Below are 144,179 nucleotides of genomic sequence, written 5' to 3' on the forward strand. Positions count from 1 at the left end.
CAGTGATGAGGCAAACTTTTATGTGAATGGTGAAGTTAACAAACAAAACCGCCGCTATTGGTCTGACACTAACCCACATTGGATAGACTGTTGGAACAAAAAAATTGATGGTATGGTGTGGTATATGGGGTACAAAGATAGTGGGGCCATTCTTCATCAATGGAAACCTCAAGGCCACTGGATATGCGAAATTGCTACATGATGATGTTTCCCTCTTTATGCACTGAAGCTGGCAAGTTTTTCCAGCAAGATGGTGCACCACCACATTATGGGTGTCAGGTCCGAGCATTCCTAGCTAAACAGTTTCCTGGAAAGTGGATTGGTTGTCGTGGGCCAGTTGAATGGCCCCCAAGGTGTCCCGATCTGACCCCCTTAGACTTTTATCTTTGGGGTCATCTGAAGGCAATTGTCTATGCTGTGAAGATACGAGATGTGCAGCACCTGAAACTACGGATACTGGAAGCCTGTGCTAGCATTTCTCCTGCGGTGTTGCTATCAGTGTGTGAAGAGTGGGAGAAGAGGGTTGCATTGACAATCCAACACAATGGGCAGCACATTGAACACATTTTATAAGTGGTCAGAAACTTGTAAATAACTCATGAAAGAATAAAAGTTACGTTAAAACCAAGCACACCATTGTTTTTCTTGTGAAATTCCCAATAAGTTTGATGTGTCACATGACCCTCTTCCTATTGAAAAAACAAAAGTTGGATTTAAAATGGCCAACTTCAAAATGGCCGCCATGGTCACCACCCATCTTGAAAAGTTTCCCCCCTCACATATACTAATGTGCTACAAACAGGAAGTTAATATCACCAACCATTCCCATTTTATTAAGGTGTATCCATATACATGGCCCACCCTGTATATATACACATACACACTCGCTCAAAAAAAAACATCTTTATTTAAAAAAAAAAAAAAATTATTTTATGCAAACCCGTGACAAACAAAAACATACCCAAACCAAGAGTGGAGGGAATAAAGGGTGCTGTCCTGGGTTCTGTAAAATCCAATTACCGTAAGTAATCTTCATTTTTCCAATACACCCAGGACAGCACGTAAAGAGCGAATTCACAAAGAAGAAATCCGGGTGGGTTAACAAAAGAAAGCACCTTTTTCCCAAAAGAAAGATCTGCGGGAGAAGAGAGATCAAGCCTATAGTTTTTGAAAAAAGTGGAAGGAGACTACCATGTTGCAGCCTTACAGATGTCCTCAATAGAGGCATTACCCCTCTCGGCCCAGGAGGATACCACCGCTCTGGTAGAGTGTGCTTTAATTTCCCCTGGAGCAGGGAGACCCGAGGAAGTGTAGGCCAAAGAAATAGCAGACGTGATTCACCTTGCAATTGAAGATTTAGTAGCTGCTTTCCCTCTGTTGATTCCCTGGAAGAGAATAAACAAAGAGGAGGACTTCCTCCATTCTTTAGTGCGTGAAAGATAATGAATCGCAGCCCTTCTGACATCTAAACAATGGAGAGTCTCTTCTTCCCTATCCTTCGGATCCTGAAAAAAGGTAGGAAGAATATTGTTCTGAGATCTGTGAAAATTAGAAACTACTTTAGGAAGAAAGGCAAGATCTGGTTTTATTAGAACCTTGTCCTCCCAAATGTTGGTATACAGGGGATTAGCTGAAATAGCCTGGATTTCGTTAACTCTTCGAGTGCAAGTAAGAGCCACTAAAAGACATGGCTTAAAGGTTAAGCACCTAACAGATATCTCCTCCTAAAAGCTCAAACGGGGGCTTAGTCAAAGCACCTAATACTAGGTTCAAATCCCAAGGGGGGACTCTAGGGGCTGACAGAGGAATAGCCCTACTAAGTGCTCAAAAAAAACTAATAACCCATTGAGAGCTCGCAATATCTTGACTGAAAAGAACAGATAGGGCAGAAATATGAACTTTGAGTGCTGGAGGCCAATCCCATGTCTAGACCCTTCTGTAAAAATTCAAAAAACAGATTTATCGGAACAACTTGTGGAATACTATCAAATTCAATCCCTGAAAACTGCAGGAATTTATGCCCAACTCTACAGTAGATACTAATGGTAGTACGTTTTTTTTATTCTTCAGAAGAGTAGACTAGTTTTATCAGAAAATCCCTTACTTATTAATAACCTCTCAAATTCCATGCCATCAGATGTAGATTTCTTACTGACGGGTGACATATTGGACCCTGACTGAGAAGGTCCCGGGTTTCCGGGAGAACCCAGGGGTCCGGGATGGACATCCATCCTGAGCCACGTACACCAGGTCCTCCTTGGCCAAAATGGAGCGATTTTAGTATTACTCTTACTCCCTGATCTTCTTTAAAACTCTTGGAATCGGAGGAAAGGCATAACTGAGAGGAAAGTCCCATCTGTGTAGAAGGGCGTCTATCCCATAAGGGGATCCCCTGGAATCTAGGGGGAAAAAACTTGGAACTTTCGAGTTGCTGGTCGTAGCAAAAAGGTCTGTCACTAGACGACCCCATAGTACAGAAATCTGCTCGAAAACCTTTTGGTTCAAACTCCACTCTGCTTGGGACAGGGAACGGCGACTTAGAAAATCTGCCTCTACGTTGTCTACCCCCCTGATATGGACAGCTAAAATTGACAGGCAGTTCTCTTCTGCGATAGTGAGTATCCCTTGGGCCTCTATCATTAGACTCCAGCATCTTGTGCCCCCCTGTCTGTTGATATAGGATACTGTTGTCTTGTTGTCCGACATCACCCTTATATTTGACCCTCTTCGCCTCGGGAGTGCTGCAGGTAGGGCTTTCCGTACCGCCATTAATTCCTTAAGGTTGGAAGAGCCCTCTTTTTTTTTTTTTTTCTTCCCAAGAGCCCTGTAGATAACATCCCTGGACGTGAGCCCCCAACCCCATGGACTTGCATCTGTTACACAAACTAGATTTTCCAGCTTCCAAGAGAGACCCTGATTTAGGTTCTTTCTTTCTAACCACCAGGTCAGACTCCGAAGGGTCTGCTCCGAGATCTTTAACTTTTCTTCCAAGGGCATTCTTCCCTTCTCCCAAAAGGAGAGAATCTCCCATTGGAGAGTCCTGGTATGAAATTGGGCCCATGCTACCGCCGGAATGCAGGATGAAAAGGACCCCAGGATCGACATTCCCCGCCTCAGAGATTACCTGATGGTGAAATAATTCTGACACTAAAAGAAGAACTCTCTGAATCTTTTCCTCTGTTTAGAAAAAACTTCTGGACCCTGGAGTCCAAAATAAGACCTAGAAAGACCTGAGTCTGAGATGGGGAAGATCGAGTTTTTTCTCTGTTCAATATCCATCCTAATTTTGCCAAAATTGGAATAACCACTGTGACGGACCGTCTGCACTCATCTTCCGAATTTGCAAAAAATCGTCTAAATAAGGGGCAAACAGAACGTCCTGCTCTCTTATGTGAGCGCTCATCTCTGCTATCAATTTTGTAAACACCCGAGGAGCCATAGACAGACCGACGGGCATGGCCTGGAACTGTAGGTGTAATAACTTTCCCCTCACCTGCACTGCCACTCTCAGAAACCTCTGATGTGCATGGCAAATTGGTACATGGTAGTATGCGTCTTTTAGATCTAAGACTGCCATGAAACAGGAAGGGAAAAGCAGGTTTAACACTGATTTTATTGATTCCATCTTGAACTTTTTTGGGTATAGGTATCAATAAAAAAAATTTAAGTTTTGTTTCCTCTTCTACCGGCACTGGAATCAAAACACCTTTTTTTTTTTTAAAACAATTTTAGGACTTCTTCCTCCGTGGCCGAAGCTCCTAGTTTTGATGAGTGTACCTTTTTGTAATCACAAACTTGTCTGGAGGATGAGAGCGAAAGTCTAGTTATAGACCTGATCCGATGATATGCAGGACCCAGGCGCTGTTGGAAATATGGGCCCAGGCAAGGAGAATTTTTTAACCTTCCCCCTACTTGACTCCTGGCGTCACTGAGGGTCTGACTTCTTTCTATCTCCTCCTGATTTGATTAAAGAAGAAACTCTTCTCCCTTTATTGGTGTCTGAATCTATCTTCCCTTTTATCTTTTATCTCTATTCCTTCTGAAGGGACGAAAGGAACGATTTTGTTCTCCCCGCAAAAGAAGAAGAAATAAAACCAGGAATTTTTTTCTTATCTGCTGCTTTCTCAAGTAATTCATCTAATGCAGATCCAAACAAGAATTCCCCTTCACACAGAACTCCACATAGCTTCTGCTTAAAGGGAAGATCTCCCTTCCAGTTTTTCAACCACAGAGCCCTACGAGGTGAGTTAGACAATTCCGAGGACCTAACGGCGAACCTGGCAGAATCTGCCGAAGCGTTGGCCAGAAAATCTGCCGATCTTGTAATGGTCTGTAGAGAAGCAAGAACATCTTCCCTAGGTACCTTATTACGAATCTGATTCTCTAGTTTAGAAAGCCAGACAATCATAGATCTTGCCACACAAGTAGAAGCAATTCCTGGCCTAAAAGAGGAAGTAGACTCTTCCCATGCATCTTTAAGAAATGCTTCAGCCTTCTTATCTAAAGGATCTTTTAAGACTCCTGTGTCCTCAAAGGGTAATGCTACTTTCCTAGATACCTTTGAGATCGCGACATCTATCTTTGGAGATTTATTCCATGTCATGCAAGCATCTTCCTCAAAAGGATATTTCCTTTTAAGATTTTTTCTCCTTTTATCAAAGACGTGATATTCTTATGAATTGGGAAGGTTCTATGTTTTCTGGATTCCAAACCTCCGAACATAATGTCCTGCATAGATCTGGGTTCTTTAGCTTCCTCAATCCCCATAGTAGATCTTATCGCCTTTTAATAGTCCCTCTACAGTGCTGCCCATAATTATTCATACCCCTGGCAAATTTTGACTTAAAGTTACTTTTATTCAACCAGCAAGTAATTGTTTGACGGGAAATGACATAGGTGTCTCCCAAAAGATAATAGGACTATGTACAAGAGGCATTATTGTGGGAAAAAAAACATTTCTCAGCTTTTATTTACATTTGAGCAAAAAGTGTCCAATGTCCATTCCAAAATTATTCATACCCTTCTCAATAATCAATAGAAAAGCCTTTATTGGCTATTACAGCAATCAAGCGCTTCCTATAATTGCAGACCAGCTTTTTGCATGTCTTCACAGGTATTTTTGCCCATTCATCTTTAGCAATGAGCTCCAAATCTTTCAGGTTGGAGGGTCTTCTTGCCATCACCCTGATCTTTAGCTCCCTCCACAGATTCTCAATTGGATTCAAGTCTGGACTCTGGCTGGGCCCCTGCAAAACGTTGATGTTGTTTCTTCACCACTTTTGCTGTGTGTTTTGGGTCATTGTCATGCTGAAATGTCCACTGGTGCCCAAGGCCAAGTTTCTCTGCAGACTGCCTGATGTTGTCGTTGAGAATCCTCATGTATTGCTCTTTTTTCATGGTGCCGTTTACTGTGATTTAGGTTCCCTGGTCCGTTGGCTGAAAAACACCCCCAAAGCATTAGTTTCCCCCCACCATGTTTGACAGTGGGGATGGTGTTCTTTGGGTTAAAGGCTTCTCTTTTTTTATGCCAACTGGACACTTTTTGCTCAAATGTAAATGAAAGCTGAGAAATGTTTTTTCCCCCCCACAATAATGCCTCTTGTACATCGTCTTATTATCTTTTGGGAGACACCTACAGTATTTCATTTCCCGTCAAAAAATTACTTGCTGGTTGAATAAAAGTAACCAAGTCCAAAATTTGCCTGGGGTATGAATAATTATGGGCAGCACTGTATATCCTCAGAAGGGAAACACGGTCTTCCTGCTTCTTTCTCTTCATCAGAAGAGGAACAAGAGGAAATATCAGAATATCTTACAGATTCCTCCTCCAAGTCAGAAGCGGAAGAAGCCTGATTTAACGGAGAACTCTGGCGACCCAGTTTCTGTCTCTTAACCACAGTAGATTTTTTGCTGGCTAATGAAGAATTGACTTCTGATTTTACTAAGGCTTGCAAACATTTGTAAAAGAAAGGCGATTCTTCAGCCACAGTCCTGTCGATACAAGACTGACACAGCCTCTTGTCCCAATCACGGGGAAAAGCAGCTTTGCATAAATCACAATCCAAATTCTTTCTTTTAGATACCGCCTTTTTTGGCTTAACCTATAATATTAACAACAAAAAATATATAAGAATCCGACCCCATTATCCAGCAGACTCGCCCATTCACTCAAGTACCGGGGTAGGGGTGGATCCAACATCCTCTGCCACCTTGTCCTCCTCCATGATACTGGACCTCTATGGCAGTCTTTCCAAAATAGGTAACGGTCGCCACTACCAGTGGACCTTTATGCAGGGCTAGCTTCCTGTTGCCCTCTGGCCCCGGAAGCTTCACTCCTCCTCTCCAGGCGAAAACTACCAGAGTGAAAACCTTCTGTCCGATGGGGGGATTAGGGACTCTGATATGGATCTGGAACAGTCTTCTAAGATTGCTTCCATGGTGGATAGCCTAGTTTCTGCCATCTGACACCTTCCAGGTGCAGGATGACTCCCCCTCCACGAGCCACCAGGGGGTGTCTTTTCTCAGCTCCAGACAATCTCCTAAAGCCTTTCCCTTACATGACGACTTTCCGGTGGTTATTGCAAAGGCATGGGACCGTCCAGATCGTCTCTTTACCATATCCAAGCGACTCAAACTGCTGTATCCTTTTCCGGCGGATTGTGTAGCTAAGTGGTCCTCTCCTCCTAAGGTGGATCCTCTGGTTGCACATCTTGCCAAACATACCGGCATTCCTGTGGGCGATGACTCATCCCTCCAGGACCCCGTAGATCGCCGTATGGAGTCTTTTTTGCTAAGTCTGCTTGCGCAGCAAGTGGCTCATCACTTCGGCCCATTTTTGCTTCCGCGTGGGTGGCTAAGGCAGTTTCAGAATGGGCACTCCAGTTAAATCAGGACTTGGCGGCGGACCTCCCTCTGGCTGAGCTCCAATCTTTGGCCCTGCAAATATCACAGGTGGGGAAGTATCTCTGTGAGGCTTCATTGGACGAGGGTGCTCTAGTTGCCCACTCATCGGCTCTCAATTTAGCCTTACGGCGCAAACTGTGGCTTAAGGTCAGTGGGGCAGTGGATTCATCGTCAAAGCGTTCCCTGGCTTGCTTCCCTATTTCCGTCTCCCAATTATTCGGGCTCCGATTGGATGAACTTATCTCCGAGGCCACGGGTGGTAAAAGTACCCACCTCCCTCAGGGCAGATCCAAGTGCACGTTTCATGCTAAGCCCTCAAATGCCTGGGCTCACTCCTTTTGCCGCTTCTCGGGTACACGACCGGCAGCAGGAGCCCCTCCCAAGTACTCTCCGCAAGACCAGAAGAAGCCAATTTTTCCCTTACACCCATGACAGCACCCTTGAGAGACCGCCTCCATCCAGGACAGGAAACAGGAACTTTCGTGGAGAGCTCTTAAGGAGGAGCATGGCCCCAAGACCACCAGTTCCTGTTTGCTGTCCTAGACATAGGACGGTCCTGTGGAGAGCGGAATGTTTAGGCTGCAGGGCCCCTGGGTTTGGTCTGAAGAGGGGTTACCTGATCCGGCGTAAGTCTCCTCTAGGAGCCGCTGAAGAAAAGTCTGGTGCTCGCTCCTGGGGTCCTGGTTTATGCCGTGCTGCTGCTATACTGCAGTCCCGGCCGCACTGGAAGGTGCGACCGGCACGCCGGCGCTTCCTGACAGTGTTCAGGCGAACTGGGGCCTCCCTCTTCCACTAGGGTGAGGTCTTGCGGGGCAGGCGAGAACCGGAGGTAAGCAGCGTGACTTCCGGTGTTTGGAACGCACGCAACGTGCGTTCCGGAAGTAGGAAGTAATATTCCTACTAAAGGCCGCAGTTAGCTCCAGCAAGGACCCGACCGAGGGATTTCTCTCCCACAAGAGGTGCGCGGTCAGGAGCAGCCCAGCCAGCCTACTTAAGATCCGGATCTTCTTCTGGACTACACTCTATCCTACAGTGCCATGGAGGATGAGAGTGCCCAGCGCGCTGAATAGCAGGAGGGTCATGAGACCTGACTCCTGGTGGGGTAAGGGGGATCATTCCCCATCCTTTTTCTTAGTCATGCTAAAAGTCCTTTCCCTTTGTCTTGATTTTTAGACTATAAAAGAGGGGCCTAGAAAGGCGGTCGCAAAAACCAGAGGGAAGGAATGTGCCGTGTGTAAAAAGAAGCTTGCACCCTCTTGGCCAAAATTGTTATGTCAACGTTGTGTTGAGAAAGTAGTGGAAGAAGAGTCCCCATCCCTACTTCAGAATATTAGGGATATGGTGAAATCAGAGGTTTCTGACTCCTTGAAAATTTTCAAAAAGAACCTCCCTTCCGTAGTCTCCGGCAGGACAGGCATGGCTAATAAAACATCTGATTCAGATTCATCGGAAGAAAGCGAGCCAGGGGAGAACCTAGATAGCTCAGACTCGTCGCAAGACGAAGAATTCACCGGCAGGCCACTTTTTTCCCCGGATGATACGGAAGCTTTATTAAAAGCAATCCGTGCTACCATGAAGGTTGATGATTCCAGAGATCCGAAATCTGTTCAGGATATTATGTTTGGCGACCTAGGTCAAAGAAGATCCAGAGTTTTTCCTGTGAATGAAAATATAAAATTCTTGATACAGAAAGAATGGAAAAAACCTGATAAAAAAAAATGTGTCCCTAAAAATGTAAAAAGGAAGTATCCTTTTGATGAGGCGGACTCAGTTAATTGGGACAGGCCTCCTAAGCTGGATGCACCTGTTGCAAAAATTTCAAAGAAGTCGGCCTTACCGTTTGCGGACCTGGGCACTCTTAAAGACCCTATGGATAGGCGAGTGGAGGTTTACCTCAAAAAGGTCTGGGAGACCTCAGCTCAAGCCTTTAAGCCAAATATTGCTGCCACATCCACTGCTAGGTCATTAAAATTATGGCTACAGGAATTAGAATCTCACATTCAAAATAACACCTTGAGAGATCAATTACTAGCCGTCTTTCCCACTATATTTAAAGCGGTCGATTTCATTTCTGACGCCTCAGCTGATGCGTTGAAACTGAATGCTAGGTCTGCCGCACTCTCCAATTCAGCTAGGCGAGCTATTTGGCTCAAAGGGTGGTCGGGAGACACTGGGTCAAAAAATAAGCTTTGCGCAATTCCTTGTCAGGGCGATTATCTTTTTGGTTCAGTTTTAGACTACCTTTTAGATAAAGCCTCAGACAATAAAAAAGGGTTCCCTGTCTCCAGACCACCCAAGAAACAGTGTTTTTTTCGTAAGAACAAAAAGGATTTTTATAAAGGACAGAGAAAAGACTTCAGAACAGACAATAAAAATAGGAAAGGCAAGGGTTTCCTGTTCAGTTCCCAATCTTCCTCAGCTTCTAAACCCGTTCAGCAATGACGGTTTCTCTCCTGTGGGCGGCAGACTTACTCACTTCCTTTATGCTTGCGAGAAAATCTCCTCAAGCCCCTGGATTTTGAGCATCATAAAGGAAGGTTTTCGCCTAGAGTTTCTCTCTCGCCCACCGGACAGATTCAAAATCACAAATTTCCTAAGAAATTCAGAAAAAAAAATAGCTTTACAACAAGAAATTGCATCTTTGTTAGGAAAAAAGGTTCTGGTTCAAGTACCAGAGTCAGAGAAAGGCAGGGGTTTCTACTCTTCCCTTTTTCTGGTTCCCAAGCCAGATGGCACATTCAGAACCATCATAAACTTAAAAGATCTAAATCAGTTCCTCTCTTACAAAAAGTTCAGAATGGAGTCAATCCAGTCAGTTTTAAAACATCTTTTCGGGGGCTGTTTCATGGCTACAATAGACATAAGAGCTGCATACTATCACATCCCTATTCATGCAGACTGTCAAAAATTTCTCAGAGTCGCAGTTTCAATAGAAGGTTACGTTCATCACCTACAATATACGGCCCTTCCATTCGGAATTTCTCAGGCTCCCAGGCTATTCACAAAAGGGATGGCAGAGGTCATGGCCCATATAAGAGAGAGACACATTCTAGTAATTCCTTATCTAGACGATCTCTTGGTCTTAGCGGAGTCAAAGAACCTTCTCGAGTTGCATCTCAAAGAAGTGGTGCAGATCCTACAAGAGCTCGGCTGGCAAACTGGGGGAAATCACATCTAATACCTTTGCAAGAATGTGTCTTTCTAGGAATGATCCTCAACTCGCAGAATTTACTCTGTATCCTTCCCCAAGACAAGATTCAGAAATTAAGACAGGGAGTTCAGTCTCTGATATCTACAAAAAACCCTACTATCAGGCAGGCAATGGCGGTGTTGGGCAGTATCACTTCCACTATACCAGCGGTCAGTTTGAGCCAGCTTCACTCCAGACCCCTCCAGTGGCTAATCCTGAAGGAATGGCAGGGTGCCCACTGCCCGCTAGATACACTTTTCACACTCACCCCTCAGGTGATTCAATCTTTTCGCTGGTGGCTGAATCCTGTAAATCTGTCCCAGGGGCTCCCTTGGAACCAACAGAATTTTGTAACCCTTACCACCGACGCAAGTCCTTTTGGCTGGGGGGCCTGTTGCCAGGGTTACATGCGGCAAGGCGTTTGGAAGGAAGAAGAGAGTCTAGACTCTCAAAACATGAGAGAGCTAAGAGTGGTTCTTCTCGCTTTTAAATAATTCCTTCCTCTAGTTCAAGGAAAGGCTATAAAAAAAATTTCGGACAACGCCACAGTTGTTTCCTATCTGAACAGACAAGGAGGAACCAAATCAGAAAATCTTATGCTGTTGGCCGCAGACATCTTTTCCCTTATAATTCCTTGTGTTCCGTCCATTATGGCAGTACATCTAAAGGGTACGAAAAACAAGGTAGCAGATTTCTTAAGCAGAAACACACTAGACCAGGGCGAATGGTGTCTAAATCAAATGGTCTTCAATCAAATAACTCAACTCTGGGGTCGTCCACATCTCGACTTATTTGCTACCAGGGAGAACAGAAAATGTTGTCTTTTCTTTTCCCTCAGGGCGAGTGATTCACCATCAGGGATAGATGCCTTCTCCCTCCATTGGCCGAACTGGCTCCTCTACGCCTTTCCTCCCCTAAGACTTCTTCCAAGGTTCCTCCAAAAGTTAAGACCAGAACGAACAACAGTGATCCTAATTGCTCCATTTTGGCCCCGAAGAACCTGGTTCACCTGGTTGAGGAAACTATACCTGGCAGACCCTTGGATTCTCCCGGAGAGGCAGGATCTTCTGTCTCAAGGACCTGTCATCCATCCGAACGTGAGGCAGTTACATCTGACAGCATGGCTCTTGAGGGGAAAATCCTAGAAAGTAGAGGCCTCTCCAAGAAAGTGGTTTCCACCTTGCTATCTTGTAGAAAGGAGGTCACCTCCTCGATTTACCTCAGAATTTGGAACACCTTCCAGAAGTTTGCCAAAGATCCTGTGAATCCTTTAAACCCTCCGCCTATTTGTAAGATCTTAGATTTCCTGCAAGCCGGTCATGAAAAGAATCTGAGGCCGAGTACTCTCAAGGTACAGGTATCTGCCCTAAGTGCCTTTTTTGATTTCCCCATCGCTAACCACCCCTGGGTTAGAAGATTTTTAAAAGCCATCAGCAGACTTAGACCGATACTTGGTCCTTCAGTTCCCCCCTGGGACCTCAACTTAGTCCTCACTAGCCTCATGGAGCCTCCCTTTGAACCATTACAAGACTTGCCCATAAGACTCCTTTCCTTCAAAACTGCCTTCCTCGTGGCAATCGCCTCAGCCAGGAGGGTCGGTGAAATTTCAGCATTTTCTATTTTCCCACCTTATACTAACATCTTAGATGACGGGGTGCTCATTAAGCCAGACCCTTCCTTGCTACCGAAAGTGGTTTCTATGTTCCATAGAACACAGGACATTATCCTTCCTTCCCTGTGCCAAAATCCAAGCAATGAAAAGGAGAAGAAGCTCCATTGCTTGGATGTAAAAAGATGTCTATCCCATTATTTGGACATTACAAGTCAATGGAGGAAAACATCTAAGCTTTTCATTCAATTTAGTGGAAAAAATAGGGGTCTCGCAGCCTCTACTAAAACTCTTTCCAGATGGATTGTGAGCGCCAATACAGGGAGTGCAGAATTATTAGGCAAGTTGTATTTTTGAGGATTAATTTTATTATTGAACAACAACCATGTTCTCAATGAACCCAAAAAACTCATTAATATCAACGCTGAATATTTTTGGAAGTAGTTTTTAGTTTGTTTTTAGTTTTAGCTATTTTAGGAGGATATCTGTGTGTGCAGGTGACTATTACTGTGCATAATTATTAGGCAACTTAACAAAAAACAAATATATACCCATTTCAATTATTTATTTTTACCAGTGAAACCAATATAACATCTCAACATTCACAAATATACATTTCTGACATTCAAAAACAAAACAAAAACAAATCAGTGACCAATATAGCCACCTTTCTTTGCAAGGACACTCAAAATCCTGCCATCCATGGATTCTGTCAGTGTTTTGATCTGTTCACCATCAACATTGCGTGCAGCAGCAACCACAGCCTCCCAGACACTGTTCAGAGAGGTGTACTGTTTTCCCTCCTTGTAAATCTCACATTTGATGATGGACCACAGGTTCTCAATGGGGTTCAAATCAGGTGAACAAGGAGGCCATGTCATTAGATTTTCTTCTTTTATACCCTTTCTTGCCAGCCACGCTGTGGAGTACTTGGACGCGTGTGATGGAGCATTGTCCTGCATGAAAATCATGTTTTTCTTGAAGGATGCAGACTTCTTCCTGTACCACTGCTTGAAGAAGGTGTCTTCCAGAAACTGGCAGTAGGACTGGGAGTTTAGCTTGACTCCATCCTCAACCCGAAAAGGCCCCACAAGCTCATCTTTGATGATACCAGCCCAAACCAGTACTCCACCTCCACCTTGCTGGCGTCTGAGTCGGACTGGAGCTCTCTGCCCTTTGCCAATCCAGCCACGGGCCCATCCATCTGGCCCATCAAGACTCACTCTCATTTCATCAGTCCATAAAACCTTAGAAAAATCAGTCTTGAGATATTTCTTGGCCCAGTCTTGACGTTTCAGCTTGTGTGTCTTGTTCAGTGGTGGTCGTCTTTCAGCCTTTCTTACCTTGGCCATGTCTCTGAGTATTGCACACCTTGTGCTTTTGGGCACTCCAGTGATGTTGCAGCTCTGAAATATGGCCAAACTGGTGGCAAGTGGCATCTTGGCAGCTGCACGCTTGACTTTTCTCAGTTCATGGGCAGTTATTTTGCGCCTTGGTTTTTCCACACGCTTCTTGCGACCCTGTTGACTATTTTGAATGAAACGCTTGATTGTTCGATGATCACGCTTCAGAAGCTTTGCAATTTTAAGAGTGCTGCATCCCTCTGCAAGATATCTCACTATTTTTGACTTTTCTGAGCCTGTCAAGTCCTTCTTTTGACCCATTTTGCCAAAGGAAAGGAAGTTGCCTAATAATTATGCACACCTAATATAGGGTGTTGATGTCATTAGACCACACCCCTTCTCATTACAGAGATGCACATCACCTAATATGCTTAATTGGTAGTAGGATTTCGAGCCTATACAGCTTGGAGTAAGACAACATGCATAAAGAGGATGATGTGGTCAAAATACTCATTTGCCTAATAATTCTGCACGCAGTGTACTTTGGCCTATTCTTTAGCCGGAAAGACTCCCCCAAAAGGTTTTGGTGCTCATTCCACTAGGTCAGTTTCCACCTCTTGGGCAGAAAGAGCTGATGCTACCTTTAGAACAGATTTGTAGAGCAGCCACATGGCAGTCGCCCTGTACCTTCTTTCGTCACTACAGACTAGACCTAGGCTCTAGGGAACAACTAGCTTTCGGCAGAAAAGTCCTCCAGGCGGTAGTCGTCGTCCCCCCCCCCCCCTAAAAAAGAATTTCTATTCTAGTCATCTCTCAAGGGTGCAGTCATGGGCGTAAGGGAAATTTAAGATTACACTCACCGGTAATCACTTTTCCATAAGCCCATGACAGCACTCGGGATTTATTCCCACCCTATATAGATATAATATTTAATTTTCTACATTTATAAAAAAAAAAAAGATATATACATGTGTATGTATATTTATATATACACTCACCTAATAAATTATTAGGAACACCATACTAATACGGTGTTGGACCCCCTTTTGCCTTCAGAACTGCCTTAATTCTACGTGGCATTGATTCAACAAGGTGCTGATAGCATTCTTTAGAAATGTTGGCCCATATTGATAGCATAGCATCTTGCAGTTGGAGATTTGAGGGATGCACATCCAGGACACGATGCTCCCGTTCCACCACATCCCAAAGATGCTCTATTGGGTTGAGATCTGGTGACTGTGGGGGCCATTTTAGTACAGTGAACTCATTGTCATGTTCAAGAAACCAATTTGAAATGATTTGAGCTTTGTGACATGGTGCATTATCCTGCTGGAAGTAGCCATCAGAGGATGGATACTTGTTCTCATTCTGTTTACACCAAATTCGGACTCTACCATTTGAATGTCTCAACAGAAATCGAGACTCATCAGACCAGGCAACATTTTTCCAGTCTTCAACAGTCCAATTTTGGTGAGCTCGTGCAAATTGTAGCCTCTTTTTCCTATTTGTAGTGGAGATGAGAGGTACCCGGTGGGGTCTTCTGCTGTTGTAGCCCATTCGCCTCAAGGTTGTGCGTGTTGTGGCTTCACAAATGCTTTGCTGCATACCTCGGTTGTAACGAGTGGTTATTTCAGTCAACGTTGCTCTTCTATCAGCTTGAATCAGTAGGCCCATTCTCCTCTGACCTCTAGCATCCACAAGGCATTTTTGCCCACAGGACTGCCGCATACTGGATGTTTTTCCCTTTTCACACCATTCTTTGTAAACCCTAGAAATGGTTGTGCGTGAAAATCCCAGTAACCGAGCAGATTGTGAAATACTCAGACCGGCCCGTCTGGCACCAACAACCATGCCACGCTCAAAATTGCTTAAATCACCTTTCTTTCCCATTCTGACATTCAGTTTGGAGTTCAGGAGATTGTCTTGACCAGGACCACCCCCCTAAATGCATTGATGCAACTGCCATGTGATTGGTTGACTAGATAATTGCATTAATGAGAAATAGAACAGGTGTTCCTAATAATTCTTTAGGTGAGTGTGTGTGTGTGTGTGTGTATGTATATATGTATATGTATGTGTGTGTGTGTATATATATGTGTATATATATATATATATATATATATATATATATATATATAATTAATAAATGAATGAAGATATCTCTTCTGTAAGAGTGTGTTCTAGGACAAGTTCTCGCGGTTAACTGGTGATCTTGGGGCCATGCTCCTCCTTAAGAGCTCTCCACGAAAGTTCCTGTTTCCTGTCCTGGATGGAGGCGGTCTCTCAAGGGTGCTGTCATGGGCTCATGGAAAAGTGATTTACCGGTGAGTGTAATCTTAAATTTCGGCCTCAACCAGCCTGGCGCCTGCGAGCACAGCCCACTCGTCTCTTGGCCAACAAGCAGTCCTCTGCATGAAGGAGCGCTCCCACCCTCATGGGTGGGGGGGTCAGATCCTCCTGTTTCAGGACATTTGGCGGACCCACATTTCAGACACGTGGACGCTTGAAATTGTAACCTCGGGTTACAAGATCGAGTTTGCTTCTCCTCCTCCAGAACGATTCTTTCTGTCCCAGCCACCCTGAGATTCTGATCGGACCGTCGCCTTTTTTCAGGCAATTCGGTCCCTCCTCGCTCACGGCGTGATCTCTCCGGTTCCCCTATATGTCGTCCCCAAGAAAAAAGGATCCGTTCGACTGGATCTGGACCTCAAGCTGCTGAACTGGTTCCTCCAGGTTCAACACTTCAGAAAGGAGTCCCTTCACTCCGTTGTTGCTTCACTGGAGCGGGGAGAATGCCTATCTTCAATAGACATCCGGGACACGTACTTACACGTCCCCATTGCTCCAGCGCATCAGCGCTTCCTCCGCTTTGTGGTAGGGCCCCACCACTACCAGTTTGTCGCCCTTCCCTTTGGCTTGGCAACGGCACTGAGAGTCTTCACGAAAGTGCTCGCTCCTCTCCTGGCCCTTCTTCATACCAGGGGTATCACCTTGATTCCCTATCTGGACGACATCCTGGTCAAAGTGGCGACCTTCTGTCAGAACGAGGACAGTCTACGTATCGCTCTCAATACCCTGACATGCTTTGGCTGGCTGGTAAACTTCCAGAAGTCTTCCCTACGTCCACCAGGCGGATCACCTTCCTTGGTATGGTCCTCGACACAGACGCAGTGTTAGTTCACCTCCGTCTGGACAAACGACTAGCCCTTCTGTGGTTGGTCCGTCTTCTCCTCCGACGCAGGTTACCATCAATCCGATTTTGCATGCGGGTCTTGGGTGCAATGGTCGCTTCCTTCGAAGCAGTTCCGTTTGCACAATTTCACACCCGTTCCCTTCAACAAGCTATTTTATCGTCTTGGGACAAGTCACCGGAGTCCTTGGACCGTCACATCCTCCTGTCCCAACCTTGGAGGCGGGGAAGTCCTTTCTCCTGGTCTCATGGACGGTCAATACCACCGATGCCCGTCTTCAGGGTTTGGGCGGAGTCTTCCCGCCCCGGACAGTCCAAGGCGTATGGTCTCAGTCTGAGTCCAAACTGCCCATCAACATCCTGGAGCTCCTGGCCATTCATCGATCGCTTCTCCATTAGACCCCTCTCCTGAGGGGATGGCTGATTCGGATCCAGTCGGACAAAGCCACGGCGGTGGCTTACATCAACCACCAAGGGGGAACCCGCAGTCAAGCGGTGATGGAGGAGTCGGTCAAAATCCTGCAGTGGGCGGAGACTCATGTACCAGCTCTATCGGCGGTCTACATTCCGGGAGTGGAGAATTGGACGGCAGATTTCCTCAGTCGGACGACCGTGGACCTGGGAGAGTGGTCTCTGCACCCGGAGGTGATCGCCTCCATTTGTCTCCTTTGTGGCCAACCGGAGGTGGACTTGATGGCATCCAGACTAAACCACAAACTTCTCGCCGCCTTCTCTCGAACAAGAGATCCCCGGGCGTGCGCCGTAGATGCACTGGTGGCACCATGGGATGGGTTCTCTCTACTGTACGTATTCCCTCCCCTTCCCTTCCTGCCCTGAGTCCTGTGCATAATCAGGATGGAGGGCATCTATACGATTCTCATTGCTCCGGATTGGTCCCGTTGTGCATGGTACACAGATATCATGCTCATTCTTGGAGACACGAAGTGGCCTCTCCCGCTCAGTCGATCTTCTCTCTCACCTGTCTTCCACCTGCGTTTAGAGTCGCTACAATTGACGGCGTGGCTGTTGAAACCGCCATTCTGAAGCAGCGAGGTTTCCCTGACAAGGTCATCCAAACCATGATTAAGGCCAGGAAGCCAGCATCATCCAAAATGTATTATAGGACTTATAGCCAGCATAGGAGGATCTAACATTTTTCAGCCTAGTGTCGCCTCCTAGTGGCAGCAGCAGCTATACCCACGGTCCTGTGTCTCCCAATGAACCAAGCGGGAAAGATTTTACAGGCGAGTCCACAAAAATCTCATTTTTTGACACCGTGTTTTTTTTTTAACACACCTGAGGGGTTAGGTCATGTATAAAAATATCACAGCAGGTTCTTAGGGACACGGCGAAATATGTATAATTTTTTTGTTTATTTAAGTTTTACACTATCATTTTTTTAAACAAAAAACAAATCCTGTTTTTAGTGTCTCCATAGTTTGAGAGACCTATTTTATTTATTTTTTTGGCCGATTGTCTTAGGTAGGGGCTCATTTTTTGCAAGATAAGGTCACTGGTACTATTTAGGGGGCATACACCTTTTAGATCGCTTGGAGTTGCACTTTTAGTGATGTAAGGTGACAGGTTTTTTTTTTAGCACTTTTTTTTTTTTTTTTTTTTTTTTTTTTTTACTGTTCACCTGAGGGGTTAGCTCATGTGATATTTTTATAGAGCCGGTCGATACGGACGCGGCGATACCTAATGTCTACTTTTTTTACTTTATTTTGGGAAAAGGACTCATATATATATTTTTTTTTTACTTGAAACTGTTTTTTTTTTTATATAAAACTTCTTTATTTATTTTTTTACTTCTTTTCTCACTTTATTTTTTGTCCAACTCTGGGACTTCAACTTTTGGGGGTCTGATCTCCTTTACAATGCATTACAATACTTCTGTATTGTAATGCATTGGCTGTAAGTGTATTACACAGTGTAATACACTTGCAGCTTCCTGCCTTCCCTGCCATCAGGTCCCCGTCACAGCAGCGCAGGGACCCGATGGACACCCCGCACCCGGCAGGATCCCGCACGTGCAGTGGTCAGGGCTGACCGCAGCAGTGGGAGGGTTAATGCGCTGGCATCTGTGTTTTCACAGATCCCGGCGCATACAGCAGGGGTCTGGCTATCAGTGACTGCATCCGCCCAATCAGCCCACCGTACATGTACGGCGCTGGTCCTTAAGTCACGTCCACCAGCGCTGTACATGTACGGCGCGGATCCTTATCGGGTTAATAAAGATTTTTTATTTATTTTTTGCAGAAATTTCTGTGACTGAAAATCAGTTCTATTCATTTCTGTGGGGAGGCAGGAAACCGAGTTTAAGTTGCAGAAATTTGAGCAGCACAATCTACAGTGTGTGAAGACACCCTAAGGACTGATTTAATGGGCAGGTCCAAAAAATGGGGGGTAAGGTTCTCTCAGGCACGTCTCAATGCCTACAAACATCTGGTATCTCTGGGTTTAACCCCTTAATCGCCCAAAAAATAAAAAAAAACTATGGCTCTCAGAATATGGAGACACTAAAAAAATCTTTTTTTTTCAAAAATGCTTCATTATGTAAAACTGAAACAAACAACCAAAAAAAGTATTCATATTTGGCATTGTCGCGTCCGTAACAACCTGCTCTATAAAAATAGCACATGATCTAACCTGTCAGATGAACATTGTAAAAAATAAAAACGGTACCAAAACAGATATTTTTGTTACCTTGCCTCACAAAAAGTGTAATATACAGCAACCAAAAATCATATGCATCCGACAAAACTGCCACCTTTTTTGGAGTTTCTACTCTAGGGGTGCACCAGGGGGCTTCAAATGTGACATGGCAGCTTTAAAATTATTCCAGTGAAATCTGCCTTCCAAGAACCATTTGGCGTTCCTTTCCTTCTTTGCCCTGCCGTGTGCCCGTACAGCAGTTTACGACTACATATGGGGTGTTTCTGTAAATGAAAGAATCGGGGTAATAAATATTGTTTTGTTTGGCTGTTAACCCTTGCCAAAAAAGTGAAATTTTATCTACATTTTCCTTTAATTCTTGTGGTACACCTAAAGGGTTAAGAAAGTTTGTAAAATCAGTTTTGAATACCTTTTGGGGGGTGTGTAGTTTCTAAAATGGGACCATTTATGGGTGGTTTCTATTATGTAAGCAACACAAAGTGACCTCAGACCTGAACTGGTCTTTAACCACCTCCCGACCGCCTAACGCAGGAATGAACAATAATACATGAACTCCATTGAAAGTCAATGGGAGACGGATCAGTTTTCTATTGTGCCAGATTGTGTCAGAGGATCTGTCCCCATTGACTTACATTGTGTTTCAGAACGGATCCGTTTGGCTCAGTTTCATCAAGCGGACAGTAATGCCCTCTGTGTGCTTTTATAGTAGTAATGCCCACTGTGACCCCTTCACAGTAGTAATTCCCATTGTGCACCCATAGTAATAAAGCCTATTGTACCCCCTTCATAGTAGCAATGCCCACTTTGCCCCTTCACAGTAGGAATGCCCTAATGTAATAATGCCTTCTGTGCCCCCTTTTTATAGTAGCAATGCCCTCTGTGTGCTTTTATAGTAGTAATACTCACTGTGCCCCCTTCACAGTAGTAATGCCCTCTGTGTGCTTTTATAGTAGTAATACTCACTGTGCCCCCTTCACAGTAGTAATGCCCTCTATGCCCTCTTAATAGTAGTAATACCTTCTGTGCCCCCTTTATAGTAAAAATGTCCTCTGTACCCCATTTATAGTAGCAATGCCCTCTGTGCCCCCTTTATAGTAGCAATGCCCACCGTGCCCCCTTTGTAGTAGTAATGCCCTCTGTGCCCCTTGATGGTAGTAATGCCCTCTGTGCCCCCTTTGTAGTAGTAATGCCCTCTGGACCATAACGGAATTTAGAATCCATAACGGGATTCTTTGATAACCTGAACTCAAACTTTAGACGCCGAACTTAAAACACAGGTTCGCTCAACACTACTCAGTCCCTTTCTGCACTCTTCAAGTCTGGTTGCCTGATGGTCACAGATTGTGACATATAGGTTTTTGCCCTCTTTTTAAACAGAGACTACAATAAAGTTTTTAGTTTTTTTCTTTTAAGACGTTCATCAGGCTGTGATAATATAAGTACTCAAGAACGTTCACCAGATTATTCGAATAGTGTGAGATAGTAAAGATGAGAATCTAGCCTCAAGTATTTTTGAGGGTGGATGCCGCCAGTGTTCCAATTAAGCTGCGCCCCCTCCCCTCCCCTGGAGCGCTAGGTCTTGTCACTCACTGACCGCTCAGCTCCTCGCGCTCCTTCTCTCCTTCAGGCCGGTAGCGCACAGAATGGTGAAGCAGGAAGACTTTTTCCCACTCCACCATTCAGCCTGTGTGGGAGGAGCCTGCAGCCCGTAAATCTGCATAAGCTCCGCCCACACAGTGCTGCAGTGTGATCTTTGTCTGCAGGGGAGAGGGGTATGTAAGCTTCATGAACGGGACAAGGTACTATGTTTTTTTGTTGTGTTGTTTTTTTTTTAACACAGAGGACATTACTACTACAAAGGGGGCAGAGAGGAAAGGACATTCCTACTACAAAGGGGGCACAGTGGGCATTACCAGTGGCGTAACTACCAGGGAAGCAGCTGCTTCGGGGCCTGCCAAGGGGCCCGGCGCCCCGTCAGCGTGTGTGACAGTTTATTTTCAAGTTAGTTAAATATGATCGATTCTTGTCTTAATGTTCAGTGCCCCTTCACAGCAACAGCAGCAGCGGCAGCGGACCAGGCCCCCTCGCTAATGTGATCTAATCTTACTGTCTCCTTTAGTCTCCTGATGTGTCTGGGATTCGAACCCACAACCTCCATGTGCCATGTATCAGAGGCAAAGCATTTACCCACACAGCCATAAGGGCTGCATTGATACTGATTGAAAAAATATGAGACTTCTACTGTTATAGCTGGCTAAGTCTACATCTATACACAACACACCCAGCTGCCCCAACACACCAAGCACTGCTATATCTCTATATGACAGCTGTCCCAGCACACTCAGCTCTGCTATATCTCTATATATGACAGCTGCCCCAGCAAACCCAGCTCTGCTACATCTATACACATGACAGCTGCCCAAACACACCCAGCACTGCTACATCTATACACATGACAGCTGCCCAAACACACCCAGCACTGCTACATCTATACACATGACAGCTGCCCCAGCACACTCAGCTTTGCTATATCTCTATATATCTATCTACTGTATAGCAATACTTAGAGATATATAGATGTAGCAGAGCTGGGTGTGCTGGGGCAGCTATCATATATAGAGATATAGCAGAGCTGAGTGTGCTGGGACAGCTGTCATATAGAGATATAGCAGTGCTGGGTGTGTTGTGTATAGATGTAGACTTAGCCAGCTATAACAGTAGAAGTCTAATATTTTTTCAGTCAGCAGCAAGGCAGCTCTTATGGTCTTGTGGTTAGGTGCTTTGCCTCTGATACAGAAGGTCGTGGGTAAGTAGAAGTGTTTATTATTATTTTTTTAATACCCGACTGTTACTGCCATGGGGGGAGGGGGGTTGGCACCTGATACTGGCACATGGGGGGGAGGGGGGTTGGTGCCTGATACTGGCACATGGGGGGGGGGGAGAGGCACCTGATACTGGCACATGGGGGGGGGAGGGGTTGTCTGGCACCTGATACTGGCACATGGGGGGGGGGGAGAGAGGCACTTGATACTGGCACTTTTTTTGGGGGGGGGGGGGGAGATGGCACTATGATACTGGGACATGGGGGGGAGGAGAGAGGCACTTGATACTGGCACGTGGGAGGGGGGGTTTGGCACTTGATACTGGCACATGGGTGGGTTTGGCACTATGATACTGGCACTTTTTTGGGGGGGGAGATGGCACTATGATACTGGGACATGGGGGGGAGAGAGAGGCACTTGATACTGGCACATGGGGGGTTTGGCACTATTATACTGGCACATGGGGGGTGGGAAGGAGAGAAGCACTTGATACTGGCACATTGGGGGGATGGGAGATGGCACTATGATACTGGGACATGTGGGGGGGGGGGAGAGAGGCACTTGTTACTGGCATATGATGGGGGGGCATCTATGGGGACACTTACTGGCACATTATTGGGGGGCATTATGGGGGACACTAGGCCGGCAGCCTATCAGAGGCCGGACACTGAGGGGCATCTACTGGGGCACTATATATGGGGCATTTTTTACTGGTACATTATGGGGGGCACTAGCAGGAAGGGGGGAGAGGAGCACTATGGGGGAATCTACTGGGGGCACTATATAGGGGTATTTTATACTGGGACATTATGGGGGCACTATGGGGACATTAGCTCAACTGGGGGCATTACAAGGGGGTATTTTTGCACTGTCACATTATAAGGAGAATTATTACTACTGGGGAGGGGGCATTATGGTGGGCTTTATTACTCCCCCATGGTATGACCCCCTAGTAGCAGCACCAGCCTCTCCCTGCTCTGCTATTCCTCTTCCCCTTCTCCAAATCCTTATTATGAAATCTTTCTCATTAGGATAAAGCACAACATCAGCTCCGCCGAGCCCCCGGCCAAAGTGTGGAAGTGGTGTCCGAGATCCCCAAGGGCCAAGTCAAGTAACTGTAAGTTTTCATATGAAATATTTGTTATACACATATAGCCTACACTGTGCCACACATATACAGTATACCTCTACACTGTGCCACACAATATACAGTATACCGCTACACTGTGCCCCACAATATACAGTATACCGCTACACTGTGCCCCACAATATACAGTATACAGCTACACTGTGCCAAAGGAGTGGGGTTTACACAGGAGGAGGCGCACTGGGGGGGCCCTTACAAATATTTGCTGTGGGGCCCAGTCACTTCTAGTTACGCCCCTGATGGTAACGGAATCCATAACGGGATACTTCGATAACCCGAACCCGAACTTTAGACGCCGAACTGAAAACACAAGTTCGCTCAACACTAGGACTGAGGAATAACCCTCTGCACAGTTACAAGTCTGGATGTCCTGGCTTGCTAGCGAGGTGCTGCTAATAGACTGCAAGCAGGACAACAGGACACGGTCCAATCTACTTCTAGACAGAGGTGTGCCGCGAGTGGACCTCTGAGATTGTTACTGACCAATGCAGCTGTGTTGTATCAGCCACACTGACTGTACTGGGCAATCAATGACTGGTCTATGATACAACCAGTGCTCCACACTAAAGACATTGCTAGAGTCGTCCTACTTTCACTAGACGGCACTCACACACTCCACACGGCCATGTCTGGAGCGGTTTGTTTATAACATCACTCATCCAGGATACAATGCACCGTGTGATTCACGTTCAATGTACGTGGAAACATGCATACCCTCATACACGTCAGTGTTTAGGCCAACTTCTCAACCAGCCACTGTCTTGCGGTCAGTATCGCCTAGCTAAGAGGTAAACTCTCACAGCTCATGCACACTTTGCCTAGAGAACCGTGTCCTGAACAATGACATTTGAGCCGATGTCATTGTTCAGGACACGGTTCTCATGCACACGGCCGTTGTTTTGGTCTGCATCCGAGCTTCCGTTTCCATTCACTTCAATGGGGCCGCAAAAGATGCGGACAGCGCACAGACGCCATCCGTGTTTTGCGGATCCGCAAAACACACCACGGTCGTGTGCATGCGGCCTAAATCACATCCAGGCCAGGTCAACTCAAAAGCCTGCATCACACAAACATCAGCAAGATAGCATACCGGAGGTGCTATCACCTATCACTTTGCCAGCCACCATACCTCTTAATCACTTAAGAACAGTCTCGGACTGGGGTACTTAGGGCCCACCAGTGTAACTGATTCTGGGGCCCACCTTAGGGCTCCTGCACACTAAAAAAATTTTTCCATGTCTGTACCGTTCACTTCACTTCAATGGGGCCACAAAAAAAAAAATGACTCCGTGTCTGTATGTCCGCATGGCCGTTCTGCTAAATGATAGAACGTGTCCTATTCTTGTCCACATTACAGACAAGGATAGGACGGTTCTATTAGAGGCGGCTGTTCTGTTCCGCATAATGTGGAATGCACACATCCGGTCTCCATGTTTTGCGGATCCGCAATTTGCAGACTGCAAAACATCCAACGGTCGTGTTCCTGACACTTACAGTGATAACCGAAATATTAAAGATGAAGTAAGATGGCAGACATTCACAGCAAAATGCCCAAACATACATGTGGCAGAATTTACACGTATATGGATATCCTGCACTTTAATCAGTTAGAAACAAGACACACGCAGCGCAGACCGATCACTCATTGGACAGATGTGGGACACAAGACACTTATACGTGGCTCACATGCCACTGATGCATATGTCACATACTGCACATACACCACTGATGCATAGAACATATATAGCACACACCAATCACACATAGGAAACACGCAATGCACACACCAAGACATTTATGCTTAACCCTATTAAGTTTAGCACACTTAGAGGGGTTAAAGGGGTCGTCGCACTTCAGCAATTGGCATTTATCATGTAGAGAAAGTTAATACAAGGCACTTACTAATGTATTGTGATTGTCCATATTGCCTCCTTTCCATCACAATATACACAGCACGTATCCGTGGTTATTACTACAGTGTAATCCAGCAGCGGTGGCCGTGCTTGCACATTATAGGGAAAGGTGTTGACCTATGAGCACTTCCAGCCTTTCCCTATAGTGTGTAAGCACGGCCACCACTGCTGGATTACACTGTGGTAATACCCACGGATACGTGCTGTGTATAATGTGATGGAAAGGAGGTAATATGGACAATCACAATACATTAGTAAGTGTCTTGTGTTAACTGCATGATAAATGCCATTTACTGAAGTGAGACAAACCCTTTAACCCCTTTAAGCATAAATGTCTGGCATGAAATTTACCAAATCGTAACCTCCTCAGTTTGCACATAATCTACAGTTGTCCTCCCATAATGACCTATTGTCTATCTACAGGATAGGTGATAAATATTGCTGGGGGTCTGACTGCTGGAACACCACTGATCATGAAAAAAGGGGTCCTGAGACATTACATTACATTACCACCAATCTATGTACACAAGGGTCATAAGACCACGTTCCCTTAATCATGGGGGTCCCAGCAGTCAGACCCCCTATCAGTCAGACACTTATCACCTGTCGTGTCATAGCTGTTTGACCTTTTCACATTTCCTATCCTTAAAGGTTTTCTTTGGGTGTAAAAAATAAAAATAAAGTAAAAATCTGGCCCAAAATATGTGTCAAACTATAATAGAAATGCTCGCCTGTTAAAGGACCACTTTTCTAGTTATTCTCTATCCACAGGATCGGGGATAACTAAGTGATCTGTGGGGGTCTGAACACTGGAGCCCCCACTAATCCCCCTTCTTCATTGAGTGGCAGGTGGAGCATATGCCCTGCCTCTCCATCCATTCTCTATGGGGTCGCTGGAGATGGCAGAGTACAGCGCTGGCTATTTCCAGTGGTCCCAAAGAGAATAAATGGAGCATATGTGTGACCTGCCACGCCATCAAAAAGAGGGAACAGGACCCGTTCCTGGGATCAGTGGAGGGGGTCGCAGAATCGGACCCCACTAATCATATAGTTATGCCCTATGGTGTGGAGAGGATAACTTGAAAACCTGGACAACCCCTTTAAATCCTCCACCACCAGTATCTCTTTACATGGCAACAGTGATGCCTGTAAATACGGAATATCCTCACTACCGCCATGTAAACCATACATGTGAATACTGGAGAATTTTTCAGTCATAAGTCCAACCCACTTTGCAGGTCATAACCTTTAACAAAGCCCAAGCAAAGGCGCTAAAGGAGCAACGTGAGCAAAGGGCACAAACGGAGGGTCATAACTGAAGCAGAGGCATTAGGGTCACCTGAGGCAGGTAATAGTGGGGATCCTGGATCAGGGGTAACTGGAGAAGAGGCAATATTAGTGGTGCATTTAGAGTGGGGGCATTGGGGGGCATCTGGAGCTGTGGCACTAATGGGGGTGCACCTAAAGCCAAGGCATTGGGGGGGACCTAGGGCAGAGTCCCCCCAATGCCACTCTGAACTCTGCAGAGAGCAGCACACCTACACAGATCTGAGTCTACTATAAACAAATCCCCTATTCCACTTACAGTCTCCTACATCTCACTACTGTCACACACCTGACAAATCAGCCCAGCACCGCAGAGGAGTCCTTCTCTCCAGCAACCACAGTTTTCTGAAAGCAGGGAGGGCAGGAGAATGGCCAGACATGTTCTCTCCTCCTTCACTGCCAGCAGCCGGGAAGTTTAGAAGATACTGCAGGGCCTCCTGTACAATTTACAGCAGTAGAATGCTGCCTCACTGTGCGATACTGCCACCTAGTGGCTACAATAATTATCTCTCCTGAGAAACAAGAGAAATAATTACTACTCTGTCTGATCTCCAGGCGCAGGAGACTGGGGGCCTACCGAGGAATCCCCCGCCTCCCTGGTGGGCAAGTCTGAGCCTGCTTGAGAAGAGAAATTGCACTGTATACAACTAGTGCTGGATGTACTACTACTTCTTTTTGTATCTAGTAGACATAGATTTTCATTCTCTTACTTTTGGCCTGATTCCTTAAAACACTTTTCCACTGCACCGATCCCCAGGGAGCACTGGCCTGAGGGAGTACATTGTGACACATCATCTCATCAGGACCACTACCACTCCCATCTTCTGCAGCAGCTCCTCAGGAGTTCACTGCACACTGGGGTATCTTCTGCCGCTAGGGAGATAATCTTCTGCTTTTATTGTGTTATTTGGTGCTGCTGCGGAAGTAATTGTTGCTGCGGTCTGCTATGTGGTGATGCTGGGAGGTACTTTGTGCAATACTTTTGTATCTGGAACTGCGGAGGTGGCAGTTTGTGTTGCAATGTGATATTTGTTTACTGCTGCTGGGTAGGTGTTTAGTGTTTTACTGTGGTAGTTATTTGGTACAGCTGCACTTTGGTATTTCTTTGACACAGCTGCGGGGTATTTAATGCTGTGCTGTGGTATTGTATCCGGCACTTCTGGGTTGGTATTTTCTGCTGCACTTTGTTATTTCTCTGCTACTGCTGAGTAGGTTTTTATTATTTTAGGTTGCATGCATGTTTCGCAGAGTGCAGTCTGTCGGCCACATATCCCAGACCGACGGCATCATAGTGATTTATGTGTCTGTATGACTGCGGGTCAATTGTAGTGTATTCAATATGATGATGCGAGTACAGTACAATAGACCCAGAGTCTGATAGGAACTCGCTGTGCAGTACCCTAGACATGGCGGTATCTACAATTATTGTGTATAGTTAGGTTTTATGTACTTTCATGTATTGTCCATGCAATCCATCTGTATTCGATCAGTATGGTTGGCAGGAACAGGGCTAACCACCCTGTTCCTCCCCTCTTGGTAGGAGTGGTCTGATCCTGCTTCCTGCCAGGAAAGGGGGAGTTCCAGTCTAGCCAGAGAGAGGAGAGGAAGCACATGCCACAGCTCCTAATTCTGGGACCTTCAGATTCTTCTTCTCTGTCACCAACACTCCAGAGAGATCAGCAAATTCTGCTTCCAGAACGCATCACTAAGACAAGCCAGCAGTGAGATCAGCTACATACAGCTTTACAGACACTGCTGCAAGGTGAGGGACTATGGCTCAGACACCCATCATCTAAGCCACCACTAGGCCAGACAAAACTTAAGTCTGAATTTTACAGTGGACACCTATACCCACAAGTGCCTGCTAGTGCCAATCGGTAGTCATCCAAACTGCCTCCATACTAACTCAACTGGTGCCATAAACTGCACTATGTATTTGATATTGCTGTATGTACAACAAGTTATATTTTTCACTAGTTAAATAAAGACCGACATACATTTACTTCTGGTCTGATTCTTCAAACTCTCTTTCCACTGCACCAATCCTAAGGGATCAATGGTCTGAGGGAGAACACAGGGCCACTACCACTCCCATCCTCTGCAGTGACTTCTCAGGGGCTCACTGGAGCTGCATCATAAATCACTATGGTGCCGTAAGTTTGGGTCAGGAGGGCTTACAAATTAAAACAAAATTCTTTGCAGTACACAATGCACAGCACTATTTTTCCGCATTGTATGTGCTCTGGTGGGGGTTGTGTGTCAGGGCAGCTTTTTTTTTTTAAATCTCAATCTGCCCTTAGATATTAGTTTTGATATTGCTTTAAACTAATGACAGATTCCTACTATATCTGTTTAAAATTCTGTTAATAGCATTGGTTACCTTGATAGGGTCTTTTACAGTCCACATATTTGCCACATGATAAGCGGAGCGGATGTCAGGGACCTACATACCTATATGTTTGTTTGCAGTGCTATTAAATGTAACATTACATAACCCTTTCAGCCCTTTCATTTTTGCGGTTTCATTTTTTACTCTCTGCCTTTCTTGGACCATAAACTCTTTATTGTTCCGTTCACATAGCTGTATGAGGGCTTGTTTTTTGCAGGACAAGTTGCAATTTCTAATTCCACCATTTAATATTGCATACAATGTAGTGGGAAGCTGGAAAAAAATTGGGTGAAAAAAAAAAAAAAAAAGCATTCCGCAACAGTTGTATGGGTTTTGTTTTTACAGCGTTCCTATACGGTAAAACGGACCTGTTACTTTAATTCTGCAGGTAAGTACTATTACAGTGACACCACATATGTATAGTTTTTCTTCATTTTAATACTGAGGGGGAAAAAAACTTGAAAACAAAAATGTTTTTATTTTCATCGCCATATTCTGACCCCTATAACATTTTTGTAGTTATGTGTATGGAGCTGTGTGAGAGCTCATCTCTTACAGGGCGACCGGTACTTTTCATGGATACCATATTGGGGTGTGTACGACTTTTTGATCACTTTTTATTACATTTTTTGTGGGAGGTGAAGCAACCAAAAAATGGCGAGTCAGCCATTTTGATTTTTTTTGCTGTTTCACCATATGGGATAAATATTTTTATATTTTAATAGTACGGACATTTTCACACATGGCGATGCCAATGATGTGTGTTTTTATTTTCATTTTGAGCAAAAGAAGATGATTAAAATTTTTATTTTTATTCTTTTTTTATTTTTAAAAACTTTTATTTTTATTTTTCATAGTTCCCATAGGGAACTATAACAAGCAATCATCAGATTGCTTCTCCCATACACTCCAATGCATTAGCATTGAGTGTATGAGAAATGCACTGTATTTCTACAGAGCCCTGCCACAGGAAGAAGCTCCATAGGAACTAATGTGCGGCAGCGTCTTGTCACTCTGGAGGACAGAGGCTGCACATGCTTCCAGGTTTTTGCTAGTACAGATGCCATGGTCACGTTTGACCACGGCATCTGAAGGGTTGAAAGTCTGCGATCGGCATTATCGCCAATTGCAGACATTAGGCCCAGAAATCTACTGTTTAAAACAGCAGGAACGCGGTGGCGTTATGAATTAAAGTCCCGACCAGCTCCGTATATGTACTGCACTGGTTGGGAAGGGGTTAAAGGGGTTGTGCAGCCAGTACATATTGATGATGATCCTCAGGATAGGTCATCAATATCTGATTAATGGGGGCCCGGCTCCCGTCTCTCCTGCTGATTAGCTGCTTTAGAAGGAGGTGGCACTCTCTTAAAGCTTACACTATGTGTTGCCTCGGAAGTCTCGGCAGTGCAGTGTAATTACACGTGCTTATTCCATTCACTGCCAGGAGTCGAACCCCCACCGATAAGATATTGATGCCCTATCCTGAGGAGTATAGGTTGCACACTACAACAGTAAGGTACCTGTCCTAGGATAGCCTGAGTAAAATCATGGCTTTCCTATCCTGGGGATGATTTGAGTGCTGGTCCCAGGGGCAGGTGGTACAGGAGGGCAGGATTCTTCAGCTCGATCCTGCTGGGAAAGTCTCTCCTCTGGCACAGCACATTCCTCATGTGTGCCGACGCTGCACCCCATGGAAACAGAGAAGAGAGGCTACAGGAGGAGGAAGTCTCACTGATGGAGAGATGATGCTGCAGATATAGGTGGCCTGGGGCCTTTTATGTTGATACTTCCCTTAGAAATTGCCCAGTTTGCCCTCATCACCACCAATCCCCATTCTATGCTAGCCAACTTCCGTGACTATTTTATGTTCAGCTTAATCAGTAAAGTGATCAATACTATTCTTGTGGGCACAGTAGTACCACGGCTGAACTAAAAATGCCACTTATTCTCTTAGGCTACTTTCACACTAGCGGCACGGATCTCCGGCAGGCTGTTCCGGCGGGTGAACAGCCTGTCGGATCCGTCCTGCCGCTAGTGACCGTGTGCCTCCGGACTGCCGCTCTGTCCCCATTGACTATAATGGGGTCGGGGGCGGAGTTCCGGCGAGGCACGGCAGCACATGGCAAAAGGCTACCGGAATAAAGCTATGACATGTCGTAGTTTTATTCCGGCAGCCTTTTGCCGTGCCTCGCCGGAACTCCGCCCCCATTATAGTCAATGGGGACGGAGCGGCAGTCCGGAGGCACACGGTCACTAGCGGCAGGACGGATCTTACAGGCTGTTCACCTGCCGGAGGTCCGTGCCGCTAGTGTGAAAGTAGCCTTACTACTGTGATATAATGTACTGTTTGCAACTCAACAATGGTGTAATTTCTAAACCTTTTTTTCAGTATAGTAAACAGTCTCTGAATTCCTGACAGCTCATGGACACTCATTATAGCTAAATTGTTACCAAACTGATCAGAATTTAGCTATGATGAGTGTTTGAGTGGTCAGGAGCTCAGAGATAACAGATTCCCATAAGGGCTTCAGAACAGCAACATGGTTGGCCTCAGTGTAAGGGCTCATGCACACGACCGTTGTTGTTTTGAAGTCCATTTTTCCACGGATCCATTGTTCCGTATCTGAGTTTTTTTTTTCTCTGATTTAAGTCCTCTTCCGTTCCGTTATTGCACAAAACATATCCATATGGCTTCCATATTTGATCAGTTTTTTGCGGATCGGAAACAGTAACTTATTAATCACCAAACATGAGCAATATGGTCTGGGCATAGCACTTCTACAGTATGGATCCGCAAAATACGGATGACATACGGATGTGTTCCGTGTGCGTTCAATATTTTTTGCAGACCCATTGACTTGAATGGGGCCTCAGGCCGTGATTTGCGGACAATAATAGGACATGCACTACTTTTTTGCGGAACGGAAATACAGAAACGGAATGCACACAGAGTACATTCTGTTGTTTTTGCAGACCCATTGAAGTGAATGGTTCCACATACGGTTTGCAAAAAAAATTTGCAATGGAAGCGGAAATAAAATACGTTTGTGTGCATGAGCCCTAAAACTGTAAGTAAGATACTCTGCAGCTAGGCTGAAACGTAACCCTGTAGGGCAAAATAGCTGATTTTTTTTTTTTATAAACACCAATTGAATTTTTTTTTATTTTGTATTACAAAATGAGTAAAATTCACTCATAAAAAATTGCCCCCAAAGGTTTTCATAGCCTTAAAAGATGCACATTAAAAAACAATCTGCAACATTTGTTTGATTTGGCGCAAAGTACTCCAACGCAGACTACAGCATAACTATACTGTGTATATGTGTATAGTGTACGTAGTGTGTGTGAACCTGGCGCTAGCCACTGCTTGTTTCATTTGTGATGCCACTCAAAATCAGGATGTGTGCCCTGCCACTCCATTTATTTCTATGAGACTGCCAAAGGAAGCCAAGAACTGCATAGGGGATACATTTAAACCTTAAGAAAACCCCTTTAATTGCTATTTTGTAGTTTTTGACCAGAGGGATCCTTTCCTTTTTTTCTATTCTCAGTATCGTATAAGCTGCCATAAATAATTTCACAATGGAATATTCATAAAGTATTTATACATAACACTTTATATGTAACCGGCTCTGTACAAAAAAGGAAAATATAACATAAAGAACAATAAAAGCTAATTTCCTTGCCAAAATAAATAAGAAGAAATGACATGAAAGCCAAGTTTGTCCGGATGCTTTTGTAACCACAGAAGTTTCTGTTCCAGTTGCACTGGTATATTTGATGCAAATCGTAAGGGGACCATGCGGCCATACACAATGCAGTCCGACTAAACAGTGCGGTTTTCGTTAATTACATCCCGTACTCGAGCAATACACCTGCACTGTAGAGTGCTGCTGAAACTGACGCCATCACCAAAGCATTAAAGGGTTTCTACCACCAGATTTTCATCTATTTAGCTATCTGCTAGTGTCTGCTGTACCTAACCATGTTCATGTATTACCTTTGTCTGGAGCGGTTAAGCTTAAAAACGTAGTTTTATTGATATGCAAATGAGCCTCTAGGTGCTATGGGGGCGTCTTTTCAGCACCTAGAGGCTCCGCCTACTCACTATTTCTGCCGCCCAGTGCGCTCGAGCCCGCCCATCTCCTCTAGATTGACAGCCTACTTCTCTCCATCTCGGCCGAATTCTCGCGCCTGTGCCGTGTGCTTCTGTATTCGCCGCAGGCGCAGTGACTGTCGGACCACTCCCTGCGCCGTAATTGGCGCAGGCGCAGTGAAGATGCCAGCGCAGGGAGCGGTCCGACAGTTACTGCGCCTGCGCCAAATACAGAAGCACAGGCGCGAGAATTCGGCCGAGATGGAGAGAAGTAGGCTGTCAATCTAGAGGAGAGGGGCGGGCTGGAGCGCGCTGGGCGGCAGAAATAGTGAGTAGGCGGAGCCTCTAGGTGCTGAAAGGACGCCCCCATAGCACCTAGAGGCTCATTTGCATATCAATAAAACTACGTTTTTAAGGTTAACCGCTACAGACAGAGGTAATACATGAACATGGTTAGGTACAGCAGACACTAGCAGATCGCTAGTGTCTGACAGCTAAATAGGTGAAAATCTGGATGTAGAAACCCTTTAAATAGTTGCCTTTTCAAGATCCCTCCAGGTTCGGAGCTGATTTTCAGATACTTTTATGAACTGGCAATCAATTCATTAAAGCCTCCGTTCATTCTGGCTTAGGAGTCAAGTGGGCGTGACTGACAGCCTCCTCTGCACTCAGTAGGACCACCCACTGGACTCCTTAGTCCTGAATGAGCACAGGTTTAAATTAATATTTCCCACGTGTATATCAGCTCAGTTGCTCATGCTCTATGACATGCTGCCCACAGAGGGAACTACATTTTCAACATGATGGATTCCCATAAAGAGGACCTCTCCCCTCTCCTGACATGTATGTGTTAGTAAGTACTTGCATTCCCCATGTAATAACAATCCTGGAGCATCTATTCTTATGACTCTATGGTGTGCCATATGAGTGAATTGCGAACAATCTGCAGTCAAGGACCATCTGGGTGTTACCAGTTTGGGGCGTGTCTCTGCACAGTCTGACTCAGGCAGCACTGATTGGATAATGTCAGACTGTGCAGGGACACACCCCCAACTAGTAAGACCCAACTGGACCTTTACTGCAACCTGCTAGTAATTCATTCATAAACATCTAGTAGGAACAGCACAACATAAAGTGATAAGAATAGAGGCTCCAGAATTGTTAATAGATGGGGATACAATTAGTTACTAAAACAGACCTGCCAGGAGAGGTGACATGTCTTCTTTAAGCCTCTAGGCTTGATATTTTTTGTAAGGTGACCACTGAGAGCTGCTTTAATACTATAAGGGGCGAGTAGTTGATCTCCCATCCACCGAGTTATTGAATTAGATCTGGGCAACTCTGAGAATTTTTGTAAGCCCTCATGCACACGGCTGTTGTTTTGGTCCGCATCCGAGCCGCCGTTTTGGTTTTCCATTTTCAACAATAAATTGTATCATTTCCTTGTAGTTTTTGATCGCTGCTTGTTGTCTTCAGCAGGAACCTTCATTGCTTTCCACCAGTGGATAATATCTCACTTGAGATGCTCACACAGGCCCCTGGCCCCTTACAGTACAGTAATCACAACTTGTAACAAGCCATGCACCCATATGTGCGGCAATGTACATTAATATTTGTAAAAGAAAGAACTTTGTGATCTTTCCAGATAGCATACTGAGGGACACATACATGGGAGGGACACATACATGGCCACCATAATCCAGGGAGAAAACATCTACGGTATTTGTTCCCAAACCAAATCATTGTTATCAATGTCCATCGGATCAGCAGTCATGATGTTTACATCCAGTCTGGGAGATCCAATCTTTGGCAGTATCTGTGTCTATCGCCTTTTTTTGCACAATTACCTTGTGTTCTTTTTTTTCGTTTGTTTTTTTTATTTTATAAAAATGACCTCAGAAATGATCAAAAGGCAAGCATCTGCTGGAAAGTTGCTTCTACTTTGTTACCCTGGCAATTTAGAATTCTTCAAAACCCTTTGTTTGCTCTTTTGAAAGGGAACCCACATATAACCCACATTAAACCGAAATATAGCTCTCTGCAGGCCAACCATATCCTGTGACCCAGTAACTGCTAGAAATTCAGGTAACTGAAGGTCCTTAGACATGATCATCTGAACGCTCCAAATTTTCCAGAGACGTAAAAAAGATGTGAAGATCAACTGTTGTCCCCATTATATCTTACACTGTACCTTCCTAGTCTTCAGACTTTTTTTTAAACTCTTCTCAAAGATTATTTGAGGTGGGTGTTCAACCAGAAATATGTTCCTCAGAATTTAGTTAATCTTTGGCAGTTCCCATACAGGATATAGGGTGCAATAATTTCACTTGTAAACAAGAGAAATAAGTCTGGAAGGACACCAGATGGTTCCTTCCAATATAATATTTGTTTAGAAATTCCAGTTTTTCCACTCATGGTTTTTCTGTATAATGTCCAACATGATGAGCTCCCTCATCTTCACTCCTCAGTTCTAGGTTGACTATTTGATCCCTTGGCCTGATCACCACGCGAAACTTTTACTGGCATACGGCTGAAATGACCTCTGGAACATGTTGAGTTTTCAGACAGGCTTGCTTCATCGTCTTCTTCTTCTCCTAGGTAGACCTTTTCACCATCTTTTCCATCCAAATCTAGAATGAAATATAATGGAGAGACCTATCAATGGTGCTGTATGGTACCTGTTAGAGATGAGCGAATCGAATCCTACGAAGTGGAATTCGATCCGAATTTCAGGATAAATTCGATTCGCCTCGAAGCCGAATTTCCTTGTGCTTTGTGTAAGTGAATCGATTTAAAATGAAATAGTATAAAAAAACTAAAAAATTCATTCTTACCTCCTCCATTTGCTCGCGATGGGACGTGCGACATTTTGCGCCAGATCTTCAAGAAAGATGGCGGCACCCGGCCCGTAACGAGCAAATGGAAGAGGTAAGTTTGATAAAAAATATAAATTATGTTAATTTCACACAGTTTTTACACTCAGATGACGCGATCATGTATGAACGTGGCAACTGAGGGGTACAATGACGGGGGGCGGTGCTATCGCAGCTCCCTGTCATTGTACCCTCTACTTACAAAAAATGCACTTCGCGACGAAGTAATTAGTCACAAAGTGAATTTTTTTGTAAAATTTGGCGAATCAGCCGAATCGAACTTTTGAAAAATGTGCTCGTCTCTAGCACCTGTGCTTGGAATTTTAGTTTTGTCCCATTCAAGTGAATGGCTCAAAGCTGCTATAAGACAGCCACTACAAAAAGCACTGTGTATTGTGGAGTAGGGACCAATGTAAAAAAATGAATATCCCGTAATGCTTACATGAATGCTGTGGTCCTTTTAAACAGCTGGTTGGTGGGGTGCCAAGAGTCGTACTCCAACCAATCTAATATTGATGTCCATGGTCAGACACAGGCCCCTGTATAAGAACTGTATATGAGCCCTTTGCTCTCCAGTAGCTCATTACAGCACAACAGTGTTACATCTCTCCTGCAAGCTACCATGAATTTTCATCTGTGACTACATTACCCTTACATGTAATCTAATAGCTAGAAGGGGTTATCAGGACCTATCGGGTCCCACAAAGCCACCTTAATTACACACAATTACGTTGGGTAGATCGGCCTCCCGGCAACCTGGTCATGTGGCGCTCCTCTACTAAGATTCAGCTTCTGTCTATATCCTTTACCAGGTTTCCGGCCAGGGCTATGAACGAGATGTCACTTCCTTTGTGGACAGAAGGAGAACTACACTTCCTACTTCCTCCTGATGCATGAGCAGATGAGGTGAATTCAAGAATTTGCACATGCGCCAGGGAGAGGAATAGTTTAAGCTCCATTCACAGTGAAAGTAACATCCCATCCATAGCAAAGGCCAGAAAGAATGTGACGTTGGTGGAAGCTGCATTTTCAGAAGAGGAGCATCACGTGACCAGGTTCCCAGGGAGCCACTAGACCACTGATAGTGGTTAAAACTGGAATATCCTATGAGAAGTTAAGTGATGTGACATATTCCTATGGTTTTGCCCTGTTTTCTATTGTATTATTCTATCTGCATAGGCTGTCGGCTAAATTGTGGGTTAATCCTGCCTCTGAGGTGCTGGTTTCAGAAGGAAGATGGAGCTTAAGTTCTTTGGAGAGACCTCTCCTTGTCTAATTCTGTTCAGTGTCAGAGTCAGCAGTCTGTTGAACCCAGGCTTTTTCCAGTCCCACCAGTCAGCACCTGCTCGTTTGATGCCTAAAGGACTCAAGTGAACCCCTGAGATTGTATGTAGCTGAAGAACCCTTGGGATTATTGAGCAGTTGAAAGAGGGAGTGCGGGATTTAGTCTGCGAGGGTAACGCATGTCTATGGCTAATACACTCCACAGCCCTGGTTAGTGTGCTTCTGCTCCCCAGCTGCCCTTTCCTACTTGTCTGGCAGCTTGTATTACTGGTCTTGGAGTCTGCATCTTGAAGTTAGGAATTGCAGATATTGGAAAAGAAATTGGACTTAAATGCACCCTTCAGCTGGAATAGTATGTAAGGAATTGATATGTAGGGGATTTTGGCTCAAATTTGCTGTGGAGGTGACCCAGGCCTGAGCCAGAATTTAATGGAATTATTTTATTTAAGATTTGCACCTCCATTGTGTGTGGAAGTATTGGTAGCTTTGCACTTCAGTAAAGATTTGTTACCTTGTTGAATTGCAACACCTCTCTGTGGTCTCTGATTACCCCCATTCACACCACTACTACGCCTGTCCTCCCCTCACACTCCCCTTTGGGTCTTTGCAAGTATATTGCAAACTTTCTTCTAGAGGTGTCTAAATAAGGTGCCTTTGCGGGACCTGCTGGGTCCCGGAAAGCCCCCTAAGCTGCTTATAAGGTAATAAAGGGCCACATAGGTATAGATTGCACATATGGTATGTCCTAAAGATAGGACATCAATTTAAAAAAACATGGATAACTCCTTATCTTTTTATCATACAATGAATAAGATTTATGTACAAAAAACAATGAAGGTTTTGGGACTTATAGAGTTTGATGTGGGATGCATATGCATTGTTACCTGATATATCAGCACAGTAATCACCACCTTCTGCAGGATTCTAAGAACAGAGCACATAAATAAGTTATTTCATATCTTCTGTGAATTCAGTAAAAAAAGAGCAAAGAAGTTACCAAATGTTGGTACAAAGTGCAATGTAGACATTTAAAGGGGTTGTCCAAGATTTTGATATTGATGGCCTATCCTCAGGATAGGTCATCAGTATCTCATCGGTGGTGTCCAGCTCCAGGCAACCCCGCCGATCACCTGCTTGGTCGGGGGGCTCCAGTGACTGCCGCGGCCTATTCCTAGGCCAGTCACATCCATCAGTCACATGGCCTATGCGCAGCTCAGTGCCAATTATGGACCTGGGTACAATACCAAGCACAGCCATTTTACAATATATGACCTTGCGCTTGGTATGTTGTGAGGAGGCTGCAGTGCTGAACGGAGCACCATGGTCTCTTCAAACAATAGGGGTGCCAGGAGTCAGGCCTGTACCGATCATATAGTGATGACCTATCCTGAGGCTAGGCTATCAATATCAAAATGTTGGCTGACCCCTTTAAATAATCCAGACCCTGTCATGGACTAAAATGAGAGGAAATAGGTAAGAAGGGAGAGGCAAAAACAATACCTCCATCTAGTAAATCTCTACTTCAGCTATAGAGATTGACCAACTAGATATGCAGAAATACCACTTTAAGATCACATGATGGTCAATGATGGTCTTCTCAAACAAGAGGTCAGTATACATAGGACATAAGGGAAGAGAAAATCCACCACAGAAAAATCTAGTCTGGATCAGTGGCCATCTTTTCAGGTGGTCTTCTGGAGAAGTTTCAGTGTACTATATTACCTCAGATATAATGGACTCATCCATCTCGGCCTCAGATGGGTCTTCGGTCACTTCCCGACGCCCTGCTGCAGGTATCTCATCCATCCCAAATATCTTTTCGTAGTTATTAATAAGGAATTCTACAGCTTGTGCTTGGCTTCCAGAATCCAACAAGCAGGTCATAGGTTTGTCCTGATCAGGCGCTGGGCGAATCAGTGTGGGCCCGAAGATAATTCCCAAGTTATTAGGATTCATCTTGTTGTCTTCAAACCTTTCTGAAACTCTGTGGAATTTACAAAGAAAGGACTGAGCTTTAATCATGCACCATAAAAGCTCAAGCTTGGGACCAATTCAGAAGTTGTAAATATATTCAGTTGGGCTGAGCTTAAAGACTATGTACACCTTCAATGGCAATGTTTATTTTATGATTGCATTTTACTCATTTTGGGCCAAAAATAATTTTTTCAATTGGTCTTTATTAAAAATATTGAGTCATTCTGTCACACAGGGTTAACAGTTTTTCTAGCCGTGTGAATGCTACTTTCACCTGCACTTTCACTTTGTGCCGTCATCTAATAACGCTTATCTCTAAATTACTAAGAGGCCATAAACACTTATTTAAGCCACATTCTTATCAGTAAGATAAAGATTGAGCTATAATGAGTGTTTATAAGGTCAGAGAGCAGAGATTAGGAGCCCGTCAGCTCCCTGCGTGATGGAAGAGAGAGAAAATTCTGATCCTGCTAAAAGAGCATCTCTCTTCTGTACAGGGAAAAGGACTCCATATTTTTTATTAAAGATCAATTGAAACATTTATTTTTACCTCGTGATGAATGCAATGCAATAATAAAAAAAAAAGCCCCCCAAAGGTGTACATAGCCTTTAAAGAGGTTGTCTGATTTAATTGAAAATCTCCCCTAAATTTTATTAAATATAAAAAGATACTCATTATTTATCTCCCACCGTTTCCTGTGCTCTCACTCCAGTCCTCACCCCTGGTCTGTTTACAATGGTTATATAATGAGCGCCAGACTGTCATACTGCTGATATAGGAGGCCCTCCAGAATATACAACCCTACTGCTGTTTTAGGGGGCAATCCAGACTGCACAACCAGACTGGTGTTATAGGGGGCGCTCCAGACTGCACAACCAGACTGCTGTTATAGGGGCGCTACAGACTACACAACCAGACTGCTGGTTTAGGGAGCGCTCCAGAGTATACATCCAGACTGCTGTTATAGGGGGGTACTCCAGACTATACGTCCAGACTGCTGTTATAGGGGGTGCTCCAGACTATACAACTAGACTGGTGTTATAGGGGGTACTCCAGACTATACGTCCAGACTGCTGTTATAGGGGGGTGCTCCAGACTATACAACCAGACTGCTGTTATAGGGGGTACTCCAGACTATACATCCAGACTGCTGTTATAGGGGGCGCTCCAGACTACACAACCAGATTGCTGTTATAGGGAGCGCTCCAGAGTATACATCCAGACTGCTGTTATAGGGGGCGATCCAGACTACACAACCAGACTGCTGTTATAGGGGGCGCTAAAGACTATACAATCCAGACTGCTGTTATAGGGGGCGCTCCAGACTATACTGCTAGTTGTATGTAGGTAAGTAAGGTAAGTTTTATGTACATTGAAGACACATTTACAGAAACATGTCATGGACTCTAGGGGGCAGTGTTTGGTATCTACATTGACAGGCCACCCCAACCACTGACAGCCACCCTAAATGTCTTACTCACCGGTACAGGTGAGCTGTCAGGTGGCGCAATGTGTTGTAGTTACTAGCTGGAAGCTGACAAAGAATATCCTTCATCTGCTGGATGGCCTCTTGTCGAATTTCTGGCTCATTCTTATCTTCAGGGAAGTCTCTAGAAAAGGCCATAAACTTCTCATACAAGTGATGGGAGACCACAGAGTCCGGGAGCTGGAGAAAAATACATCAAGTGTTACTGTTGAGTCTACCATTGTCCCTCACTAGAAACGGGCAGTGTATAATGTGATGGAAAACCATGGAAACGAGCAGTGTATAATGTAATGGAAAAATGAATCCAGCCAGCAAAGGAGGCAATATGGACAATCACAATACATTAGTAAGTGCCTTGTATTACCTTTCTCTACATGATAAATGCCACTGAAGTGAGACAACCCCTTTAAGTGACGTTTCTGCACTGCTCTTGCCATTCTTTTGAAAAGTGGGGGGTTGGGACAGGGCCAGAAGGCCTGACGCATTTATCTTTATTTGAGCCAGTTTTCTGGAGCAAATTAAGACAGAAATCTATGGCAGCAAAATTTTTATTTTGTCGCACAGACTACCAGAGGATGGGCCTAGTAGCCATAAATTAGGCGAATCCCCTGGCAGCGCAGGAGGTTTCAAAGATCGGCATAAAACACATATATTAGCTAAATCTCCCTTCCCCTGTGTTTCTAGTACATAAAACCAGAATGCTTGGAATGGGGAAAATATCTGAATACGGTATGTATAAATATATCAATGCAATCTATGTATCCCAGGACTGTGACTGTGACGAGAGGACATCCTCTGCGTCTGGAGGAAAGAAGATTTGTACACAAACATAGAAGAGGATTCTTTACGGTAAGAGCAGTGAGACTATGGAGCTCTCTGCCTGAGGAGGTGGTGATGGTGAGTACAATAAAGGAATTCAAGAGGGGCCTGGATGTATTTCTGGAGTGTAATAATATTACTGGCTATAGCTACTAGAGAGGGGTCATTGATCCAGGGAGTTATTCTGATTGCCTGTTTCGAGTCGGGAAGGATTTTTTTCCCTTACATGATGAAAATTGGCTTCTACGCGATGATGGTTTTTACCTTCTTCTGGATCTGAAGCTCAGCCCGTACAAGTGATTGGGCACGACCACAGTTTGGACTGCATTAGGGCTCATGCACACGAATATGATTTTGGTCGGCATCCGATCCGCATATTTTGCAAGATGGATGCGGACCCATTCACTTCAGTGGGGCCGCAAAAGATGCAGACCGCACACCGTGTGCTTCCTGCGTCTGCATGTCCATTCCATTGCGTCCGTAAAAATATAGAACATATCTAATTCTTGTCTGCATTACGGACAAGGATAGGACTGTTCTATTTTGGGGTTCCCATTCTGTTGCACAAAATGTGGAAAGCACACAGGCGGCATCCGCTATTTGCAGAGCGCAAAAACGACAACGGCTGTGTGCATGAGCCCTTACCAGATATAGCCACGTATACAGATGATCTGATGTGTCTGCAGCAACAGTAATGGTCCAGCAGTTTTGTAGCGAGCACCATAACCCTTTTATTTTGGACCAAAACTGATCACACATTGCTAGCCTATCTTAAAATTGTTTACTTTCATAAAAAAAGAAAAATCTGTTAGAAAAGTTTTAACAGATTAAATGTGTCTGGTATCCATTTATTTGAAAGGGCTGAACTGCAATACCATCACAGCCCATGGAGTGGAGCTGTTCTAGGAATATAAAGCAGACCATACTCTTACACAACTTTTGCTGTCCATACACATTAGAGAAATGTAATGACAATAGCATCAAATAATCGAATTGAATTAAAAAAACTGAGCCGAGGGGCATGTTTATGGGAGGGAAGGGGGGGGGGGGGGGGGTGTCGATTGGGGTCCAAGCACTTGTACACCGTCATATCAGGATGTAAAGCCTGGCCACATATATAATCTAACTAAACCATCGATGCAAATGACAGTGTATTATACCTCTTTCAGGAAGTGTTTGAGGGCACTGGTGATGTCATGAGGTGAATGTCCCGACAGATCCACAAGATCTTTGCCATTCTCAAATGCCTGCAGAAGTTTCTCCACCCGAGCTTTGGCCCCACTGATACGATACAGGCCCTGGAACATATACATTTTAAAAACATGTGTTAATAGGCAGGTTTAGGCACACAATTAGCTTTTATGTGTTTTACAGCAGGGATCATCTATTCAAGTGGTTCTCCACCTTGGATCATTTCTAATTAGAAGGGTCACTTAACAATAACTTGATCACAAAGTGTCCCTTTGCCGGGACTCCAGCAATCAACACTGTAATCAGTGGAGAAACCTGGCAGCAAGTTTTCAATTTCCCTGCAGCACTCCTACAGGGGAAACTAAGCATTACACAGTGTCCATACAAAGCAGCTGATTGTCTATGTGATACCCAACAGGTCCTCGAGAGAGAGATGCTCTTTGTAACTACTCTCCACTCTAGCCAAGAGATGAGCATCTGGAATATGGTACCCCCTCTATGAACTCAGGATTCCCTTCTAGATTATAAAAAAAATCTAACCCGGACATGCCCTTGAAAGTGGAATAAATGTGTTAGTTGGGAAGGTACTAACTAACCATGACCAAGTTTAGTATACGATTAATTGAAATGTAGATAGATTTACCTGTTGCCCCAGTGCCCGTAATTCAATCTCAGATGTACATTTGGTGATGATGAAGGGTACCTCCTCAGGAAAGTATCTTGGGAATTCATGAAAATCAACACCAAACAGAGGTATTTTGGGTGGTAGTTTCCGATGACCACATTTGATCAACAAGCTCTCCATACACTTCTTATGGCAAGTCAAGTAGCACTGCAGTAAAAGGACAGAATTTCTTTCAAAGCTTGTAGTGATGTATAGCTCCTATACGGTATACGGTAGAAGAACTAGCGTTGACCTATCCTTGTACTATTGAAATATCTATGACATCTCACCTCCTCACACTCAAATCCCGAGACCATGAAGTTTTCACACTCTCTGCATTTGCTTGGAACTCTTGTACGTCGAAGTCGGTGGGTTTGGCCAGCTGGTGACTTGACCCACTTGTCCGCGCTGTGTAGCTGCAAGCCATTCTCGGAGTAGGCATCTGTAGAGTCTACAAAGTCATGTAAAAAGTGAGGTAGGTGACAGATGGGCCGAATGCACAACTAGGACATCCAAAAGCTTGAGTGTAAAAGTTTTGAAAGGAAAATGACTCACCTACATCCTCTCCATGGAAGGAATGGAAGGAATCTCTCTCTTCAAGGTCATCCGAAGACATGGTCCCCGTGGAGGAGGCTTTGGCCACTTTCCTCACAAAGTGAACTAAAGGGAAGCAAATAGTAAATAATTGTATAGGTGTAATTAATATGGTGCAATGCAGTCAAATAGGTTTGTGGCCACCTTTTAGTTATCAAAAGAAACAGTTTAACATAGTGTCAGTTGTCAGGTATTGTTATGTACAAAGAACTGAAAGAAAAAAAAAAAAGAGGAATATCTAACAGTCTGTCTAGCACTTGAAAAATGTGGCTGCTTTTATATATATAAAAAAAAAAAAGGGCCACACCTGTCTTGCGGTTGTGTGTGATATTGCAGCTCAGCCCCAATAATTTCAAAGGAGTTGAGTTGCAATACCTGAAACAACCTGAGGTCTGCTGTAGCACTGTTTTTGGAAAAAAGCAGCCATGTTTTCTTTCATTTTGGACAACCCCTTTATCTGCAAACAGAGGATTATTTACAGGTTGACCAGAAACCAGGTTTGGGAGTCTTTAATGCTCCTTCTTGAGAGGTACCTTGTAGGTGGACAGTTTTTTTTTTTTGTGCTTAAATGGTCACTGTCATTTCACACAACTTTGCATAAATCAATAGTTCTGGTAAATATACTGTGTGTGTGTATATATATATATATATATATATATATATATATACCTTGTAATATCTCTCAGACAAACATGCCTTGTTCTAGAGTTAAAGGGTTGGCCACTCTCGGGTTACTGTTGACCAATGTGTTTGTATGATGATTAAGTAGCACTTACTAATATATCCTGAGTTGTAATTTTGTGCCGTTTTCTATAATTCATAAGGTATGTCACCTTGTTTGTTAAGTCTTTTGTGCTGGTCCACACAGAGATCTTGCTGACGGAGGGTCATGGGACCAAGCTAATCACCTCTGTGTGATGCCTCCTCCATTTAAACACACTGCACCTGCCATCTCCGTGGGGAGTTTAGTGCAGGTGCAGTGTGTCTAAATGGAGGAGACATCACATGGATGTGATTTTCCTGGTCAGCTTCCATCTTATGGACAGGATCTCTATGTGAACAGCACAGAAGATTTGTCTTAACAAGGGGAAATGGCTTATGAAATATAGCAAATGGCACAGAATATCAACAAAAGCTATATTAGTAAGTGCTATACAGTCATCTACAGGGTGGGCCATTTATATGGATACACCTTAATAAAATGGGAATGGTTGGTGATATTAACTTCCTGTTTGTGGCACATTAGTATATGTGAGGGGGGAAACTTTTCAAGATGGGTGGTGACCATGGCGGCCATTTTGAAGTCGGCCATTTTTAATCCAACTTTTGTTTTTTCAATAGGAAGAGGGTCATTTGACACATCAAACTTATTGGGAATGTCACAAGAAAAACAATGGTGTGCTTGGTTTTAACGTAACTTTATTCTTTCATGAGTTATTTACAAGTTTCTGACCACTTATAAAATGTGTTCAATGTGCTGCCCATTGTGTTGGATTGTCAATGCAACCCTTTTCTCCCACTCTTCACACACTGATAGCAACACCGCAGGAGAAATTCTAGCACAGGCTTCCAGTATCCGTAGTTTCAGGTGCTGCACATCTCGTATCATCTGAAGGCAATCGTCTATGCTGTGAAGATACGAGATGTGCAGCACCTGAAACTACGGATACTGGAAGCCTGTGCTAGCATTTCTCCTGCGGTGTTGCTATCAGTGTGTGAAGAGTGGGAGAAGAGGGTTGCATTGACAATCCAACACAATGGGCAGCACATTGAACACATTTTATAAGTGGTCAGAAACTTGTAAATAACTCATGAAAGAATAAAGTTATGTTAAAACCAAGAACACCTTTGTTTTTCTTGTGAAATTCCCAATAAGTTTGATGTGTCACATGACCCTCTTCCTATTGAAAAAACAAAAGTTGGATTCAAAATGGCCAACTTCAAAATGGCCGCCATGGTCACCACCCATCTTGAAAAGTTTCCCCCCTCACATATACTAATGTGCCACAAACAGGAAGTTATTATCACCAACCATTCCCTTTTTATTAAGGTGTATCCATATAAATGGCCCACCCTGTACATACACATTGGTCAACAGTAACCACAAAGTGGCCAACCTCTTTAACAGCTGCTCCCCACCCTTTCTAAACTAACTTTCTCTGGGACATTTCTGATAGATCCGCCACGACGGACTGCCTGCTCACTGTAAGATTAGATTACCAAATCCCAGAGTAGTCTATGGAAAGGGGAGGTGAAAGGAGGAAGTGCTAAGAGAAGCAGAGACCAGACATGTCACAGCAGTTTCAGCAGTTTATAGTAAGTTCTACATCTCACTCCAGGTGCTTCATTCACATCTAAACTGCTCAGTACTTCTCTGTGATGGCCAATAAGGTACTTATGGGAGACGGAGCTACACAGCAGAATTTCCTGTCTCCATGGCAGACATCATCACAGCTATAAAGATAGATAGATAGATAGATTACTCATATAAAGGGCATTTACCAGGACACAAAAATCAGCTTTTCCTCCTTATAATGCCAAGGTATTGGAACATATACAAGGGTTCAAACATACCTAACATAACCTTCACATTGACTGAATAGTGCAGACTATGGATGGATCAAGAATAGAGTGGAGCTATCCAAAGCCTTTGTGGAGAGCAAGGATAGCCTCTGTCATTTCCATGCCTGGTGGCTCCAAACTTTTATTACCTGGACTGTCAAAGGGAGATTCTAGAGATCTGGACTCGCTGCTGCCCCCTACACTCTCAGAATCGCTGGGCAGAATCTTGTTACCCCAGGAGCTTCGTTCTCCTTAAATAAAGGAAAACAATATGCAAGTTATTAAGGGGAAAATGTGAATTCAAGTGAAAAATCTTGGCTGTGGTGCATTACATTTCTGATGCCGTATGATTGTGGATTTGTATGACATATGCATGCAATTCTGTACATATTTAATGGATGTAGGTGGTTTTAGCATGGGTGTGTATATATAACCAATTCAACACAATACCTGGCAATATTCTTGTTCCTGTCTCATCAATTTTGATATTGAGGTCAGACAAGGAAGACGACACTCGGACGAGTTGCACAGCATTTTTCCGTTTGCCACTAGGTGATGACCTGAAAATAATAATAAGATTAATATGGAAGTATGTCAATAACTGGTATGCCGGCTATCAAATAAAATTTTACTGCAGAACTCCCAAGGATCATTCCCTTTTAATTTCTGTTGGTAGATCTCAGTAAATGTGGGTGGAAACAGCAGTCGGACAGGGTGCGTTTTAACCCATCATATCGTAATGTTTCCCAACCATAAGCGCCATCAACAATATCTGGGAGCTGCTTATTGCTCCCTATAGGAAAGGATATTTCTCACGATTAAAGTCTAATTTCTAAATATACACTGTGGAGGGAAAAGATGGACCCCAGTGTGATGTTCTTTTTTGGATCATACCAACATTTGGGAGGCTCGACCTCCCGGATTCTTAAAAGAGTTGGCCAATCTCCCATGCAGCCGATGTAGGGCAGCTTTCTCCAACTCTGGCCGGCCATATGTGCTCTGAGGGTGTGTGAAGCATCATGTAAAGAGCTATGTTGCATCAACACGGTAGGGGTCTACCCGGGAAAGAGGTCAGAGTCTCAAACAGGGGGTAGGTCCACAGCTCACAAAATTTCAGTGCCATGCTTTGAGTGTCACAATCACATTTTTCCTGCAAGTCAACCTCTAAGAGTTGGCAAGTACAGATAATACTTGCAACCAAGAAAACTGTGCACTGGCCAAACAACAACCCTCAATTCTCAGGATGATCCTTCTTTAAAGGTGTTTTCCATCGATGGGAACCTCAACTATCTGCAGAACGAAGGGGCCACAGAATAGAGTGGAGAATCTGTGGCTCCTTTGCAGTTTATCCAGTCACAGTGCTGTACATATGGGTGTGACTGTGCCAGGGACAGCACCTCAGCCTAGTTCACATCCTTCATTCTGCTGATTGTTGAGGGACTTAGGCACTGTCCTTCTGCTGGAATCCTTAATCTGTATAGGAACACAGCAGAAAGTGTTTATCTCCCCTGCAGCGCTGCCACACGATAAATGAAGCACTGCATGGTTCCTGTTGAAGTCAGTGGGTTGTCTGTGTAATGTTGGGTCCTTCAGAGCAAGAGACACTCTTTAGTTGTCCAAACACGTTAGATCAGGGATGTCCAACCTGCGGCCCTCCAGCTGTTGTAAAACTACAACTCCCAGCATGCTCAGACAGCCTACAGCTATCATAACCAAAAAGAACCAAACCAATAACCCCACAAAAAATAAGGAAAGCATTGGTGCAGACTTGGTGCCTCCACACATTATGGGTAACTTATGCATTCTGTTGTTCATGCTTTGTGCCTCTATTTGGTTGTTACTTCTTACACATGCCATTGTTGCTTTGCTATGATTTCATCATCCATTGTGACCAGTTTTTTTGCTCTACCATATAGGCAGGCCACGGCCGCCACTTACTGTGGTAGGCAACCATGGTATGTGTGATTAGGTGATTCCATGTACATCTGCGGTATGCATTTATCTACAGTGCGGTCCAGCACCTTGTGTTTCTGGCACGTCCCCTTGTCAGTACGGTATATGTGAGGGTGGGGGTTTACGGCTCCGATACACGGGGTGTCCCATCCCCCCATTGCCTTGTGCCTTTGCTATTGTATGTTTACTTTTGTCCTAATAAACTTATATATTTTATATGAGTGCTTTCCTAATTTTTTGTGGGGTTATTGGTTTGGTTCTTTTTGGTTATAGTAATTTATGCTAGACCCCAGTGTATTGTATGCACTTTATTAAAGTTTTTCTTATCGGTTGGTCTAGCCTACAGCTATCAGCCTGCACCAGGGCATGGTGGGAGTTGTAGTTTTACAACAGCTGAAGGCCCGCAGGTTGAGCATCCCTGCGTTAGATGAATATAGGCCAAGCTCGCTGATTTTTGCTGGACAGGCCAACCATATAATGTGTCCCGATGAAAGATGTCAGAAGAGAAGATTGAGCTCTTGGATGCCAAGATGCCCAATCCTTTTGTTCTCAAGGGAGATAAGCTCCACCAGATATGCCATCTCCACATTTTGACTGAATGTGCATGTTTGAGGGATAGTTCAGGAAAGAGTGAGTCGGGAGAGTGTGCATGGCCAGCTTTTATAGCCATTCTTTGCTCTGGCTAGTAGATGAGGATCCTGAATGGGGAATCCCTCTATTAAACGGTTTGTCCAGCCTTTTTTAAGTAATGGACTATCCTCAGAATAGGTCATCACTAGCGGATCAGCAAGGGTCTGCATCCCCGCTGATCACCTATTTGGGTGTAGCTTCATAGCTACAGAGTGCCATCAACATTGAGGTGGACAGCACTCAGCACTGCTGACAGTGCAGTGTAGTTCCGGCGCCAACATCCGGAGATGGAGCTACACAGAACAGCTACACCGATCAGCTAGTGATGGCCTATCCTGAGGATAGTCCATCACTTGAAAGTGGCTGGACAACCCCTTTAACTAAGTTTTGAAAATGTAAGCCAGGCAGCCTCTTTAAGAGACATCTACTGTATAAAGTCAAAGGCAGTGTGTAATTTCCTATATTCTGGTAGGGATATATGCTAGGTACCTATTATAGATCATTGTAAATCCCCCTGTTTAAAGTAACAGGCTCTAAAATGTATAGACTGGCGGTACAGTAATTGAAATTGACACAAAATAACAATTTCCATAACATGCAGAATATCAGTTATTTTCCAATCATCTTGCATATTTCAGTTCTCCGCTTGAGGAGGCCACTTCTGGTTCTAACCCATAGGAGATGGAACTGAAATGCTAATCCCATCTATACGTATTTAGAAGGTATACGTCACCTTTGGTTTGCAGGGGTGTGCTCAAGGAAAGTGAATTTTTCAGGTTCTATAGGCTTTCGTGGTAGCGTCAAGACAAACTGAAGATATCGGTCTCCAACTTCATATGGTTCACATAGGCTGAGCAGATTGCCATATCCAGAGGGCACAGATTCACACTGTGTACGCTTCATACGCATAAGGTTCTGCGTCACCTGTCAGAAAACAGAAAAAATGTCTGCCAATGAGTCTGGTCAGTATTATAGGCTTTCAAATCTGGCAATATGACGCCTCTAAAGATGAAGATAGATAAGTGAAAAGGCTTCTTTACAGTAAAAGCATTATAATGAAGTTCACTGGCATCAGCAGATGATAAAATGACATAAAAACCACAAAGGTGGCAAACGTGAAACTGTGTATTGATGTAGATATCTGCTGTGGTTTTCAGATTATGTTGTATCTCCTGCCTGCTGGGAAACCAATTGTGTAACTCCATATGTTAGTAAATTTACGATTATAATAATATACTAGAACAGCTCTAATGAGGCATGGGTGACAAAACTGGATCTCCATGAGTCTTTAAGGCACTGCTACAGATTTCTCAAGTCTATCTCTTGTAAGTAAAGCTATGAGAAAGCTGCATTAGAAAAGGGAATTAGATAGCTCCTAAAAGCAAAGCGTGATGTCCTTAAAGGGGCAAAAATGATCTATTGGCATCATAGATATGAGTGAAAAGATCACATTGTAGGACTTCGTATGTTCATACAGTGATTTCCAGGATAATGAGGTGGCAAAGTTGAACCCCTTTGGCCTGTGCTGACAATATACATATTCAGCTAGCCCTTGAGGAGTCGGTTCAGAAGATGGGAGTGGTAGTGGCCCTGATGAGATGTTGTAGCATGGTGTACTCCCTCAGGCCGTTGCTTCCTGGGAATTGGCGCAGTGAGATGTAGGTATAAAGAAATCAGGCCAGAAGTAAAGGAATAAAAGTCTCTTTTTACTTAGTGCAAAATAGAAGTTGTAGTACAGATGTAGCAGGGTTAACACACACACTCTTAAATCAAATTTCTTAACTCGTGTTATCTTGAAACAAAAGCCATTGAAAAGCAATTGAAGGTGTTTGCTTAACGGATTTATTTTAGATAACACGTCTCATAAAGCATGTGTGTTAACTCTACCACATCTGTGCAATATCTCTGATGATGAGGTATGGTGGCTGGCAAAGTAGCTGATAATGCCACCTCTGGTATGCTATCTTGCCGAAGTCTCTCCCATGAACTCCTGGTTAACAGCTGTAAGCCTTCACTTGTGGCTGTAAGTGTCTTCTTTGTAATGCAGGCTTTTTTTCAGTTGGCCTGGCCAGAATGAGATTTAAGGTGATGGGTCTCTGCTGAGTTCCCTGACAGAACACAGTGTAAACCCAGAGCCTGCTAATAGAGAATCATAACACTGTACAGAGAAAGGTGCTGATATTTTTTTTTAAGAAAGACAAAAATGCCCTCAAAGGTGTCCATAGCCTTTAAAGAAGTTCTCCCATATACCCTATGAGGAAATATGGACACCATGGAAGGATGCGAGTTGCTAAAATGAGCAGTACCTGCTTATCTGGAAATGTTTGAGCTGTCTCTTGGAGAGGGGAGCATATTTAGTGGGGAGCAGGTGGAGTATATGCCTCTGGTCCTGGGTGCCCAGGACAGGTTTCAACAAGCCACTCTGCCTTGATCCATTTATTTACAGGGCTAGGGGAGCAAACTGAAGCTTTACCCCCGAGGAAGGAAAGCCTAGATAAGACCTTTTAGCCATGGTACTGTATTATCTAGAAAAGGCATTTTTGAAGAGTTTGAGCCTGGAACATTTCTTTCAGAAGACCATCCCATGCTATCTTTATATCCTAAGAAAGTCACCCCTCTTCATTGAAAAGACCAACCCCTAGAAAAGCAGATTTCTGTATGCCATCCTTATATCCTATAAAAATCACCCCTCTTCATTGAAAAGACCACCCCTCTAGAATACCATTTATTGCTGCAGTTTTTATGGTCATCTCAGAGGTTCCATCATTATAATAAAGACCATCAAAGACAAGTATTCTCATGACAGTCATGTTTTCTTGTTTTACATGAGATAACACTGTGATGTTGACATTTCTGAGATGATATGGAGATTGGGCAGATAATGGGATGGCGGCAGCCTTATGACAGGGTTGGGGTTATTTCCAAGCACAAGAAATCAAGATTAAAATAAGCTTGTCCTAGGTTTGGCTACAGCTCATGTCGAGTGGTAGCTTATAAGATTCACACAAAGATACAGTAAAATGTGGCATACCACAGACCACAGGAGATAATTACCACCATACGTAACCTACTAAACATTTAGAGCAAGACGGCAAGAAAAACATATTCTATTATTGATGTCCATAACCCCAAACTGTGATGGAAATTCAAGGACCCCATTACAAGTAAATGATTTTTTGAAGTTCATGGAAATGGAAAGTATGAACAGTATGAACAGGGGATTCAGCCTCATGCACTTGTGCTTAGTATGTATTTACAGCGTGAAAGCTGCAATACCCTGCATAGCAAATGTTAAAGAAGCACTCCTACAAAATATTTTATTCTAAAACATGTTAGAGAGGTACATGATGTAAACTGTAGTGAAGGTAATCTTCTTACCAGAGACTGTATTTGTGAGTTATAGCCTCCCTTCTGATCCTCAGCTGTGTCATGTGACCAACACTCTGACTTTCCAAATAACACAGCATTTATGTGTGAACAGGAAGCCAGTTTCTCTATGTAATCCTATGGGAGCTTCAATGTCAGTCTCATAGGAATGAATAGAGAAGTAACTGACTTCCTGTCTTGTGTTAGTTGGAGATCAGAATGCAGGTCACATGACACAGCTGAGGATCAGAAGGGAGGTTATAACTCATAAATACAGTCATTGGAAAGAAGATTACATTTACTATAGTTTACATGATGTTAATTTTCTAACAGGTCAGAGAATAAAAAAAATTGTGGGAGTGCTTCTGTAGACTGCCCCTTCAGACAGCTGATCGGTAGGGATGCCAAGAGTTGGAACCTCACCAAACTGAGATTAATGGTCTATCCTAAGGAACAGCCATCAGTATGTCAATGCCAAGAAAAACCATTTAAAGGCTATGTACACCTTTGGAGTCAATTTGTTTTATGATTGCGTGTTACTCATTTTTGGCTAAAGATCATTTTTTCAATTGGCCTTTATTAAAAATATTGAGCTGTTCTGTCACAAAGTGCTACCTGTTTTTCTAGCTGTGAGACTGGTTCTTTCACTTTCACTTTGTACAGGTCCTCTAATATCCCTTTTACTAAGAGATCATAAACACTTATTTAAGCCACATTCTTATCAGTAAGATAAGAGCTGAGCTATAATGAGTGTTTATAAGGTCAGAGAACAGAGATAAGTAGCCCGTCAGCTCGTGGTCTGATGGAAAAGACAGAAAATCCAAAAGGGGGCTACTAGAGCGTCTCAGCTCTGTACAAAAAAAGAGGGCACCATATTTTTTAATAAAGACCAATTTAAAAAAATATTTTTAGCTCAAAATGAGTACAATGCAATAATAATAAAAAATTGCCCCCAAAGGTATACATAGCCTTTAAGTAACCTATGCTTCAGACTAGTGGTCTGCAAACTGTGGCACTTCAGCTGATGCCAAACTAAAACTGCCAACATACCCCAACAACTCTTAAGCCACGTTGGGAGTCAGGAACGTAGCTATAGGTCTAGCAGAGGTAGCAAATACACCCCAGCTCTGGTGCCTGAGAAGGCCGAAAGCCCTCCCACCTCTCGTCGTCACATGGAAGGCAGGGGGCCCTTTTACAGGTTCTGTATTGTAGATAGAAGCTTTAGGTTACATCTCTGCTGGGAGTTATAGTTTGGCAGTAGATGGAGAGCCACAGGTTTTAAGCTATTGCTTCAGACACAGAGCATGTTGCTGGCAAGGATATTGTGACGGCAGCGGCTGGTTGGCTGGGAGGGATCATGTGATTCTACATATACTTTTACAGAACCAGAAAGTACCTTCTTTTGAGCCCCCCTGTTTGGCACTTTGGGAGTTCTTTAGTAAAAGTAATTGCACCTATTAGTATAGTGTAACATACTGAAATCAAGATTTTAATAGGCCGGTCATAGGTGATGGGGTCCCTTTAAATAAAACAGTGCCACCCACTAAATTGATTTGGTGGCTGTGCATGTATAGCACCCACAGAGTTAACTTTCTACATGAGCATTTCCTATACTGTATATGTGTCACATACCTCCTTCATCACCTGGTCCCCCTGGTTAATGAGCTTCCTGATGTGTGATATTATTCTCTGCCGGACCTTCTCCTGCTGCTCGCTGCGGGCATTGGCCTCTGTCACGCAGCTTCTGTATAGGACCTCAGCCTCATGTGCCTGAGATGGAAAGAGACAGTCCAAGTAGTGGCGCGGTAATACACCTAGAAATAGTCAACTAAACACATACATCGCTACAAAAACACATTGTGCCAATGGTATAATAGCTGATGGCTAAGGGTCAGCTGTATATTTATGGGAATACGTTACTTTAATAATCTGCCCATGTTTCCATATGAAATCATTGTCAAAGATGAGCTGTCATCTCTAGGTCTTTTAGTCCCCCTCTGTCTCTTTCCTCCTCTGAATGATCTTCTAAGCTGATTTGTGACCACATGAATCCGGTTATATCAGATGGCTTGGTCTGAAGCTCCACTGCCTCCTCTTCTGAATGGTCTTCTAAACAAGTAATACAATAGTTTAGAAAATCATTCAGGATGAATGTGGCTATAATCAGGTTAGAAGATCATTCAGGTGAGGAGAGAGAAGGACTGGACACTAAGGCTAGTTTCCCACCGTTCCAGCAGGCTGTATTGGCATAGAAAAGCCTGCCAGAGTTCTCCGGATTCGGCATTGCCGGATACTACTGCAATTTCTCTGGATCTGGCATTCCCAGATACTGCCACAATCAGCCAGGCAAAAACTACTGCAAGCAACAGTTCTTGTCCAGCAGATTCCCGCATTCTCTACCGGAACAGCCGTCCAGAAGAACGGGCTGCAGATGTGAAAGTAGTTGTCCAATGGCTAGTTCAACTTCGATGTGCCCATAAATTAGCTTAGAAGATCATTCAGGCGAGAAGAGAGAGGAAATGGAGACTAAAGCCAATTAAGCAGGCCAATTGTGCAAGCGATTGTCAGGAGGAAAGCGTTCCTTCCCGGCAATCACCTGCTCGCTAACGGAGGAGAGCACTGCTATTACATGCAGCGATCTCCTCCGCAGCATAGGGAGGAGCGATTGCTATGCCATCGCTCGTCCCCGTGCTGTCTAGTGGTTTGGCGGGGGCAGATCGTAATTAGACAGCACAATCTGCCCGCCAGCAAACGATGATTTTTAAGCATACTTAAAAACCACAATTACCCAATCATCGAGCATTTGCGCTAAAAACCAGGCTACAGAGCAGAAACATTCCCGTACAATTATAGGAATAGTCTTTTCAGTTTACAAATTCTTGTTCATAGAAGGACATTAAAACATCAAATAACCAATTCCTTCATCTTAAATTAGGACTTTTACAAGAAATGATGAAACTGGATAAAAGAGAAGCTCAGTACTTTGACCAATAACCACATACGACATGTTACAGCCAGGGCCAAATTATTTTGGCTGACTCATCCTCATTTACAGGACCTGAAGCAATCACACCTCTCATATAATAGGCTGGGTGGAATGTTATATAGACATGACACAGCTTGTACCTCAGTTCTTAAAGGGGTTGTCCCACCATAAGAATGTTTACCTATCTACAGCAGTTGGATCTACCCTGAGTCCAATAAATTCACACTAAATAATTTGAATAAGTAGACGTTCCAATAATACTAATAATATCACAGCCTGATGAACGTTAAAATTAAAGAAACAAAACTTTATTAAAAGTCTGTTTAAAAGGGGCAAAAAAAGCCTATATGTCACTGTCTGTGACCATCGGGCAACCAATTTCCAAGCTGCACAGAGAGGGGTAACAAATAACTCCTCTGTACAGTTGAGAGACTGGGCTAGAAACTCAACTTGCTAGCTAGTAGTTGCTATGAAAAAGCAAGTCAGAGTAAAGGGCACGGAAACCAATGTGAATGGACACACGTGTGTGTATTACAGTGGATTGATTGTATGCAGATATGGTTGTGCCACCTAGTGGTTGGGTCGCAGATTGCTGGATACTAGAGATCTCTCTGCCTATACCAAATTGAAGTCTCAAAGGACTAGTAAATCTTAATGCAGTATAGGAGTCCAGGCTAGTCTATATGTGCAGCCTGCGGCCAGTATATAAGTAACAACCATATATCCGCAGCCAGTGATTATGGCTTATTACAGTCACTCATAGCCAGTGTATTTTGGCTCCATCCACACACCTGTAGCCAGTATATTTTGGCTACCATCCATACATCACATACACACTCCAAGGCTATAGGATAGAATACTGCAGCAAGTGCAACCCTGCCTAAAGAGCCGTGTCCAAGTGATTAGCAACAGCTCTACGCGTTTCACCGTGACTTGTAATTGTCACGTATCTTCAGGAGCTATTTAATGACTGTGTCAAGACAATAAGCCGCACTGTGGTGTGCTATGGCTTTGGTGCTGTGATGGCCGCGCGCGGCCGATACAACGCCGAGTTCATATGGCCAAAGCCCCGCCTATCAGGAGGGGTGTGCCAGTAACATCTCCAATCAGAGGTGAGAGGCGGGCTCGATAGCTCCGCCCTCTGACCAGCCGATGCCGTCATGATTCTAACCCTTCCTGGAACATATGACGCTTAGCGCGGTAGAAGGGGGAATGAAGATCGCGGCCCTCATATTGTCACCTGATACCAAGCGTATCCACTGGCAGCGATCCATCGGAATATGTGTTGGCCAGAAAAAGTAGGTACCGATCCCCATCTGATCACATGTGACCGGCGGGGAGGGGCAACCCGATACAACAATAAACTCTGGTAGTGTCACTATAGTATGCAGCTGGCCAGTGTACACAAAGCATATGCCCAGATACATAACTGAGTCACAGTTGAGCATATAGGATATATGACCAACGTACCTATCAATATATACACACATCTGAACACATGAGGTGTATAACCAGTGTACATGAATGCCTATCAATGTATGCACAGCTACATCAGAGGGAAAGGTAGAGAAAAAATGGAAATACGTAGTGTCATGAAGCAGCATATAGGAGATATATAACTCTAATGTAAGATGAAACACATCCTCCTGTAGATGGTGTGGCTACTACATTAGATGAAACTGGCAAATGATATGGCCTCATTTAAACCATGTGGTTGAACTGTCTGCAACTTATAGGTCCACATTGCTTCTTTTCGTAATAGGGGTATGTCGATATCACCTCCACGGATTGATATCTGTACTTGTTCAATCCCCTGTACTTTCAACACACCAGGGTCACCGTCATGCCGAGTCTCTCAACTGTACAGAGGAGTTATTTGTTACCCCTCTCTGTGCAGCTTGGAGATTGGTTGCCTGATGGTCACAGACAGTGACATATAGGCTTTTTTTGCCCCTTTTAAACAGACTTTTAATAAAGTTTTGTTTCTCTACCCTGAGTCCCCCAAGTAAAAGGTGCAAGTTCAATAGTCATGCATATGTGCTGCTATTCCATTCACTTAGCAGACTCAGGAACCCACCGTTCTCATGATTGGTAAGGGGTCCCAGGGTATACACATTCACATGTTCACAGTCCTATGCGCCATATATATATCCGAAAGTATGTGGACACCTGATCATCACACCTATATGAGCTTTCTTTTTTTTTTAGAAATCCCATTCCAGAGCCTGAAGGATTTCCAAAAGATTATAGAGGGTGTCTGTGGGAATTCATGCCTATTCATCTAAAAGAACATTTTCTGAGGTCAGGATAAAAGGTTTTGGTTTGCAGTTGGTGTTCCAATTCATCCCTAAGATGTTTTCTGACATTAAGGTCAGGACCTTGTGCAGCCCCTTAAAAGGGGTTGTCTGGGTTCAGAGCTGAACCCGGACATACCCATATTTTCACCCAGGCAGCCCCCCTGATGTTAGCATCGGAGCATCCGCGGTCCTTTGCCCTGCGCTAGATCGCGCAGGGCAAGGTCTCTTTTGTTTACAATAAGTGTGTTCGGTGACGTCACTGGCTCTGATGGGTGTGTTCGTGACGTTTTACTGGCTAGGGCAGCGCTAAAGCACGCCCATCAGTGCCGGTGACGTCACCGGGCTTTGTTTCAGCCCCATAGAGAGCCCAGTACGTCACCGGATCTCCAAAAAATGCTTATGCCCTGCGCGATTTAGCGCAGGGCAAAGGAGAGCATCAGAGCATGAACTGCTCCAATGCTCAAGTCAGGGGGCTGCCTGGGTGAAAATGGAGGTATGTCCGGGTTCAGCTCTGAACCCGGACAACCCCTTTAAGTTACTCCACATCAAGCTCATCAGCACAGTCATTCTGGAACAGAAAAGGGTCTTACCCAAATTTTTCCCACAAAGTTAGAGGCATACAATTGTGTAAAATGTCTTGGTATGCTGAAGCACTAACATTATAAATGGCTAAACCCTAAAACCAGTCCCATACTCTTATCCTTTACCATATTTTACACTAGGCAATATGCATTCAGGAACATGGGGGGTCATTTACTAACCAGATTTACGCCCTATATTAGGTGTATTTCTGGCGTAGATTGCGGCGAAAATGTCCTTTGCGCCGCAATCGCAACTATTCCCTGCTCACGCCAGGTCTAAAAAACTCGGCATGGCGTGGGTGAGGAAGAGGATGGGCAGCAGGCCCGTCTCATTCTTCATTTTCTACGCCTGGTTTAGACATAGAAAATGGTCTAAATGTAACACAGCAAGGAAGCTATCTTACATTTAGAATCGGCGGTGGATACACCAAAGTTATGTAGAGACCGGTGCCTCTACATAATGTCTGCAGATCCACTGCCAGCGAAGGGGATATTAAGATCGGCATCTAAAACGCCGGTCTTAATAAGTGACCCCCATAATGTTCTCCAGACATCTCAGTTTTTCCTTTAAAGGCTGAGATACTGTTACTCCTAGACACTTCCAATTCACAATAGCAGTACTTACATTTGACTGTGATCTAACAAATCAAAAATATCAAGTTGACTTAAAGCAAAGGTAACATCCATTGATTGGGGCGTGTATAATTGAGCTCTTCACTACAGCCCATACTACTGCCAAAGTTTGACTATTAGGATTACATGGTTGTGCACTTGATTTTAAGGACCTCTTTGCAACTGTGTCTGAAACACTAGAACACCATAATCAGGAGGGTGTCCACATACATTTGGTCGTATAGTATATCTGTGCACACATAGGACAGCTGTATTCTCATCATATCTTCCACCAAGCCTTTCTATACTTTGGGCCTCACCTTGATCTGAGCATCTTCACGGGACCTTCTACGCTTCTCCAGAAGTTTGTTTGCACTTCCAGGGTAGGTTCCTGTGCTCTGCTCTTCTTCTATCTTGGCACTCAGTTGCTTGGCCTTCTCATGGTCTTCACATCGTTGTACATACTGTTGACGGGCCTTACGTAATGAGCTCAGAGAATCTAACTGTGGTGGGACAGAAAAATGTGTCATAATAGGACTTATTAACGTTTACATGGTGAACATGCATAATTAGGACATCTTTGGTGGTCTTAAATGAAAGGTACTTGTCATATGGTGGCCTTGTTTTGTTCCGGCTCTATGTAAAACATACAGTAAGTGGCTTTGTGGTTTGAAGAACAATAATTAGATGCTCTTATAATATCTCAGGTGTTACTATTTCCAATGTTGTAATTTCTGATGTTGCATGTTGAAAAACCACCTTGATAAGCAGAGAGGTTTCTGGCTTTAGGACTCGTGTTATATATAGTAAAAGACAGCTTAAAGGGGGTTGTCCAGTTTAGAAAATCAATTTTTATAGACACTGTTAGAGAATTCTGAGGTAATAGAGGGGGTCCTTTCTTCAGGAATCTCATCTCGGCTAGAGTATAGATTAGTTACAAAGAGCATCTCTTGTTCTGGAGGACCTGTCCTGTCCTGTATTACACGGACAACCCATTCATTTGAATTGACTTTGTGTAATGTCTAATATTCCCTGTGGGGGCGCTGTAGGGAAAATAAACGCTTACTGCAGATAACAGAAGGGGGACACTATGAGATCTGCTTATAGTCAAGAAACCCTTCTAACAAGGTAGAGAACACCTTTAAACTAGTTACAGAGATATGTTCATGGTTTGTTGCTCCTAGTACAAGAAGGTCTTTCAGATCTCCAGTCAATGGAGCTAGTAAATCTCTGGCAATTAGTCAAGAAGCCAAGAAGTAAACAGCTGTGTCTGGGGACATAAGACTGTAACCCGTTCCTTTCTGAATGAGCCACTTAAGGGGACAGTTTAATGGGTGGCCTTAGTATAAGATGTCTATGATGGATATGTTAATACATCTCAAATGTGAACTATGATGGAAGGAATAGATGTATATCAAGAAGGACAATAGAAGAACCCAAAATAGAATGCTACTTTACTTACAATGCAGCAAGTTGGTACTTTTTGCCTCACTTCCCTTGTACAGATAATGAGTTACATGATGGTTTCTTCTCCATTCATGGATGAAGCTGAACATAGAAATTCTGCTGGTTTCCTCTTACCAGACAGAAGTACATTGTGGAAGCTCAGATGACAGTAACATATTATGATATTGTTTCGAGCTAAATCTCTGTCAGTTTCCAAGGACAACAGGCTGAATTTTGAGAATAGCTATGAATGACGCTTTGTAGAAAACAACATAATAAAACTCAAATTTGATGCAAGAACATTACGGTAGAACAATGTGCAAAGCTCCTGAAAGTTTTACCTAGAATTAAACTATGACATGTTGTTGGAGTGGAATTGCTTGCTAAAGCTTTTTACAGAGGTTCAGGTTTGGCCTTAATTTTGGGGTTCAGAAGCACCTGAATAAGTACAAAGTGTGCAAACATTTGGAAACAAAGGCTTACAATGTCACGGTCAAGACAAGGTCACTCACCATTCTTTTCTGTTCTCTGAGCCATTGCTCCCTAAACTCTTTTCTCCACTTCTCAATCTCTGTCTTCTTTGCTAATAATGGCTGGAACACAGACCAGATATTATTACATGTAGAAAATGTTATTTTTCTGTTTTCGGTTAGGCATAGCTGAAAATGGAGCTCAACTCTATGGGCTGAAATATGGCCCTGTGCAGCTACGGTATGAGTTGTATGGGGTCATAATGCGCCATCTGGGGGGTATTACTGTACCTCTGTATGACTCTAGTTTCAAATAGAAGTACACAAAGGTTTTTCTGTTGATTTTATATGACATAGTAGAGATGAGTGAATCGATTTGTACAAATTGATTCATTTATCAGTGTTCTTAAAGTGGTTGTGCAAGAATGGGTGGTGGGGTTAAAGGAAAGATTAGTTACCTGCTTCCCGGCACCAGCTCCCTGCTCCTTCTCCTGCAGGTTTGTGATGTCCCGCTGGGTTCCAGTGATGTCAACATCCGGTTTCACATCGCCACACCAATCACAGGCTGTGGTGGTATCAGGTCCCCCCTTGCATCATGACAAATGGTCACATGGTCGCAAGGGGAATCTGACATTGCAGCGGCCTGTGATTGGCTGTGGCGATGTCAAACCAGATGTTGACATCGTTGGAGCTCAGAGGAGCATGGCAGACCGGGAGAAGAAGGAGCGGGGAGCTGGCGCCAGAAAGCATGTAAGTAATCTTCCCTTTGCAGGTCCTGCAGAATGGGAGGGGAGGTGCCAAAATCAGCAAATTTTTGCACAAACCCTTTAAGCAGCGAGGGGCTGCCGCTGCTTCTCAAGAGGTTTCCCCCTCCTGTTTGATTGACAGGGCCAGACATCTTACCTGGCCTTGTCAATCTCTTGCCTGTGCCTCTGCTCCAAGTAGTGGCACAAGCGCAGAGGCTCTGCAGCAAATGTTGCATGGGCCTCTGCACCTCCGGCCCTGACAATAAAGAGTGAGGGGGAGTCTCTTGAGCAGCAGGGACAGCCGCTCACTGCTCAAGGACTCTGATGAACAAATCGATTTGCTCATCTCTACAAATAAGAATGTCCATCGAATGCAGTATAATGCATCCTTCATTAGAAGTATTGCTTCTAATAGAGAAAACTTCTATAACATATACTTCATATACTCTATGAAGTGCTTATGTCTTTTTACTATGGAGTATTTGTCATAGCTATTTTGTATATTATAGTAAAGAGAAGCCAAGTGGTAAAATCATCAGCTACTCACTTGACAATACTTCTTCATCTGTAACAGGGCCGCGGTTTCAAGGGCTGAGTTTCCAGTATGGGCTTCATGGTCCAATAGAAGGAGGTAGACATCTTGTAGCGGCATGCATGTCTGTCATTGTCCAAAAACATAGTGACCACATGGAAACATGGTTTAGGTATCCAAACACTGCCCAAGTTAAACACTGATATGTATGTATGGACACGGTTCTGCACATGTTGTTCTTTTCCAAAATGTATCTGTGTCACTCATATTCCAAAAATATTTATTTATTAAAAGCAACAGTTTTGCCCTAGTGAAAGGTGACTCATCTGAGAAGACAGTCTTTCCATACCCATAGTGAACTTGAGCATCAAAAAAGTGGCCTGGTCTACTGCATTGTCCTACATATACATTTTTCAGATAATCGCGAGTTAACACTATATTTCTTTAACCATTCTTTGGTAGAACAACTTGTGTGCTTAGGGTCGTTATCATGCTGTATGACCAAGGTGGTGCACTTTTTAGTTTGGGTTCTGCAGCAGGGAATATGTTGAGGCCGGGTCACATAATTATTGGGTGCTGCGAAACAGGCAACCACACTGGCATGGTAACATCATACAGATGCTGGATATCCTCCTGTGGTCATTTTAAGCTCTTACAACTTGGACCAGTAGTTCAGTCAAGGTGGTTTTTGGATGCTGTGCATGGGACATCCGTCACTTCAGACATTCTCAATGGGGAAGAGATCTGGTGATGGAGCTGGCTGGATACCCGGAAGAGCATGTTGTGTGGAGCAGGCAGTGTGTAAATGGGCATAATCTTGTTGGAACACTACATCTCCTAACTGAGTCAAAATAGGTATGTCCTGAACATACAGAAGGCTGGTCAAAGTTATCTTCACAAATACTGAAAGGGAATGGCTATGGTAGCCAGGGGCGGATTGGGAACTAAAAGTGGCCCTGGAAGAAAATAAATCGTAAACGTGGCCCCATGTTGTTGGTAGGTCCAAACTGACAGAGGAGGGGGCTACATATTTAGGCAGGGCCAACAGAAGAAGGCAGGGCCAGCAATTGTTTAGCTGTCCTGAGGACATAGATACTATTGAATTCAGGAGAACACCTTCAGCTGCTGGCCAGGTGCATAGGAGAGAATCAGATCATTATGGACCTGGTGGTGGCCGTGAGGAGGGCTTGGGTGGCCCTCCTAGGGATCGGCCCACTGGGAAATTTCCCTGTAGGGTCTATGGCCAATCCGCTCCTGATGGTATCTAAAGGCACCCCACACCCGATGTTGGTCCTGTGTGTCTGTCTCCGCACTATGCATGATGGCAGTAGTCTCTCTCCTGCCCTGCTGCAGACTCTGATGCAATCATCATAAGCTCCAAGGTGGAGCCTGCTTTCATCACTTAACACTACTGTTTGCCATTGAAGGCCGCATCAGAGTTCACAGGAGACCTGGAAAGCGCCTACTGCCATCATGCATGGTGCAGAGACACACAGGACCAAGAAACGCCAAATCTCTCCCCCATAGACAAAGTCTGAGATTGGATGGGACAACAGATTTCCCATGCACTTTGTCTGAACTATGTGTCCAAGTTGAAAGAGCTTGGAAGGACATACCACAGGAGGATATCCAGGATCTGTATGACCTTTACCATACTAGAGTGGCCTCCTGTATAGCAACAAGGGGAGATGCCAGTTTTAATGTGACCCTGCCTCAACTATACACTGCTGCAAAATCTAAAATAAAGGGGGCACCACCTTGGTTGTGTGACCATTGACCAAGCACCACCAGCAGGTTATACTTTGTCAATCTCAGCTCAATCGCATTAAAGGGGTTTTTCGAGATTTTAATACTGATGACCTATCCTCAGGATAGCTCATCAGTATCTGATCGGTGGGAGTCTGACACGCGGGATCACTGACCATCAGCTGTTTGAGAAGGCACCGGCACTCCTGTCAGTGCCGAGGCGTTTGCACAGCTTACTCTAGGCCAGTGACAACACATTCATCTGTCCCATGGTCTAGGAACAGCGTGATACCAAGCGCAACTGCTATACAATGTACGGTGCTGTGCTTGGTGAGCTGAGAGAAGGCAGGAGTGCTGGGGCCTTCTCAAACATCTGATCAGCAGTGGACCCCCACTGATCAGATGCAGATGACCTATTCAGAGGATGGTTCATCAGTATTAAAATCTCAGAAAACCCTTTTAAGTTTTGTAGGTGTCATTTTTTCATATTCCAGTGATGTATTTTCGGGCCCACAGCTTCATTACAGAACTATGTGTCTCCAGGGTTAGAGACTGCAAACAAATCATATAAGGTCTGGTTTTGGTGCCATCGTTTTGCCTGACAGTGGAAGAGGACACGTGGAAGATGGCATAACATAAATGCATGATCATACATCACACAGGACTTGTAGGTGGTCTGTAATATATGAGACACAAAGCTGTGCACAGGAACTGTATATAAAATACAAATACAAATATAAAGCATGCCTAGACTCTGCTACCTTTTTTTTCCCCCAGAAGCACTCCCACAGCAATTTTTATTCTCTGACCTGTTAGAAAGTTACATGATGTAATCTGTAGTGAAGATAATCTTCTCACCAGTGACTGTATTTGTGAGTTATAACCTCCCTTCTGATCCTCAGCTGTGTCATGTGACCAACACTCTGACTTTCCACATAACACAGCATGTGGACAGGGGGCCAGTTTCTCTATGTATTCAAATAGCAGCCTCAATGTCAGTCTCATAGGAATGAATAGAGAAGTAACCGACTTCCTGTCCTGTGTCAGTTGGAGATCAGAGTGCTGGTCACATGACACAGCTGAGGATCAGAAGGGAGGTTATAACTCACAAATACAGTCACTGGTAAGAAGATTACCTTCACTACAGATAACATCATACACATTTCTAACAGGTCAGAGAATACATTTTTGCAGTAGTGCTACTTTAACTGCTTTTGCAACTAAATTCTGCAACATATACGCAACATGTGAACCTGGCTTAACACTTCCCGTTACCCACTGGACTTTAATGCAGAAACATACCTGTTGGTTAAGGCTGCTCCTAGTAGACTCACACAGTCGGATGGTGTTCTTAGCAAATTCAGACTCTATAAAAAAAGAAGAATCACTTAATTTTTTTAGAAAAATATCTTACAATTCACAAGTACTTTATAAAACTGATGACTTCACTCCAATGTCTTATGGGGCCTGTGGTTAAAGTGATGCTCCAGCATTAGGCCTAGTTCACATTCCAGTGATTTTATTAATGATTTTCATCATGAGAAAATGGGGTTTATGGGGGTCATTTATGAAGACTGGTGTTTTAGACGCCGGTCTTAAAGGGGTAATCCCATCACATACAATGGGTACATATCACTGGGATATGCCCCCATTGTCTAATAGGTGCAGGTCTCACCTCTGGGACCCGCACCTACAATGAGAACGGAGCGGGGAGAGCTGTGGCTGGAGGACCCCGGATTTCTCGGGGTCCATCCACCACCAAGCGCTGCTCCCAAAGAAGTGAATGGGAGCACACAGAGCACGCGCGGCCCCCGCTCCCATTCATTTCTAAGGGGCAGACGGAAATTTGCGGTGGCCCCATAGAAATGAATGGAGGGCAGCTGCGCATGCGCAGTGCGCCCTCCATTCATTTCCCTGCTCCGTTCTCATTGTAGGTGTGGGTATCCAGAATGATTTTATTGAATAACTCACTGGCTGGACTACATTTTTAGTTACATACAATTACAAAAGTATTTAGATCCAGGTGTATTGCCTACAATACCACCAATGGTCCTAGAAGATATTCTTTCCTATCTGGGCAATTTATACATATAGTGGTTTTAGATCTAGTAATGGTCTCTGATAAAATTCCAACGACAAATGTTCTGTTAGTTTTATACCAGGTTATACATGTAAAATATGTGATAATCCAGCAGGATGACGGATTGACAGATTTTGGGTATACTGAACATCATCCAATAATTTCTGCAGTTGGATCACTTATACGTACCATAGCTGAGTTTCTTCTCAATGTATGCCAGGATTTCCCGAACGTATTTACACCAGCGTTTGGCGTAGTTCAGAGCATACTCTACTCCTCCCTCATTACTTATGAGAATTTCATCTGCTTCAGCTGCAAAAAGAGACAAATACAGCTTCAATTAGACGGTAGGTCAAGTCCAGTACTGATAGTGGGAGTTTAACTCCTTGAATGGAGTTGTCCAGGATTTTTTTTCAAATCCCCTCCAAGTGGCACCTGTAAAGAGATCTAATCCCCACTTGTCTGTCCCAGCTCTGTGGCTCCTGGGCTCTGTTCACCAGACTTCCCGTCCCTGCCTTCCAACTTCTAAGAAGATGGGGTCATGTGCCCTGCTGCAGCCAATAATTGGTCTCAGTGGGTACACGTCATATGTCAAACCAGATGTTGACTTGGCAAAACTGGAGTGCTGCAGTGTTGTCAAGGGAGTGAAGGAGCCAGAACCCACTGGTGGGGAGGAGGTAAGTATGTTTTTCCCAGAGGTCTGGCCACGGGGTAGGTGGGTGGCCAAAAGGCCTCTGTAGGTGAACAATCGCATTAAGCATAGAAGGCTTCAATTTGAAGCTTCTGGGCCCCAGTGCAAAACCTATAACAGCCTTTGACCCTTTCTACAGCCAGGTGCCTAGGGATGACTGCTAACCTTTGCACCCCCATAATTCTGTCAATTTTGGCTTCAAAAGCCAAGAAAAAAAAATATTCTCGTCGGCATTTTCCTCATCCTCACATTAGATCAGCTAGAATTTCTTACATTTTTTAGGCTGTACACTATAGCTATACGAGGCCTTGATTTTTGTAGCACAGGTTTGTTGCAGGATCAGGATTGGATCTGATGGTCAGTTAGCATGGAGCTTCGCTACATTCTGACTGACCATCAGATCCAATCCTGATCGAGTTTTTAGTAATCGATTAAAAGGCTCATGATGTAATGGTTACCTTTAGAAAGTAGATACTATTTGCATTAGTGATGGAGGTCTTGGCCAAGATAAATGTACTTGTGTATTGAGACTGAAGAAGGTTAGGTGGACATGTTTATGGTCATGTTCAATCCTTGGTGTTGGGGTAGGTGATAAAAGAAGGGGCCCATTTTAGTTTTATGGTTCATATGTCTCTTTGGAGAGGAAAATGGAGATGGGTACTAAAATTGGAGAGGGCTGATAGACAACCCAAGGGAACAAATTATAATTTTCACTCTGTTCCATCAGAGAGCTCAGCTGACGGGCTCCTTATCTCATTATAGCTCAATTCTTATCTTATTGATAAGAATGTGGCTTAAATAAGTGTTTATGACCTTTTAGTAATTTAGAGATAAGGGTTATTAGATGACCAGCACAAAGTGATAGTAGCATTCACACAGCTATACAGTTAACCGTTTGTGACTATTTTTAATAATGACCAATTGAAAAAATGATTTTTAGCCCAAAATGAGTAAAATGCAATCATAAAAAATTGCCCCTGAAGGTGTACATAGCCTTTCAAATAAAAAAAACTAACTTTCTTATAAGAGTAAATTCAATTGTTAGAATATATACAGTATGATGTATACTGTGCTGAACTAAAATTTATTATTGCATTCTGTGTTGTAAACTATCCACTATCCTTAGTGTACTTTGCTGCCATCCAAGGGCCATTGTTTTATTAGGTTTTATGAAGTTATCTACTCAATTGTATTATGCCTTTAATCCTGTAACTCCTCCTCCTCTGTGAGCTCACATCCTGTGTCCTCTAGTCTTTTCCTGTTCGTCAGACATGCCTCACAATGCTGGAGAGAGGATTTTCGTCTGGCCTCTATCATCATTTCTTAAGGTACATTTAATAAATTACCTAAAGGCATATCCATGGTATCTCCCTCACTAGAATTCTACATGCAACTGGTGTCGCTAGGGTAATGATTATAGCGAGTTCATTGTCGTTCATTACTTGTACAAGAGATTGCCACTCACACTCATTAGAGACTTCTCTCATGTACATCAGTAGCAGAATATGTACAATTTACGTTTTTATGTTTTTTTATTAAATAAAAATGATTTCTTTAAAAGGCATGATTTTTTTTTTTTATCATTTCAAAAGTCCCATTGGGAAACTTTTACAAGAACATATAAACTATGTACACATTGTGTTTGGCCGAATACAATCCAAAGACACCAGTCCTACAATGGCCACCATGTCACTCAGAAAGTCCACTTCTTGATGTTCTAAGGTTGTGATAATTTTTCGAGAAGACTTATTCGTATAAATATTGCTAAAGGTTACATCTTTCCTAACTGAATTACTTATTATATATGAGGGTAGTCAGGACATAGGATATGAAGTGAGCTACGATAGAGCCGATCAATAAAGACCTGCACAGGAAGGAATATCGAGGAGACCATGTAAATATTCTGTAAGCTTCGTACAGATAACACTGAAAAGACAAGCTAAAGGTGGTACTTACTAGATAAGGGAGTCCCATCCCGGTCATTTGTTGTACGATTTATTTCCAAAGGAGTACTGATCTATTAGAGAATAAAATATTACCATTGATAAGATAAATGTCACACCCTCAAAGTAGTCTTTACTTGTAAAACACTATATCCAGAAGAGCTGATGTAATATGTGGATGTCCTAGGTAATCACTAATAAGTAGCCAATACATGAACTTGATCACTCAGACCAGTGGTGTACATGGAAAACAGGAGGTCCCACAGGAAAGATCAGAATGCAGTCCTAACTCATTGCGGTGCTGGGTTTTGCCACCCAAGGATAGAAGAGTCTGGTGTTTCCCTTGTTTGCTAACAATTTAGTTCCTCTGTGGAGGAGAGTGCTGCATAGGTTCTTACCACGAAGTGGCCTAGAGGATAGGACTAACCCCTCTCCAAGGGTCCTATAGCAGCTGCATGGTCTGTGTCTGTATGGTATACATGCCTTTGTTTCAGAAAGACTGTATTCACATCAGTTAGTATGAAGCTTCAGAAAATTTCCGTAGTGCAACACACATAACCTGTGGTGAAGATTATAAAGCCGACTCATGTCAACAGGGGCGTAGCTAAAGGGGAAGCGGCTGTTTGGGGCCCAGCCTCAAAAGGGGCCCACCCAGGAGGAGGACTAAAAGGTTTTATTGTCAGGACCCACTGACAATAAACTGACTTTGTATACAGTAACAATATATACAGTGACATACTGTATATATGTGTAGGAAATGGACGGAGCTACTGCCGGGACTGGTCTGAGAGAACGGTCTTGACTAGGGAAAAGAGTGGAGGTCTTTCGGTTTGCATCAACATCATTTAACATAATTATTTATGAGGGTCGTTGTAATTTTGTAATGTATTTTACCTTTATTGCTACTATGTCCTGTTCTGGGCTGTGGTCACATGCCGGGACTGGTCTGAGAGAACAGCTCTTTCTTAAAGGGGTTCTGCAGTTTTTTTTAAACTGATGATCTATCCTCTTGATAGATCATCAGCATCTGATCGGCGGGGACCGACACATGGGACCCCTGCCGATCAGCTGTTTGAGAAGGCAGTGGCACTGGCAGTAGTGCCACGGCCTATTCGCTGTTTACCACAGGCCCAGTGACATCACGACTAGTATCCAATGGCCTGGGCAGAGCTAAGCTCCATTCAAGTAACCAGAGCTTAGCCCCACCCAGGCCATTGATATTACTAGTCGTGACGTCACTGGGCCTGCGGTAAACAGCGAGAAGGGCGCGGCACTACTGCCAGCGCCGTTGCCTTCTCAAACAGCTGATCGGCGGAAATCCCAGGTGTCGGACCCCCGCCGGTCAGATGCTGATGATCTATCCAGAGGATAGATCATCAGTTTGAAAAAACTGCAGAACCCCTTTAATCCCTGTGTGAGCGGGGCAGTGATAGATAAACTAACTAGGTGGGCATTATCAGGGGTGGGGCTGGAGCTGTGGCAGAGAAAGGAGAAGTGCATCATGGGTTTGGTTGGATACAGAAACAGGAAGTGCTACATACAAGATGTAAACAATCCAGAGTGATTGGTTTACATGATGAAAATGGGTCAGGAGAGTGCAAATTTAAAAAAGAACAAGCATAGGGAAGATGCACATGAGGTGAGCAACTACATCAGATTTGATAAAAACCATAGTAATCCTGGAAAACCCTTTTAAAGTTTATTCATATGAAAACACAACAGAGAGTGTACAGTTTACATTTACTAGTTTAGTACTTCTCAGTGGTCATTTAGTGGTGATTACCCTTGGACATCTGAAAGCTAAATAAGATTTATTAGAGAAGTGTGAGATGGGTTCAACCTACTCTGATCTCTTCTCAACATTTGGACTTGGATTTATACTCTTTTTATGACATTTTGTCTGAAAGATTCTTTACCTGTGACACAGATACCTGTACATAATGTCCGTGTTCTAAACATTTTTACATTATTACCTCACAAACAACCAACGCCCCTACGACAGTGCCGGCTAAAGTGACCTCTTTAAAGTACCATCCTACCATTAGGTGTTCATTAAAAATAGCACAGACCCAGTGGCGTAACTAGGACTGGCCGGGCCCCGCAGTAAATTTTTAAACACCCCTTCCTTAAAGCAGACCTCAGACTGGACCAAAAAAAATAAAAAAATACTCATCTCTTTTTTCCTCCCACAGGCACCTCCATTTTTTGTATGCAGTACTGCATCTAGGCATGCACTACACGACGCACAGTGTCAGGTCATAGTGTACTCCTACACACACTGTGCGCCATCCTGAAGCAGAAGGCCAGGGAGTGGTGGTGAGTAGAATTGAGCGAACACCTGGATGTTCGGGTTCGAGAAGTTCGGCCGAACTTCCCGGAAATGTTCGGGTTCGGGATCCGAACCCGAACCGAACTTCGTCCCGAACCCGAACCCCATTGAAGTCAATGGGGACCCGAACTTTTGGGCACTAAAAAGGCTGTAAAACAGCCCAGGAAAGAGCTAGAGGGCTGCAAAAGGCAGCAACATGTAGGTAAATCCCCTGCAAACAAATGTGAATAGGGAAATGAATTAAAATTAAAATTAAAAAAATAAAAATGAACCAATATCAATTGGACAGAGGTCCCATAGCAGAGAATCTGGCTTCACGTCACCCACCACTGGAACAGGCCACTGTCACACATTTAGGCCCAGGCACCCAGGCAGAGGAGAGAGGTCCCGTAACAGAGAATCTGGCCTTAAGTCAGCGCAGAATCTGTCTTCATGTCATAGCAGAGAATCAGGCTTCACGTCACCCACCACTGGAACAGGCCACTGTCACACATTTAGGCCCCGGCACCCAGACAGAGGAGAGGTTCATTCAACTTTGGGTTGCCCCGCAATATAATGGTAAAATGAAATAAAAAATAGTATTGAATGAGGAAGTGCCCTGGAGTAGAATAATATATTGTTAAGGGGAGGTAGTTAATATCTAATCTGCACAAGGGATGGACAGGTCCTGTGGGATCCATGCCTGGTTCATTTTTATGAACGTCAGCTTGTCCCCATTGGCTGTAGACAGGCGGCTGCGCTTGTCTGTAATGACGCCCCCTGCCGTGCTGAATACACGTTCAGACAAAACGCTGGCCGCCGGGCAGGCCAGCACCTCCAAGGCATAAAAGGCTAGCTCTGGCCACGTGGACAATTTGGAGACCCAGAAGTTGAATGGGGCCGAACCATCAGTCAGTACGTGGAGGGGTGTGCACAGGTACTGTTCCACCATGTCAGTGAAATGTTGCCTCCTGCTAACACGTTCCGTATCAGGTGGTGGTGCAGTTAGCTGTGGCGTGGTGACAAAACTTTTCCACATCTCTGCCATGCTAACCCTGCCCTCAGAGGAGCTGGCCGTGACACAGCTGCGTTGGCGACCTCTTGCTCCTCCTATGCCTTCGCCTTGGGCTTCCACTGGTTCCCCTGTGACATTTGGGAATGCTCTCAGTAGCGCGTCTACCAACGTGCGCTTGTACTCGCGCATCTTCCTATCACGCTCCAGTGTAGGAAGTAAGGTGGGCACATTGTCTTTGTACCGGGGATCCAGCAGGGTGGCAACCCAGTATTCCGCACACGTTAAAATGTGGGCAACTCTGCTGTCGTTGCGCAGGCACTGCAGCATGTAGTCGCTCATGTGTGCCAGGCTGCCCAGAGGTAAGGACAAGCTGTCCTCTGTGGGAGGCGTATCGTCATCGTCCTGTGTTTCCCCCCAGCCACGCACCGAGCTGCTTTGGGTGCCACCCCGCTGTGAACATGCTTCATCCTCATCCTCCTCCACCTCCTCCTCATCCTCGTCCTCCTCGTCCTCCAGTAGTGGGCCCTGTCTGGCCACATTTGTACCTGGCCTCTGGTGTTGCAAAAAACCTCCCTCTGAGTCACTTTGAAGAGACTGGCCTGAAAGTGCTAAAAATGACCCCTCTTCCTCCTCTTCCTCCTGGGCCACCTCCTCTTCCATCATCGCCCTAAGTGTTTTCTCAAGGAGACATAGAAGTGGTATTGTAACGCTGATAACGGCGTCATCGCCACTGGCCATGTTGGTGGAGTACTCGAAACAGCGCAACAGGGCACACAGGTCTCGCATGGAGGCCCAGTCATTGGTGGTGAAGTGTGTCTGATCCGCAGTGCGACTGACCCGTGCGTGCTGCAGCTGAAACTCCACTATGGCCTGCTGCTGCTCGCACAGTCTGTCCAGCATATGCAAGGTGGAGTTCCACCTGGTGGGCACGTCGCATATGAGGCGGTGAGCGGGAATGCCGAAGTTACGCTGTAGCGCAGACAGGCGAGCAGAGGCAGGGTGTGAACGCCGGAAGCGCGAACAGACGGCCCGCACTTTATGCAGCAGCTCTGACATGTCGGGGTAGTTGCGAATGAACTTCTGCACCACCAAATTCAGCACATGCGCCAGGCAAGGGATGTGCGTCAAACCGGCTAGTCCCAGAGCTGCAACGAGATTTCGCCCATTATCGCACACCACCAGGCCGGGCTTGAGGCTCACCGGCAGCAACCACTCGTCGGTCTGTTGTTCTATACCCCGCCACAACTCCTGTGCGGTGTGGGGCCTGTCCCAGAATGGCCTGCTGACGTTTACCCCGTGCTGTGCTGAAGTTGGTGGTGAAGGTGTGTGGCTGACTGGATGAGCAGGTGGAAGAAGAGGAGGAGGAAGCTGAGTAGGAGGAGGAGGAGACAGGAGGCAAAGAATGTTGCCCTGCGATCCTTGGCGGCGGAAGGACGTGCGCCAAACAGCTCTCCGCCTGGGGCCCAGCCGCCACTACATTTACCCAGTGTGCAGTTAGGGAGATATAGCGTCCCTGGCCGTGCTTACTGGTCCACGTATCTGTGGTTAGGTGGACCTTGCCACAGATGGCGTTACGCAGTGCACACTTGATTTTATCGGACACTTGTTTGTGCAGGGAAGGCACGGCTCTCTTGGAGAAGTAGTGGCGGCTGGGAACAACATACTGTGGGACAGCAAGTGACATGAGCTGTTTGAAGCTGTGTGTGTCCACCAGCCTAAATGACAGCATTTCATAGGCCAGTAGTTTAGAAATGCTGGCATTCAGGGCCAGGGATCGAGGGTGGCTAGGTGGGAATTTACGCTTTCTCTCAAATGTTTGTGAGATGGAGAGCTGAACGCTGCCGTGTGACATGGTTGAGATGCTTGGTGACGCAGGTGGTGGTGTTGGTGGTACATCCCATGTTTGCTGGGCGGCAGGTGCCAACGTTTCTCCAGAGGCGGAGGAAGAGGCCGAGGCGGCGGCAGCAGCAGAAGAGGCCGAGGCGGCGGCAGCAGCAGAAGAGGCCGAGGCAGCAGCAGCAGAAGAGGTAGCAGGGGGAGCCTGAGTGACTTCTTTGTTTTTAAGGTGTTTACTCCACTGCAGTTCATGCTTTGCATGCAGGTGCCTGGTCATGCAGGTTGTGCTAAGGTTCAGAACGTTAATGCCTCGCTTCAGGCTCTGATGGCACAGCGTGCAAACCACTCGGGTCTTGTCGTCAGCACATTGTTTGAAGAAGTGCCATGCCAGGGAACTCCTTGAAGCTGCCTTTGGGGTGCTCGGTCCCAGATGGCGGCAGTCAGTAGCAGGCGGAGTCTCTTGGCGGCGGGTGTTCTGATTTTGCCCACTGCTCCCTCTTTTGCTACGCTGTTGGCTCGGTCTCACCACTGCCTCTTCCTCCGAACTGTGAAAGTCAGTGGCACGACCTTCATTCCATGTGGGGTCTAGGACCTCATCGTCCCCTGCATCGTCTTCCACCCAGTCTTGATCCCTGACCTCCTGTTCAGTCTGCACACTGCAGAAAGACGCAGCAGTTGGCACCTGTGTTTCGTCATCATCAGAGACGTGCTGAGGTGGTATTCCCATGTCCTCATCATCAGGAAAAATAAGTGGTTGTGCGTTAGTGCATTCTATCTCTTCCACCCCTGGGGAAGGGCTAGGTGGATGCCCTTGGGAAACCCTGGCAGCAGAGTCTTCAAACAGCATAAGAGACTGCTGCATAACTTGAGGCTCAGACAGTTTCCCTGATATGCATGGGGGTGATGTGACAGACCGATGGGCTTGGTTTTCATGCGCCATCTGTGCGCTTTCTGCAGAAGACTGGGTGGGAGATAATGTGAACGTGCTGGATCCACTGTCGGCCACCCAATTGACTAATGCCTGCACCTGCTCAGGCCTTACCATCCTTAGAACGGCATTGGGCCCCACCAAATATCGCTGTAAATTCTGCTGGCTACTGGGACCTGAGGTAGTTGGTTCACTAGGACGTGTGGCTGTGGCAGAACGGCCACGTCCTCTCCCAGCACCAGAGGGTCCACTAACACCACCACGACCATGTCCACGTCCGCGTCCCTTATTAGATGTTTTCCTCATTGTTCCCGTTCACCACAATTTTGAGAATGGCAAATTTGGGAATGGTTTTTCAACCCAGAAAAAAAAGTGTGCTTTTACGGTCACTACAAATAACTTGACCAGCTAAAACAGTACAGATTTGGTTAAATAGAGATGTGAGGCCTGTTTTTTTTTTGCGCTGTGTGACAGGTATAGGTTTAATCACAGAATCAGATTTCTATCAGCACGCTAGCGTGTGTCTTAGGTTTTTCTGAATGACACTATCACTAGCTTCAATGTAAGATATTCTTTTTGGGATAGATTTCAAGTAGGCCTCAAATACCAGAAACTAGTTATTTTGAGAATGGCAAATTTGGGAATGGTTTTTCAACCCAGAAAAAAAAGTGTGCTTTTACGGTCACTACAAATAACTTGACCAGCTAAAACAGTACAGATTTGGTTAAATAGAGATGTGAGGCCTGTTTTTTTTTGCGCTGTGTGTCACGGACACCCCAAAATTCGGTACGAACCCGAACTATACAGTTCGGGTTCGCTCATCCCTAGTGGTGAGTAATACCAGTGCTAAGACTAGGAGCATTATACCTACCGCTCCTTGATCATCCTGGGCGCCGTAGCAGCAGTTTCCCCTGCTTCCATGGTAGTTACGCCTCTGCATGGACTGATGTTGTCACTGCTGTCTTCAAAATATTGTGTGCATGTTTCTGCATGCACACATAGACACTGCTTGTACACAGGTTAAAAGGGATTTTTCAGTAGTAGAATATTAATGTCCTATTCCTAGGAATATCATTAATATCTGATCTGTGGGGGTCCGACTTTCAGCACCACTGCTAATAAGCTGATTTGAAGAGGGTGCGGCCCTCCAGTGAGCGCTGCTGCCTCTTCCTAGGCCAGTAATGTAAATGTGCATTGGTCACCTATGCCTATGTGCATCTCAAACCCATTCAAGTGAATGGGCCTGCGCTGCAATACCAAGTACATGAACTGTCCAAAGTGCTTGCTGTGCTGTAAGGAGGATGCAGGGCTTAACAGACCTCCACAGCTTCTTCAAACAGCTGACCGTCAAGGAACCAGGTGATGATCCCCACCAATCAGATAGTGATGACCTGTCCTGAGGATAGGCCATCAACATTGAACTCCTGGAAAACTCCTTTTAATATACAGCAAGCCAGGGCAAAAGTTTTTCTCTGCTGCCATCACTGGAAGTCTTCTAGACAGTCCAGGAGAGTAGACATGTATCAGTGTTTGTTATATAGGTTCCTAAGGGGATCCACTGACATAGACTACATTATTTTAGTGGCAATGTAAAGCTGGCTTTATCTATCATGGTTGTGGTTGTGCATCTGAGTCTATGCTCGCAATCTCCCATCATGCCTTTCTGCAAACATGACACTGACGCATTGTGAGTCACACCGTTAATAAAATTCAAGCCTGAACTGATCATGAGATCAGATGTAAGCGGGGCCAGTGGGATGAGGAAGTTAAATCGGCCCGTTGTATGTGTTATAAATATTAACTTAATCGTGACCGTACCTAGTAACTGTTGTAGTAAGAAGGACTCTGAATTCTTAGCTAACACTCAAGTAGTCCTTAATAAATATCTGTTATGTTTCTGGACAGGGGCTGTATGGTCATGGTGCCTTTGTTTATACATGTCCTTAATGCACTACATGTGTAGTGTCCCACTACGTAAGGGTGGGCACTACTCAAGGGTCAATTGGGTCGTGTTGTTCTCCACCTCCTGTGGAACATGGTCATGGTATTTTATATTGTATTGTAATGCATATGTTCATGTAAATTCCTGTGTAACAGGCCTGCTAGGGGTGTAGTTTCTCCTCCCAAGTTGTAGAGGGAGCTAGGGAACCCCCTAGTATATATAGTCAGGTCCAGTCCAGGAGAGGGGTGTGTGGAGAAGCCAAGATTGACTTCAGCCAGGCAGGAGCTGAGGTCCAGCTTCTAACATGCAACTAGATAGCCCAGGATCCTAACCTGCTTTTAGGAGAAGAAGTTCCCTCCTGAAGTTATCCTGCATCTAGCAAAGTACAGAGCAGTGCTAATTGTATCCAGCCAAGTAGAAAGCTGAAGGGCAGAAGTTTATTGTACAGCAAGAGGATTTATACTAGAGGAAGGTTTCCCTACCCAAGGATAAAACCAGCTATTAGGCATTCGGGCCTTGGAGAAAGTCAGACAGGATTCTGCAGAAAGTACAGCCTGATCTGTAAGTTTATTCCCTCTGAGTTATCTTGCCAGGATTATACCTGCCATTTATGTAAAGCCTGCCTGTTACCAAATCTACTTCATATGGAACTGTCTGAAACCTGTATATAGTTGAACTGTTCAGTAAAGAGGAGTTCTAGTTCACCATAATCGTGTGTACCTCAATTATTCCCCCAACAAATCGGTGTGCCACTGTTACCGGCACTGGCGTCACGAACTGTAAGGGGTCTTGCCACAGGCACGCTAAACTTTCAACACCCAGGGCACCTTATCTATCACCTGGCCTGGTCCCTATATCCAGAGAGTGCCCCAGAGGATCTACGTGCCAGCCTCTCCATCACTGCTGTACGCCTGCCCAGGGTATACTACAAACTGTGAGTACAAAGAGCAACTCTCGGTCTGTTTACTGACCCCCGTGACCTCACATTCGCTCACCCTGCAGGACTGGCGTACTGCACATGTACAGTCGTGGCCAAAAGTTTTGAGAATTACCTAAATATTGGAAATTGGAAAAGTTGCTGCTTAAGTTTTTATAATAGTAATTCGCATATACTCCAGAATGTTATGAAGAGTGATCAGATGAATTGCATAGTCCTTCTTTGCCATGAAAATTAACTTAATCCAAAAAAAACCTTTCCACTGCATTTCATTGCTGTCATTAAAGGACCTGTTAACTCAGGTGAGAATGTTGACGAGCACAAGGCTGGAGATCATTATGTCAGGCTGATTGGGTTAAAATGGCAGACTTGACATGTTAAAAGGAGGGTGATGCTTGAAATCATTGTTCTTCCATTGTTAACCATGGTGACCTGCAAAGAAACGCGTGCAGCCATCATTGCGTTGCATAAAAATGGCTTCACAGGCAAGGATATTGTGGCTACTAAGATTGCACCTCAATCAACAATTTATAGGATCATCAAGAACTTCAAGGAAAGAGGTTAAATTCTTGTTAAGAAGGCTTCAGGGCGTCCAAGAAAGTCCAGCAAGCGCCAGGATCGTCTCCTAAAGAGGATTCAGCTGCGGGATCGGAGTGCCACCAGTGCAGAGCTTGCTCAGGAATGGCAGCAGGCAGGTGTGAGCGCATCTGCACGCACAGTGAGGCGAAGACTTTTGGAAGATGGCCTGGTGTCAAGAAGGCAGCAAAGAAGCCACTTCTCTCCAAAAAAAACATCAGGGACAGATTGATCTTCTGCAGAAAGTATGGTGAATGGACTGCTGAGGACTGGGGCAAAGTCATAGTCTTCGATGAAGCCTCTTTCCGATTGTTTGGGGCATCTGGAAAAAGGCTTGTCCGGAGAAGAAAAGGTGAGCGCTACCATCAGTCCTGTGTCATGCCAACAGTAAAGCATCCTGAGACCATTCATGTGTGGGGTTGCTTCTCATCCAAGGGAGTGGGCTCACTCACAATTTTGACCAAAAACACAGCCATGAATAAAGAATGGTACCAAAACACCCTCCAACAGCAACTTCTTCCAACAATCCAACAACAGTTTGGTGAAGAACAATGCATTTTCCAGCACGATGGAGCACCGTGCCATAAGGCAAAAGTGATAACTAAGTGGCTCGGGGACCAAAACATTGACGTTTTGGGTCCATGGCCTGGAAACTCCCCAGATCTTAATCCCATTGAGAACTTGTGGTCAATCCTCAAGAGGCGGGTGGACAAACAAAAACCCACTAATTCTGACAAACTCCAAGAAGTGATTATGAAAGAATGGGTTGCCATCAGTCAGGAATTGGCCCAGAAGTGGATTGAGAGCATGCCCAGTCGAATTGCAGAGGTCCTGAAAAAGAAGGGCCAACACTGCAAATACTGACTCTTTGCACAAATGTCATGTAATTGTCGATAAAAGCCTTTGAAACGTATGAAGTGCGTGTAATTATATTTCACTACATCACAGAAACAACTGAAACAAAGATCTAAAAGCAGTTTAGCAGCTAACTTTGTGAAAACGAATATTTGTGTCATTCTCAAAACTTTTGGCCACGACTGTACATACAAGGCATACATACCATAGAGACAGACCATGCAACTGCTAGTTGGCCCTTGGAGGGAGAGGCTCAACCCTAATTATTTCCATATTCTTACCAGGTAGCAAGAACCTGCTCGTGACTTTCAAGCAGGTGGGTAGGACATTTTGCCAAAGTGTCAAGGAACGGGCCTGGCAGGGAAACACCAGACCATTCCCTCTGTGGGGCTCTCTCTTTTCTTTATACACCACTACATCCATAAAATCTATGGACACATAGTTCAGTGTTCACACCACACACATAGGCTCTTCTGTATGGACATGCGTGTGTAAAATTTACACATGTACTTCACTACAACCTATGGCAATCATACACAACTTGTCCATGCAGCACCAGCAGCTGAGACCTGAGCTTATGGAACCATTAGTACAGCATATTGATTGCAACATGATAATGACTTGTTTATGAGACTGATAAGGGCCATAGTGCGCAATAATGAATGAAGCAACGGATCACTAGGTGAAAGTTATCATTACATTCAGCTGAGCTAGCCCCGCAAGGCATCGTACCTTGTCTATCAGTGAATTTCCTGCTGACAGACTCCCTTTAAATTAATATCACTTACTCATGATGCTACTTGCCAGTTGTTATTAAGTCAGGTATTTTTGGGAATGACATTGGTATGCAGCCGTAAAATGGTTTTAAGAGGGTATCTGAGGGTGTGAAAGGCAAATGCAAGGCAGGATAAGTAGCTAAGTATCCCAATAAGAATTTTGGTGCCTAATTATTTACAGTTTGCTGCTGGGCCCAGGAGCCTGAGGGGGCCCAAAGATTCTTGTGCCATATAGGAAGACACCGTCTTCATAGATTTTGAACTGGGATCCAGAATGTTCAAGTTACACCTCTGGCTGGAGGGAAGGGGTTAGGTCAAGAATTTGGCGTGGGGGTGGGGGGGTGACGTTTCAATTTTTGCCACAGACAGCAGAAAGGCTAAGTGCTCCCCTGGCTATTGCCACAAAGCACTGAGGGAAGGGGGGCCCAAGCTGAACTCTCGCACCAGGGCCCATGAGTCTTTAGCTACGCCCCTGACTGTACATATACATTATGGCCTCCTAGTGCAATGAGTCTGTACCCCAACAGTCTATAGGCCTGTAATCCCGATACACCAACAATGCCTATCCCCTATCCACATGGTGCATTTGTGAGGCACCATATACTTCCCTAGAAGCAATTCTTTCAGATGTGAACACCTACATTATACACAGGGGTGCATTCAGTCTTTTCAGACGTCATTTCAGTTTTCAGCCTTTCAGAGGCGAAAACTGAAATGACGTACCCCCATACTAAATTCTGAACCTAACCCCTTCTCTCCCGCCCTACTGTTGAAGGCATACTTGGAAAACATTACACATAGTGGTACAAAACATACAGATTAATACAGCGCAACATATCTCTTACATCCAGTGACATCTCCTCTGATGTAGACGTTCCCTTTTCTTGTCTTCTCCATTCAGACCAGACCGCCATGATGATTTCTTTCAGCCATCATTTGCCTCTGCAGAGTTTGGCACGCAGACTTTGTTTCCTGCTTTTCCATCCTCCTTCCCACCTGCCGAACACCCCATCCTGCCACCTCTAATACTGTGCCCACTGTGCTCCCTAATACTATACTGTAGAAACAGTCTCCCCGAAAATACCAGTACCATACTAATAGTGCTCCCTTCAATAATTATTGGCACATAGATCCCTAAAAAATAACCGTGCCCAGCAAATAGTGCCCCTGACACTTATAGTGCTGTAAACAGTGTCCCCCAAAAAATGCTAAGCTGATACTGTGCCAGGGTGCCCCCTCTGTAACAGTCCTCTAATAATAATCATAATTCTCTGACAGAGTGAACTATGTGGTAACAGTGCCCCCAATGTCCCTTATTTTTCCCCAGAAGTAATAATGCCCTACAGTGCAAATACCAGTTTGTACAAAAGATACCCCCTTTACAATGTGTGATAGTGCCAAAATGCTCCCTTATAATGTGTGCCATTACAAAAAATACCCCCTTATATGTGTCAGTAAAAAACATGCTCCCTTATAACACGTGCTACTACAAAAAAGTACACCCTTTTAGTGCCTCCAGTAGAACGAATGTCCCCATAGTGGCCCCCTAATAATGTGTTCCAGTACAAAAATGCCCCTTTTTAGAGCCCCAAATGTCCCCATAGTGCTCTCCCCAGTTACAAAATAATGACCGCACACCCATTGTAGCCCAACACCATGATGCCAAGTAAAAATAGTAAACTCAAATACTTACCTTTTCTGCTACTTACCTCCATTCTGCTGTCAGAAATGTGGTGCAGGACTGACAGACATCTTCCGTTCTGTGCCCAGAATGGTGTGCAGCCCAGCTTAAGCAGAGTGATGATGATGATGATGATGACACCAGCCTCTGATAGGCTACAGGCACTAGGACTAAATCCTATTAGAGCGAATGACAGGGCAGGGAGACATCGTTCCTATGCCCCGTCGCAGCATTTAACTGTATCACTGTCCTGAGAACAGCGATACAGTTGAATATGCAGAGATGAACGCTTCCACAATGAGAGCGCTCATTGCCCAAGGTCTTTCCGCTGCCCCCCACTTGCCCTTACCTGGTGTTGCCTGAGGCAATCGCCTCACCTCGCCTCGTTGGCGGTGCACCCCTGATAATACAATATGCGATGCGTTATTTTCTTATGTATTCATTCAGTTGTGCAGCAGATAAGGACAGTGCACACGTGTCAGCGCTGATAACTGAAGTGATAACACTACATACAACTCATACCAGTCACAGTGACAGAATAGTCATATCATACAAAATCTGTGTTGTCTAGTGGTAAGTTAGGTACCATTCCTGGTATCTAGTGGGGAGGGAGTAAGTACATTACCTCATAACCAGTGGGAATAAGTAGGTGAGTTACCCCTTATTATGAGGTGGGTAGGTAGCTATGTGACCGCGTTAATCCATCTCAATGCTCGACACGAGCAGCACATTGATGTCATCCCATTTTTCAAACCAACACCTGGATCTGAACACTTTTTTATTAGGGTGTAGTTATAAATTTAGTATAGCTACTGAGTTATTCAATAAAATGTATCTGTATAGCGCCACCTGCTTTTTCTTCTTGTCTTTATTTTTCCATCTACCTTCCTGAGGTGGTCGCACATGCTCAGTTCTATCCTTCATTTGTCAAACTCCCTATCTACTGTTTGAAGCTGTCACAGTTACAGAATAAGGGGCACATTTATTAAGACCGGTATTTTAGATGCTGGTCTTAATAAAGCCCCACACTGGCGGTTTGGATCGCCAAAGTTATGTAGAGGCGTCGGCAGATGCACTGCTGCTTCTAAATGTAAGCCAGCTTCCTTGCTGTCTTACATTTAGACCATTTTCTACGCCTAAAACAGGCGTAGAAAATGGTAAATGAGACGAGCCTGCCGACCCATCCCTTCCCCGCCACTTTTTTAGACCTGGAGTAAATGGAGAAAAGTCGCAGATTGCGGCGCAAAGGACCCTTGCGTCGCAATCTGCTCCAGATATACGCCAATATAGGCATATTTCTGTTTCATAAATGACCCCCTAAGAGTTGCACAGAAAGGACATGTCCCCTCAGCTGTGACAGGGAGACTGCTCCAGCAGAAAGGACACACACCCTTGTTGGAATAGGAAGAGAGTTGCAACAGAAAGGACAAGCCCCCTGAGCTGCCAGCTTAAAATAAATTCAGCAGAGCTACTAAAGCAGTAAATGGGGAGAACTCTGGATCCATGGGAGGTACAGGGCTGGTTCTAGACATTGTAATGCACTATATGGAGTGTGATTTTATTTTTTTCCATTAAAGGGCTATTGCTATCTGGAAAATTCGTGCCACATGGACAGGAGCTGCTCCTATCTCAAGAATGTGGACCCAAAGTTAACAGAGAGCTAGCTGCACATGTGCGGCCATCCTCCATTCACCACTATGGGACTTCCTAAAAATATCCAGGCCCTGGCTTGGCTACTTTGAGAAGTCCCATGGTGGTGAATGGAGGATGGCTGTGCTTGAGCGGCATGCTCTCTGTTCACTGTTCTTGAGATAGAATCAGAGGTTGGACCTGCACCTATCTGACATTTATGGCATAGCCTATTTATATGCCATAAATGTCCTAGATGGGAATACCCCTTTTATCATGGGATAACCCCTTTAGGCACAAGAACTAAGGCTCAAGTGATGTCAACCATCACGTGACATGAGCGTGGACCCAAGTCTGAAACCTCCGCCATAGCCCTTGAACTTCACCCAAATACCCACATGGCCAGCATGGACCTGGTTTCCCTGCATATTTTACTGCTTACTCTTTATATGCCCATACCTCAAATTATTAGTATCAATCAGCTTAGTCAATAAGAAAGAATGAGAACACCATATATTAACAATGTGCCAACATCCCTCCCTAACACGAATGATAATATCAAGATTATACTCTCACCTCCCTCTGACGCAAACAATCATAGTACTATGCATTACAAGAGATCATTAACAATGCCATCCTCCTCGTCTTGTGGGAAGAATGATAATTGAATGTATGGGCAGTGCCAACCTCCTTGTTATAAAAAATAGTCCTGGCCTCCATGTCTGATAAACTCAATGAAAACACTACTTGAAAAAAAATTATCTACCCCTACGCTCCAGTACCACATATAAGAGGGTTGGAAATCAGCCTTTGAGCTAATTAACATAGGACCTTTGGTATGTAATGAAAGCACGTGGGGGGAGAGAGCATAAATATTAGGGCTCTGCATACCTCATGGTTGGTATCAGAAAGGAAATGGTAGAGTGAGCTGGGAGCTGCTGCTGGAGACAGATGTAAAGGTAAATACTGCAGAGCAGTTGAAGTTAGATCTGAGGGTACTTATTCCTAGTCCATCCATATATCCTGGAAGCAGTCAAGATCTGTATAATAGACCTGTAACAATACCAGCCATTCTGCAGCCTGTACTACTGTGGAAGAGATGCCACGACTGAGAATAGTGTGTGCAGTGGCTGTGGAGTCAGAAATACTGCAACCAGGGAGCGCCTGTAAAAGACTGCGCAGACTGTGTGATACTACCTCATGTGGAAAGGAAATTGTGGTGATAAATTCGAGTATAGCCATTTACTGTACATTGCTGACCCTGAAAAGAGCAGAGCCAGAGTTTCGACACGAGTTGAGTGCCACGTAAACCAGAGAGAGGGCGAGATGTTACCTCTTAATGGGACATTGTCAGATTTGTCTGTTGCCACCTAAAGAGACGGTTTACCAAACTGTCCTGTTCTTCTAACTAAAGGCGCATAGACGTAGCCATTTTGTGGTCTGCAAACATGGATACCGGCTGAGAGCCTACCAACATTTTTTTTTTCTCCTCCAGAAATGTCCTATCCTTGTCTGCAAAACAGACACGAATAGGACATGTTCTACATTTTTTGCGGCCACATTGAAGTGAATGGGTCCACATCCAATCCTCAAAAAAAGTGGTTCGGAAGCAGACCAAAACCACGGTCATGTGTATGTCCCCTAAGCCTATTACCTCATTTAGAGACTGTAACCACTAAGACTTATGCTTATCTTAGATGGTTTCAACCATAAGTTTGATAATTTGGGGTTGCACTCACTGTCCAAGTGATGAGGTGCTTCGGTGGAGTGGATATGATCCAAACATAAATGAAAAAGAGAACCACCGCACACTCAGAGGTTATATGCAAAAAGAGGTTATTTATTTTTGACAAGTCCTCCAAAGGAAGCAAAATTACATGGAACAATTGCCAATAATTAGAATGTGACTATTTTCTTGACGTTTCGGTCACAGACAGACCTTGGTCACAAGAGTCACTAAAAGAAAAAAGAACACATTGATGATAAGCAAAGAGGGTGGGATTCAATGACCTCTCGTGGGACCTCCCAAGGTAGTATGCACCCCAGACCAGCAACCTCCTTTCACCCCTTTCAGCCCTTCTCCTTCCCCCTTCTCTCTTTTCTTATTTCTCTTCTCTCTCCTAACACATCACACTTGTCACACACACTACACATACTCATTCCACTCCCCCTCCCCACCCAACATACACACACATACAGTACAGACCAAAAGTTTGGACACACCTTCTCATTCAAAGAGTTTTCTTTATTTTCATAACTATGAAGGCATCAAAACTATGAATTAACACATGTGGAATTATATACATAACAAACAAGTGTGAAACAACTGAAAATATGTAATATTCTAGGTTCTTCAAAGTAGCCACCTTTTGCTTTGATTACTGCTTTGCACACTCTTGGGATTCTCTTGATGAGCTTCAAGAGGTAGTCACCTGAAATGGTCTTCCAACAGTCTTGAAGGAGTTCGCAGAGATGCTTAGCACTTGTTGGCCCTTTTGCCTTCACTCTGCGGTCCAGCTCACCCCAAACCATCCCGATTGGGTTCAGGTCTGGTGACTGTGGAGGCCAGGTCATCTGGCGCAGCACCCCATCACTCTCCTTCATGGTCAAATAGCCCTTACTTTCAAAGTTTTCGCAATTTTTCGGCTGACTGACTGACCTTCATTTCTTAAAGTAATGATGGCCACTCGTTTTTCTTTACTTAGCTGCTTTTTTCTTGCCATAATACAAATTCTAACAGTCTATTCAGTAGGACTATCAGCTGTGTATCCACCTGACTTCTCCTCAACGCAACTGATGGTCCCAACCCCATTTATAAGGCAAGAAATCCCACTTATTAAACCTGGCAGGGCACACCTGTGAAGTGAAAACCATTTCAGGGGACTACCTCTTGAAGCTCATCAAGAGAATGCCAAGAGTGTGCAAAGCAGTAATCAAAGCAAAAGGTGGCTACTTTGAAGAACCTAGAATATGACATATTTTCTGTTGTTTCACACTTGTTTGTTATGTATATAATTCCACATGTGTTAATTCATAGTTTTGATGCCTTCAGTGTGAATCTACAATTTTCATAGTCATGAAAAAAAAGAAAACTCTTTGAATGAGAAGGTGTGTCCAAACTTTTGGTCTGTACTGTACATACTCATCCCACACTATGCTTACACATCTACATTGCACCACATTATTTACATAATTCACTTATTTACATACTAACTTATTTACATAATCCCTTCCTTCTCATTACATTCTCTTTGTTTTACATTCACTTCACACACTAACATAACATTGCCCACACTTTGCCCTACTTCACACTCTCCCTCCCTTTTCCTATATAGCCGCATTCCCTTCAGCGAGATTCCACAGGATCTCACGATCACCATGGCCGATACACACACTGAAGCGCCCGAGATCTTGCGAAATTTTGGACGCTTCAGCCCTAAACACGGCCATATAGACGCCGCTCATGGAGTCTCACTTGCACATGCCTCCATCTCTCCCCGCAGAGCCCACACGCTGTGCCACGGGGACCACCTCGTCCACCTCTTCTTCCAGCCCCTGGTAAGCCTCCTAAGCCTTTTCTGCCGGCACTGGGGCTGCTGCCCTCTACTACTACTCCACCAGGTGACACCCTGAACCACCAATATACTATTTATAATACTACTATCTGTATATGGTTATATATTACCAGCATGTTACCTATAGGTTGTCAGCCCTTTTCCTTATTACCATTTTTTATAAGGTTGCTTATATATGCAGTGTCCTGAAACCCACTGCTTAATACTGTGATTGTGTTTCATGTAAATTGTGCTTGTATATGAGTTCCAATAAAGTTGCATAGGGAGGGGTAGGTTCTAACAAGCCTCCCAGGGCTGACTCCGCCCTACACACAGTACAGAGGAGAAGGAGGAGAGTGTAATATCTGAGGAAAAGCTGCACCTCAGCAGCCATTTTGCAGAGTTATCAAAACTCCACAGTTAGTTCCATGCCTCAGCCCATAGAGGGGAAAGATTAGAGAAGAACCAGGCAACTCAGAGAGGGAGTGAGAATTTTGGCAAAGGAAGGTAACTGTAGTTTATCAGGCTCTAGTCTCCTTTGCATCAGGTGGAGAGATTCTAAGCTACAAGCTGCCCACCATAACCAAGGACAGAAAGGCTATCTGTCAGAATATAGTATTCCTAGAGAGGATACAGAAGTATATGATTATACAGTACAGCAGAGATAGTCCATCCCTTCAGCCTGGAGAAATAAGGGAGAAAGATTGATTGTCATAGAAAACTGCCCCTTATGCAACTTCTGGGAACTAATCTGAATCGCTGTAAAAGCTGCCTTGCTGTAAATGACTTTTGCATACATTAATGACCTTTGGATTACCTCACGGTGCTGGCGTCACTAACACAGGGGCCCAGCCACCAATGCACCCTAAGCATACCCATTACCATCAAGGGCACCTCAACTTCCATCTGGCTGGTGTTCCCAGTGCTGTCTTCCTCATCACTGCACGCTGACCCAGGGAGCTCCAAAACCGTGAATATGACTACTACCCCCATCAGCCCACCATGCACTCACATACTGCCCCTGTCGTTCGGTCCGCAGCATAATTTTGGCAGTCGCGAAAAGGATTCAAATCCTTTATGCCTTAGTATATATACAATATACATGTGCTCTCAGATACAGTATACAGTATACAATATATACAGGGAGTGCAGAATTATTAGGCAAATGAGTATTTTGACCACATCATCCTCTTTATGCATGTTGTCTTACTCCAAGCTGTATAGGCTCGAAAGCCTACTACCAATTAAGCATATTAGGTGATGTGCATCTCTGTAATGAGAAGGGGTGTGGTCTAATGACATCAACACCCTATATTAGGTGTGCATAATTATTAGGCAACTTCCTTTCCTTTGGCAAAATGGGTCAAAAGAAGGACTTGACAGGCTCAGAAAAGTCAAAAATAGTGAGATATCTTGCAGAGGGATGCAGCACTCTTAAAATTGCAAAGCTTCTGAAGCGTGATCATCGAACAATCAAGCGTTTCATTCAAAATAGTCAACAGGGTCGCAAGAAGCGTGTGGAAAAACCAAGGCGCAAAATAACTGCCCATGAACTGAGAAAAGTCAAGCATGCAGCTGCCAAGATGCCACTTGCCACCAGTTTGGCCATATTTCAGAGCTGCAACATCACTGGAGTGCCCAAAAGCACAAGGTGTGCAATACTCAGAGACATGGCCAAGGTAAGAAAGGCTGAAAGACGACCACCACTGAACAAGACACACAAGCTGAAACGTCAAGACTGGGCCAAGAAATATCTCAAGACTGATTTTTCTAAGGTTTTATGGACTGATGAAATGAGAGTGAGTCTTGATGGGCCAGATGGATGGGCCCGTGGCTGGATTGGTAAAGGGCAGAGAGCTCCAGTCCGACTCAGACGCCAGCAAGGTGGAGGTGGAGTACTGGTTTGGGCTGGTATCATCAAAGATGAGCTTGCGGGGCCTTTTCGGGTTGAGGATGGAGTCAAGCTCAACTTCCAGTCCTACTGCCAGTTTCTGGAAGACACCTTCTTCAAGCAGTGGTACAGGAAGAAGTCTGCATCCTTCAAGAAAAACATGATTTTCATGCAGGACAATGCTCCATCACACGCGTCCAAGTACTCCACAGCGTGGCTGGCAAGAAAGGGTATAAAAGAAGAAAATCTAATGACATGGCCTCCTTGTTCACCTGATCTGAACCCCATTGAGAACCTGTGGTCCATCATCAAATGTGAGATTTACAAGGAGGGAAAACAGTACACCTCTCTGAACAGTGTCTGGGAGGCTGTGGTTGCTGCTGCACGCAATGTTGATGGTGAACAGATCAAAACACTGACAGAATCCATGGATGGCAGGCTTTTGAGTGTCCTTGCAAAGAAAGGTGGCTATATTGGTCACTGATTTGTTTTTGTTTTGTTTTTGAATGTCAGAAATGTATATTTGTGAATGTTGAGATGTTATATTGGTATATATTAGTTTTTTGTTAAGTTGCCTAATAATTATGCACAGTAATAGTCACCTGCACACACAGATATCCCCCTAAAATAGCTAAAACTAAAAACAAACTAAAAACTACTTCCAAAAATATTCAGCTTTGATATTAATGAGTTTTTTGGGTTCATTGAGAACATGGTTGTTGTTCAATAATAAAATGAATCCTCAAAAATACAACTTGCCTAATAATTCTGCACTCCCTGTATGTGCTAAAGCTTACAGCCTCTGTAAAAAACCCATACAAGTGACTGTATTGCATTTATTTGCTGCTGGTAAAACAGGGGTTAATCAGCCATCTTGTTTTTGCTCTCCATATACTGAGGGGGACAAACGGCCTGTCTCCACATAGGAACAAAAGCGTTTGAGTGCAAGTTCCTAGGAGGACAGAAAAACCAGCTGTACCCATAGAGGAAATGAAAGCAGCTCGACCTTGAAAAAAAAAAAAGTGGAGTTCCAGCTCCCCTGCAGCCTGAGAATCATCCATGAATGTCAGAGTGAGTGCAGTTGGGGAAAATCTGCCTTACAGAGCATCATACTCCTCTATATTAAGCTGTCACTGCGACTCTTAAAGGGCCAGACAGCTACAAAGTAGTGGTTGCCCATAGCAACGCAACGCAAAACGTATGTAAAACTGTATTTAGCCTGCATTATATTGAAAGAATGTCACTGCCATGTCTGAACAAGGAGATAGTGAGCAGCCTGACCTTAGCAGGTTCCCTGCAGCAGCCACAGCTAGTTCCGGCGCAGCACCAGCCAAGCATGATGCCCTTAACAATGCCTTATTTTCTAGGAGCACCCTGGTTCCCACGATATGCTGGGGATGCTCATACTTTAAGCGAATTTAAAGATTTTTTTTTGTCTGTATTCAGATTGTACCCTGTGTCAGCAGAACAGCAAATGGAAATCCTCATTGCACAATTGGAAGGAGCCGCCCTCAGAGAAGTGAAATCCTGGCTGAGAAAAGAACAGTGGAGCAGCTATTTGAACGACTCTACACCACTTTTGAACCCAGGACTGTGTCAGAGGTCAAGATGAGATTCTTTAACAAGAAACAGCAGCCCAGTGAGTCACTCAGAGACTTTGCATTATTCTTACAGGAAACCCTGCGAGCTGTTATACAGGTAGACCCCCATGAAGCAGAGGATCAAGATAAAACACTGTGAGAACAATTCATTGAAGGTGTTAGGACAGAAACCTTAAAGAGCCAGTTAAAGATGTTAGCTGCTCAGCACCCAAGTTCTACCTTCCTAGACTTCAAAGAGCTAGCTATCAGTATTCTGGGTAAAGACCCACAACCATAGCCTGCTAGGCCTGCTAAATGTCTGTGAATAAGCCAGCTATATCTCCAAAATGTCCCCCTATAGTCAGTCAGGAAGCCCAAGCTCCAATTCCTGATGCAGTTGCTGCCTTGACAGATCAAGTCAAGTTCCTAACCAAAAGTCTGGAGAAAGTATGCTGAAAACTGGAACAGTGGGAGAAATCCTTATTGCTGGAGGATGAGACACCATTACCAAGGAAGCATTTCCCTCCTGATGATAAAGAGACATCCCAGGAACTCTGGTAGACACCACACTGACCATTTTAACGAGCAAAAGCGACCCATTTGTAGATACTGTCACAAACCAGGCAATACAGAAATGATGTGCTGGCAGTTAAAAGGTCGACCCCCAAGGCCAAGGACCGCCCCTCGGGAGGTAAAGCAGTGGGTCCAGAAGATCCCAGCTGGATGCCCAGATATGTAGGATCCCGTCCAGAAGTGGTTCTCCGAATCAATAGGGTTCCCTTTGTTGCCTTATTGGACACCGGGTGTAAGTCACAACTATCCAACAGACTGCATTTAAGAAATACTGGGACCACAACCAGCTGACACAGCCACCCGAAACCTGGCTGAGCATTATAGCCAGCAACGGCAAACCTGTGCCAGTGCATGGCTACTGGTAGCCAACCCTTCAAGTGGGAGGAACCACACTACCCCAACAAGGTATCATCGTTGTGCAAGTCAGGGAAGATAACAACCCTCCAGTAGTCCTAGGAATGAACGTCCTTAGGAACTTTATACTGAAATGCTTGAAGCTTTACACAAGTCGATGCCTACCGCTTCACCGGCCTCCAAAAAGGTGACGCAACAAACCATCCGTGTACACAACAAAAATTTGCTATGAGAAAGGAGAAATTTGCTGTGCTCGCATGAACCAGTGATACTGAAACCCAATACTTAAACACTCCTATGGTGCCGAGCTGCTCTTGGAATTCAAGGTCAAGACTACCAAGCCCTAGTAGAACCTATCAACCTAGAGGACATCCTCTAGTCCGAGTTGCAAGAAGCAGGGGCGTAGCTAGAAATGCATGGGCCCCATAGCAAAAAAAAATTATGGGCCCTTCCTCCCCACATATCTATCGGGCCTCCCACCACCCCTTCCAGAGCTCCCACCCAAACACCCATCTTAGTTCTCCCACCGCTCAATGGGGACAGAGCAGCGGACCAGCGAAATAGCGGCAGGACGGATCCGACAGGCTGAACAGCCTGCCGGATCCGTCCTGCCACAAGTGTAAAAGTACACTTAGTCTGTCATATAAGAGGGGGGGGAGAAACCCCAGAACTAGAGTGTGCCCCCCAAAAGAAGGAAGGGACGCCCTCCTTATCACTGCTGGCATCTCTTTTTAACTTCAGATCATCAGACTCTCACTTACTAATGACAGCACACACCCCTGTAGTGTCCACCATCAGACAGGGGAGGGAAGAAAACAAACCCCAGAACTAGAGTGTCAGTGTTCCCCCCTAGTTGGGGGGCACACTCTAGTTCTGGGGTTTTTTCCCTCCCCAGTTTGATGGTGGACACTACAGGCGTGTGTGTGCTGTAAATTTGTAATTAGTGAGAGTCTGATGATCTGAATTCTGAAGTTAAAAAGAGCTGCCTGCAGACCTGAAATGATGAGGAGGGCTCCCCTTGCTTCTCTTGGGGGCCCCACTCTGCAGGCAGAATTCAGATCAAGTATCTCATAAATCATAAGTTCTCACTTTCTTTCACTTACTTTTATTTAGAGCACACTAGTCACAGCAGGCACAGACTGGCAGGACTGGAAACTGGAGTGGAGACCAGTTGAGGAGGAGGCAGGAGCACCGAGCAGAGAGAAGAGGACCGGCCCCCTCCACCGCCTGAGTCCGCCTCCCTCTGCTGCTTCTCCAACCTGGTGGCTGGCTCCAGTCCCTCCTCCCTTCACTCAGGTACGCCCCCGGTCCGGCCCCCTCCACTGCCTACCTCTATCTGTGCTGCTCTGACTGCTCCTGACTCCTCCCCAGCCAGGCCCGAGCCGGCCTGGGCCACGGACGGACCGCCCACTAATTGTGCACACCCTCGGCCCTCCCCTAGCCTGCCCTGCAGCTCACAATGACGCCGCAAGTCGCCGGCAGCAGGTCGCACCCCCCCACACACACGCCCGCCGCGGCTTCAACTGAAGATCCGGAACTTAGGATTCCTGCGCTGCGGGCCTGCGGCACTGGTGGCTGGCACCGTCCCTCAGGTACGCCCCCGTCCCGGCCCCCTCCACCGCCTACCTCATCTGCTGCGCGTGCGCCCTGCTCCAGTCCTGACTCCTTCTCCCCAGCCAGGCCCGAGCCGTGGACCGCCCGCACCCTGCCCACTACACTAGTCTAGTGTAGTAGGCGCGGCGGTCCGCGGCTCGGGCCTGGCTGCCTGTGTGTGTGTAAATAAAAATAAAATAAAAAATCAACAGAAGGCGGCCCGGATGGGCCCCGAGTGGCGTAGGGCCCCATAGCCACTGCTATGGTTGCTGTGGCAATCCCTACGTCACTGGCAAGAAGCCTAATGACAGTTTCTCAAGATAAATGCCAATTCATCTCCTGAACTTAAGTAGTAGCAGAATAACCGTGACAAAACACTACCCTGTTGCTCATTTGTTACAAGTCACTTTTCAAGATGTTATCAGTGTACCTGCAGCTACGACTGAACAGTCTACTCGGAAGCTGAATACTCAAGATCATACTCCAAATACATTACGGTGGAAATAACTCAATGTGGGAGATACTTCTACACCTGAGGAACAAATTGAAGGAGTCTTAAAAGTTGTAAAGGACCATCATCAAGCCTTCAGTAAACATCCTTCAGATTATGGAGAGGTCAGTGTAATCATGCACACTATCCCTACCAGTTCACAACGTCCAATCAAAGAAAGGCACCAGGCTATACCACCAACTATGTACCAATCTGTAAAAAAGATGATCCAGGAGATGAAAGATTCAAAAATCATCAAAGAGAGCCATAGTCCATGGGCTGCACCCCTAGTCCTTGAACGAAAGAAAGATGGCAATATTCGATTCTGTGTGGACTACGGGAAGATTAACAGCATAACCCACAAGGATGCCTATCCTTTACCAAGAATCGAGGAGTCCTTGACAGCATTAGGATCCTCAGCTTACTTTTCAACTCTGGATTTAACCAATGGGTACATGGCAGGTACCCATGGCCCCTGAAGAGTGTGAAAAAACTGCATTTACTCCCCCTATGGGCCTATTTGAATTTAACTACATGCCCTTTGGACTTTGCAATGCACTTGGAACTTTCCAAAGAATAATGGAACGCTGTTTAGGCCACAAGAACTTTGAAACTGTCTTTCTATACCTGGGTGATGTCATCATCTACTCTAAATCATATGAAGACCACTTAAAACATCTTGCAGAAGTTTTTCAAGTCCTCATAAAGCACAGACTCAAGATCAAACCCTCTAAGTGCTACCTAGTAAAACCAGAAGTCAAGTACCTGGGACATGTTGTTAGTTCTGAAGGTGTCAAGCCAGATGCAGAGAAGATAGCCGCAATTGAATGGAATGAAGACAGATATCGCTTTCCAACTCCTGAAGAAGCAGTTGACCGAACCACCTGTCTTAGGCTATCCAGATTATCAACAGCCATTCGATCTCTACACTGATGCCAGTAAGAAAGGCCTGGGAGCTGTCCTGTCTCAACTGAAAGAAGGTAAGGAGAGAGTAATTGATTATGCCAGCAGATCTCTTAAAGGTACCAAGAGAAATGACCAGAACTACAGTTCCTTCAGCTGGAATTCCTCGTACTTGTGTGTGCTTTCACTGAAAAATTTCAAGACTACCTCGCAGCAACACAATTTGTGGCCTATACTGATAACAACCCGCTGGTGCACCTCAACACAGCCAAGTTAGGAGCTTTAGAACAAAGATGGGCCTCACGTCTTGCCAACTACAACTTCGTGGTCAAGTACAGAGCAGGCAAGTCAAATGAAAATGCAGATGACTTATCCCGTCTGCCTACCAGAGAAGACCCTACTCAACAGGAAGACATTTGGGAAGAAGTAGAGATGCTGGCTTTCTACAAACATTTTGCCCAACAAGATGTTATTACCATCAAAGACAAAGGTAAAAAAGTCCTCAACTTCCAACAGCAGAGAAATTCAGAACCGCAAGTTGAGAAAGAAAGGTGGATAAAATTGCAAGCCGAAAGTTGAGTATTAGGTGAGCTACAAGATTTCTTCACTAGTGGAAGAACACCAGAAAGAATCCGCAGAAAGAATGTAGATCCAGAGCTACTCAAGCTATGGAGAAACAGAAAGCAACTGTTCATGCAGAAGGGACTAATGTTAAGAAGAACCCTAGATCCCGTCACCAATGATCAATTGCTTCAAATTATAGTACCACACTGAGATGCCAGAATTGTCCTCGAAATGTACCATGATAGGTCAGGACACTTTGGTGTACAAAAAACAGAAGCTACCATCTGCTGAAGGTTTTATTGGGTTGGAATGAGAGAAGATATTGAGACATGACCAAAGAGCACCATTACATCCCATTGTAAGCCGAACACCTTTAGAAATAGTGGCCATTGATCACGTAAAGCTAAAACCAAGTCGCTCAGGATATACCTACGCCATGATAATAATTGATCACTACACCAAATTTGTAGTAGCTGTACCTGTTAAAGACTTGACAGCCAAAACTGCTGCAAATGTTTTCTGGAAGAATTTCATGTTGCCCTATGGATGCCCTGCTCTTCCATGAACTATGTTCACTTCACAATTATCAGAAGATGAAAACAACAGCTTAACATCCTCAAGGTAACGGACTTTTCGAGAAAATGAACCAAATCTTGATTGAAATATTGAGAGCTGTACCACCTGCTAAAAGAAATGATTGGCCAACTCTACTACCTCAATTGATGTATCTTTACAACAATACCATCCATTGTTCTACTGGATACACCCCATATTACCTTATGTTTGGCCGTCAAGGCAGATTACTTGCAGATCTCACCTTGGATCTACAAGTTCCAGATTCCATCAATCCTTTACCACAAACAGATTGGGTGAGTGAACATCAAAAACGCCTAGCTGTTGCCCAAGAGATTGTTCAGATCTGCATTGCGAATGCACGCCAAAAGCAACAGAAAGACTGTTTTGCAGAAAGTCTGCAAAAGCAGAACCCTTAAATTTTTTTAACCATGTGTGGCTGAAAAATAATCATTGCACTAGTAAGCTGGATAGTAAATGGGAAAGAGAACCCTACGTCATCACAGCTATTCCTAATCGTGAGACTGATATCTACGAAATCACCAAAGAGAACAAAGAACCACAAATAGTGCATCGCAACCGTCTCAAGTAGTGTTTGAAAGAGATTGTCCAAGAAGAAACTCCATCCACAGAACAATCGTCTGTAAAGTCACCTGATCCAGTGGAACCAACACCGTCTATTGGAAAATTGCTATTAGACTTAGATCCCCTTCAGTGGTTCTTTACACCATGGCTTAAGATTTTTGTACCCACAAAGACTAATACAGCCCCACTACAGCCAGAAGAACTACCTTGTGAAGGATCCTCAGAAGCTCAAGATATGTACCAAGTTACCTTGAACCAAGGCCTATAGAGTCACAGCCACTTCGAATATCTGACTGGCCTACCAAGGGAAAACTGCCTGCCCGATATCGGGATTAACTGTTATTGGATCTACAGAGCCAGTGTAAGAGACACATTGCCTTGATTATTTGCCTAAGGACTCTCTAAAGACTCCTTTGCCCTTGTTTTGCAACTTTCAAGTCATGTGCCCGGAGATGGACTTTCAAGTACTAAAGCCCTCCATGATGTTCTGAAACCATCATGCTTCATGCCCAGGGAACGGATTCATACCATGTGAGCCTCCTGAGAAGGTTCCTTTTTGTTTACATTATGGACTATCCTGGTCTTTATTGTCTGCTGTGCCAGGTCAGCACCCCCAAATACCCAGTTACAAGAGTAACTACGGCCCTTGTCACTCATTCTATATTGTGATGCTCCTGATGTATATGCCTAACCCAATTCTCTTATAGCCAAAGAAGAGAGACCACAAGAATGGGGCAATGGTACTGTGTATATTCATGCATGCTCTTTTTATATTTTTCAGGTGATGCATCATCATGGCACGAGTGCGCCGAGGATGACTTACATTAAAGCAGGGGGGGGGATGCAGTGTCCTGAAACACATTGCTTAATACTGTGATTGTGTTTCATGTAAATTGTGCTTGTATATGAGTTCCAATAAAGTTGCATAGGGAGGGGTAGGTTCTAACAAGCCTCCCAGGCTGACTCTGCCCTACACACAGTACAGATGAGAAGGAGGAGAGTGTAATGTCTGAGGAAAAGCTGCACCTCAGAAGCCATTTTGCAGAGTTATCAAAACTCCAGAGTTAGTTCCATGCCTCAGCCCATAGAGGGGAAAGATTAGAGAAGAACCAGGCAACTCAGAGAGGGAGTGAGAATATTGGCAAAGGAAGTTAACTGTCATTTATCAGGCTATAGTCTCCTTTGCATTAGGTGGAGAGATTCTAAGCTACAAGCTGCCCACCATAACCAAGGACAGAAAGGCCATCTCTCAGAATATAGTATTCCTAGAGAGAATACATATGTATATGATTATACAGTACAGCAGAGATAGTCCATCCCTCCAGCGTGGAGAAACAAGGGAGAAAGTTTGATTGTCATAGGAAACTGGCCCTTATGCAACTTCTGGGAACTAATCTGAATCACTGTAAAAGCTGCCTTGCTGTAAATGACTTTTGCATACATTGATGACCTTTGGATCCGCTTCAGTAAAGTACTGGAAGTTTGTTAAGAAAATTGGTCTTCTTATTCCACATCATCTCCTAATTGTACCTCACAGTGCTGGCGTCACGAACACAGGGGCATATCATTATGTGCTCCTTAGATTCTGTTAAGCCCCTTACACCTGTATCTGAACACTACAATTGTTCTATCCAAGACTTTAGCTGAGGATATCTATTGTAGCTGCAACATAGGCTATAGCCTCACTACCCTATATACAGGCTACACCCATTATTGTTTCCGCCTACGCATTAATCTTTCCTCTTACACATCAGTTTTTCCACATTGTTGCTCTCTACTTGAATCCTGCTCTCTTCCCTTATCATTAATGTGTTCTTTTTTCTTTTAGTGACTCTTGTGACCAAGGTCCGTCTGTGACCGAAACGTCAAGAAAAGTCATATAGTGAGCCACCACTACAATCGATTTTCATTTCATATTCTAATTATTGGCAATTGTTCCATGTAATTTTGCTTCCTTTGGAGGACTTGTCAAAAACAAATAACCACTTTTTGCATATAACCTCTGAGTGTGCGGTGGTTCTCTTTTTCAACCATACGTTTGTTATCCCACGTGAGTCAAGTAAAAAGCAGAATATAATCTTGTCCTTCTGAGTCTTCCCATCATCCTACATTGGGGAGCCACTCTTACTACTCAGGACCAAAAAAATGTGTTTTGTAAGGCTGCCTTCACACGGGTGTCGCGAGTGAGGGCCGGATGCGTTCAGGGTGCATTGCGGGAAACCCGCACGAGTAGGCACGCAATTGCAGTCAGTTTTGTCTGCAATTGCGTTCCGATGTTCATTTTTTTCCACGCGAGTGCAATGCGTTTTGCACGCGCGTGAGAAAAAACTGAATGTGGTACCCAGACCCGAGCCCGGACTTCTTCACTGAAGTCCGGGTTTGGGTTAGGTGTTCTGTAGATTTTATTATTTTCCATTACAACATGGTTATAATGGAAAATAAAAGAAGGACCTATCTTCATTCAGCAGGACCTGCGCTGACGTCACCGCGCTCACCACATGGTGAGCGCAATGACGTCAGCGAAGGTCCTTTTGCAGGTCCTTCAAGAAGAACAAAGCAGAGGATCCCGGCTGCGCGATCAAGTGGATGAGGTGAGTTATGTTTTTATTCTTTTTTAACCCTCAAGTGACATTTCACTTTGCATTCTGTATTAAAGAATGCTATTATTTTCTATTATAACCATGTTATAATGGAAAATAATAAAGTAAATGGGGACCCGGGTTGCTCATCCCTCATCTTAACAACCATGCGTGAAAATCGCATCTCATCCGCACTTGCTTGCGGATGCTATGCGATTTTCACGCAGCCCTATTAATTTCTATGGGGCCTGCGTTGCGTGAAAAACGCAGAATATAGAACATGCTGCGATTTTCACACAACGCACAAGTGATGCGTGAAAAATATCGCTCATATACACAGCCCCATTGAAATGAATGGTGAAAGCATTGCACCCGCACTGAATCCGGACCCATTCACTTCAATGTTAATTTCACGCATCTACCTTCATTCAGAAGGACCTGCGCTGATGTCACAAGCTCACCATGTGGTGAGTGTGATTACGTCATCAAAGGTCCTTTTGCAGGTCCTGAAAGAAGAAGAAAGAAGACGATGCTGGCTGCGCGATCAAGTGGATGAGGTGAGTTAATTATTATTTTTTTTTAACCACTCGAGGCACATTTTAGTAAGCATTCTGTATTAAGAATGCTATTATTTTCCCTTATAACCATGTTATTAGGGAAAATAATAAAATCTACACAACACCGAACCCAAACCCGAACTTCAGTGAAGAAGTTAGAGTCTGGGTACCACATTCAGTTTTTTATCACGTGCATGCAAAATGCATTGCACTCGAGCAGAAAAAACTGAACAACGCAATCGCAGTCAAAACTGACTGAAATTGTGTGCGCACTCGCGCGGGTTTACTGCAATGCACTCGGGACACATCCGGAGAAAATCTGGGACCGGGACGCCCGTGTGAAAGAGGCCTAAGGGTCTGACACCCCCCACACGCACATAAATATACAATTATTTTCCGTGTCTCACCAGTGGTTCTTCTTCATCATGTTGCATCTCGGAGTTTGCCAGACTGGAGTCATTTAAGAACATGTCCACGGTCCTACACAGAGTAAACGTGATTATCAGTCACTTGAATATCGAAGTTGAAAAAAGACAATGGAGACGTACACTTGGTTGTAAATTAGGCACAGCATCCGGCACTTCGTGCGCCTATAGTGATATCTATACCGGCCCCTGACTGGCGTAGATTTCAGTGTTCTTCTACCCAAGAAAATTGATGTTAAGGGTTCATGCACACGACCGTATGTATTTTGCGGTCTGCAAAAAAACGAATCCGCTGAAAATACGGATGACAGCTGTTCTATAATAGAACAGTACTATCCTTGTCCGTAATGCGGACAATAATAGGACATGTTCTATTTTTTTGAGGAACGGAAATACGGACATACGGAAACGAAATACACACGGATAAACTTCAGTTTTTTTGCGGACCCATTAAAATGAATAGTTCTGCATACGAGCCGCAAAAAAAATGGAATGGACATGGAAAGAAAATAAGTTCGTGTGCATGAGACCTAAATGTTATAATGTGATGGGGTAACTGGCCCCTCTAAAATCTCCGCCCTTACCATTCCCTATTTTCGGAAAAACGGCGAGGCCTGTGGAGAAATGCCACTTGCACAAAAATGTTTGCACAGGTGGTGTTTAAAAAATTGCAAGCGTGCAGTTTGTGACTTTTCACGCAGTGGTGTATTTTAATGATAAATCTGTCTCAATGTCCAGAAAGTTTTGTTCTGTAATATCAATTAATTGGGGGGAAACACCCCGACCTCTTTCAGTGATCTTGGTATGGGCAGCTAAAGGGGTTTTCCAGAACCCAGCAAGCCATTCTTTGCTACAAAAGAAATTTTTCAATATACTTACCATCTCATCAGGCATTCTGGAACCCTGTCAGGTGATGCTCCTCTTCGGAAAAATCCTACATCTGCTGTTGTCACATCCTTTACCAGATTTCTGGTCTGGTCTATAGAGGTGACGTCACTAGCCCAAGACATGGGAGGTGCATTTCCCTGGCGCATGTGCAAACACCTGAATCCACCTTATCTGCACATGTGCCTGGGAAATGAATAGATAAATAGCTCTTGCCCCATCCACACCACCTACCCCGTCCTAGGCCTCAAAAGTGATGTCCCCATCCATAGACCAAACAGGAAACCTGGTAAAGGACGTGATGTTGGCAGATGTATGATTTTCCCAAGATGAGTTCTACATGACCGGGTTCCAGAGCAGCAGATGAACACAACTTTGAGATGTTAAGTATATTGGAAACTTTCTTTTGTGGGCAAGTTATGATTGATTAAAAAGGGTTGCTGTCATTGGGCTGTGCAATACTAGACACAACCTGTGGACAGATGGGGTGCTGTTTTTATACTAAAACAGCCATGTTTTTCTAATCCTGTACAACCCACTTAAATCCTGAAGGTCAGCTCCCTGTCCTCTTCCTATAGCCACCTCTATTTTATAAATACCTTCAACTGTGGCTATGCAGATCGCTAAAAATTTGGCATCACAATTTCTTAAAGGGGTTGCTCACTGGCCTGGCCAGAACCGTGGTGGTAATCATACTTACCTGATCCCTGCTGCTGGACTCCAGCTTCATCGCTGCCCTGCTGGCTCTGCATGTCCTGGGTCTCCCTGTGTCAAAATCTGGGTCACATGACTGCTGCAGCCAATGACTGGCAGCAGGGATGACATGTCACCTATGAGTGACGTGGCCCAGTGACATGTCACGCTGCAGTCACGTGACCCAGGATGTTAAAGGAAAGACCTGGGACCTGCAGAGATAAGTATCATTACCACAGTGGGTTCAGCCATGCTGTGGGGTCTGTACAAATGGTCATAAAGGTGAACAACTCCCTAAAACCTACAGTATGTCCACTTTCTATAAGTATATTCTTAGGCTACTTTCACACTAGTGTTCGGGTGTCCGCTCGTGAGCTCCGTTTGAAGGGTCTCACAAGCGGCCCCGAACGCATCCGTACTGCCCCAATGCATTCTGAGTGGACGTGGATCCGCTCAGAATGCATCAGTCTGGCGGCGTTCAGCCTCCGCTCCGCTCAGCAAGCGGACACCTGAACGCTGCTTGCAACGTTCGGGTGTCCGCCTGGCAGTGCGGAGGCAAACAGATCCGTCCAGACTTACAATGTAAGTCAATGGGGACGGATCCGTTTGAAGTTGACACAATATGGCTCAATTTTCAAACGGATCCGTCCCCCATTGACTTTCAATGTAAAGTCTGGACGGATCCGTCTGAAGCTACTTTCACACTTAGAATTTTTTCTACAATATAATGCAGACGGATCCGTTCTGAACGGATCCCAAGTCTGCATCATATGAGCGGATTCGTCTGAGCAGACATCAGACGGACCCGCTCTGAACGGTAGTGTGAAAGTAGCCTTAAAAAGGTCTTCTCCCCCACATGAGAAAAGTTTTCAGAATGTCAAGGTAGCCATCCCCAGAGGCAGGGATGCAGCAACACAAGGGAACAATACGTAAGGAAGCCACAACTACCATAACGGCAGCTACCATCCTCATACTTTCTATTAGATGGACTCAAGATAGGCCATTAATATCTGATTGGTGGGGGTCCAAAATCCCGTACCTCTGCCGATCAGCCATTTCTGAGTAGCACTGGAGCTTGAAGTCGATGCCAGAACTACACAGCTCCATCAACTGTGTAGTGGACAGAGCTGGTTACTGCAGGGCTGGTTACTGACTTCAATGGGAGCTACAGTAACTAGCTCCACCCACTGCACAATGAATGGCGCTGTGTAATTCCGTTGCTGACTTCCAAAGCTGCAGCCACTTTGAAACAGCTAATCGGTGGGGGTGTGGGGTGTTGGACCCCTGCTCATCAGATATTGCTGGTATACCCGGTGGACAAGCGATCAGTATAAAAGGAGTGGATAGGCCCTTTAAGACTTCTTGATTTTCATCAGCAAAACCAGTAACGTTACTTTCTATTTCACCCACAACACCATCACTGGTAACAAATGTACTGGTCATACTCACTCATTTCCAAGGCTAATCTCCAGGGCATCCAGATCCCGAAAAATTTCACTAAATCTTTTCCGCCCTTCTGTAGGCCCAATCTGTGCATTAGCATCTATAAGAGACACAACAATTAATGACCAGATACAGGCAGTAGGAAGTCAGTGAGGTCCCACAAATGGTCCACAAGATACTAAATGAATTTATTCTGGTTCGTTAAAGTTACCCCTTATCCACAGGATAGGGGATAACTATTAGATCGGTGGGGGTCCTAGCTCTGGAACCCCCACCGAGCACAATAATGCAGGCCCAGTAGCCCCCGCAGCCCCCCTGAAATGAACAATGCGAGTGGTCAGGCATGCGTGCGGCATTTATGTCTATGGAAGTTGTACTTGGCTGTCTCCGAACTCCCATAGAAATGAATGAAGCGGCAACGCGCATGTGCAACCAGCCGCTCCGGTCATTTCAGGGTAGCTGTGGGCGGTACCGGGCCCCCGTTCTCGTGATCAGTGGGGGGTTTCAACGATTGAACCCCCATCTAACTTTAACTAACCGGAGTACCCCTTTAAGAATTAAGAAGTCAATAGGGTCAATCAGGGTTAGACTGGACCACCAGAGGACCAGATGGTGGACTTGAGGGTTAACACAATAATGGGGCCAAGCTTCAATAGGCCCATGTTTTTCATACAGTTTTGTGTGATGTAAGAGGACATGTAGATATTTCATACAACCGTAGGGTAGGGGTCCTAAGAGACAATTTTACTGATGAGTTCTGGGAAGTGGTGGTCTAACTTGCATGTTGAAATCCATACAACTGAATGAGAAGTAGATAAGGAGCCAAATAGGAGATCTCTGGGAAAGTTGGCAGCTATGAGCTACTTTTGGGCAGGCATTGGAGAAAAGAGTTACCACACTTGTATTAGAAATGAAGGAAACTATTGGAATAATAGGAGAAAGTGGCTGGTATCATGGTTTTGGTGACCCAAACATTAAAACCTTTACCAACCACCATAGCCATGATACATTACTCTCCTCACGCTGGCCACCCTGATATTAAAACACATAGGCCTCTTACCAACTATAACCATGATACATTGCTCCTCTCATGCTGGCCAGCCACGGTTTAAAAATCACAGGCCCCACACCAACCACCATATCCATGATACACCTCTTTCCTCACACTGGATGGACACCTTAACATTGAAATTAACAGTCCCCTTAACAACCACCATACTCACGAGACACTCCTCCCCTCACATTGGACATCCGGACATTGAAAGTCATGGACCTCTCACCCACCACCATAGCCATGATACACTGCTCTCCTTGTACTGGACACCTCACTAGCCATTAAACTGGTTGGGTTAATAAATTGCATTATAGTGGATTATCTTTTCATGGACATGTCTCACCCCCACCTCTCGTCCTTTTTGCGGCTGTGACCCCTTTTGGACATGTGATGACCCATTGTCTAATAACTTGCAGGCAACCTCACTCTATCATGTTAATAGTCTTCACGCCCCCCCCCCCCCCCCCCCGTCACGTTCATAGAGCCTTATAACGCTAGGCCATTTCCAACACATGCCTATGCTTTGGGCGCCAGAGTGCAACTTTGTAAAACCCACCCCAAAACCATTGCATTGCCTTTGCCCTTCACCAGAGGTAGAGGCGACCACTGGCGATGGGCATTTGCACAGTGTGATGCCGTCAGTACAATATTTCAATTACAAATCCCTCACATTTCCATTTCCCCGCCGCCACATTTTGTGCAGACCGAAATAAAGTCACTGACTTGTTATACGATGCTAAAAAGCAGGATGTGGTTAAAGCACCATGAGAGAACATATACGGTAACCCTATAAAGTCTGACACGGGGCTCTACCATGATATACAGTCTAAGCCTGAGCGTACAGATCCGTGTTATCACCATAGCAGTCCCCGTACATACAACATACGGGAGCCCTGCAGTCATATAGGAAGTGGTAGACATGTTTCCACACATAGTCGCACTGTATACATCTGTCCGTCTGTCTGCCGCTCAGACAGACATCTACCTGTGTAATACAATGAAGGCACCATGCACGTATACACTGCCCGGCACAGAGTAAGATCTATACACCATGGTATATACGTATAATGCGTGGCTTCGTGGTTGTCAGCACCAGAAGGGAACAGGTTGCAGCAGCAAAGAGCTGGACATGAAGATAAGTCCGCAAGCCAGGGAGGAGAAGAGAGCAGAATGAAAAATTGGGGGGTGGTGGTGGGGGGGGTGTAGGTTACAGTTTCTTACCCCCTCCTCTGCCTGACGCCATTTTCCCAGGCCCAGATGGACGTGGACGCCCCTGCCAATTGTGGAACCCAGGTTCACTGATGTAGTGACACAGACCCACAGCTTCCTGGCAGCAGTCATCACATCAGGAAGTGCAAAGTGAGAGTGCTGAGTACTGCAATCACCCTCCTAGGCGTACTCACCCTGCGTCTCAGAGGAGGGGGCAATACTTACTGCTGCACTGGGTATCCTATGTGGTCGCATACGTGTAGTGGAGTCAGAAGTATTCCCCCACTTTTCTTTTTGCTTCAGCACTGATTATAAAAAAAAAAAAAATTTATGTCGGAGTGATCAGAATAAATGATAGTTCTCAAAGGGGTTTTCCAGTTTCATGAAATTGATGACAATATCTTCAGGATAGGACATCAATTTCAAATTGGTAGATGTCCGACTTTTGGCAATCCCCGTCACTCCGCTGTCTGAAGGGGCTGCGGCGCTTGCGCTCATTTCCCTGCGCACCGTCTACATTGCAGTGGTGGTGCAGCGTGATTACAAATGTCCGTCCCATTCACTTGCATCTGGAGAGAACACAGCTCTCGCACGAGCGCCGCGGCCAGACATGGATGCCGAGAGTAAGACCTCTACCAATCTGAAATGGAATACCCCTTGGTTCGTCTTCCTGCACGAAGCTGCAATATTCTGCACCACTGCTACTAAGTAGATGATGTGGCGGTACATGGGTAACAGTAAAGAGGCCGCAGCACTCATACGAGCACCGCATCCCCTTCAACGAGTCCTTAGAATGGTGCAGCAATCTGCAGGGGAGGCAAGGATGGTAGGAGTGGTAGTGGCCATGATGGTGGTAGTAGTACTCACAGTGGCACTCACTGGGGTTGTTCAGTGACTGGAGGGTGGACCCTATCTTCCCTTGGGGCACACACTGGTATTGGGGCTTCTGCCTGGTGGTAGTTGGGGTGCCCTTGGTGTTGGGTGAGTGTTTGGCAGGTTGCCAGGCAGGAGTATAAATGCAGGGCCGGTGGATTATGGAGGCAATGAGCAGTCTCTTTACTGAGATGATGAGGGTTGCAGTACAGTTAGCAGCAATAGCACAATTCAGGGGTATTTCACAGGCAGTAATTTCCCCCAGTGGCTGAATATAGGCATGAACAATCGTTACAGTTGTAGTACTCCTAGTCTCTCTCTCCTTCTCTCTCCAAAGACACTTTGCAATCACTCCAAATAACCACAGGCCTGCTATCTTATTAACCCTTTCTGCAGTTCCCGAGCTAAGGCCTCTTTCACACGGGCGTTCCAGATTTGCTCCGGATGCGTCGCGTGTGCATTGCGGGAAAACCGAGTAGGCACGCAATTAAAGTCAGTTTTGACTGCGATTGCGTTCTGATGTTCAGTTTTTTCCGCGCGAGTGCAATTCGTTTTGCACGCACGTGAGAAAAAACTGAATGTGGTACCCAGACCCGAACCCGGATTTCTTTACTGAAGTTCGGGTTTGGGTTAGATGTTCTATTCATTTTATTATTTTCCCTTATAACATGGGAGCGTGATTACGTCATCAAAGGTCCTTTTGCAGGTCTTCAAAGAAGAAGAAGACGATGCCGGCTGCGTGATCAAGTGGATGAGGTGAGTTAATTTTTTTTATTTTTTAAACCCCTAAAGCCACATTTTACTAAGCATTCTGTATTATTTTCCTTTATAACCATGTTATAAGGGAAAATAATAAAATGAATAGAACATCTAACCCAAACCCGAACTTCAGTAAAGAAGTCTGGGTTCGGGTCTGGGTATTTAACTCTTGAACAGACAAGTAGTGCTCCTTCATATTGTAAACCACATAGTGCCCATATGCACTGCCAGAGAGTTGCCTACAAATGCTTTCAGATCAATACAATAAGGAATGTAGCCGCATTTATGGAGCTGCCTTTCCAGGCATTTGGCCACCAAGCGTGGATCAGGTTTTGCAAGCTCTGGGTGCCTAGGCCATCAAGGCTAGTGGTCCCCTTCAGTGGCAGAAGGTGATGCCCTCTAAGACAGCCCAAACATCTCTAAGGCCACACCTGGTCATGATAAAACATGGCTGATCAAGACGGGTACTAGTGAGAAAACACCAAGGGGCCTATGACAACTTCCATGGCTGCCATAGGAGAGACTGGCCCCATGGTGCTCTACCAGTTGACGTTTGTAGCGCATCCATAATTATCCTGTGGCTGTTTGTGTAGCACACTGTTCCAAATTCAAGGGTCATTAAAAGCCTGAATATGGTCAAAGGGCCCATGTCTTCAAAACTGGAATATGGTCTGTGGAGGCCAATGCACAAATCATGGTGGGGCCTTCTTCTTTTTATAAGTGTTTTTTTTTGCTGAGTAGAATAACAAGATAAATGGGAAAGATTAAAATTATACAGCTACATAATACCGAAAGATTACATACGGTAGCGCAAACACAACAGTCAAAAATTACCATTAAGTCCACAAATAGGAATAATGCAATCCCATTATAATGCCACCATATAATGTTCATATAATACCACCATATAGTATTCATATATCACCATATAGTGTTCATATAATATCACTGTATAGTGTTCACATATATCACCATATAGTGTTCATATAATACCAACAGGGGCAGAGCTATAGGGGTGCAGAGGTAGCAGTCGCTACTGGGCCCCAGGAGTCTGAGGGGGCCCAAAGACCCTTGTGCCGCATAAGAAGACACCAGTATTATAGAAAGTACATGCTGGTCAAGTTACACCTCTGGCTGGAAGGAAGGGGTTAGGTCAAGAATTTTGCAATGGGGGAGGGGGGGGGGGCATTTAAATTTTTTGCCAAGCCAGCTTGAAGGCAATGTGGTTCCCTGCCCCTGGTCACAAAGGGGGGCCCAAGCTGAACTCTTGCACCAGGGCATATGAGCCTTTAGCTACACCCCTGAATACTACCATATAGTGTTTATACAATACCATATAGCAGGGATGCTCAATCTGCGGCCCTCCAGCTGTTGTAAAACTACAACTCCCATCATGCCCTGCTGTAGGCTGATAGCTGTAGGCTGTCCGGGCATGCTGGAAGTTGACGTTTTGCAACAGCTGGAGGGCCGCAAGTTGAGCATCCATGCCATATAGTGTTCACATAACATCACCGTATAGTGTTGGTATAATACCACCATAGAGTGTTCATATAATATCACCGTATAGTGTTCATATAATATCACTAAATAGTGTTCATATAATACCACCATACAGTGCCCCAATTATACCACCACCATTGCCACCCAAAAAAAAAAAAAAAACTATATATTGTCAAGAAAATGATGTCATATCATCCTCTAATAACACTGCCATATACTGCAAAAAAACTGCTATACAATGCCAAGAAAACAGTGACTTTTTAGATGTTGAAGGCCATAGACCATCCGCCTCTTTCGTTTACAATTTGATAGCATAATGTCCCAAAGCAGACCCGGCCTTGAATCTATTTCCTAGAAAACATGACTGTAGAGGGACCAGGCTTCTAAACATAACTAACATCTAGCATATGGCTATAGAGTAGGAAGCAGACCAGCAGCAGGATCATGCTTGATATCATCAGGACTTAGGGACCATTACATCTTGTCAAGGATTATACTCCTTCCACAGATCCACCTAATGTCATAAACCATGAATGACTGGGATAACATGGAATAAATCACACATGACATGAATGAATGAAAAGCCTCCAGAGATAATTACAAAGGATTAACCTTTGACATTGAAGTGCCTAACTGGCATGTGCTATTCTAGTATCATTCCAGTAGATGTTAATTATATTCTGTTGTCCTACTACTATAATTAACTGGATTGTGCAGAAGATACGTTCCTTGGACATCATTGTAAAAAAAGACGGCAGACTCATGCATATCCCAAGACATTTTGGTGACCCAGTGATGAAGAAATGAATGTTAAGAGCACGGTTGGATTAACGTTGATGATGGAGACCCCCATCCCACCTCTGGAGGAGCATGTATGCCCTATAAGTCACCGACAGATAGTAGATAGTACCCCCCAAAACCTATGCAAGTCAAACCCTACAGCAGTTACTCCACTGAGGTCTATGCAAGTTATGGAGACGGGAACTCCCTTGGACTTCAAATAAGGGCACCACATTAGACCATTACTTGACTGCCCTAATGGATGAGTGGTCGGGCCAGTCACATTTCCTACAGTTTTATTCACACCTTCACTAAATATTTCCATTCTTCTGCTAGGAACAGATCAATGAAAAGTAACGGAAGCCCTGGCCCATAGCATGATGGACATCTCATGTACACGTATTCATTTTGTGGTCTGCAAATCGCGTGTGCGTACCACCACTTTATTATCAAACTCTTGGTGAAATGTCCTGCAAAACAGACACGAATGGCACCCGTTCTAGCTTTTTTGCGGAGCCGCTGAATGGACATACAGATGCGGACAGCACACGGTATGCTTTCCACATTTTTTGCGGTCCCATTGAAATGAATAAATCCGATCCGCAAAAAATGATGCGGACCGAAAATGTAGTCGTGTGCATTGGGCCAAACAGTGACTGATGGATCTCATCGACTATAATGATGTATGTTTTTAACAGAAATCTGAAATGGATGTCCCTGACGAAGCGTTAGGGTGGGTTCAAAACACGTTTTTCCCATGCATGTAACGTATACAAAAAACATATACGTGAAACGGATGCCATAGAGTAGCATCTGTTCACCATAGAGTTCCACTGAACCTGAAGGACAACTCATGCTTGTCATGTCCTGCTGATCGTCCACACCATCTTCCATGATGAAGGCGCTTACTATTATTCTCCTAATGGGACAGAACATAGTGACGCTTCACCATGAAAGCAGATATTAGCAATGCCAGGACGTTATGTTATTATTGGACCGGGTTCCTATAGTTCTGCTTGTGGTCCAATAATAATAGGCAGAGTTCTGTGGGAATTTTTAGAATTGCCTTCCAGACTCAAAGTACACACTTCTTACAGGTCTTAGAACTCCAGACTACAACCGCAATCTGGTGTGCGCTCTCCTTAAATATTTCCAAATGATGGTTTTTAGTATTGGTATGTATACTGTATATACATCTATGCAGTATTATTAGTACCAGTATGTATACTGTATATACAGTACAGACCAAAAGTTTGGACACACCTTCTCATTCAAAGAGTTTTCTTTATTTTCATGACTATGAAGGCATCAAAACTATGAATTAACACATGTGGAATTATATACATAACAAACAAGTGTGAAACAACTGAAAATATGTCATATTCTAGGTTCTTCAAAGTAGCCACCTTTTGCTTTGATTACTGCTTTGCACACTCTTGGCATTCTCTTGATGAGCTTCAAGAGGTAGTCCCTGAAATGGTCTTCCAACAGTCTTGAAGGAGTTCCCAGAGATGCTTAGCACTTGTTGGCCCTTTTGCCTTCACTCTGCGGTCCAGCTCACCCCAAACCATCTCGATTGGGTTCAGGTCCGGTGACTGTGGAGGCCAGGTCATCTGGCGCAGCACCCCATCACTCTCCTTCATGGTCAAATAGCCCTTACTTTCAAAGTTTTCCCAATTTTTCGGCTGACTGACTGACCTTCATTTCTTAAAGTAATGATGGCCACTCGTTTTTCTTTACTTAGCTGCTTTTTTCTTGCCATAATACAAATTCTAACAGTCTATTCAGTAGGACTATCAGCTGTGTATCCACCTGACTTCTCCTGAACGCAACTGATGGTCCCAACCCCATTCATAAGGCAAGAAATCCCACTTATTAAACCTGACAGGGCACACCTGTGAAGTGAAAACCATTTCAGGGGACTACCTCTTGAAGCTCATCAAGAGAATGCCAAGAGTGTGCAAAGCAGTAATCAAAGCAAAAGGTGGCTACTTTGAAGAACCTAGAATATGACATATTTTCAGTTGTTTCACACTTGTTTGTTATGTATATAATTCCACATGTGTTAATTCATAGTTTTGATGCCTTCAGTGTGAATCTACAATTTTCATAGTCATGAATATAAAGAAAACTCTTTGAATGAGAAGGTGTGTCCAAACTTTTGGTCTGTACTGTATGTATATATATATTTATTCACCCATGCTTCTGCAACGTTTCAGCTCAGCTCAATGATGACTTGACTAAGGCTCGCTGAGTTGAGCTGAAATATTGCAGAAACATGGCTGAATAGAGGAGTCCGTTTTTTCACTGAATTGGACTGGTGCCTCTTACTTCTTAGCAGTGTATAATAATATAGTAGAGGGCAGTATATAACAATATAGTACAGAGCAGTGTAGAATGATATACTAGAGGGCAGTATATAACAATATAGTACAGAGCAGTGTATAATAATATACTAGAGGGCAGTATATAACAATATAGTACAGAGCAGTGTATAATAATATACTAGAGGGCAGTATATAACAATATAGTACAGAGCAGTGTATAATAATATACTAGAGGGCAGTATATAACAATATAGTACAGAGCAGTGTATAATAATATACTAGAGGGCAGTATATAACAATATAGTACAGAGCAGTGTATAATAATATACTAGAGGGCAGTATATAACAATATAGTACAGAGCAGTGTATAATAATATACTAGAGGGCAGTATATAACAATATAGTACAGAGCAGTGTATAATAATATACTAGAGGGCAGTATATAACAATATAGTACAGAGCAGTGTATAATAATATACTAGAGGGCAGTATATAACAATAAAGTACAGAGCAGTGTGTAATAATATAGTAGAGGGCAGTATATAACAATATAATACAGAGCAGTGTATAATAATATAGTAGAGGGCAGTATATAACAATATAGTACAGAGCAGTGTATAATAATATACTAGAGGGCAGTATATAACAATATAGTACAGAGCAGTGTATAATAATATACTAGAGGGCAGTATATAACAATATAGTACAGAGCAGTGTATAATAATATACTAGAGGGCAGTATATAACAATATAGTACAGAGCAGTGTATAATAATATACTAGAGGGCAGTATATAACAATAAAGTACAGAGCAGTGTGTAATAATATAGTAGAGGGCAGTATATAACAATATAATACAGAGCAGTGTATAATAATATAGTAGAGGGCAGTATATAACAATATAGTACAGAGCAGTGTATACTAATATACTAGAGGGCAGTATATAACAATATAGTACAGAGCAGTGTATAATAATATACTAGAGGGCAGTATATAACAATATAGTACAGAGCAGTGTATAATAATATACTAGAGGGCAGTATATAACAATATAATACAGAGCAGTGTAGAATGATATAGTAGAGGGCAGTTTATAGAAATGTAGTGGATATGGATGGATATGTGACTGATCTATGGTGATCTGGTGGCTATATGGTGTGTTGGGTCATACCTCGCACTCTATTGATTAGGTGGGTCATTGCGTCCTGTACTGGGTGAGATTTAAGCGCTGGATATTTGAAGAGCAGGAATACAACCGATTGGAGTAATCCATTTAACTTAAGCTCAATATGGTCACAAGACGGGAGACCTGTGAGAAGGATGAGAAATGGCAATAACTAGGCAAATGAGCAAAAATGACAGAATTCAGAAGCTAAATGTTATATGACCCTAAATTAATTGATGCAGTTCTAGAGAAGTGAGTAGAGGTCTAATCTGTAATAGGGCCCCAGCTAAAACATGTGACTATTGTACTTATGTGGCTTATGGGCCTCGTTAGGCTGAGGCTACATGGCGACTCTGACTATGACAATGATCGCTGTTTAGCACTGCCTGTATTGCAAATAATGTCAATCAATAGGGTCATGCTGCACCCTAATATATTTCTCTTAGTTAGAGGTGTTGGCCCAATTTGGGACATTGATGGCATATCACTAGGATATGCCATTAGTGTCAGATAGGTGTGGGTCCCGAAGTGAAGGAGAGAACACAGAGCATACGCATTCATCGCTATGGGAGTTCCGAAAATAGCCATCTCTTTCCGGTAGTCCTACAGCGGTGAATGGAAAGCGTGATATGCAGATGCTCCCGTCTCTTCAATCACAGCTTCAGGAACTGCTGGAAATGTCTGAGACAGCACTCGGCTATTTTCGGAACTCCCACAACGTTGAACGGAGGGTGGCCACACATCCCGTTCTGAAGATAGGAGTGGGTCCTAGAGATGGGACCTACACTGATCTGACATTGATGGCCATCAATGTCCCAGATGAGAATACCCTGTTATCTACAGAATGTACAATCAATTTGGAGGTCATTATTAACCTTAGTTCTTGAATTTTAAGACATTGACCTCCTAAACCTTGGTAATACAGTGAAACATTTGTGATACTACCTTAGATTTAAAGATATCTCATAATGAACAATATACTTGAACACCCACTCCCTTGTGATATATTCCACCTTTAATGCTGCCCATAGATATTAGAGGAAAGTGGGATATCTCACAAAAAGAAGGCCAAGTGCACCTTTTCAGCTAATGGACCTAAGAAGGCCAAGTGCACCTAATAATCTAATTACAATCAATAGTCCTTGATTGGTAAGACTAAGGACATTCACTTGTAGACAAATTAATCCATGTTCAGTCCATTTATTTGGAATTGGAGTCAATATGGACCATTGGTTGAAAAGGTCAAATCTGTTGGAACTTCTTCTGAAGTGCCATTTACATGTGTAAGAAGGTCCCATTGAGGGATTAATACTGAATTGTTCGTAGCACTATTTTCCATCGTGAAAGGACCAGTTAAATGCAGCACCGTCTCCAATAAAATCAAGGGGAGTCGTGAAAAATACAACTGCCCTCACGGCTCCAGGACCACCACCAATGTCATGGCAGAAGGTGCCATAATGGAAACCTCCACTGAATTCAAGATCTATGGGCAATTCAGACCCTTCATATCCATTCCCCATACCTCGCATTGTCACTAGTGTCCTCTTAATAACTTCTTACCTGAACCTCGGTAGACATCTCTCATCTCCTGAAGCTCCTGGTCAACTTTCCTGAGCCGAGTGCAGAACTCAATCAGTTCACCGGAATTCACGGGGGCATCATGGCTCCCCTTTAACGCTGAACGGCAGAGAGCTGACAAATAGCATTCATCTACAAAGCTTCTTGGCGTAGCCCCATCTTCCCCTGGATAGTTCATGTCTGAAGTTATAGGCAATGTTTTACTCACCAATCTTGAATATCTCTTATGTGTATCAGGGGGAAGCTCATCATGTTCCCTTAATACATAGCTGGACTGGAGAGCTGACAATTTATGCATAATTTTAGATATGGAATCGAAGAACGTACGTCTCCAACTAAGGCATCTCTACCTCTGAGCCTGGGATACAAGAGCTGATACTTGCTATAGTAATTGAGTCCCCTCATCCGCCAGGTCCTTCAGAGCCAGCGGTGGTACCAAAAGTTGCCATCCATGCTGCCTGAATCTCTCTCTCTGTCTGTCTGGCTAAATAAATGATGATCATTATCTTGCAATCTGCCATCGGGATACTGAGGAAATCACAGCAATGTGAGTGAGGAGAGGAAACACCCTAATGACTCTGTCGCTGCTGCTGGAAAACCACCCAGCGTCAATCAGTAACACCGCAGCTGAATATGGCACCACCGTCCTGCCCTATGTAGAGTTGCATATCTCCACACATTCAGCTGGAGTGATTGACCATGTGCTTGACTTTTAGGGGTCCTATCAGGTTTAGCACAGCTGCACAATATCTTAGAAAATTTGAATTAAGGGTTAAATTCCTGTAACAGGTGTGTGCAGGTGGTTTTAATGATACCACTAATTGCAGGTAACCTGCTCTTCAGGAAATGGGAGACAAACCTGCCCTTAACCACTCCCGCAGATCCCTATTAACCAGTGTCCTCGGCAGAAGACAGAAGTCAAATGGTCCTATTAAACCGCCTCTGTTCTACCTTGACATATTTACCTTGAGGGATACATCATGTAAGATCACATCATAAGAAACCATGGGAATTGTCACAGCAGTGGGAGAGGATTGTGTTGGTCTTGTGGGAGACAGTGACCTGTCCATTCATGTGACTCTGGTAGGGAAGACAGAGCTGTTTGTGTCATGAAATGGGAGAAAATATGGCGACCCGGAAATGAGGAGATGATAGGAGTGGATAGAGCAGCAGTAGAAGAGTGTACCGGCCTTGTAAGAGCCAGTGACTTGTCTACTTACTTCACTTTGTAATTGAGGATCAACAGTTTGATGGTGTAAGCAGAGAAATGGAGATAGCTGAGAAGTCATTGGAAGGAGGTTAGTGAGTGTTGCAGGCATCCACAGCAGCACAGAGCATTTCAAGGGAGGTATTACTTGTCCAGTCATGTTATTCTGTTACGGAAGGACGCATTTTGCAGAGGTATAGTGCTATATACTCTATACCTAATCAGATATTGGGAATGATTACAGCAGTAGAAGACGAATATGTTGATTTTGTGGGAGGTAGTGACCTGGTTGTGTCAGGGAGTACAAAGGTATATGTGATCAAGGAAAACGCCTCAGAGGTCACAGAGAGTTCCATAACAGAATGAACACTGTAGCACAGAGCATTTCAGGAGATGAGTGTGCAAGTCTTGTGGGAAGCAGCTTCATAACAAATTGGGGCTTCTATACTATAAAGTTTAGGCTTGAGCAATCAGGGTAATGAATGGTTTATCCTGCACTCATCGATCGCTCCTAAACCACAGCCAGTGCAATCCACCAAACCCCCGACCACTGTCCATGGTACTAAGAGCAGTAGTGGTCTGTATGCAGAGTTACTCACCTGTCATATGGAGAAACATACTGTAGCTACATAACCCAGTGCTGGATTTACCACCCTCTTATCGCTCAGTATAGCATATAGTTGTAAGTAGTTATAATACACCTTCTGATATTAATATGACATATAACATACACTGATCAGCCATAACATGAAAACCACCTGCCAAATATTATGTAGATCCTCTATCTGACATCAAAGCTGCTCTGCCCTATCAAGGCGTGACATGAACTCCACAAGACCTCTGAAGGTGCCCAGTGCTATCTGATACCAAGACGGCAGCAGATCCTTTAAGTCCTGTAAGTTGTAAGCTGAGGCCTCCATGGATCAGACCTGTTTTTCCAGCTCGTCCCACAGAGGCTCGATTGCATGAGATCTGTGGAATTTGGAGACCAAGTCATCACCTTGAACTCTCTTGTCATGTTCTTCAAACCATTCCTAAACGGTTTTGCAGTGTGCAATGGGCATTATCCTGCTGAAAGAGGCCACTGCCGTTAGGGGATACAGGAGCCATGAAGGGGGCACTTGTCTGTACAATGGTTAGGTAGGTGGTAGGTGTCACATCAACATAAATGCCAGGACCCAAGTTTTTCCAGCAGAACATTGCTCAGAACATTACTCTGACCTCGCCAGCTTTTCTTCTTCCCATAGGAGCCATCCATTCTGCAGGTAACTGCCGGACAATCACCTGGCCTCGATATGCTGCAAAAGAAAACGTGATTCATCATACCAGGCCACGACGTCTACCACTGCTCCATGTTTCAGGTCTGATGTCCACGTGTCCATTGTATACGCTTTCAGCAGTGAACAGGGGTCAGCAATTTGTGCTAGCAGGATCAAGCCATATGGGCTAGCTTTTACATCCATGACCCTATCACCAGTTCACCAATCGTTCTTCATTAAACCACTTTAGGTAGGTACTAGTCACCATGAGCACCCCACTCTGGCCATTTTGGAGATTCTCTGACTCAGCCTTTTGCTACCATTTGTCTTGTGCCAAAAATGCTCAGACCAGGGGCGTAACTACCATAGCGGCAGACCATGCGACTGCTATGGGGCCCAGTCTTAGTTGGGATCATCTCCTCTTCTACTGGAGGTGAAAACTTGGTCAGGACTCTACCCTCTAAAGGAACAACTTATAGCAATTGAGGCAGTGGAAAAATGGCCCAAGGGTCATTAAAAGGGGTTTAGGTGGAAACCCTTCTGTCCTGTGTGGGGGGCCTGGTTTGATCCTTGCTATGGGGCCCAGTCTTAGTTGGGGTCATCTCCTCAGGCAGTGGAAAAATGGCCCAAGGGTCATTGAAAGGGGTTTAGACGGAAACCCTTCTGTCCTGTGTGGGGGGCCTGGCTTGATCCTTGCTATGGGGCCCTTACTTCTCTATGTACACCACTGGCTCAGATCCTTACGCTTGCCCATTTTTCCTGCTCACAACAGGCCAGTTTCAGGTACTAGGGGGCGCCATTTGTTCACAGTGCATTTTGTGACACAGAATTCATTTTGTAGAATTCTATGTGACAAAATGACATTCTGTGTCACAAAATTAACACAATTGTATTTTGTGTCACAACATTCATTTTGTCACATACAATGTCATTTTGTCGCACAGGGGGAAAAAAATTGTTGCACAAAATGTCATTTTGTGACACATAATTCTACAATCTATACAAAATGCACTGTGAACAAATGGCGCCCCATACAAGTACAAACTGCTCAGGTGCTGCCTAAAATATCCCACCCCTTGACAGCGGCCATTGTTATGAGATAATCGGTGGTATTCACTTCAAGATACATATAGATAAATTCTAAGGTCAGCAACTGTCTTCCTACATTCTGGAGGCCCTTAGGTTCAGTGTCACTAAAAAGAACTGGTGCTACATGTAGCCAATGTAGAGGCACAACGTCTGATCTTCGGGGCCAAATCAAGATTTTTGGAGGTCGCCAAATGTGTATCACCTGCCCAGTGATGGTGTCATAAGTGCATACACATTTCAAAAGGACTGCCACCCTGTTCAGAACGAGTGGTGCAATTAGGACAATCCCTTTAAGGGGGTTGTCCAGGACCTTACAAGTGATGACCTGTCCTCAGGGTAGGCCATCACTATCTGATCCTGCTCAGGCTGTTTACAAGTATCATGAGAGCCCAGCTCTACATCACAGGCTATGTGGTAGGAAGTGTTTCCTCACCGGCGGTGACACAACCAGCACACAGGAAACACTGAGCTGTCAACTCCGGACAACTGCGCTCAGTGTACAGAACCTCCTGTAACAGAAAGAGTTTTGTTTTTTTTTGGCTATTTTTTAAGCCTACCAGCTGGCAGCACACTGAGCCTTGAGGCACTACTTCAGTCCATGTCTGCTGCTGCTTGAGTTATGTAGAGGTGTTGCTCTGCTAGGTTCTGTTGAGGCTGACATCTCAGGGGGCATGTCCTTTCTGCTGCAGTTCAGGGGCATGTCCTTTCTGCTGCAGTTCAGGGGGTGTCCTTTCTGCTGCAGTTCAGGGGGGCTGTCCTTTCTGCTGCAGTTCAGGGGGCTGTCCTTTCTGCTGCAGTTCAGGGTGTGTGTGTTTTTTCTGCTGCAGTTAAGGGGGGTGTCCTTTCTGCTGCAGTTCAGGGGGGGCATCCTTTCTGCTGCAGTTCAGGGTGTGTGTGTCTTTTCTGCTGCAGTTAAGGGGGGGGGTCCTTTCTGCTGCAGTTCAGGGGGTGTCCTTTTTTCTGCAGTTCAGGGGGGTCCTTTCTGCTGCAGTTCAGGATGTGTGTGTCTTTTCTGCTGCAGTTCGGGGGGGGGGGTCCTTTCTGCTGCAGTTCAGGGGGGTCCTTTCTGCTGCAGTTCAGGGTGTGTGTGTCTTTTCTGCTGCAGTTCAGGGGGGTGTCCTTTCTGCTGCAGTTCAGGGGGGGTTCTTTCTGCTGCAGTTCAGGATGTGTGTGTCTTTTCTGCTGCAGTTCAGGGGGTGTCCTTTCTGCTACAATTCAGGGGGATGTCCTTTCTGCTGCAGTTTAGGGGGGCTGTCCTTTCTGCTGCAGTTCAGGGGGGTGTCCTTTCTGTTGCAGTTCAGGTGGTGTCCTTTCTGCTGCAGTTTAGGGGGGCTGTCCTTTCTGCTGCAGTTCAGAGGGGTGTCCTTTCTGCTGCAGTTCAGGGGGGTGTCCTTTCTGCTGCAGTTCAGGGGGGGTTGCCTTTCTGCTGCAGTTCAGGGGGGGTTGCCTTTCTGCTGCAGTTCAGGGGGGTCCTTTCTGCTGCAGTTCAGGATGTGTGTGTCTTTTCTGCTGCAGTTCAGGGGGTGTCCTTTCTGCTGCAGTTCAGGGGGGATGTCCTTTCTGCTGCAGTTTAGGGGGGCTGTCCTTTCTGCTGCAGTTCAGGGGGGTGTCCTTTCTGCTGCAGTTCAGGGGGGCAGTCCTTTCTGCTGCAGTTCGGGGGGTGTCCTTTCTGCTGCAGTTCAGGGGGGTGTCCTTTCTGCTGCAGTTCAGGGGGGTGTCCTTTCTGCTGCAGTTCAGGAGGGCAGTTCTGGGGGGTGTCCTTTCTGCTGCAGTTCAGGGGGGCTGTCCTTTCTGCTGCAGTTCAGGATGTGTGTGTCTTTTCTGCTGCAGTTCAGGGGGGTGTCCTTTCTGCTGCAGTTCAGGGGGGTGTCCTTTCAGCTGCAGTTCAGGGGGGGGGGGGTCCTTTCTGCTGTAGTTCAGGGGGGGGGGGGTCCTTTCTGCTGTGTGTGTGTCTTTTCTCAGGGGTGTGTCCTTTCTGCTGCATCTCTCTCCCTGTAACCTGTCCTAGCTTCTAGAAGTACATACAGCTGGTGGCAGTTGAAGGATGAAACTGAGTATCTACGACCACCTCATTAGGAGGCAGTGCACATTACTATACAGATTAATCACTAGGGGGTGTCATTATAATGAAGTATAAAAAAAAAATCTCAAAACTGGAGACTTTTTGTAACAAAATTAAATTACAAATTTAACTATTTTATTTTGAATTACTATAAGTAACATTTAAAAGGATTCTGTCAGCACCATTTTTCATATAAAGCTGCCAACAGGTTCCCTGAGGTCTCCTTGAGTATGTTAGAAATGTGCCCCTGTCTGACATATGAATGCTGTGGTTTGCCCTAAAAACTATTTTATATTTATGCTAATTACCTGCGAAAAGAGCCCAAGGGGCGGTCCTAGCGGTTAGTGGAGCCCCGCACCTTCCCTCATCCTGCAGTCCCCTCTCCTCTGATGTCAAGCAGATCCTGCACTGTACGGGCACAAGAAGATGTCACTTGGCCGCTTGCGCGGTCTGCGATCCTTCTGCTGACCTCAGCTTCATTTAAACTGGTTGTGTCACTTCAGCAAGTGGCATTTATCGTGTAGAGAAAGTGAATACAAGGCACTTACTAATGTATTGTGATTCTCCATATTGTCTCCTTTACTGGTTTGATTCATTTTTCCATCACATTATACACTGCTGGTTTCCATGGTTACGACCACCCTGCAATCCAGCAGCAATGGCCGTGTTTGCACACTATAAGAAAAAGCGTCGCCCTCTCTGGTGGCCTGGACCATGACACTGCACATAGTCTGGTGCTTTGTCCTATAGTGTGCAAGCACGACCACCGAGAACCAGCATCATAATTATTGCAGCCCAGGCCTTGAAAAGAGTCAAATCTACCTGAGAAGAGTCCTGGTTATTCCTAATCTCCTGCTCTCTCGCCCATCTGCTGATGATTGGCAGTTCTCTCCTAGAGAGAAAGAGAGAAAACTAGGTAGGAGACTGTCAGTCGTCAGCAGGTGGGCAGGAGAGCAGGAATTCATGGATAACCAGGACTCTTCTCAGGTGGCCGGGACTCTTTTCCAGACCTGGGCTGTAATGATTGTGATGCTGGTTCTCAGCAACCACTTACTTTTAGCTTATAAATGACAGACCGCCGAAATCATCTCACCTGTCTCTACTCTATGCTGCCGTTAGTATGGACACCATAACGTTGATGACAGGTTCCCTTTAAAAATTGTTCAATATAAAATAAAACGTTTTCTCTATTAAAAATAAATTTATTGTGCAAAACTAATACACATAAAAAAAAAAGGTGTTTTGTATCTCAGCATTGATTGTTTTTTTTGTAGTGAACAACATAAAAAAATTGCAAAAAGCATTGGGGAAGACTTTGGAAATTGTCTAAGGTCTCATGCCCATAGCAGTCTGTAATAAAAGGCAGTTTCAGTGCATTCGTGTCTTTCAGTCTTTGTCAAGACTATTCTCATCTGCAAAAAGGGAGAAGAATAGAAGCTGCAGATGCGGGGCACATGGATCTGTGGAAATATCAGTTGTGTGCAGGACCCCATAGTCTTGTGTGGTCAGAGGGCAGAATACTGCAGAAAAACTCAGCAGTGGGCATGAGGCCTAAAAGAAAAAAACTCATTCATTGGGCAAAAGTAGTAAAATATAAATCTGATATCATAATATAATCTTGTATTGATGTCACTGCAAGATCAATGATGGAACAAACGGCAGAAATGCAGTTTTTCTTTTCCCACCAGAAAATAAGAAAAGTTACTCAGTAAGTTATATGTAAATAATAATAATAATATAAAATAAATCCTGAAGGCCAATATAGGACACATTAAAGGCTTATTGACACGTCCGTGTCCGTGCTCAAATCTGTGAGCAGGTGGTCAGTGATGCCTCCGTGAAGCTGTCCGTGTTTTGTCCGTGTGTCCGTTTTTTGCTGTCCGTGTTGCATCCGTGGTTTTCATGGACCCATAGACTATAATGGACGTGATGGATCCGTGAACACGGACAAAATATGGCATGCATCTGTGCTAAAAACTCTGACCCACGGACCGTGCTAAAACACTGATGTCTGAATACACTCATTAAAATGAATGGGGACGTGTGCTGTCTGTGGAGAACATGTACAGCACACGTCCGTGAAACACTGACGTGTGAATGAGGCTTAAAGGGGTTGTCCGGGATCAAGATTGTTTTTTAAAAAACAGTTAAATCACTGTAAATAGTGGATTGAAGGTCCCCCCAGATGTTTTTAGCTATTTTTACACTTCAGCTGGGCTCCTACAGTCCCCCACTGATTGTTTACCTCTATGTTTATGTGTGCGTTGTTTCCTTCGTGCAGCCGTCCCCCTAATTCATATGCCGCCTCCTGCCGCAACTATTCCTCCTTCTTAGTCACGCCCCTAAGCACCTCCTGGCTCAGTCCCTCCATCCTTGCTAAGAATACGCCCTGCCCGGTGACGTCACCGGACCAGAGGGGCGGGGCTTGGCACAATGTGTTGCCTCCTAGTTTCTGCCCCTCAGTGCGCTCTGCATAATCACTGAGGCTGGCTGTGACGTCACCGGGCTCCCTGCGAAGCGGAAGCAGAGGCTTCGCTGTGCAGAAAGGGACCCGGTACGTCACTGAATCTTTGAAAAGTGGCACTTCCAACAGAGAATTTAGGACAAGAAAATGGGGCATCAGAAATGTCTTGCAAAGGTACGACAGGACTGTATGTAATATTTATGTGCTTGTTGTTCTCTTACAGCAATGTCTCCAATCCTGGACAACCCCTTTAAGTGGTCAGCTGTTATCATTGTATAAAAACCCGCTGCAGTGACCTCTGCTGGCTAAAATGAGGTACTGCATACTTTTACACTTCAGCTACAGTACAGACCAAAAGTTTGGACACACCTTCTCATTCAAAGAGTTTTCTTTATTTTCATGACTATGAAGGTATCAAAACTATGAATTAACACATGTGGAATTATATACATAACAAACAAGTGTGAAACAACTGAAAATATGTCATATTCTAGGTTCTTCAAAGTAGCCACCTTTTGCTTTGATTACTGCTTTGCACACTCTTGGCATTCTCTTGATGAGCTTCAAGAGGTAGTCCCCTGAAATGGTTTTCACTTCACAGGTGTGCCCTGTCAGGTTTAATAAGTGGGATTTCTTGCCTTATAAATGGGGTTGGGACCATCAGTGGCGTTGAGGAGAAGTCAGGTGGATACACAGCTGATAGTCCTACTGAATAGACTGTTAGAATTTGTATTATGGCAGGAAAAAAGCAGCTAAGTAAAGAAAAACGAGTGGCCATCATTACTTTAAGAAATGAAGGTCAGTCAGTCAGCCGAAAAATTGGGAAAACTTTGAAAGTAAGGGCTATTTGACCATGAAGGAGAGTGATGGGGTGCTGCGCCAGATGACCTGGCCTCCACAGTCACCGGACCTGAACCCAATCGAGATGGTTTGGGGTGAGCTGGACCGCAGAGTGAAGGCAAAAGGGCCAACAAGTGCTAAGCATCTCTGGGAACTCCTTCAAGACTGTTGGAAGACCATTTCAGGGGACTACCTCTTGAAGCTCATCAAGAGAATGCCAAGAGTGTGCAAAGCAGTAATCAAAGCAAAAGGTGGTTACTTTGAAGAACCTAGAATATGACATATTTTCAGTTGTTTCACACTTGTTTGTTATGTATATAATTCCACATGTGTTAATTCATAGTTTTGATGCCTTCATAGTCATGAAAATACAAACCGGATTCCAAAAAAGTTGGGACACTAAACAAATTGTGAATAAAAACTGAATGCAATGATGTGGAGATGGCAAATGTCAATATTTTATTTGTAATAGAACGTAGATGACAGATCAAACGTTTAATCCGAGTAAATGTATCATTTTAAAGGAAAAATACGTTGATTCCAATTTTCACGGTGTCAACAAATCCCAAAAAAGTTGGGACAAGTAGCAATAAGAGGCTGGAAAAAGTAAATTTGAGCATAATGAAGAGCTGGAAGACCAAGTAACACTAATTAGGTCAATTGGCAACATGATTGGGTATAAAAAGAGCTTCTCAGAGTGGCAGTGTCTCTCAGAAGCCAAGATGGGTAGAGGATCACCAATTCCCACAATGTTACGCAGAAAGATAGTGAAGCAATATCAGAAAGGTGTTACCCAGCGAAAAATTGCAAAGACTTTGCATCTATCATCATCAACTGTGCATAACATCATCCGAAGATTCAGAGAATCTGAAACAATCTCCGTGCGTAAGGGTCAAGGCCGTAAAACCATACTGGATGCCCGTGATCTCCGGGCCCTTAAACGACACTGCACCACAAACAGGAAGCTACTGTAAAGGAAATCACAGAATGGGCTCAGGAATACTTCCAGAAACCATTGTCAGTGAACACAATCCACCGTGCCATCCGCCGTTGCCAGCTGAAACTCTACAGTGCAAAGAAGAAGCCATTTCTAAGCAAGATCCACAAGCTCAGGCGTTTTCACTGGGCCAGGGATCATTTAAAATGGAGTGTGGCAAAATTGAAGACTGTTCTGTGGTCAGACAAGTCACGATTCAAAGTTCTTTTTGGAAATCTGGGACGCCATGTCATCCGGAACAAAGAGGACAAGGACAACCCAAGTTATTATCAACGCTCAGTTCAGAAGCCTGCATCTCTGATGGTATGGGGTTACATGAGTGCGTGTGGCATGGGCAGCTTGCATGTCTGGAAAGGCACCATCAATGCAGAAAAATATATTCAGGTTCTAGAACATCATATGCTCCCATCCAGACGTCATCTCTTTCAGGGAAGACCCTGCATTTTTCAACAAGATAATGCCAGACCACATTCTGCATCAATCACCACATCATGGCTGCGTAGGAGACGGATCCGGGTACTGAAATGGCCAGTCTGCAGTCCAGATCTTTCACTTATAGAGAACATTTGGTGCATCATAAAGAGGAAGGTGCAACAAAGAAGTCCCAAGACGATTGAACAGTTAGAGGCCTGTATTAGACAAGAATGGGAGAGCATTCCTATTTCTAAACTTGAGAAACTGGTCTCCTCGGTCCCCAGACGTCTGTTGAGTGTTGTACGAAGAAGGGGAGATGCCACACAGTGGTGAAAATGGCCTTGTCCCAACTTTTTGGGGATTTGTTGACACCATGAAATTCTGATTCAACATATTTTTCCCTTAAAATGGTACATTTTCTTAGTTTAAACTTTTGTTCCGTGATTTATGTTCTATTCTGAATAAAATATTAGAAGTTGGCACCTCCACATCATTGCATTCAGTTTTTATTCACGATTTGTATAGTGTCCCAACTTTTTTGGAATCCGGTTTGTAAATAAAACTCTTTGAATGAGAAGGTGTGTCCAAACTTTTGGTCTGTACTGTATGTAAAGCTGTGTACAATTGAGTGCAATTGGGGCTCCAAGAGGAATTTAACCTAAAGAACTCACAAATATCTACAAAGCGGAACCCCGACAGCTGAAATAAAGAAGTTAAAAGGCGATCCGAACACTGAAGGGGCGTTACTAACATTAAATAGAGACGCAGCCATAACATGTGGCACGCCGACTTTTAAAACAAGCTGTGACCGGAGGGCCTGAACTACAAAGGTCAGTCTGTTCTCAGAACAGGAGCGGGACGCCGCACCTGAAAACAGCCGAACCATGAGTAAATAAAACATCTAATGTGCACAACAAAACGAGACTGTATTTGAGTATCTTTACCGCATAAGGAAGAAAAAAAGACACCTAGCGATCAACTACAGTCACGTTAATAGCGGAATCCTCACAATTGTTACAACCAAGAACATTGTTGCTATATTGTTACCACACTGCATAGTTATCTAATCTCCAAAGAAACAGTGGAACACACTATATGGGGATTGTTACATGGAACTATTGCCACTAATCCAAGATATTCCTGCTTTTTATTTATTTATCATCAATTGCTGCTAATATCGTTGCTATCCTCCAACTTCTATTTATCAACTGATACTGCTGTTATTTATTAATTGCTATATATATTGATATTGCTGCTAGAATCATTTGTATATAATAGTTGTTACTCTATGGTTTTATGCTTATATATTTCTATTTTAAATATTTAATAAAATTGCCTTCCATGAACCCATAAATAGAGTGCCTGCTCACTAATACTTTATTTTAGTGCAATATAGTGCAATGTTTTCTATTACATCCTAAGAAATAAGAATTTTATTACAATGTATGTGCAACATTCTTAAAAGCAAATGCCTTTTCACCATCTCATATTTATAGCATATAAATTCAGACATTAAAGACATACTAATCAACAATTAAAACAATAGGAGTGAGGGTCCTTCTCAAGAGAGTTCACAGTCTATAAGGGAATAGAGGAAGACACAAAAGTGCTTGTTTTGTACAATGGTCTAAACATGTTAAAGGGGTTCTATACTTTCTTCTTACTGATGATCTATCCTTTGGAAAGGTCATCAACATCTGATCAGCAGAAGCAGCGCGGCCTTCTCACGTCTTCCCTCAGGCCAGTAGCATCACGACTATCTCACATGGCCTGTGGGGCACCGCTGCCTTCTCAAACAGCTGATCGGCGCTGGTTCCGGGTGTCAGTTCCCAGCCAATCAGATGCTGATGACCTATGCAGACCTATGCAGAGGGGAGATCATCAGTAAGAAATGGTATAGAACCCCTTTAAATAAATAGGGTAGTATATATAAAGCTGCATGAGCAAGTCACCATTAGTGATGAGCGGGAGGTGCCATATTCGATTTCGTGATATTTCACGAATATTCGATTGAATATTCGTCTTATATTCATCAAAATCGTATATTCGTCATTATTCTATTTATCGCGAATAATATGCGATTTAATTATTCGCGTATTGCGAGTTTAACTGTATAAGGCAACTTTCCTATTGGTTGGCTATCTAGAATTAACGAAGATACCGAATATAGCGCCATATTCTCTATATTCGTTAAATCAAGCAAGAAGCCATTAAATTGCTCTATATTTGCATTTAGCGAATATTCGCTATATTGCTATATATTCTTGTTTTAGAATATGACGAATATTCAAAAAAACAAATATATAGCAATATAGCGAATATTCGTAAAATACACATATAGGGCCAGATTTATCATTAGCTCAAGTCAGAATAATGGAGTGAAAAAGTCGCAAATTTTTGCGCAATCGCTAAAACTGCGCACAAATTTGCGACTTTTTTCTGCTCTGCACTATGCTCGCCAGTTTTCTGAAAGTGGGCGTGTTTTCTTATGTAAATGAATCTCTAGACAGATGCGCAATTTGACTCCAGTGAGGACCATGCTTATCTTATGAGACTTTTTAATAGAACATGCGACTTTTTCGTAAAGACGTGCGACTTTTGTAAAGCTGCTTACTAACGGATAAACTGCTACCGTCAAACCACATTTATTACAGTCTTAAATGGCCGATCATAAATCTGACTTGGCTAAAACTGACTTTAGCCATATGTGAAAGTGGAGTGAGCGGTCAGAGGAATGATAAATCTGGCCCATAGACTGCAATTTAGCTAATATAATGCTATAACCTTTTTTTTTCAAAGTTGTAATTTTTCTTTAGATCTGAAGTTTATAAGAGAAAAAAAATTACGACTATGAAAAAAAGTTTATAGCACTATATTACCTAAATTGCAGTCTATATGTGTATTTTACGAATATTCGCTATTTTGCTATATATTCTTGTTTTAGAATATGACGAATATTCAAAAAAATGTAGTTATAGCAATGTAGCGAATATATTCATTATTTAGAATAATCGTCTTTTTTTTTTTCCAATGTGTACTGTTATTCCACTTTGGCATACTCCTCCCCGACAAGCGTCCCCATCACTATGGGAACGCCTGTGGGTTAGAATATACCATCGGATCTGAGTTTTCACGATCTCAGGGAAAACTCAGATCCGATGGTATTTTCTAACCCACAGGCGTTCCCATGGTGACGGGGACGCTTGTCGGGAAGGAGTATGCCGAAGTGGAATAACAGTACACATTGAAAAAAAATATATAAAAATATATATTCTAAATAACGAATATATTCGCTATATTGCTATATATTAGTTTTTTAGAACATTCGTCCTTTTTTTTTCCATATGAAAACATGATTCCTTCCTGCTTAAGTTGCTTGTGAGCCAATGACTCATTGACCCACAAGAAAGAAGCAGGGAGGAATCATGTTTTCAGATGTTAAAAAATTACTAATATTCGATATAGCGAATATATAGCACTATATTCAAAATATTAGTGAATTAGCGAATGATATTCGAGATAAATATTCGCAATTTGAATATTCGCGCTCAGCACTAGTCACCAGCCGATACCTGTAGTGCATTTGAGTGCACTCGGCGTGATGGAGGTTCTGAGGAATAAAGTTGACCCTTCAACATTATGGGAATGAATGTTGAAAAGCGAGTTATAAAATGTGATAGGCCACCCTAAAAAGATGTGAATTTTAGGAAGTGCCTAAAACTATGGTTGTTGGGAGTCAGACTGATTGTCTTGGGTAGCGCATTCCAGAGAACTGGTGCATTTCGAGACAAGTCTTGGAAATGAAAGTAAACAAGTACTGAGCAGTAGTGATGTGAATAAAGCACTTTAGGTACCCTATAATCCATTTACTATTAGCTGCTGAATCATGTCTTCTGGCTGCTTGTTTCTCACTCATTCTTCCTCCCTCTCTTCTCCCAGTACCCAGGAACATTTTGACTTATATTTATTATTTAGATCCTAGACAGCTTTTTCTATGTGAGTCTCTTCAGAGGCACTTTGGAATCCTGGGAGTCGACTGGACCTGGTCAATTATTCACCAATGTACAGGAGCAGAAATGATGTCATTTTCACAGTATATATAAACATGACCGTAAAGTGTGGTTAGGGATACAGCACACTTTAAACCAAGAGGAACGGCACTGTGACTTTAGAGAGGGGGAGGCCTATCATCTGCATATTTGCCGGGCTGCGGCTGGATCTCCACCAGTCCCCATTATGCAGGCAATGCAGGTGTGAAAAAGGACCATGGCAAAATATCATTATATACAGTATATACAAGAAATCAAGAAATCTGGCCCAAAATATATTGCAAAAATTATAGACTGCTTTCCTTCATTCTACACCAAGATTTTTGAGATGACAATCAGGAAATGGGTAGTTAAAGGGAATGCGTTCTTAGAAAATGACCTACTGTTTAAATTAAGTTTATGTTAAACACATTTTTAAGAAATTGTGTTATTTTTAATTTTCCATATCACTATCTTTATTTTAAAAAAATCCTAAAATCTTTCTTGCATTTTTTACACTGACCACTAAGCCCAATAATAGGTGGCACCTTCTGGTCTGTATAGATCACTTTTCAGCAGTCATCTCATTAACATCGTAGGTAGAATTACAATGACAGGTATCACCTCTGTATAGATAACACGGGTTCCACCATCCACAATTGGTGATGGACAGAGCTTATATTTTCCCCCTCACTGCACAATGACCTCTGCATAGGTCACAGAGCATACCTAGAAAACTTTCACAAGCAAAGGTGTCATCTCCTGTCCATTACGGCCACGGCCCATGTGGCTGCTGTAAAGCATATCTTTATATGCTGTTAACAACATTTACATGGCTGCCCCCATAATAATGTACAAAAAATAAAATAAAAAAATCTGAAAATAAAAACACACTGGCCAGGTTTGACCAAGGTTGGAAACTTGGTAGAATGGTGTTGATATCCCCTGTGGCACTGGAGGATTTGTTAAATTTATGATGAGGCACACATCCTATCTTCTGCTCAGCTACCAGCAAACACCCCCCCAGGGCCAGTATCAAATGGAGCCCAAGTACAGTACCAGCATCTTTTGGGTTTATAGAGAAAAATCTATAAAAACAACAAAACACATTTTATACAAAACTGTTATTTATATATTATATTGGGTAGAACAGAAGAAAAGATTTCCTTGGTTAGTTTCTAGAAAGTGCCAAGTTTTAGGGTACTTTCACACTTGCGTTGTGAAGATCCGGCAGGCAGTTCGGTCGCCAGAACTGCCTGCCGGATCCGGAAATCCCCATACAAACGGATAGCATTTGTAGACGGGTCCGGATGCGGATCCGTCTAACAAATGCATTGAAACACCGGATCCGTCTCTCCTGTGTCATCTGGAAAAATGGATCCAGTATTTTTTATTATTATTTTTTTGCATTTTTAAAGGTCTGCGCATGCACAGACCGGAAAACCGGATCCGTTTTGCCGGAACACTTGGTGCCAGATCCGGCATTAATGCATTTCAATGGAAAATAATGCTGGATCCGGCATTCCGGCAAGTGTTCCGGAACTTTGGAGGGAGAAAATACCGTAAGAGTGACTGAACTGAAGACATCCTGATGCATCCTAAACGGATTGCTCTCCATTCAGAATGCATTAGGATAAAACTGATCAGTTTTTTTCCGGTATTGAGCCCCTTGGACAGAACTCAATACTGGAAAAGAATAACGCTAGTGTGAAAGTACCTTTATATCCATTCATCTATACTTATGAACCAGTTATAATATTTACAGTACATTGAACGTTGAGTTCTGGTCAGAAGAAACCCGTTCCTCCTCCACCACCTCCATCATCATCATCATCGTCCCTTCCAGGCCGCACCTTCTCCTTCTTGTTGCTCTCTACTTTGTATTTTATTCTACGGATAGGTTCGCTGACACTCCTTGAAGGTGTTGAGTCACTGAACTCTGGAAGAAGGAAACTTCTGTCAATTATTTCAGACACTTCCTGCCAATTCTTGAAGCATGGAGGTCCTAGGCGAACCACTTCATCCACTGCATTCGGAGAGATGATCTGTCCAGACGGCTTCAGGACTACAAGGACTGGTACTTCAGAAACTGAGAACTGAACTTCCAGTTCCCTAAAACAGGGTAAAATAAGATATAATGAATTCAAACCACGCAACCTCAGGTCCTTCAACAATAAGGGTTCAAGTATTTTTATCTTGGGGACTGATCTGGAATGTAGCAGAGCTGGGGAAGTTGTAGTCTGAAAATGAGTAGTGCAGAACAAAGCAGATCTGGGAAAGTAGTGTTTGGGCAAATAGCAGTGTTAGCTATGGTGTGGCCTAAAATGGTGGGGTCTTTTAAGGTGTGGTCTAAATCACAGCAGGAAGGAATGGTGTGGAACAAAGAAGATACCATTAGGTTTGGCACATAGCAATGCTTGGGAAAGACTGGTCTGACCCATAGCACATAAGGGGAAGCATCATAAGGGAGTGATCTGGCACACAGCACAGCTGGGGAAGGAGTGATCTGGCACACAGCACAGCTGGGGAAGGAGTGATCTAGCACGTAGCACAGCCGTGGAAGGAGTGATCTTGTACATACCACAACTGGAGAAGAAGTGACCTGGCCTGGAGCACAGCTGGAGAAGGAGTGATCTGGCAAATAGCACAGCTGGGGAAGAAGTGATATGGCATGTAGCACAGCTGCGGGGTGAACTGCCACATAGCACAGCTGGGGAAGAACTGATATAGCACATAGCACAGCTGGGGAAGAAGTGATCTAGCACATAGCACAGCTGGGGAAGAAGTGATCTAGATTCTAGCACATAGCACAGCTAAGGAAGAAGTGATCTAGCACATAGCACAGCTGGGGAAGAAGTGATCTAGATTCTAGCACATAGCACAGCTAAGGAAGAAGTGATCTAGCACATAGCACAGCTAGGGAAGAAGTGATCTAGCACATAGCATAGCTGGGGAAGAAGTGATCTAGCACATAGCACAGCTGGGGAAGGAGTGATCTAGCACATATCACATCTGGGAAAGGAGTGATCTGGTACATAGCACAGCTGGGGAAGGAGTGATCCGGTACATAGCACAGCTGGGGAAGGAGTGATCTGGTACATAGCACAGCTGGGGAAGAAGTGATCTAGCACATAGCACAGCTGGGGAAGGAGTGATCTGGTACATAGCACAGCTGGGGAAGGAGTGATCTGGTACATAGCACAGCTGGGGAAGAAGTGATCTAGCACATATCACATCTTGGAAAGGAGTGATCTGGTACATAGCACAGCTGGGGAAGGAGTGATCCGGTACATAGCACAGCTGGGGAAGAAGTGATCTGGTACATAGCACAGCTGGGGAAGGAGTGATCTGGTACATAGCACAGCTGGGGAAGGAGTGATCTGGTACATAGCACAGCTGGGGAAGAAGTGATCTGGTACATAGCACAGCTGGGGAAGAAGTGATCTGGTACATAGCACAGCTGGGGAAGGAGTGATCTGGTACATAGCACAGCTGGGGAAGGAGTGATCTGGTACATAGCACAGCTGGGGAAGGAGTGATCTGGTACATAGCACAGCTGGGGAAGGAGTGATCTGGTACATAGCACAGCTGGGGAAGGAGTGATCTGGTACATAGCACAGCTGGGGAAGGAGTGATCTGGTACATAGCACAGCTGTTCTAACAGATATATTTGTGATTACTGCATGCTAGTGGCCCATAAGGGGATGGTAGCCATTAGAGATGAGTGAAGCGAGCTTCAGATGCTACATCCAAAGCCGCTTGGCTAAAAAATGTGCTATAATGCTGTATGGAGATCCTTCTCCGTACAGCATTAGAATGTACTGCCTCCAATGAGGCAAAGTCCTTTATTCACGAAGTTGCGCGAGACTTCGTTTAATAACTTCAGTAATTATTACAGTGAAAAACCACTTCAAAACTTGGAACCAGACTCCTCCGAGTGGTATCTTGGGACCGAAGCCGAGTTTGGTTCCAATGTTTTTCACTGTAATAATCAATTATTTGCCTCATCGGAGGCAGTACATTCTAATGCTGTACGGAGAACGGTCTCCGTACACCATTATAACTTTTTGTTTAGCGAAGCGACTCCGGATGTACCATATGAAGTCGCTTCGCTCATCTCTAGCAGCCATGTATGAGGAATTGCATTTAAAACATTAAATATGATACCCTACAATTAAAGGGGTTTTCGGGACTCCTATTGCAGTATCCCACTGCTCTGCTGTGCTCCGCTGCAAGGGATAATATACTGTATTTTATGCATTTTTTTGTCCCAAAGGCTGTGTACATGGGGGGTGAATGAATCAGTTTCTAGATGGTTGCTATGTGTGGGCTGGATCCACCCTAGTCTTTCCAGAAGCTGCTGTGTAGTTAGTGAGTAAGCAGTGTGTGAAGCTGGAGTAGGAGAGTTTGCCAGAGAGAGGGCAAAAGTAAACTATCATGGATATGACATATAGTAAACTATCATGGATATGACATATAGTAAACTATCATGGATATGACATATAGTAAACTATCATTGATATGACATAAAGTAAACTATCAAGGATATAACATACAGTAAACTATCATGGATATGACATATAGTAAACTATCATTGATATGACATAAAGTAAACTATCATGGATATGACATAAAGTAAACTATCATGGATATGACATAAAGTAAACTATCATGGATATGACATAAAGTAAACTATCATGGATATGACATATAGTAAACTATCATGGATATGACATACAGTAAACTATCATGGATATAACATACAGTAAACTATCATGGATATGACATACAGTAAACTATCATGGATATGACATACAGTAAACTATCATGGATATGACATACAGTAAACTATCATGGATATGACATATGGTAAACTATCATGGATATGACATACAGTAAACTATCATGGATATGACATACAGTAAACTATCATGGATATGACATGAGAGTTTTCTAGACATGTTCTGTGACCTGCGCAGAGGTCATTGTACAAGGAAAGAATAGATAAGATGTGATATCATCTATTGTGAATGGTGCATCCTGTCTTATCTATACACAGAGGTGATATCATTACAGGCAGGATTACAATGAGATAACTGCAGTAAAGTGATCTGTACAGACCAAGAAGTGGCGCCAATTATTAGGCATAGTGGCCAGCGCAAAAACTGCAGGATTTTGGGTTTTAGTTTAAATATAAAAAGTGACATGGAAAATTAAAAATAACATAAAAAATTATTTAAAAATATGTTAATCATAAAAAAGTGATTTAAACGGCAGATCATTTTCTGATGTCACATTCCCTTAAGATGCCGTAATTACCATATCTGTACAGCGCTAATCCTCTGTGAGAATCCAGATTACAATGAATTGGGGTAATGATGCACGATGAGAGGATAATTACTCGGAAGGAAATAATATCCATAATCATTTACAGCATGTCAGACTGAAGATAATTTCTAGCTATAGGTATTCCTCCTGAGCATTACTATACTATGTGACACCCATAGTATGTTTGTGCAGATTATCCAGGTTTTATATGCTTATTATGCCTGGATGATTCTATAAAACTCTTGAGCACTCGAGATGACTGGCATAAAAATGTCTAATGTCATCATATGTTTAATTTAAGGGGGAGGGGGGGGGGGGGGTCTCCGTGGCTTACTTTTTCAGTTTATTACCTTTATTTCTTCCTAAAATTGAATGTCTGGGTTTTAATTTCTAGATTTGTGTGTTTGGTATTAGGCACTATGAAGGTGGGAGAGGGTTGAGAACCTATACCTTATGATGCCTTTAAATTGTGACTTTTTCTAAATCTATAACTTTTCAGCATAAGTCCCACCTTTTATTGATGTGTCAGCCCTTTCAGCCATGTATCACGCCCCCTCGGAACATGCATGGGCGGCAGGGCTAAGTCAAAATCCTGGTGCCACATATAGTCAGAGCTCATGGAGGGCTGATTTCCGGGAGAAGCGGCGGCGTAGCTAAAGGCTCATGGGCCCTGGTGCAAGAGTTCAGCTTGGGCCCCCTTCCCTCAGTGCTTTGTGGCCAGGAGCAGGGGAACACATTGCCTTCGTGCTGCCTGAGGCAAAAATTGAAACAGCATAATGCCAAATTCTTGACCTAACCCCTTCCCTCCAGCCAGAGGTGTACCTTGACCAGTATGTACTTTGTATAATACTGGTGTCTTCTTATGCGGCCCAAGGGTCTTTGGGCCTCCTCAGGCTCCGGGGCCCGGTAGGGACTGCTACCTCTGCACCCCCTATAGCTACGCCCTTCCTTGCATGTGCTGTGTGGGATATTTGCAAACTCCTGTGGTAGTCCAGGAGGTCTCCCTTTTTTAAGGAGCCTTCCAAATATTCCAGGAGAGTTGGATATCAGCAGTTTAGCCATGTCTTCTTGCAGGTTGCCATAGTAATCAGATATTGCTAAAAATGAATTTAGGTGGAACTAAAAGTCATTTACTGCTTTGTGGAGTATTTTATGCATAATTGCCAACTCTCCCAATATGTCCAATACGCTCCTGGAAAAAAGGGAGACCTCCTGGACTCCCAAGAGCTGGCATGTCTCCTGGGCTCCACATGGAGAACTACTTTCAGATAGCAGCGCTCTGTGAACTTTAAGTGTAGGTGGCGTCAGGATGCTACATCATCAGACTCAGCCCCAAAAGGCGCATGTCAATATTAAAAAAAATTGCCAACTGGCTACCTCTCACCTCTGAAAATTTGGCAAGTATGATTTTAGGTTATTTTGGGGTGTTTCAGAGTGATCTGTAATAACGGTGAATTAAACTGCACCTCAGCTTACAATGAGAAAGCATTGAACACATAAACACTTGGCAAAACTACCATCTTCTTCTTCTCGATCAGTTTTTTTTCATGATACCTCTCAAAACATTTGAAAACCATTATACACACCACAGAACATCACAACGTAAGAAGACCAACCCTTTTGCCTTCCAGATTCTTTTTGTGACAGATTCTCCCCCCATGATACAATATAGAAGCTGCCTTTTTATAACCCATTTTTTGTTTAGCATATTTTCCAGTGGGAACTCCTTCAAAGAGACCACACAATGGACTTACATGCACTGTCAATTTTCAGGATGTGGGTATACTTGGGGGCCTGGGGAGAAGGAACATTGCAGTGTTATGGCAGGGTTTGTCAACCAACCATTGACTTTGGGCTAGATCTAAGGGCGTTATCCTGGTGGCTCCCTGGTATTTATCCTTCAACTCCCATACAGTGATCTGGACTTTGCTTCAGGGAACCACCAGTGACAGCTGACCCACAGGGGTCAGAGACATTGGGGCGAGGCACAGAAGGAATAGGAAAACAGAATTTGTGTAAACCCGTAAAACAGGTCCGAGGTCTGGGCTGGCATCAGAGGGTCGCAACGGTAACCAGACAAGGTCAGTACATGGGCAGAAAACAGAAAACAACTGTCACGGACCCTCCTGTGACAGAGGTTAGAAGATCTGAGAGACTGGCTGCACATTAGGTTATCCGACAGCCTGTTCTCACTTGTTGCAGTGTTGTTGTTGGTAATGACCACACCTCTTGTCTCAGGTGTAGCTTGTGGTCATTACTGCTCCTCTATTTAGTCTGGACTCACACTTCATACCATGCGGTTGATATTATCTGCCTGGAGTTGGAAGAGCGGGTGTGTGGTCCTCATCTGAGTTCCTGCTCATCCATTTTCTATTAAAGATTTTGTTGTTCCCATTTGCTCGTTGTTCACTAGGCCTCAGGGAGACGCTGGTTCGTTCATCTGGGAAGGAACCAGTAGTCTCAGACCCTGTCACTACTCCTAGGGATATTCAGGATTACTAGGGCCTAGGTTTCCGGTGTATGAATATTCCCACCTTCAGGGTCTATTCATACTGACAGGAGTCAGGGCTAGGTTTAGGGTTTCCTAGGTGGTGACCTTCTTCCTTTCCCAGCCGTGAGGCATAGTTTCTGGTCATTTTCCTTCTGTTGTCATTCTATGTACCTCCCCTCCCCCTACACTGTGACAACACCTTAGCAAGCAGATAGCATGCTAGGAACCTTGATTGCTCTGGAAAGGAAATAAAGTCAGCAGCACTGTGTTATAGCAAAAGCTGATTACAATTAGAAGCAGCCATGCATCAGCACATAATGCAAGGGAAGGAGGGGAGTGATAGTGAAGGCAAAAATGGGAGTAGTGGTTGTTCAATAAGTAATATTCCTAGTAAAAGTAGCGAAGCAGCGACAGCCTGGGACTGTCACTGTAACAAACACTCAATTTGGGCTCTTTCATCATCATTTGGGCTTTTGATGATTGTACATGTATATATACTTTTTCTTTGAGACCATCCCCATAAAAGCCAATTTTTCTGTGAAAATTTGAACATTATAACTACAAGTAGACTCCAAAATTTACCTTCTAAACTCTTCATCTTCAAAAGGGACCAATAACCACCGCTTTGGCATGTCCTTTATGAAGTTGTCATGCTCCTCCTCAGTGCGGTCTAGGGTCACATAAACCAGTGCCAGCTGGGAAGCTCGGTTCACGTAGAACTCATCAGTCAGTTTGGTAAAGAATTCCTTTAAGCGTGGTGCAAACTCCTGGCAGCGTGGACATCCTGACTCGGCAAAGTACAAAAGCAGAATACGATTTTCCAGTATCTTCCAAACCTCTCGCTCAGTGTCCAACTCGTCCTGATCACTGTTATTTTTTATCAAAACTTTGCCTAGAAATAATTCAGCCATATTATTCTGACCAAGGTCAACCCCTGTAACGAAAAAACATTTTAATGTTGCTGGTAGTTCCTACAAAACCCAAACATCATTTAATCAAATTACTTGTTCCACTAAACTCCCAAAAATACCAGTAAGGCCTCATGCACATGACCGTATTTTTTTATCCATGTGCTATCTGCATTTTTTGCAGATAGCACACTGCGACATTTATTTCTATGGGACATGCGGACATCCATATTTTTTGCAGATCTATGTGGCCGTTCCGCAAATTACAGAACATGTCCTATTCTGGTTCTAATTCACATCACAGATGAGGATAGTCCTTTCTATTGATTTAAGAATCCCATCAATAGAAACTCAGACTGTAGACAGAAGAAACCTTATTTTGCAGATTTGTGGTTTGCGGACCGAAATACACAGACACATTTATGACCAAATATGGGGCACTTTTGTGGCGTATATCTGGTGCAGATTCTGTTGCATGCCTCACATGGCTTTGATGATTGGGGGGGGGGGGGGGGGGGAGGCTGTGGCTCTCAGAATATGGTGACACAAAATTTTATTTTATTTTTTTATCGTACAAAATTAGTAAAACATAAAAATTTTATATCTTTGCTATCACAGTAATTGTACCGACCTGTAGAATAGAGGTTATACATAATTTCTACAGCACAGAGAACACTGTAGAAGCAAAAAATGCAGAATTTTTTTTTTTTTTCCATTCCACCAACCCGCCCCAAAAAATTATAAACATAATAAAATAGTGCCAAAAACAAGATCATGGCTTCTGAGGAGCAGATCATGTGGTGTAAACAGGGATTTGCTGCTCAGAAACCATGAAGTATTGTGATGCCGAGTTCTCATACTGTGTAGGTGATCGCTGCATATAAATAAACGGTCTCCTTCACTGAACAAGCAGCCAACTGTCAGGAAGAAACGATTTGTTCCCGACAATTGGCCACTCAGTCGTCCCGTGTAAATCCAGCTTTATTTAAGCCACATTCATATCAGTAAGATAAGAACTAAGCTATAATGAGTGTTTATAACGTCAGAGAGCAGAGATAAGGAGTCATCTGCTCTCCAACTGAAGGAAAAGAGAGAATCTCGGCTATGTACAGAAAAAAGGGCTCCATAATTTTTTAATAAAGATTAATTGAAAAAAAATTTTTTGCTCAAAATGAGTACAATGCAATAATAAGAAAAAATGCCCGCCGCTGTTTAAAAAAAACTGTAACACAACAGAACTGAATGAGGGAGGAACGACTGCGGTAGCAATCCTTCCGCCCACATTCACTTTGCATCGGCCTCTGTGATCAGGCCAGTGCAAACGAGCGCCGATGGAGAGGTTATCATCCATTGGCGCTTGCACTGCTCAAACATTGGGCAGTGTAATACAGCCTTTACTATTTGTTGCCACCCTCCACTCTGGCTAAGAGATGATGGTCGTTCTTGGAGATGCCCCATCTATTAACATATATTCCTTGACAGTGTATCTGAAAACGACTTTTCAATACCAAACAAAAATAAAAACGATAAATTATTGAAAAAAAATGAGATTAATCTGTATTCCTTTACAGGGTTAATGAATGAGATTAGATGTTTATTCCTTTATACTCCACTAACTCTGTATTGTATTGTAAAGCTGAGAAGGCCTAATTCCTGTAATGACTTCATTAGTTTGTTAATCTAGAAAAGTCTTCAATCGGCTTTTGTTGCTGACAATTATCTAAATAGCTCTCTAATTACACACACAATGAGGTAAAAAAAAACATTCTGCACAGAACAATTACTAACACTTTCACCTGGTATAGGAAAAAAATCACTGTCGTCCTCTGTTAAAATCCAAGTTTTATTCGGTATACATTAAAAGTACAGGAACGCGAGCCATAACAGGTTGACGCGTTTCGACATTAAGTCTTAGTCATAACTTTCACCTGGTATTACAAGGCTAAGAACTATACTGTACATTAAAAAAATTATGAAAAATATAATAAAAAACACTCCTTGGTTTGAAAACCTTACAGTAATTATATGTAGAAATGTATGTAATTTTATTTCTTTTATTTAAAGGGGGATTCCAGACAGAAACATCTATCACTTATCCATGGAGCTTAGGTGATAGATTGGTGGTGGTCCGGAGAATGGGACATCCATGGATAGCAAAAATGCGGGAACCCAGGTCCAATTCCTCCACCAACTAGTTATGTGGTTTCAAAGAAAAGGAGGACTGGTGCCCCCTATTCTATCAGCTGGTGGGGGATCAGCAGTCCAAACATCACCAATTTAATGTTTATCACTATTCATTTAGTAGGTGATAACATGGTTATGGCTAGAATAACCCCTCTAGGTTGTATTCACATGGGAAGTTTTGTTGCCTTTTGACTTATTTTTCACAAAATCTTTTTTGCAAAACCCCAAGTTTTTGACAAGGTTGGTCAGTAAAGTTGTCAGTGGTGGACTTAGGATGCTCCTGTAGGCCCCTAGGATGTATGGTCCTGGGCAATTTTATAGTCTGCGAATACCCAAAAATATCTTTACTCAAAATGAAAGTAATTAACTGTGCAATATGTTTACCAGACCAGTCCTTTTCATGTTCACATGCACTGAACAGGCAGCCAATTATTGGCTGGAGTGGTGATGTCACCATAGTGACCTCACATGCCGAAACAATAAGTACCACTGGGGGACATGTAAGACCTGAGTTACGAGACTGGAGCTGCATCAGTACGGTATGTAAATTGCAAAGTAATCTTTAAATTTTGAACCCATATGTAGTGTTTTAAGTTCCCGGGGAACCTCTTTAATATTACATTTACATACAGTACAGACCAAAAGTTTGGACACACCTTCTCATTCAAAGAGTTTTCTTTATTTTCATGACTATGAAAATTGTAGATTCACACTGAAGGCATCAAAACTATGAATTAACACATGTGGAATTATATACATAACAAACAAGTGTGAAACAACTGAAAATATGTCATATTCTAGGTTCTTCAAAGTAGCCACCTTTTGCTTTGATTACTGCTTTGCACACTCTTGGCATTCTCTTGATGACCTTCAATAGAAGAATTTTTTGTGTTAAAGGGGTTCTGTCATGCCCTGCCCTGTGGGTGTTCTGAGGAGATCTGTCAGAGTTGCTGCACGTGACTCGATCTGACAGTTTGTTTTGTTGTGGGTTTGAACTGAATCCCACCTCCTCCCAGGTGTTGTTCTTTAGGTAATTGGTGAGGCTATTTATTCCTCCCTCTCCCTATAGCCTTTGCGGGTTATAGTTTTGCCTTGTGTGAGCTCTGGAAGTTTGGTGGATCGTCTGCTCCAGCTCATCTCTAGATAAGTCCTTTTCCCTTTTGTGTCTGTTTTTACTAGGCCTCTAGGGTGACGCTAGCTCCTTCGGTTGTTGAAGGAGCTGGGTGTCTCTTTCCCTCTTCCCTACAGCTGAGGGTTTGGTTCAGTGTGTTATAGTCTTAGGTACGTGGGCATGTGCTTATCTACCATTGAGATATGCACATGGGCTTAGCAGCTTAGGGAAAGTGTTTTAGGGATTGCTAGGAGGTGACCCTAGCGTTTCGGGCCTAGTCAGTTGTTTTGTTTGCCTTGTCGTGTTCTGTTTCCTTCCCTTATCTTACCAACCGTGACATTATAACCCGCCCTACCGTCATTTTTCTCTTGCTGTTTGCAAAATGGAAACTATTGATGCTTTGGTTGATCGCATGCAGGGATTGTCTTTGGAGGTAGCTGACCTCCGCAATTCGATTACATGGTGTCAGAGTACTTTGGCGTCTGGCGCCGCCGGGGGAAACCAGGTCGGCCTGGAACCTAAGGTCACTCTCCCTGATAGGTTTTCCGGGGGAAGTGATAACTTTGTTAGGTTCAGGGAGTCCTGTAAATTGCATTTTTGTCTGCGTCCGATTTCATCTGGAGATGAAAACCAAAGAGTAGGAATTATTATTTCTCTGCTAAAAGGTGACGCTCAGTCTTGGGCTTTTTCTCTGCCGACCGGTTCACAGTCCCTCCGGTCGGTGGATGAATTTTTCTGAGCCCTAGGCCTGATTTATGATGACCCAGACCCAGGGGCGTAACTAGAGTTCTATGGGCCCCAGGGCAAACTTTGAATTGGGGCCCCCCCGCGAGCCTCCACCACCAGCCCCCCCCCTGCCATCCTCTGCCCCTACCCGCCATCCTCTGCCCCTACCCATACCCTCCCCCCCTCTGTATGAAGCCATACATTTAAAAATAATAATACTCTAGTCACTAGAGTATTTTTTATTTATTTTTGAATGTATGGCGCACACTGGCTTCATATGAGGGATGGGGGGGGGGGGGGGGGATGAATGATGATCAGTGGTGCCGTGCGGCAGTGTGTCTGAATTCAGAAAGGGGGGGCCCGCACCGGCCATATGAGGGCAGCCAGGGGCAGCAAATAATGAGGGGGCAAAATGAAAATGAAATACTCTGTGGGCAATTTTTTTTTAAATATATAGAGGGAATAGGGGCAAAATGAAATATAGTGAGACTCTTACTATATTTCATGTTGCCCCCGCCCACTCCCTCTATATATTTCGATTTTTGCCCACAGAGTATTTCATTTTCATTTTCCCCCGGGCTCCTCATTATTTGCTGCCCTATTATGGCCGGTCTGGGCCCTTCTGAATTCAGACACACTGCCTCACGGCACCACTGATCATCATTCATGTCCCCCCTCCGTATGAAGCCGGACGCAGGTGTGTGCCATTTTTTACATAAAAAAAAAAAAAAAAGAAGACTTCCTACTCTTGCTTGTTTTGCTCTCTTTCACTTGAGGGCTGAGGCAGCCGGCGGGCTCGTCATTCCGAATCCTGGCTGCTGTGATCCCGCGAGACCCGCCGCGGAGGTCACGGGTCTCGCGCTGACAAGTAAGAGCAGTGCTGAGTGCAGCCACACAAAATATAGGCGGGCCGCCGCACTTAATAAAAAACCACTTGCGGGGCCCTCTTTACTGCATCTCTTCTGGGGGGCTCTATGGGCCCCCCTGACTTAGGGGCCCGGTCGCAATTGCGACCGCTGCGACCCCTATAGCTACGCCATTGCCCAGACCGGGTCTCTATGGCTGAATCTAAGTTGCGCAGCTTGTGCCAGGGAGAACGTACTGCTGAGTTGTATTGTGCTTATTGATTTTCAATTTCTTCAGAGTCATGGTTTTAAAACTAGCACATTAAGCAAAGAGATACCAGTGTTTGCTATAGATTCCGCCCCCTCTCGAGGAATTTTGTATGAACAACTGTCTTAGTGCCTCTATTTCGGGAGTGTCCACTAAGGTGTTGCCTCAGTTTCTTTCCGATTTTTCAGACGTATTCTCGGAGGGTGGAGCTCAGGAGTTGCCCCCTCACCGAGAGTATGATTGTCCGGTCAATCTTATCCCCGGAGCAAAATTGAAAAAATATTGGTTATATAATCTTTCTCAACCCGAAAGAGTAGCTATGAGGGAGTATATTGCCGAGAGATTGGCAAAGGCGCATATTAGACCATCTAAGTCTCCTATGGCCGCTGGCTTCTTTTTCGTAAAGAAGAAGGACGGATCCCTTAGACCGTGCCTAGATTTCCGGGAACTGAATCTCATTACTGTCCGTGATCCTTATCCCCTTCCCTTGATTCCGGATCTGTTTGATCAGATTGTTGGTTCCAAGGTGTTTTCTAAGTTGAATTTAAGAGGAGCTAATAATCTGATCAGAATCAGGGAAGGAGATGAATGGAAAACGGCCTTCAATACCTCCGAGGGTCACTTCGAGAACCTAGTCATGCCCTTTGGTTTAACTAATGCTTCAGCAGTCTTTAAGCGCTTTATCAATCATATTTTTCATCATTTGGTGTGGAGGTTCGTTGTTATTTACCTCGATGAGATACTAATTTACTCACCCGATATCAAGACTCATCAGGATCATTTGAGACAAGTGTTATTGATCCTTCGGGAGAATAAATTGTATGCTAAGTTGGAAAAATGTTTGCAGTTCAGGAGCTGCCATTTTTGGGGTACTTGCTTTCTGCCTCCGGTTTTCGTATGGATCCCGAAAAGGTCCGTGCGGTACTGGAATGGGACCGGCCGGAGAATCAGAAAGCCCTGATGTGGTTTTTAGGATTTACTACTTACTACAGAAAATTCATCCTGAATTATTCCACCATTGTCAAACCTTTGACAGATATGACTAGGAAGGGCGCTGACTTCTCTGTCTGGTCGGATGAGGCATTACAGGCTTTTTCTGCTATTAAGAAATGTTTTGCTTCTGCTCCCATTCTGATGCAACCTGATGTGTCTCAACCCTTCATTGTGGAGGTTGACACGTCAGAAGTGGGAGTCAGAGCAGTCTTGTCGCAGGGTCCTTCCCCTAGCAAATGGCGCCCGTGTGCTTTTTTCTCCAAGAAACTCTCGGCCGCCGAAAGAAATTATGATGTTGAGAATAGAGAGTTGTTGGCCATCAAATTGGCCTTTGAAGAGTGGCGTCATTGGCTAGAAGGGGCTACCCATTCGATTACGGTATTTACTGACCATAAGAATCTGGCTTACCTACAATCTGCAAAGCGTTTAAATCCTAGGCAGGCTAGATGGTCATTGTTTTTTATCAGGCTCAATTTTGTGGTCACCTATCGCCCTGGGATTAAAAACGTCAAAGCGGATGTGTTGTCACGTAGCTTTCCGGGGGGAAGGGAGGGTATTCGGAGGATCCTGCTTCGATTTTGCCTGATGGGGTGGTGGTTTCCGCTCTTTACCCCGAGCTGGAGACAAAAGTGTTGAAGTTTTGGGGCTCAAGAGGAGGCACCTGATTCTTGTCCTCCAGGCAAGTTGTTTGTTCCTTTTGAACTGCGATACAAGGTGTTCAAGGAACATCATGATACTGTCCTTGCGGGACATCCTGGAAGTAGATACACTGTAGATCTTATTTCCCGGAGATTCTGGTGGCCAGGGTTGCGTAAAAGTGTTGAGGGTTATGTAACAGCTTGTGAGACCTGTGCAAGCGCGAAAGTGCCTCACACTCGGCCATCAGGATCTCTTCCTTCTTTGTCCATCCCATCTCGTCCTTGGATGCATTTGTCCATGGACTTCATTACTGATTTGCCGAGTTTCTAAGGGAAAACTGTGATTTTGGTGGTAGTGGACCGCTTCAGCAAAATCGCTCACTTTGTACCATTATCAGGTTTGCCCAATGCGAAAACTCTTGCTAAGGTTTTTATTGATAACATAGTGAAATTACATGGCATTCCCTCTGATGTGGTGTCTGATAGGGGGACGCAATTTGTTTCCAGGTTTTGGAGGGCGTTTTGTTCTCGTCTGGGTATTCAGTTGTCTTTCTCTTCGGCTTTTCATCCTCAGTCGAATGGTGAAACTGAGCGCACTAACCAAAACCTGGAGACCTATTTGAGGTGTTTTGTCGCTGAGAATCAGGATGAGTGGTCCTTGTTCTTGTCTTTAGCTGAGTTTGCCTTGAATAACCGTAGGCAGGAGTCAACTGATAAGTCACCATTTTTTGGCGCATTTGGTTTTCACCCTCAGTTTTTCTGGGACCGAATCTTCTGGGATACTGGAAGAGGAGAGATTCTCTTCCTCTTTGTCATCTATCTGGCAGAAGATTCAAGTTAATTTGAAAAAAATGGTTGAAAGATATATAAACGGATGGCTGACAAGAGACGTATGACTGGTCCAGACCTGTGTGTGTGTGATTTTGTTTGGTTGTCCACTAAAAACATTAAGCTGAAGGTACCCTCTTGGAAATTGGGTCCAAGATTTATTGGCCCTTACAAAATCTTGGCCATTGTCAATCCAGTGGCGTTTCGTCTGGAACTTCCGCAGGCCTGGAAGATCCATAATGTGTTTCACAGGTCCTTGTTGAAGAAATATGTGGAACCTGCCGAACCATCTCCTTTGCCTTCTCCTCCTGTTTTGGTTGATGGTAATCTGGAGTTTCAGATCTCTAGAATTCTCAACTCACGTGTTTTTCGGGGTTCCCTTCAGTACCTGGTGCATTG

At 44.2% G+C, this 144,179-nt stretch overlaps 2 protein-coding genes across 5 annotated transcripts; both read right to left on the reverse strand.

Moving 5' to 3' along the window:
- Positions 1 to 34,470: 34,470 nt before the first annotated feature.
- LOC120986208 (GEM interacting protein) lies at positions 34,471 to 113,573 on the reverse strand. Of its 4 annotated transcripts, none has more exons than XM_040414632.1 (22): positions 113,309 to 113,573; positions 111,529 to 111,666; positions 101,863 to 101,956; positions 98,818 to 98,890; positions 68,145 to 68,205; positions 65,687 to 65,809; positions 64,720 to 64,784; positions 61,687 to 61,797; positions 60,436 to 60,516; positions 58,798 to 58,980; positions 53,634 to 53,771; positions 49,369 to 49,559; positions 46,503 to 46,612; positions 46,202 to 46,303; positions 43,452 to 43,556; positions 43,187 to 43,347; positions 42,876 to 43,064; positions 42,202 to 42,339; positions 40,218 to 40,402; positions 38,484 to 38,745; positions 37,646 to 37,685; positions 34,471 to 35,234 (listed from the first exon to the last, which is right to left on the reverse strand). In XM_040414632.1, the coding sequence occupies exons 2-22, from the start codon at positions 111,554 to 111,556 to the stop codon at positions 35,062 to 35,064; spliced, it is 2,613 nt and encodes an 870-aa protein (XP_040270566.1). In that variant the 5' UTR covers positions 111,557 to 111,666; positions 113,309 to 113,573; the 3' UTR covers positions 34,471 to 35,061. The 4 variants fall into 4 exon arrangements, with proteins under 4 accessions (XP_040270566.1, XP_040270563.1, XP_040270565.1 ...); XM_040414629.1 differs by having other exon boundaries at positions 113,083 to 113,573; XM_040414631.1 differs by lacking the exon at positions 111,529 to 111,666 and having other exon boundaries at positions 113,083 to 113,573.
- Positions 113,574 to 129,247: 15,674 nt separating this feature from the next.
- NXNL1 (nucleoredoxin like 1) lies at positions 129,248 to 136,190 on the reverse strand. The gene is made up of 2 exons (XM_040414634.1): positions 135,862 to 136,190; positions 129,248 to 129,572 (listed from the first exon to the last, which is right to left on the reverse strand). The coding sequence occupies exons 1-2, from the start codon at positions 136,188 to 136,190 to the stop codon at positions 129,248 to 129,250; spliced, it is 654 nt and encodes a 217-aa protein (XP_040270568.1).
- Between the last annotated feature and the right edge of the window lie 7,989 nt (positions 136,191 to 144,179).

The sequence above is a fragment of the Bufo bufo genome, chromosome 1 (assembly GCF_905171765.1).
Source record: "Bufo bufo chromosome 1, aBufBuf1.1, whole genome shotgun sequence".
NCBI classification, from domain to species: Eukaryota; Metazoa; Chordata; class Amphibia; order Anura; family Bufonidae; genus Bufo; species Bufo bufo.

What these genes read in the sequence shown, in the direction of transcription:
- NXNL1 (XM_040414634.1), bottom strand. Translation starts at nt 136,190, where the DNA reads ATGGCTGAATTATTTCTAGGCAAAGTTTTGATAAAAAATAACAGTGAT. An exon ending in GAAGATGAAGAGTTTAGAAG is followed by an intron (nt 129,573 to 135,861) that starts GTAAATTTTGGA and finishes ACCCTGTTTTAG; the next exon opens with GGAACTGGAAGTTCAGTTCT.
- LOC120986208 (XM_040414629.1), bottom strand. Translation starts at nt 113,398, where the DNA reads ATGCATAAATTGTCAGCTCTCCAGTCCAGCTATGTATTAAGGGAACAT. An exon ending in AGGAACAAGAATATTGCCAG is followed by an intron (nt 46,304 to 46,502) that starts GTATTGTGTTGA and finishes CCTTTATTTAAG; the next exon opens with GAGAACGAAGCTCCTGGGGT. An exon ending in CGGGATTTGAGTGTGAGGAG is followed by an intron (nt 43,065 to 43,186) that starts GTGAGATGTCAT and finishes CTTTTACTGCAG; the next exon opens with TGCTACTTGACTTGCCATAA.